The sequence below is a fragment of the Telopea speciosissima genome, chromosome 1, assembly GCF_018873765.1.
Source record: "Telopea speciosissima isolate NSW1024214 ecotype Mountain lineage chromosome 1, Tspe_v1, whole genome shotgun sequence".
NCBI lineage: Eukaryota > Viridiplantae > Streptophyta > Magnoliopsida > Proteales > Proteaceae > Telopea > Telopea speciosissima.
Window position 1 is genome coordinate 27,753,666 of NC_057916.1, and position 144,179 is coordinate 27,897,844.

The 144,179-nt window shown below is 38.1% G+C and overlaps 6 protein-coding genes and 3 long non-coding RNA genes across 10 annotated transcripts; 3 read left to right on the plus strand and 6 right to left on the minus strand.

Annotated features, from left to right (window-relative positions):
• Positions 1-2,468: 2,468 nt before the first annotated feature.
• Positions 2,469-18,119, minus strand: LOC122657156. The gene is made up of 5 exons (XM_043851928.1): positions 17,965-18,119; positions 17,658-17,758; positions 3,149-3,230; positions 2,964-3,043; positions 2,469-2,785 (listed from the first exon to the last, which is right to left on the minus strand). Exons 1-5 carry the CDS (start codon positions 18,004-18,006, stop codon positions 2,527-2,529), a joined length of 564 nt encoding a protein of 187 aa, XP_043707863.1. The 5' UTR covers positions 18,007-18,119; the 3' UTR covers positions 2,469-2,526.
• Positions 18,120-19,356: 1,237 nt separating this feature from the next.
• Positions 19,357-36,071, minus strand: LOC122667290 (uncharacterized protein At5g02240-like). The gene is made up of 7 exons (XM_043863545.1): positions 35,644-36,071; positions 34,655-34,926; positions 34,535-34,571; positions 33,998-34,095; positions 23,831-23,892; positions 19,648-19,771; positions 19,357-19,477 (listed from the first exon to the last, which is right to left on the minus strand). Exons 1-7 carry the CDS (start codon positions 35,918-35,920, stop codon positions 19,358-19,360), a joined length of 990 nt encoding a protein of 329 aa, XP_043719480.1. The 5' UTR covers positions 35,921-36,071; the 3' UTR covers position 19,357.
• LOC122667307 lies at positions 33,400-39,955 on the plus strand. Its single transcript, XR_006333784.1, has 3 exons — positions 33,400-33,410; positions 34,993-35,002; positions 39,852-39,955. It is a non-coding gene; the product is annotated as an uncharacterized LOC122667307 (long non-coding RNA).
• On the minus strand, positions 37,282-41,051 carry LOC122667298 (uncharacterized protein C24B11.05-like). The gene is made up of 9 exons (XM_043863555.1): positions 41,010-41,051; positions 39,256-39,330; positions 39,107-39,172; positions 38,924-39,021; positions 38,711-38,748; positions 38,534-38,621; positions 38,122-38,445; positions 37,742-37,807; positions 37,282-37,613 (listed from the first exon to the last, which is right to left on the minus strand). Exons 2-9 carry the CDS (start codon positions 39,314-39,316, stop codon positions 37,461-37,463), a joined length of 894 nt encoding a protein of 297 aa, XP_043719490.1. The 5' UTR covers positions 39,317-39,330; positions 41,010-41,051; the 3' UTR covers positions 37,282-37,460.
• A 14,347-nt stretch (positions 41,052-55,398) lies between these two features.
• Positions 55,399-70,840, plus strand: LOC122663420. The gene is made up of 3 exons (XR_006333110.1): positions 55,399-55,482; positions 63,665-63,669; positions 70,827-70,840. It is a non-coding gene; the product is annotated as an uncharacterized LOC122663420 (long non-coding RNA).
• LOC122663419 (ATP-dependent zinc metalloprotease FTSH 10, mitochondrial-like) lies at positions 55,431-76,420 on the minus strand. 2 transcript variants are annotated; one of them, XM_043859116.1, is made up of 8 exons: positions 76,274-76,420; positions 75,887-76,124; positions 75,704-75,775; positions 72,890-73,020; positions 59,995-60,480; positions 58,933-59,700; positions 56,197-56,424; positions 55,431-56,041 (listed from the first exon to the last, which is right to left on the minus strand). In XM_043859116.1, exons 1-8 carry the CDS (start codon positions 76,334-76,336, stop codon positions 55,562-55,564), a joined length of 2,466 nt encoding a protein of 821 aa, XP_043715051.1. In that variant the 5' UTR covers positions 76,337-76,420; the 3' UTR covers positions 55,431-55,561. The 2 variants fall into 2 exon arrangements, with proteins under 2 accessions (XP_043715051.1, XP_043715040.1); XM_043859105.1 differs by having other exon boundaries at positions 72,890-73,023.
• A 4,949-nt stretch (positions 76,421-81,369) lies between these two features.
• On the minus strand, positions 81,370-83,686 carry LOC122641502 (probable WRKY transcription factor 49). The gene is made up of 3 exons (XM_043834762.1): positions 83,172-83,686; positions 82,926-83,069; positions 81,370-82,006 (listed from the first exon to the last, which is right to left on the minus strand). Exons 1-3 carry the CDS (start codon positions 83,528-83,530, stop codon positions 81,508-81,510), a joined length of 1,002 nt encoding a protein of 333 aa, XP_043690697.1. The 5' UTR covers positions 83,531-83,686; the 3' UTR covers positions 81,370-81,507.
• Positions 83,687-88,983: 5,297 nt separating this feature from the next.
• Positions 88,984-90,816, plus strand: LOC122641436 (protein FAR-RED ELONGATED HYPOCOTYL 1-like). The gene is made up of 3 exons (XM_043834708.1): positions 88,984-89,084; positions 89,416-89,981; positions 90,611-90,816. Exons 1-3 carry the CDS (start codon positions 89,038-89,040, stop codon positions 90,682-90,684), a joined length of 687 nt encoding a protein of 228 aa, XP_043690643.1. The 5' UTR covers positions 88,984-89,037; the 3' UTR covers positions 90,685-90,816.
• Positions 90,817-94,520: 3,704 nt separating this feature from the next.
• On the minus strand, positions 94,521-109,429 carry LOC122657400. Its single transcript, XR_006332301.1, has 3 exons — positions 109,419-109,429; positions 100,573-100,578; positions 94,521-94,696 (listed from the first exon to the last, which is right to left on the minus strand). It is a non-coding gene; the product is annotated as an uncharacterized LOC122657400 (long non-coding RNA).
• Positions 109,430-144,179: the final 34,750 nt, after the last annotated feature.

A 144,179-nucleotide genomic window follows, 5' to 3' on the forward strand; every position in this document is an offset into this window, starting at 1 on the left:
CTAGGAAGGTGTTAGCACCCAAAAACCGCCTAGTCGATAGCCAATCCTTATTTTTATTTATTTAATATAGACCAACTACTAGGTTAAGTAGTCCTAGATACTAATTGCATGATAATAGTATTATTTAAATGTAAATAAAAGTTGTAAAGTGTGTGTATGCAGTGTATGCGATAGATGTATGCAAAGATATGTAGGGGGGAAATATGGGGGAGTGACCGAACCAAAACATAAGGTTGCCCGATTCCATACGTATCCCGAATGGAGTGAGAATCAGGTCAAACGTAGTTCCACCTGCATAGGGATGACATGTGGGGGATGGGGATCATGATATGAATGTATGAGTATGGTTATGGCCGAACCTGATTGAGTTAGTCTACCTACATACCCTGGACAGGGATCAGGTCAACTATAATTCCCAGTACTTGATTGGGAGAATTCTCAGGGAAAAAGATAGGCATCACAATGGCATGTCAGGGGGTTTTGGGGAGACATATGCGAGCATATAGTACTAATATAACATGGCATGTGTAGTAATTAAACATCATATTTCATTATGCTAGAAACAACCTGAGTTAGGGTTCAAAAACCCTAACGTGGGGAGACAATTATATAAAAGCAACTACATATTCACGATCTATGTAGAAAGTTGAGTAAATGTATGTAAAAAAGGAGAGAGAAAATACCTTTTTGGGGGCCAAAATCAGCTTGCCCATGATTTTTGGAGAATACTGGCACTTCAACAACAATTCGGGAGCAATTCGAAACTTCCTGATGAAATATATGAAGGGAGAGAAAATTGACATTTTGGGGCTAGAATAGTGAATTCTGGATATTTTCGAAACTTCTACGACAATCTCCGAGAGAAATTCTGCACTTCCGGAACACAAGAATTTCTGGGGATTTTCTACTCTCATTGGCTTTTTACAGGATTCCCTTCGGATTTCAAACCTTCTCCAGGGGGTCAGGGCACTGAGGTACTCGAGACCTTTGAGAAAGGAGAGAACGAAGCCTAAAAGTTTAAAGGCTCTCAACTTGAGGTGTGTTTTGAACCTAGGCCCTAAGGCCTATTTATAAGAAAATCTCGGAGGATCTAGCTTCTCCATTTAGCTTCTCAAGGTAGCCTCGTATGGGTTAAAAATTGACCCTTGTGCAGCTCGCTTCGATTGTCTTTCGAGACTGATTCTGGAAGATCCGACTGTCAAATTTTGATGATCCATATATCATTAGAAGGAATTTTAAATCTACTATCCCATGATCCAAAAATCAACCACAAATATGATCGGGAGTACAGTCAAATCTGTGTCTAAAACTGGCAAAGCCCTAGAATTCAAGATTGATAAAATGATGGGCAAACAGTGTTAGATTTGCATTAAAATTTGGAACATGCTTTAATATCAAGGAAACACAATATCCAGAAAGTTTTATAGCCCACTCTGACAATGTTTGAGCACTCAAATGGCTTCAAGCACAAAATGGACATTTTTTTGGTGATAAAAGCCAAAATTTGGTTTGGGCTCGGATCACTGAGAGCAAGTGAGGGTATATGGACTTGCATAATTCAATGTCTATAATATCCTGATTCCAGATTCTCATTGATTCCTATTTTAAAAAAATGGGCTTTTTTTAAAGTTCAAGTTGATTCATTTTGACGCACTGCCAACCTATTCCAATAGAACCGGAATCAAAATCAACAGACCAATTCGATTGGCGAATCCGCTTCCTCAACAATGATTGAGAGTCTGGAATCTGGACCGGCAGCCAACCAGTAGCAATGTGACCAAAAACTCTGGTTAGCTTGGTAAGATTTCCCAAAAGCCTGGGAGTTGGGGGCCTTATAACTCACCATGTATTCAATAATTCATTGCTCAGAGGATGAGGGTCCAGTTTGGGCAGGTTAGGTATGCTTATGTCTCATCTTAGAGACGGACGACCTATATATTTCTTGGGAGAAGGTGGTGGTGACAGGGGCAGAGATGGATAGGTCCGGAAATGAGGTGGCGGTAATAAGTGGTATGGTGATGGTGAGTCCATCAAGGGAAGAAGAGTGGTGTTTTATTTTTAACATAAAATTTCTGCCTTGCCCATCAAATTAATCATGTCCTCATTAAAGAGCAAGAATGAAATCAACTTCAATTTCTGAAACAGCTCCTCAGCTATTTTAGAATTTCTATTCCATTTGATTTCTATTTCACTAACATAAGGTGAAAAAATCAAACAAAACAATTTCCGAAATAGAAATCACCCCATGAAATTGAAATAGAAATCATACCAAATCAGGACTTGGACAACAATTTCTCTTAAGACTGCTACACCAACAACAAATTACAGATATAATCCAATGAAATAATTCAAACCCCCTCCCCTCCCCCCAAAGAGTAAGCAACAGAATCAAAAAGCTTGTTAAGCAAAAGAAATTTAGGCACTAAAGGTAGGATAAAACATCATATACTATGGATTTAAAGTTTTAAAAAACCTGGATGCAGGTGGAGCAAATCGCACATCTATTAAAATGATCACATAGTATGTTTAAACCCCTTTGCTCTGAGCCTTTGGTGGTCTTAGAACATTCCAGTCCAGCTTCTCACGCTTGTGTTGCTTGGAAGGGACTTTACTGCTACCTGGTGAACATCGATCACCTCCATCACTTACATTTCTCTGAGATTTATTTGGAGGATGTGTTCCATTGTCAACTTCTGGCTGTTTCCTTTTATGATCTACATCAGAATCACTATCGGGTCTACCTACATTTAAGCCTTCTGATCTGATATGCGAGGATTCATTCTCTCTGTAACAAGTGAAATTAGAGAATCAGAAGCTGTCTAGCCTCTTCCCAGAGAACTACTTCAGAAGGAAGACCCCTCATGCCAAGAATAAGATAAAAAAAAATCTCCATAAGAAAAGACAATCTAACAAGGAATTACTAAAAATAGTAACAGGTCCACTTTAAAGATCAAAACATATACCTATCAGAATTGATTTGATTGCCAGTACTTGTGGACGACGGTTGTGATTGACAAGGAGTTGCTACTTCTTCATTCTGTTTCTACCAAGACAACATTTTAATATGACTAAGAAAATTGCCCGAAGAGAAGCACAGGTAATGAAAAGTGTTTGAAATAGTTTCAAGTAACTTGACCTTGATACTCACATCGATAGAAGGATTAAAACTTTGAAATGACATCCGACCTTTTAATGCCCCTGGATGGGGACTCCCTTCCATTATGACTATGCTGCAGGCACAGATTAGGTAGACAAGTGAAACTTGCGTGTGCTTTTAACAATTTATGCACCACATAACAGCACAATGCATACAGCAGCAGTACTAAAAAAGTCAATTACTACACATACAGAACCCAGAACTTGAGGAATAGCTAGCATGTGGACCACATAACAGTGAGATACATAGAGCAGCAGTACTAAAAAGTCGATTTAAGCAGTCACAGAACCCAATTTAAGAATAGCTAGCATGTACTAACTTGACGGAACAAGAAAGCAGCTCAGCTAGCCAGGTGAAGTATCTGTTAAAAGTTGAGCCCACCACCATGTGTTCTATGCACAGAATTCAGATTTGAGATCTCCATAAGATGCCAATTTTGAGGCCTTGTATCCTGCACAACCCACATAGGAAGGCCTACCTAGGTGGCCCAAATATCTGCCACATGACAACTCAGTTGGGGCCAAATTTTGTGGACAGGTAGACCCCAAGATCCCCTGCTTGCATAGCAAATTTCAGCCCAAAAAGGGTTTGCCAAGTGGAAAAATAGAGCTTCAAAAAATAAGTACCATGGAAGAATGCACAACAGTGGTTGGTGTTCAGTAGACGTGCATGGACATACATGGAATGCATGCGAATACATGAGAGTATTTGATTGAAATATGCTCTGAAATTTGACACGTGGCTAATCAGACTATGTCCTCTCTAGTCAACGGTGGAATAGCCACATCTGTCCACATGGCACAATGAGGTTGGGCCATAAGGGAAGGCCTTCCAAGGTGGGCCGCTCAAAGGTCATTTTGCCCCAACTTTTGTAGCATAGTCAACAACTTTCAATCATCCATATATGATAGAATCATGATTTACAGAGTTCAATTCAGTTTAAGCAAACTAATTTCATTTACTTACTGGGTTGTGCCTCTTTCTTCTTACTTTCGTCTTTCATCTTATTTTTCCGTTTTTCAGTTCTCATCTCTTTCCCCATCCCTCTTATCCCATCTATTCATTCCCCTTTTTTGGTTAGATCTCAGTTTTCCCTACTTTGTTTTGTTTGGATCCATGTAGCCTACCCCATTAAGTTGGGATAAGGCTGAGTTTGATGTTGCTGTTACAGAAGTGGCAATGGGCAATAAAAACAGCACTGGACAATAGTTACAGTATGAAGCAAAATAATAACTCAATAGCTGAGGCAGCAGCTACCTCAGTAATGCGGTGGCAACCCACTACCAAGTACCAACAATGTTGAATTCGTACAATTCATGATAGCTGCTGGCTACAACTGGCTAATAGCAACAAGTCCAATGCTCTTAAAGATAAAGTGGAGGCCAGACCATTCTAGACCAACGATACTAGTCAGTAGCTGGGATGTCCAATGCAGCTATATGCCTATATATACTCATCATTGGATTCTTTCTGAAGTTCTAATGATATTCTGGAAATCTCTGCAGACATTTGTTGGCATCTCTGTCCTTTCCCTTTCCTCATTAATTTTCTGATATTTTTGCTGTTATTTCTTGATTTTTCGGCCAACCTCTACTTTTTCCTACCATTAATTTTATTTCATGCCACTACATATGTTATGTTTTCTTCCTGCAAGAAAGCTCCCTCCCATCTCCTCCCATTATTTTTTCCCTCCTTTTAAAGGAAAAAAGACAATAAAAGTGTCCAGAAGGGCACACATGGGTCAGTGTCAGACAGGTATAGGTATGGCAAGAAAATAAAAAATAGGCATGTTCTCACTGCATAGATTATAACATTAGTCCCCACAAGCCCTACCTTTGATCCTTGAACCAATTCCCTGGCATCCAACTCACAAAGTACCCTAGTTTTAGCTGAACAGCAAAACTGGCCCCCTTTAAAACTATTCAAAACTGTGGAGAAAATCAACATATCGTGACTCTTCCATTGAAACACCTCTAAATCTAGTCTTTAACAAATCAACTTCCTTAATTTTACAAGTTTAAGATTCTTTCATATACCACCATAGTTGTCAAGGCGTCATTGACACCTAGGCATCCAGGCGCCTTGGGTTATCTACATGCCATGACAACTATAGATACCACATTCTGAAACAAATTCTAACTGAAATGACCATCAGAGACCCTCATTCTTAGGTACCAATTGCGGCCTATTTCCTGACCAAATTGATCCCGTTTACTTAATCTTTAAACCAAACCCAGGTCCTAGGTTTTCTTTCTTTTTTTTTGCCCCCTTGGAAATGCCCGTTTGTCCAAATGCCCCCTTGAAACTTTTCTAATCCTAAACTCCCCCCTATTTTCAATAAATTGTAGCATTTTGGTCCTGTCCGTTAGACTAGAACGTTATGTGTAAACGGCTGGATTTTTTTGACCATTATGTCCTTGATATGATAGAATGACCAAATTACCCTCATTAACCCTCAACCCTGCAAAATCTTCCAAACCCAATCGATCTCTTCTGCAATATGAACTTCACCGATTCATCCCATGGAGGCTTGTTGAAATCAAATTCAGGCGAAGACCCTGCAGACCATCTCTTTCATCATCATCAACCTCAACTGAACCTCACAGAATCTGCAATTCCTCCCTCATCAATTTCTGCAACTTATCTATTCTCATACTTTCCCTTTCGATTTCCAAATATAAAGAACTGAAAGAGGAGATCGGATACCGTGAGGAGAAACAGAGCAAACCCATCTCTCCATTCTTCAAAAGTTCATCTGGATGTATCAATCCGTTTCCCAAGAAAGCACCCATCATGTCAATCATTGAAATGGCTTCAACCACCAAGCTTTCTTATATGAGGTTGAGAAACGAAGATGGGCCAGTTGATGATGAACATGAAAATCAAGAGGAAGAAAAAGTACAGGAGGAGAGATTGAATTGGAGGCTAAGGAGAAGGTCCAGGATTAGAAAGGTGAGTGGTAAGAAGAGGAGGAAGAGATAGCTAGGGTTTGGACGATGAGTTGCAGGAATTTAATGGAGAGATGGGTTCGGCTGGGTTGGGATTTTAGAAAACAAAAAAATAGAATGAATTTGTGCAATACCCGAATTAATTCGTTCCATTACCAAGATTTTCATAACAAAATTCACCCCATCCCAAAAATAAATTTGTAATGCTGATTGAATTACATCCATATTTCTTCATTTTCCTTCAAAATCATTCCCAAATTCGAATTTGCTAAATTATGGATGTGTGTTTCTGCCTAATCAGAAAATCTGGGAAAAACCTTCAGACCCAGTTTAGAAAGAATTCAATACAGAAAAATAATGGAAGGTGAAGAGTGGTAGAAGAAAGGAAAGAGCTATTGGGGTCGTATTCATGTTCTGAATCCCTTTTCAGTGGTTTGCAGTGGTAATTCGAATTTGAGATCTACAGGAGGAGATGATGAGCAGTATAGTTGCAGAACAATTGCTGAGCTTAGTAATGGAAGTTAACTTTAAGAACAATTGCTGAGTTAAAATTGATTAGTTGTGGAATCGTTTAGGTTTAGGGTTTCAGTTTGAAACCCTAAACCATTTGGGGAAGATGAGGGCAATTTGGTCACTTTACATTTTAATTTTTGTTGGTTTTTGTGACAAGGGCATTTTTGTCATTACATGACCTAAAAATAACGTTTAACGTCCCAAATTAATGGACAGGACCAAAATGCTACAATTTATTGAAAACAGGGGGGAGTTTAGGATTAGAAAAGTTTCAAGGGGGCATTTGGACAAACGGGCATTTCCAGGGGGGCATTTGACAAAAACCCTTTTTTTTTTAGTGATACCTTCTGGTGGAGCATTTGGGGCTTCCTTCAGGCATTTCCTCCAAGAAATATCAGTTTGAAAATCGTGGCGAGGATGGAAAAAAAACAAGAACTTTGGAGGGCAATAACCTTTATAAGCGAAAAAGCTCATCCAAACGAAAATGATATCTGCTAATAGTCTCACCTATTTTCCTTTTCCTATGACTTTTCTGATGTCTAGCACATTGGGTTGAGAAACTCCAACATAGTCTTATGGAGAGAGATGAAGGAGACCAAGACAGATTGGAAGTTCATGTATAAGTGTAAAATACCTGGAGGTTATTATATGAGGTAGATCCTCCTGTAGAAAAAACGAGAACCTAAAACGATGCAGAAAACAATGAAAATCGCAAAAAAAAATCACACAGTCGCACACAAAGATTTAGGTGGTTTGGTAAGATTTCCTACACCCACAGTGAGATGACACCTGTTTCACTAACAATGGAGAATAGGGTTACAGTCACTCGTCCTCACACCTCTCAAATTTTATACAGAGAAAGCACTCACTACAAATATATAGCGAAACCCTATACAGTAAATTTACCTAAATACCCATATAGCCCTAAAAAAAATTCCTTGAGGCCTCAGCCTTTTAACAGCCCTTTGGAATCAGCCCACTTATGCAAGCAACAGAATACAAAGACCATTGTATCCCCAACACCTCCGATGTAGAACCGAGATTCCAACAGCAGTACACTCGTAGGAAGAAGAAACAGCCAACCTTAGAGTCCCATTGAGCCCAGCAACTTAAAGCCACTTGCGGTTTATGTTTAGGCACAATTAATGGGCCAGGTCTGGACCCATTAAGGCCCCTTTATTATGCCTTGCGTAGAAAGTCTTGAGCAGATGCTATTAAATATTCGTTTCTACTTTTATTATTACTTGTTTGTTCCTACGATTACATTTAACCAATCGGAGGTAAGTTCTAGAATACTACTATTTCCGTAATAGAACTACATATTTAATAAGAAAAGAGGGCAGCAATAGAGCCAACGATTATGATAATTCTATTGTATTGCTATGGCTATATTCCCTGTGTGAAGTAGTGCCTTGAGAGGCAGTGAATAGGCTGACTAGAAGCTAGTTGGAGCTTGGGTGGGAAATCCAGGATGTATCCTTTTCTTCTTCTATCCTTTTATTCCATCTTGCCACAATATTCAGTAAGCCTTCCACGCTTTATTTCAATTTATTTTCTCCTGTTACCATGCTGCTCTGTTGGATTCCAAGAAGTAGTCCACGGATGATTATGAAATATAAGAGCAATTGAAGAATCTCAGATTTCCAGTGGTTAAACCAGACCTGCAGGACCTCAGTTTTTTAGTTTTTCCTGATCCTTTTGGGTTATTATTGTTGTGCCATCTGACCTTCACATCAGCTTAAGAAGTTTTTCCAAAAGCGTAGGATTAGATTAGCTTCTTGGAACATTGGTTCCTTAACGGGCAAGAGTCTAGAATTGATTGATGTGATGAGGAGAAGAAGGATTAATATTGCATGCATTCAAAAGACTAGATGGAAGGGTAAGAAGGAGTTAGATGACTTTAAACTATGGTATACGGGGTAGCAAAGTAATAGAAGTGGAGTGAGCATAGTAGTGCATAAAGCTCTAACGAATGATGTAGTAGATGTTAAAAGACTTGGAGACAGGATTATATCCATCAAACTTGTGTTGGAGAAAGAGAGAGTCAATATTATTAGTGCTTACACTCCCCAAGTAGGATTGAACGAAAGTTACAATTCTGGGAACACTTGGATGGATTAGTGCAAGATACTAGTTAAGGAGAAAGATTATTATAGGGGGTGATCTGAATGGACATGTAGGGAGAGATCATAATGGCTATGAAAGTGTGCATGGAGGTTATGGATTTGGTGAGAGGAATGAGGAGGGTATCTCAGTTTTGGAATTTGTGATTGCTTATGATCTTTCCATTGTAAACATCTACTTTGAAAAGAGAGGAGTCACCTAAAGAAGTGGACATCATAATAGCCAAATAGATTTCTTCCTAACTAGAAGGCCTAATAGACTACTTTGTAAGGACTGTGAAGTTATTTATTACAGGGGTGAGCTAAACCACTCAACATAGATTGGTGGTCATGGAGATGTGTCTCATCATGCAGGATCATAAGAGAGGGGAGCCTATCTGTCCTAAGGTAAGGTGGTGGAACTTGAACGGAGACTCCTTGAAGTCATTTACTGACAAAGTGGTCAAAAAAGGAAGGTGGGACTTGGAGGGAGACACTAAGGGTTGATGTGAAACAAGATGTATATGTGTATTAAGAAGGTGGCTAACGAGGTCCAGGGGAAATCAAAGGAAGACATCATTCTCCTAGGGAGACTTGGTGGTGAGATGATGAGGTCCAAGTAGCCATTAAAACTAAGAAAGCTAGTTTCAAGGCATGACAAAGGACTAAGGATGTAGAAGATCTAAAAAGGTAAAATTCTTCCAGATATGAAGTTAAGAAGATTGTGGGGAATGCAAGGGCAAAGAAATCTGAAGATCTCTATAACAATCTGAACACCAAGGAAGGGGAAAAACTATCTATAAGATAGCTAGATTTCGACCATGTTAGATGCATTAAAAATGATGATGGTAGAGTCTTAGTAAGGGACGAGGACATCGAAGAGAGATGGAATGGTTATTTCTACAACCTACTTAATGAAACCATTCGGAGTTATAGTGGACCGGAATAAGGCATTACTCATCAAGACCCTTGTCAGAGGTATATACGTAAAATAAAGATTTTGATGTAAAAGAAGCACTAAAAAATATGAAAATAGCCAAGGCTCCAGGCCCAGATGGGGTCCCAATGAAGTGTGGAAGAGCTTAGGAATTTGTGACTTATCTTGGCTAACCAAGTTGTTTAATAAGATTTTGTGTACTAGAAGAATGCCAGATGAATGGAGGAGAAACACTAGGGCTTACAAAAATAAAGGCGATGTCCAAAGTTGCAATAGTTATAGAGGCATAAAACTAATGGGTCATACTATGAAATTACGGGAGAGGGTTATTGAAGCACCTGAGAAAAGAGACCACTATTTCGAAGAACCAATTTGGTTTTCTGCTAGGAAGATCCACAACAAAAGCTATCTACTTACTTAGGAGACTCGTGGAAAGATTTAGAGAGCAAGAAGGATCTCCATATGATCTTTTTTAACCTAGAAAAAGCTAATGACAGAGTTCCTAGAGATTTAATTTGGCATGTGCTATGGAAGAGAAGTGTTTCAAGTAAATATGTAGACATAATTAAATATATGTATGATGGTGTAGTGACTGGTGTAAGAACTGGGGGGGGTCAAGGTAGTGAATTCCTAATTACAGTTGGGTTACATCAAGGATCAACTTCAAGCCCTTATTTGTTTGCGCTTATCATGGATGATTTAACCAGAGATATCCAAGATGAGGTTCCTCGGTGCAGGCTTTTTGCTGATGACATTGTTTGGTGGATGAGACAAGAGTTGGAATTAACGCCAAACTAGAGTTATGGAGATTAACCTTAGAATCAAAAGGTTTTAAGATAAGTAAAACAAAAACGGAGTATATGGTGTGTAACTTTAGTAACTCTGAGAAAGATAATGATGAGCTAGAGATTCCGCAAAGTGATCATTTTAGTATCAGTAAGAAAGGTGATATAAAAGATGGTCTCATAGAGAATTAAAGTACGATGGATTAAGTTGGAGAGATAGATCCGGAGTGTTATGTGATCCATGAATTCCTTTAAAGCTTAAAGGAAAATTTTACAGAATAGTCATAAGACTGGGTATAATATATGGCGCGGAGTGTTGGGCAGTTAAGAAGCGTCATGAAAATATGCTAAGTGTAGCGGAGATGATGATGTCGAGATGGATGAGTGGCAAAACCAGGAAGGATAAAATAAGATGATCATATTAGAGCTGATTTGGGAGTAGCACTGATTCAAGATACGCTATGAGAAAGTCGTATGAGGTGGTATGGCCATGTTCAACAGAAGCCTTCGAATGCTCTAGTTCGAAGGAGTGACTTGATTCAGATTGAAGGTACTAAAAGAGCTAGGGGGCAGGCCTAAAATGACCCTAGGAGAAGTGGAAAGACATGCATAGTATAGGTCTTGTTTCAAGTATGACATCGAATAGAGCTGATTGGAGGGCAAGGACCCATGTAGTTGACCCCAATTAGTTTGTATAAGATTGAGTTGTAGTTGTTATTGTTGTGTTCCTTTCCTTTAACTTATATTATTAATATTTCGTCTTTGCAAGGAACCATGTAGCCGACCCCATTTAGTTGGGATCATGGAACGAGGTCTCACTAAGATCTCGGAGATAACTTAGTTTTTTGAAGGTCCGAGATGAGACAGAGGACAAGTTAAGGAAACAACATCGACTCGAGATCTCGGTATTATCTCCGTATCTCGACGAGATTATGGTATTATCTCAGTATTTTACATTAATTGTATGCTTTCTACTACTAATTATGCGTAGAATAGGGCCTATTAGTACGACATAGCCTACCAACCTAGGGTCCGAAGTTAAACTCATATTTGGACTTTGATATTTCAAAATCTGATATCGTTATTGTGTTTAAAAGGCCCAAAATAGGCTGTATTCCAAGTTTCATGACCTAACTATGTCAAAAACCCACTGAAACCAGGCTTCGAGTTCAAAAATAATGCACCAACTTGCTGAAATCTCGATGCAACTCGGTTTTCTGCCTGGCCGAAACCAGGTCCGAAACCGAGATCTTGAACCATGGTTGGGATAAGGCTGAGTTGTTGTAGTTGTATCACTGCCTCAAAAGGTGAATTCGACTGGTTTATGGGAACATGTGTCCTGCGGATTGATGAGTGATGACTATTGGTACTTTCTAAATCTGACCTTCAGTTACTAATTTTGTGTGCTGCTAATCCGAGGTGTCTAGCCATTGGATTGTTTTGACTTTTACATTTGATGAACTAGTTATGGAGTGCTGGTTACATTCACGTTTTCATGTTATTCTGCCATATGGATGCTGAGATATATTATCATTTCTAAATCTGAAAGCTAGTTTCTATTTTGTTACTGTGCTAATAACTTGAGATCCGACCATTGGATCTTTTATCTTGTTTTGGGGGAATGGAAATTCTGCTGCTTCTCTTCAACTGGACTGAATTTGGGGTTATTCTAAACCCAATATCAGGGGGTTATATCTGGTGATAATTTGCTGGTCGTGAGTTACAAGTTCTTGTTGTGGGTGGGATAGTGATCCTAGTTGTTGTTGGGTAATTATCACCTTATTTTGGTACCGGCATCATCATGACACCCATTACTGAACACATAGGGGCAAAGAAAGAGAAGTTTGAATGGACTCCAGCTGCAACCAAAGCATTCAATCTTATTAAATGGCAGATGACTGAGGCTCCTATGCTCCGGTCACCAGATTTTGATTGTATGTTCAAGGTAGCCACAGATGCTTCTCACATCGGTATTGGAGGTGTACTTAGACAAGGAGGCCACCCTATAGCCTTCTACAATGAACAGATCGACAATGCCAAGAAGCGTTACTCCACTTATGATCTGGAATTATATGTTGCCATGCAAATATTGAAGCATTGGAGACACTACTTGGTGTTGGCGAACATGAAGAACAGATAATAGTGTCATGGAAGAAGTAGGAGAAATAGTACCATGATCTATCACCTGTGTAGAGGAGCCATCAACAAGAATAACAGGAGGAGATTGTTGAAGTTTAGTAATAGATGAGAACAAATTAGCCTTACCAGCCATGTGAGAGGAGGCTCCGGAATCAATGATCCCAGGGAGTAGTGGTAGTGAATAGAGGAGAGCCTGTATGAGCTAGTGTGGCTATGGTAGTAGTAGCTGCCTCAAGTTGTAGTAGACGTTTGAGGATTTGATTGTAATCATCTCGGGGAAACAAACACAGTGGAGGAAGCTCCAAATGCAAATAATGTGTCTATAGTAAGTGCTCACTCAGTTGAGTTATCAGTCATAGCAGTGTTGACCAATTCATTAGCACATTCAGGACGGCCATGTTTGGCCCAAGATGTATCAACAGTATGATTTTGCTTGCCACAACAAAAACATTGGCGAGAACCTTTATCAAAGGATTGTCCACCGGAACCACAACCACTAGTCCCACGGCCACGGCCCCTCCCTTGGCCATGACCTCGTCCTTTTTGGAGGGGCCATCCTCTACTAGTAGTAAAGGCTGAACCTACATTGAGAGATGGTGAAGGTTCAACTTTGGAAGCAGTAGATGTGCATAGAAGACGAGAGAATGTTTCATTCACAAAGCGTACTTTCTCATAGGCCAGAAGTTGACTTTTGACAAACTGATAATCAGGAAGAAGACCAGCAAGGAACTTGGCAACATAAAATTCAGCACGGTGCTACTTCAACTGCTCCAGATCAGTAGTAAGAGATTGGTGCACCTAGAGTTCTTCAATAAGGCCCTTGTAACTGTTGAAATATCCATTCAAGGATTTGCCACCCTGCTTACAATTGAATAATCCATACAACTCATAAGTGTGAGAAATGTTTTTCTCATGAGGGAAACTTTCCTTCAGATCATTCCAAACACCTTCTACAATGGTATGAAACAAAACATTGGCAGCGATATTAGGATCAATACTATTCCATAACCATATCTTAAGTATGGAATTCTCACGCATCCAGTCTTCATGTGTCGTGAGAGAAGCAGTATCTTTAGGATCAACAGAAGAGGGATCATCAGTAAGATATTTCATCTTCCCCTTAGAATGGATATAAACCAGGACTGCCTGAATGTGGACATTGTCTATAAACAGCAAGAGGAGACCACAAAATTGAGGCCAACAGTGAGGGAAAACCCAGAATTTTTAATTAAAATAATATCTTGCAATTAGTAGGTCAGAATGACCTAAAAATTTGATTGAAGCAGGTATTCAGATAGGGTAACAACTTCCCAAAATCTTAGTCTGATCAGTGGTGCAGATCAGAAGTAATTAGAGAATCAAAGGGTCTGATTTGTAACCATAAAACAGGGTACTGCCAGTCAGAAGAAGAAATCCAAGTGCAGAAGACCAGACCACAGGATGGCTCAGAAATTGGATTGAGTGTACCTCCTGATAGATGGAATCAGACCTCAAAAGATGGCTTCAATCAACTGGCTGAGGAAAAAGTAATTCCAGAAAGACAGAAAATGCAGAATAGCCATATCACAGGCTTCAAATTCTTCATAAACTTGAATTTTGATGTTTGAAAACCATAATCTTCAAATGCAGCAGTGTAGATATAAGAGAATAAAAAAGAGCGTACCCAGTGCATGAAGCGCCCGCCACTGCAGGGTCTGGGGAGGGTCATAATGTACGCAGCCTTACCCCTGTTTTCGCAAAGAAGCTGTTTCCAGACTCGAATCCGTGACCACTTGGTCACCATGGAGCAACCTTTACCGTTGCACCAAGGCCCACCCTCTGTAGATACAAGAGAATTCCCTAGTTTAATTCATATTCATCAATAACTATGGCAGCTTGAAGTAGATAGCAGCTTTATGGTAGCTGCAACCAAAATCTAGAAAAGCTTGAAAGAAAACTATCAACCAGGTTTTGAAAGCGAGAAGGTACTAGTTGTATTGCTCTGATACCATGTAACAAGACCAGAGACAAGAACCAGCAATGGAGAAATAGGAGAGAACCAAGTGGGGAGGCTACCAGAGAGACTAACAACCGATGGTAGTCTCCTCCCTTTCCAATCTTATTTATAGCCAGCAAACATATTACAAGAGGCTTTCCTATTCAGACTAGGAAAGAACAAAAGATAGAAAATAGAAATAAAACAAACTCCAAGTAAACTATCATAAGTCCTAGTACCAATAGGAAAACTAAACAAAGTAAGAAGAAAAGAAAGAGAGAGAGAAAGGAAGAGTCAGTCCCTCTATCGTGGTTACATATTATCCACGGACTAACAAACTGGTCAATCTCCTACTTTAATTCTAGAAGTAAATCCCCTTTTATGCTGCTGGACAATACCTCTCTTTGGGGGCAGAATCAATGGGTTTGAACATGCTGGTCGATCTGCATCAGCTCCCCCCCCCCCCATAACTTAAGAAAAACTCGCCCTCGAGTTTTGAACATTTGAACGACCACCTTGGTGTGATGAAGGTCAAGCTCAGGTTCATAGTAAAATTCTGGTACCTCGTGGCTGGCCATGGTAGGCTTTGATACCAAATAATGTAAGGCTGTATTTGACTAAGCAAAACAACCCCAAGACAGGATCTTACAGAGAATAATTTCTTCAGAATTCAAGATACACCTTCGAATGGTCTTTAACAGATCAGCAAATCTCGAAATCAACTTCACACACACTCAGAAGTTGACCAAAGAAACAGAAAAGAGAGAAAATGGAAGATAGGAATAGGAATATAATAAGACACCTGGATTGAGTCTCTCACTCTCTCCCGGGCTTCTCACCCATAGGTTTCTCACCCTGTCAAGGCATCTCAGCTCTCAACTGAATCGCATAGCTTCATGAAGTAAACTTCCAATTTTCATTATTTCAATCGCCCTTAGCTAAGGCAATAACAACTATATATAAAGAAAACCCAATAAAAGTCCTAATCTATCTAGGAAATTAAATCCTAACTAACCTTCTAATTTTAGATTACATATAAGTTTATTAGTAAAACAGAAACAAATCCCAATAGAAACCTATCTAATAAGCCCAATTATAACAGCTGTAGGAGTCCTCCATGTATTGGCAATTGAATCTCCAATTTGCATTCACTAGCTGGATGTGGGACCCACTTGATCATGAAATATCCTCCCAATAGAGTTGATCCCTCCATGACAGGCTGGCTAATGCTAATGGCAGTCTTCAAAGTAATCAATCGCCTCATAATGTGCTGGAAATAAACTGCTCGATATAATAGGAAACAGGACAGAAAATATCTCCTTAAATAATTGGTCGATCTCAGACTTCAATTCTGGAAGTAAATCCCCTTTTATGCTGCTGGAAGACACCTATCTTTGGGGCAGAAATCAATGGGTTTGAATAACCTAGAATTTGGACCAGGCACATGCTGATCGATCTGCATCAGACTCATTAGTTTTATGCCTCTATATTTATTGCAGCTCTAAAGATCACCTTTATTTTATAAATTGGAACCATAATACTTCTCAATTCATCTGGCATTTTCCTTGTGCACATAATCTTATTAAACAGCTTGGTTAGCCAAGATACATCACAGATTCAAAAACTCTTCCAAACTTCTATTGGGACCCCATATAGAACTGGTGCCTTGCTCGATCTGAATCAGTGCTCCACATTTTTGTAATAGTACTGACCTTGCCTTTCTGTAAGCCAACTACGCTGTTATATTGGATTATCTTGAACATGATTAGCCCCTGGGAATCAGAAGCAATCGATAACTTCCTCTTTGATGAGAAGGCACATGAATAGATTAGGGACATCTAGCTCTGAGCGCTTAGACGCTTGATCATCATTGATAGGCACTTGTTGCATGAAATAGCCCTCTTTGAAAGTTGTTCCCATAAAAACCTAAGAATAAGAATTTTATCTAAAATACTATAAAACCATTTTGTCCCCCTATCCCCATGTATAACAATGAATAAGCATATTGTGAAATCTAGAGTTTGACAAATAGTTTCAAAATGCTGCAAAATTATAATTTTCATATTCCTGTCAACCAATTGTTACTTGTAGACGCAGGCCAGATGAAATTTCCATTCTTCGATTGTTCTACCACAACTCTTCTCTGGTACTGACTTACTACTCTTCCTTTATGTTATTTCCCCTTCACATTTCCCCCCTCCCCTTTTTCTCCTTTCCTGATAAGCAAGAACTACAGAAATTTTACTAATGCAAATGCATCCAATACAAGGCCTCAACTAAGAGCACCTTACAACCCAAAAGAATTGAAAATTACATCAGAAACAACACTATACCCTCCCTAGACAAGCAACGGATTAGAATTATATTGTTTTTTTTTATGTTTGGAACTACAATTTTACTGCAATGAGAAAACCAATCCACCATAAATACCACTTCCTGAGACCTTCGTCAATCATCCTTAATCAACTCAATAACTCCTAGTTCAAACTCCATAAATAGCCCATCATTTTTTACCATGGCAATCCGTGTTCCCAAAACCAGAAAACAGCATCTGCAAAAAAAACAACCTGAACCCGCAGAGATATTGATACCCCATTAACCATATGCTTTGTTTTAAATACCGTAGACTCCTTAAGCTTTTGATCAGAATCAAATCCTACAGAAACTAGTAACCTTATAAAGCCACCCGTTCTTTCCAACTATCCAAATCTCTAGAAATTATCTCTTCTGAAAATAACCTTAACAAACCAGCAATCTCAATGTTCTTACTTATTCATACCAAATTTCCTTTTACTTGGTCCCTGAACATAACCTTTAATGGAAATTGGAAGACATAATTCCCCTATCCCAGTTTTAAATGCAATACATCAGAGAGAGTGTATAAACAAAATAAATCTTTCGGGCAACTTCAATTTTGCATTTTGGAATACCTAATTATCTCCCAGCTTGCATTTTCATACTGTGATATGCACAAAGAAGCAGTCAATCAAGATATAAGTGTATGCAACAAGTACTGAATGAAAGATTAGAAAAACAAAAATGCGAAAACGGAAACCACAGGAGGGGGGAAGTGAGGGGAGGAAAAAGTGAAGAGATGATACCATTTCTTGTGGGTGTTAGGCGAGACGAAATTGCCGTGGGGTTTGACCTCATCTTCTTCTTTCTTTTGTTTCTCCTCTTTCTGAGCTGCCCTTTGCATAAACTAGGGGAAGAAAATGAATTCAAAGTAAATATCACAACGGAGTACCATGACAGTTTAATGGGACAGTGGAAGAAAGAAGATATGACAGTCTAGGATCAAGCAAGTTTGAGATTAACTTTCGACTAAGTTCTCAGAGATAGGAATATCAAGGACAACGATGGTAAGTAAAAGGGGTTAAAAAATGACCTTTTCTTCAGCTGTCTTACCTTCAAATTTTTCAAGGTGCTGGAGAGCTCACGCTTCGCCATTCTTCTTTCTGGGTTTATTCTGAGAGAGAGAGAGAGAGACAGAACAAAGCGAGGAACCCTCCGGGAAGTCCGAGCGGTTCCTGTCCGGAGTCCGGAGTCAGTACTCCGGAGCTGTACCTGTTCTTCAAAAAGTGAACCAGAGGGTTCCAACAGTAATTGGAAACCACACTCCAATAGGTCGTGAACTCTTCTAATGACGTAACTGCCCTCTACGATTCTAAAAATTACATAATCATTAGCTACAGCCTACAACCTACAGAACAGGGTTTTGATAATCGGTATCGATATACCGATAGTGATACGATACCGATGCGGATTGATCCGTATCGATCTTAATTGGACAGTTTTACTCCCTAAATTTCAATAAAAACTGATTTTATATATATTTTTACCCTTGTCACTACCCCGGAAATTTTGGAAGTTAAATGATCCGATCTGGCTTGAAAACAACCAATCCATATCAGTATTTGTATCGGCCAAGACCGCTACAACCACTGATACCATATACTAAAACATCAAGTACACGGGATTAAAATATGTAATTATTCGATTATACTCTGTCAATGCCAACATCCCCATTGGAATTTCTTTCATCTCTTCATCCATTCCGGTTTTTTTTTTTGGTCAGACTAACCGATTTCTTTCATTCAGCTTAGGTATTGGTCTTGGATCAGTAAATTCATCCAGATCGGATTGGTATCGACCGAGAACGATCCATTGGTACAGCCTAAAGTAAAAAGATAATAAATATTGATTTTTTATTTAAAAACAAGGGCAAATGCAGACCAATTTGACCCGATTCTAGGCGATACCGTGACCAATCCCGAGATTACAAACCATGATGCGAGGTCTAGTGTATAGAAGGGGGGCTGTCTGGAGCAAGGGAGCATACATAACGGGCTGCCTCTGTAGCTTCTCTTTCCATCGGTGGAGAGCTGTGATATGGCCTATTTGCAACAAGCGAGGTCCAATTTATTTCTAGGTTTAGGATTCTTGCGGTAACCACTGCTGTGTCAGTTTCTCCACGAGAACAACTAAATATAGTTTGCAACTGTTTGTATCATCTGGACGATCAAAATCAGTCAAAAACTACATCATGCTCAGATTTGTTTAATCCTCAACTGCATTACTTCCCGATTTGTTTTTCTCGGCTGTCTTAGGGTGAAGAGAAGTAAATGAATAATACATACTCTCTCAACTTGATGATCAATAGTACCGGAATTGTTAGAAGGTGGGGGCGAACTTAACAAATGTATAAAAAAATCCTCTCTCAACTTGCTTGATCAATAGTAGCTGGTATAATTAGCAGGAGGTGGAGAACAAAGCTCAGGAATTGACGACAAGAACTACTTCAGAAAAGAGTAGAAATTTGAGAGAATAGAGCCTTGAAATCTTTTGTTGGTGTACCAGTCCCCTCTGGTTTTGAGGCCAAATCAAATGCCTTGAACTTGGCTTCCTCATACTTCAATGCCTGTCCAATTCAGCAAAATAAGCAAACATCCTCTTCAATTTTGGTGGACTGATTGTGTGGTACAGTAAACGGATCACCACATCAATTCAAACCTTTTTTTGTTTTATATGCTTTAAAAAAAAAAAGGATGACAGTATGATCCCTTGAGCTGCAAAATGTATAAGATATACCTGAGTGCAGACTTCTGCAACATCAGCCCTAGCAATGGTTCTTGTCTCAGTCTGCAGAAGCTCATCATCCTTCCCCACAAGTAACTCTCGGATGCCCCCTTCTTTATCCTGTAAGCCCCCAGCCCTGTTTGAGCCATGAAAATTGCACGTCAAGTGGCAATAAAATGCAAGTTTTATGCTATTACTCATAATGCTACATGATAGCTTTAATACACAAAGAATTCAACCATCACACACGATAAAGGTTGTGTGACGGATCAAACTGAGTTCTTGTTTTTGTTTACACTAATTTCTCACCAATTCCAGGACATGATTAAGCTCCATTTATTTAACGCAAAATCGACAAATATTTTTTCACAAGGATCAGTAAAATATTGCCATACATCAGAGTTTTATGGAGAAGATAAAAGTTATGGAAATGACGTGTTTCAAAATTGCATAGCCATCCCCCCCCCCCCCAAAACAAAAATAAACTTATGTACTAATATTAAATTAACCCAATAATGTTAGGTAAGTTATACCATGTGTCTGGTAGTCACTAATAATGTTCAGAAACATACTACCAATATTTCCCAATAAAACAAACAGAACCTTGATTTTCTAACCTTTTCCTAGGAAATTCAGTCTCCAGCTTACCATCTCAAAATAAGTGTTATAACTGAAAATAATGCAAATTGAAATTAACCAACCACATCTATCATGAATCCACTGATTCATCTGTTTCCACGTAAAATATTGAAAAGATATTTCTTAAAATCACCTCTAAATTAATCATATATAGAATCAATCAATTTTATGTATTAAGCTAAAAGAAACTAAGGCCCAGTTTGTTTAGAGGGTAAGGTGGGGTAGGATTGTTAGGAAGATAGGACCCACATGTTGGTGGGATTTTGTTGGGGTGGAAATGTTGAGGTAAAGTTATTTTTCCCATGAATAGTAATCAAAGTCCCACCCAATTGGTGGGACTTTGGATAAAGAGGGGTGGGATTTTGAAGTGCCACATCAGCAGACAAAACATTTAATGATGTTCCCTGAGCTTTTGTAAGTTCACCACCCCAAGATAACCAAACAAGGTTGGGGTGGGATTTTGAAGTGCCACGTCAGCATTTTCCCACCCCATCTAAGTCCCTTCTAAACAAACGGGGCCTAAAGGATTTGATTCTACCAATTCCATGGAAAACCACATACACATCATAGTTGTCTATGCCATTTTCCAATAAAGTATTCTTTAGTCCTAATCATCAAGTAGCTCTACAGTCCAGAATTTCAGATAAGATATAAAATCCTAATTGTCAACTAATTCTATAGTTTTAAGTAAGCTCACTAGCTGATTGAGCAACCCAGAGCACAACACTTCTGCTACTGCAGGGTCTGGGAGGGGCAAATGCACGCAGCCTTACCCACTGCTTCGCAGGAGAGGCTGTTTCCAAGTTTTAAGTAAGCTCACTAGCTGATTGATGTAGTTCAAAAGAACAAGAAGGTCAGCAGCAAACCAGGCCATCAAACTGGAACAAGAATGGATTAATATGTTTAATTTGAGTGCCCAATGGGTTGTATGGGCCATGAGCTTTATATTTTTGGGTTTACTGTTGAAATGGGCCAATTCTATTTTGTACTGTTCTAGAATAGCTTCTATCTTGAAGAAATACTAAGGTTGTAAGGGATTCCTCCTTCCATGCATGGGGGATTTCCTATATTGCTTATACCCATGAAGCTATAATTAAAGAGTAGTGGATTAATACCCAATATGAACAATTTTGACAAAACTATGGCTATTTGCAGTGATCTTTTGTGAGATGCAGTTTGCTCTTAACCTTGGTGGGATGCCAAGTTGGACTAGTGAGATGCTAGTCAAGTTCAAGGTGAGAGGCCTAGTGACGTAACCTCACCTAGGCTACTTTGAACCAACGGATCGGGAGAGAGATGGATGCCGCACTCAACTAGGTCAATGAACCCGAGTAGAAGACAGATTTGCGCACTCTCGGTAATATAGACTTAACTTTTAACACACAAATCGGTTTGGTGTGATTCAAGTTGGAGATTCAAGATAATAGAGAGATCTACAACTTTGGTTCTTTAAGATTTCATATACTCTGGACGGAAGAAGGTGATAATGGGCCGTCAAGGGACTGCTCCTGCACAGGTCCGAATTTGGGAAGGGTTTGAAATTGGCTTCAAGTTTCAACTCTGCAAGGTTTAATCTTTGAGGCGATGACTTCAACTCTTGGTTGAAAGTGCTAGCTCTTCTAGACTGCAAAAAAGGACAACCCTACTCTTCTAAGAAGGGGAAACTCTTCAAGGTTTCTTTAGAACACTTCAAGGTTCTCATAAGATGCTAAGAGGCAACTTGGAATTTCATTAACAATCAAAACTTCACTCTTACAAACAAGATAGATAGGCCTTTTATAGGCAAAACAAAGTTAAACCCTAAAAGCTCCTACGATATCTTGACCGTCCATTAACAATGTGATTCAAGGGTTAAGATTAAACCACTTCACAACTTGCTAAGAAAGAAAATGACTTTTAACCCCAAGGGGCAGTGCAGTTGGCAAGGGACGAGGCCTAAGGAAGTTGAAGGTCCTGAGTTCGACTCCACCTCCCCCCTTGGAGCAGTCCGCCTAAGATGAAACTCCCTGGTGAACATGGGGGCCCCAGTATCTCTCGGTTCGTATGTGTTGCGGGGTTGTGCACGAGCCCTGGGGGAATTAATCGGCCAAAGGCCGAACACCTTCAGTTCCAAAAAAAAAATGACTTCTCAAACAAGACAATCCACTATCTAGTGGGTTGAACCAACATTAATTTCCATAATATAGATTCTAGTCCCCGTGTCTTGGTGTAATCTTCCATATATTGAAGCAATTCTCTATGTTGAAGTTGAGATTTTCCGGACTTCCTTTGAGGAAACTCAAGATAGACTTTGTAGAAGACCAAGATAGTGCTTATAGGATGAAGTGTAGTATGGAAAAGACCAAAAGACTTTGACTAGGATCACAATACTAGTTTTAGGCCACTTTTGAGTGAGGCTAGGTTGTTGGAATGAAAAGTGGCCTAGCCACTTGGTGCTTGGTTCCCTATAGGCCTTGGTTCAAATGGATCAAATGGGCTTGGGTCCATACATGGGCTGACCTCCTTAAGGGTTGCACTTGTGTATGCACTTGGACTTGGGTTTCATTATTCTAGGCTGCATCACCTAGTCCATATCATTCTTCTTCCTCTTATAAGGTCAGTTTCTGATTTCTCCATCCTTGCGCATACAAGTTCAGATTCTGTTTTCTACATTCTTGCGCATATCAGTTTACCATTATGTTTTGATATTCTAAGTATTATTCTGTCCACAAAATATTGTTAGCTTCTTCTCAATTTCAGATCAGAATCTGATGCCATAATAGACACCACTTCCTTCCATTGATTCCACATTTTGTTGGCAGTACACTGCCTATTCATTAGTTCTGTTGCAGCACTACTACTTATTCTAAATTTATCTTCTGCTAGCTAGTTACTATTTTCCAGTCTCACTAACTAATTTGTCCTTCATTGTTACTAAAACTGTCCTATGTTCTAACATTGATCCTTACTTTCTATTTTCTACAAGGTTTCTAAATCTGTTTTTGAAAACTTTCTATTTTCTAGGCAGTGCTACAACTTGAGATCCAACCATTGGATTGGAACCATATTTTGACGGTTTATTCCCCTATTCCATATTGCCCTGCAACCTAGATTACAGCCCCATCAGATTCCTCAGTTTCAAGTTATTTCAGATCTCCCTATTCTGGTTCCTAAGGATGTGTCCTGCAATCTTTACTTGTGGTTTGCATCTAAACCTACTTTTAGGCTAACCAGAATGCATCACTGACTAATTTCATGAATATATTTTCAATATTTACATGAAAACAAATAGAGCCCTTGTATCTTCCAGACATCCTGAATCGAAAATGCATTTAAGGAAATTATATATTTGCACCAACAGAAGACCATTTCTAAGGTTGTATTGATCCATGTTCCCTCGTTCAAAGATGGTGGACCAATATATGTTCAAGTATTTCTCACACTTGAGGAGCTTATTCCCTGTGAGAAATCTCAAACCAGAGATAAAAGAACCATGGGCAAAGCTAATCAATTATGCAATGCTGAATCCAGTTAACCAACACTCTTGTAAATAGAAACAGATCAAGATGGAAAATACCTGATTATTGTGTAAGGTATGCCAGAGTCAGCCAAATATTGTTCAGCCTTTCTCTTCCAAACCTGTAATACAATTTAATGCAATGAAATATGATAGCATTAGCACTGTCATTTTTTTTTATAGTATCAAAATATAATAGCATTAAAACTGTCATTTTTTAAACATTGTCTAGAAGAAAATGAAATTTTGAGGGTCAGTGTCACAAGGAAGAGATAATAGATTTGGATAAGCCAGTAAATCATACCGTTAACCTACAGAGAAGAAGGGACAGGTGCCAGCAAAGTGGTGAAGCATTGGAGAACTATACCACTTGAAGACAGATAAATTAAACTCAAGGTTATGTGCCGCTATTTTTTCTCCAAACAAAATGTATCCTTGATGTAGTACGATGGAGGAAGAAACAGCTACACCAGTCAGGCCATCTCAAGCAGGCCAAGTTAAAGCCCTTTGTTGGGTTTGGTCCACTTAATGGGCCAGGCCTCAGCCCATTATTTGGTCTTTATGAGTAGTCCACGCATGAGGGACAACATTGCTTTCTATTTTGTCCGTTTCTAATTAGTTGTTTGCTAAGGTTTTATTTTGTATTTGGTTTCTATTTTGAGATGTAATCTTAGAATAGGATTATTGCTATTTTTGTAAAGAAATCTCCCTCTCCACGCGCGGGGGGGGGGTGTTGGAGTATTGTTTGATGTTAATAAAAGAGGGGCAGCCACAATAGGCACCCATGATTTGAGTTGAAGAAAGATTTGCTATGCTTGCTGTGAGAAGGTAGGCATAGGTGCATAGTTGTCACGGCGGTTAGGCGAACCAAGGCGGTGGAGAGAGTAAAAAATCAAGGCAACACCAAGTAGGCGACCAAGGCGTCCAAGTCGACCAAAGCGCCTGGACACCTAGGCGATGCCTTGACCCCTTGTGATGCAAATAAGACACCTAAAGGGCTTGTTTTATTGGAAATAAGCTTTGGGTTGGGTAATGTATGTGTTGGGCCTTTGATTCCATGTGTTTTCATTGTAATGGGCCTAAAATATGGGTAGGCATATAGGATTAGGCTTAGTTAGATGGTTCTTTTTAATTATAAGAAATCTAATAGGCTTTGAATGCCCTCACCTTGCGTTAGAAGGATTCCATTTATTAGTTTGCTTCTAATTTCTGTTACTTAGCAATAGGATTTCCTTTTCCTAGTTAGATTATTATTCTGGTTTAGTTTTCTATATAAAGCTTTTATGAACAGTTGCACACAAAATGAATAAAAGTTGAAGTTTTCTTCATGAGTGCTGTGCGATTCAGTCATGGTGAGAAGCCTTGGACAGTGAGATTCTGATCCTGCTGGTGAGAAGCCTTGGACAGTGGGATTCTGATCCAGTTGGTGAGAAGCCATTGTTCTCTTTCTTATACTCTGTTTTTACTTCAAGGAAGGTACTGATTTAATCTCCCTTCCATTGATCTTGCTGAGCTCTAATTTCCTCTCTTTTTGCACTAGAACATCAGCCTTCAACTCTATATTAATCTCCATAATCTGTTTGCTGTTTAACATCATTAGCCTGGTCTATACATCCAGCGGCACACCTGTTTTTGGGTCACTTTCAGTCAGGATTGTTTCTTCACCTGAAACAGAAATACTCATCCGATGCGGGTGACATTTGGGGGGGCATTCAAGGCCACCCTAGGATTGAATGACTGACCTTAGAGCAGGGTATCTCCCTGTTCTGAGTTTTATTTCTGGAGTTATTAAAAATCTCTTGTTTTCAGCCTGTGTTCTATTTCAGATCTAAAGAATTTTAAATTACTTTTAATCCAGCCTTTAGATTTGATCTATACTTTGGGGATTGATTAAACCTCCTAAGAGTGAAACTCGCTTGAATTTCACACTGATCTGAATTTCTGATTTCATTTAATTTTTAAATCTCCTACTTGCTGAATTTTACTTCAGATTTCATATTTCTTCAATTACTTTCAATCTGACCATTGGATCATTCTTATCTTTTGAAGGACATCTATAATAATTATTTTTGATTGATTGTTAGAGTTTAACCTTCATCTGATAAGGTTCACTTTGTTGACTTTTTGGGTCTGGGTTTTTTTGGGATCCTGTCCGAGGGATGTTTAGCCTGAACATCATCCTACTACCCTCATCACCTTGGTCGTACTCCCCCCCCCCCTCCTTTCTTCTCTATTTTTTTTATTCTCAGTTTCTACTTTCATACTTGAAAGTTGAAACTGTGTTCTATGGAAGACTGCCGAGATCAACCTTGAAGACCAACTGAAGTGCTATTGATGTTTCATAACCAGTCTATCAAGCTTCATCAACAGTCTAGATTGGAGTTCAAAACATACCCTGTGGCAACTTGAAGCCCATATTCTAGTATGTTGTTCACCCTATCCATGGCCATGGTTATAAACTTCTGTGCTCTTAAGTTACTAAATCTGAATCCTATGTTTATCTTGATTCACATTCTTGATCTAGCCATCAGATGGGTATGAGTTTTTGAAGAGCTGAAGGTCTCCCTGTACCCTACCTTCGACTGGGAGTAGAGCTGCATTAGAGGTGGCTTTAGGGCTATATATATCTCCTCAAGTTTCTATTTTGGGAATATTCTTTTATTTCAATTTCTGGCTTACTGTTGCAACTGAGGGTGTGAGAATGTCTTGCTGTGCTTTACATCATATTGACACTATTCTGACCTGTGGAACAAGGATTTCTTAAGTTACTAATTTGGACAGCAGGTGACCATTGCAGTGAATGTACTGTTATGGTGTGAGCAATCTCAGAACTGAAACTATTCTGGGGTTTAATTCTTGTGTCAGTTCCGTACACTGATGATCTTATTCTTAGGCTTAACAGTGCCCTATTACTGCTGTTGAAGAGGAATTTACTTGATGTGACCTGGTACATTCGATGCTATTGTTGGGTTGGAAGTCTGACTTCTTGATTAGTGGACTGAATCTCATTAAACTAGGATAGTCCAGCAACTAGAAAACTCAGAATTTGAAGATCAGACTAAAACTTTTGCAGTTAAATTTCAGAGAACAGCTAATGTCAGAATCAGATATTTAAATTTATGGTGAACAGACCAATAAAGAATCAGATATCTCAATCTAAGAACTAGCTGAAACAATGGTATAAACAGGGTGCCACAAGCTTAGAGAAAGTGACGAAACAAGCCTGAGATGGAAGAAATCAGGAAGAAATCGATGCAAGAATCATACCTTCTGCCAGCTATATATATTCTATTCCAACTATAACTCTGCAGAAAGAGTCATAGACTGAAACTGAAACAAAATCCAACTTGATATCCAACTCTGAGTCTCCATACTGTAATTCATTAATGCCTAGCTAATCAACCCACGACCAGAAAAACTCCTAATTGCGGAAGGAACATCACACACAAGCTTAGTTTCTCCTCCTTTTCTTCTTCAAAACTGCATCACCCCCACCTTGAATCATCCTTAAGGAAGTGATCACCAATTTGCTACTATATTTTTGGTCAGGTTTAAAATCGTAGATATGTAGAATATGTACTTCCCTTACTTGCATTGCACTTTTTCATTAGGGCTCCACAATATAGCCAGAGGATAAAAGAGGAGCTCAACTGAACAGCTATTGAGAAAGAGTACAAGTTTATTACTCATTTGACATAATCAAAGTTCCACAATCAAGGATCGAAAATTTCTTTAGGTCATTCAGGAATGGATAAATTGGTGAAATTCACACACAACATGGAACACTGTTTGGATTGTATCCATGTCAAATTTGTGCCCATCCCAATGTATGGCATACCATCTAGTAGATTTTTCTCTCCTTGTATTTTCAGCTTTCAAAATCAATGGAATGCTGATGTGGCAATTCTAACTATTAAATAGAAAGAGAGGACCATGTGAATTGCCCATCTTAAAAATTTTAAACAAAAACTCAACCATATGAACCACTTGTTAGATTTCATGGAGTAAGGGTATTATGGGTGCTTTGTTAAATAAGCTTGTATTTTTACCTTCCTATGTACTCTTATGTTACTGTGGGGGCCGGGGGGGTATTGATTTATTTTTACATGGCATTCACAAGTTAGTAAATATAGGGGAGAGAAATTGATTCTCTCCCCAAGCATTTCTATGCACTCTTCTTCCTGTCTTCTTCTTCTTCTTCTTATCCTTCTCCCTCTCCTCTTGTCTCATCTTAAATCCTTTTGTTACTTTGAACTTGGTATCAGAGCTGGTTTGAGAGTCGACCAACAACTTGTCTCTCCATTGTGCCTCTACTTTTTTGAACTCTAGAAGAGTAAAGGCCTCCAATAGAGGTTGCACCATGTAAGAATAGTTTTTAAGCTGTTTACCCATCAACCAGAAGACATATTAATGAAGATTTGAAGCTGTGAAGGCAGATTTATGAGCAAGAAAGAAAAAACAGGGGTACCGCCAGCCCCATAGTTTCTGCTCCCTTTCTCTCTCCTCAGGGATCAGTTGAAGTTGGGACCAGGTCCATTGGAGTCGCACAAGGGTCCTCTTTCAAGCCCCCATGACTTTGGTTGCAAAGGTTGTGAGTTATTTGTTTGCAACTTGATTCTCTACCATCCTACAGTACCGCCAGATTTTGGCTTACTTCTTGTTCTTTCACCTTGAAAGCTAAGCTTGAGGCAATCTAGTGTTATTTGTTGGTAAATTATACTATTTAGGGCTTGTAATTGTAATAGGATGAACCCACATCTTGAAATATGCATTTGAATAAATTTCTTCAAGTTTAGTGATCTATTTGCTAGCTGGAATTGTTGTGTGAATGTTGGAAGGAGTGTCTGAGTAAAGTGTGTACTCCCTATCTAGTTTGGGTATCCAACCAACTTCCTGATTGTGTTCATCAATGGACTTGCAGAAGCCCCAACTAGTGGTTCAAGTAGTGACAAACCCAATCTGATTGCCCTTGAAAATCCAAACACCCAGATATCCATTGTTAAGTTGGACTACACCAACTCTCTGGATTGGGCTCACTCCATGAAGCTATCCCTGTGACGTTGTGGGAAGTTAGGCTACATCACTGGTGACATCAAGGCCCCTCATTCAAGTGATCCAACATATTCAGAAATGGGAGACGGAGAACTCAACTGTTATGACCTAGTAGATTTTTCTATGAAACCTGAGATTGGTAGGAGATTTATGCGAAAAGAGATAGCCAAGGATAATTGAGACAGTGTTGCTAAGACTTTTGATGAGTGGGTAACTCGGGTAAGGTCTACCAACTCCTCCAAGAGATTATCACAATAAAACAAGGGTACAAGACTATCTTTGAGTACTAAAATACAGTTGTTGGTCTCTGGGAGGAGAATGACCACCATAGAAACCTCTACTTGTCCGATCCTAAGGGTGAGGCAAAGGTCTATAAAACATTTGAGAAGAAGCATGTCTTGATTCTCCTTGGCCGGTTGAATCCGGAATATGAACCAATCCGGGTGCAAATCTTAGGCACCCCTTCCATCTTTAAATGAAGTGCGTGGCTATTTGGAAAGTAAAGAAACCCGAAGAGTAGTCATGGAAACTGCACCATCCCTTGAGAGATCTGCTCTTGCCTCTAGTTCACAGAGAAGTTGGCATGGTGGAGGAAGAGGCCAAGATCCAAGCCGTAGGGATGATAGACTCTGATGTGACCATTGTGCCAAACCCGGGCACACTAGCCTACTGGGACCTTCATAGACGTCCACTTAGACCTGCACCTATCGGTATGTTTGGTGGCAGGAGAGCGGGAGCTAGAGAAAACGCTGTGATGGCTGAAACCGAACCCATGGAGCATCCCTCTGGACTACAGGCGAACAATTGTTCCCTCACAAGGGAAGATCTTGAAGATTTTAGACAAGTTATGTCATAATTGGGTAGTTCCTCTCCTACAACAACCATGTCAGATTCTTCAGCTTCAGCCTTGCAGGCGCGTGCCTTTGCCAGTTCCTCCTAGGGGTGCAACAGGGTAGGGTTGGGCCGGGCTTTATAAAACCCTAGCCCAACCCTGAGTCTCCTTATCTGGGCCCAGGCCCGACCCGACCCTAACTCAGGGCTTGAAAAATCCAACCCTGACCCGCCCTCAGGGTCGGGCTGGGCTAACCCTGATTGGCCCTGATCATGGGGAGGGGGAAGGGATGCATGGGCTGGACTGGGCCGGGGAGAAAATGATCAATTTTACTTAAAATAACACTATAATAAAATGTTTATAACACTTATTATCTTCATATATAATATATTATATAACAAAATGTGGGTGACATTTAAAGTTTATAATACATACCATATCAATATATATTTTATAGTATAACTTAAAACAGGGTCGGGCCAAGGTCGACCTGAGGCCTCAACCCTAACCCGACCTGACCCTGACTCAGGGTTAGAAATTTCCAGCCCTGACCCGCCCTCACGGCCAAGATATCTCAGCCCAAGCCCTGTTCGGGCTCAGGGCGGGCCAGGGTGGGTTCGGATTGATAGGGCCAAACTTCTTGTTGGAATATGTACTCCAGAATACCGTGGGGGTATTCTGGTCTTTTTTGGGGTAGTTTTATTCTTCTTACATTAATTAAGTTTATGTCGGCTATGTGAGTTTTAGTCCCACATCGCCTAGTTTAGTCTCTTTGTAATTTCCCCTCTATTTAAAATAGAGGGGCTTACCTATCAATGAAACAACATTCTAAGCTATTATTTTCTCTCCTTCTCTCTTTCTAACCTACGATTCTGCCAACATGGTATCAAAGCTAGTCTGATCTAGGTTAGAAAAAGAGAAAAAAACCCCTACTCCATCTCTTCAATCGACTTCTCCCTTCTTCTCCCTTTCTCGACTTCTCCTTCTTCTGTTTTTCTTCTTCTCAACCTTGTAAAGAAGCAGCACTAATGAGGTAAACACAACATATCAATGATTTAGTTGCTGCCCCCCTCCCTTTCTACCTTTTTTTATTAAAAAATTCTGTTCGAAATCTGCTAGAGCCATACCTGCTATATGGAGCTGTTTAGAATTTTTTGGAGATCTGATTTCTACCTAATGAAGATTGATCCTCCATTGTTGGAGCCTCCTGTGCACCCTTTTCCAGCACCCTTCTACCCTATTCCATTATCTTCCTTCCCTTTTTTCTTTCTCTCCATCTTTTATTAACTTTTCCAACCCCCATACCCAAATCGATCTCAACTTATCAGGGTTTTGACACATATCGATTTTAGGGTTTCCCTTTTCAAATGCAGCTGATTTTTTGGGGGTGATTCCTTACTACTACAAGCCCTACTCGACCTAAGTTTGGACCCTTTCTGATGGCTGGATTTGTTTCTACAGCAAAATTTCCTTAACCTGCTAATTTGGTTACCTACTAAAAACCCTGATTTTCAAGTTTCAGTTTTTGCTAATTTTTGGAGGGCTGATTACTTCAACTACAAGGACCACTCGACCTCAGTATTAGCCTCTTTCCAAGTGTTTGAAGACCCCTAACCCCAATCGATCCTCCTTTTCAGAGTTTTACAAAACCCTAACACATATCGATTTTAGGATTATAGTTGCTTGCTGCTACTGGAGTTTTTTGGAGGTGTTTCTACCATCAAGAGGGACATTCTACTTCAATTATTCATGGCTTGAAGAAGTTATTTTACACAAGATAGCTGCTGCCCTATTTTTTCTGCACTTTTTGGTGTTTCTCCCACTTGAAGATCAAGTCTCAATCACCAAGGAGATTGGTTATTCAAACTGGAGATCCATTCCCGCAGTTGAGGTCAGCATCTATTACCAGAAGACATCACCTTTGACAAGTCATCATCACTTTTGTTGAAGTCCCCTTCCCTACAATCGATCTTTACTTTCAGGGTTTTTAACAAAACCGTGCCTATAATCGATCTAAGGGTTAGGGCAGTCCTCTCTTGCTGATTTTTTTAGGAGAGTTTTATAACCATCAGAGGAGTATTCAACCCATATTTCAGCATCATTCATCAGTTACTTTTGGAAAAAATTCAGGTTCATTCTTATGGATCGGTTTCTCCAATTATCAACCTATTTTTTTTATTTGTTCCTATGTGACTGGCTGCTTCAACTACCTGTGGATCTGTTGGGTTATTTAATCTATACTTGCTGGTTCTATTGAGCTTTACTACACATATTGCTGGTTTTATTGATTAGATTTTATAAGCATGACTGGTTGACATGTTACTGCTACCTTTATGTGGACTACTGCTGCCCTATTATTGAGACTGAGTATCCTACTATTGGAGATCGAATTTCTTTCATTATTGAAGATTCGAATCTACTACCCTGGAGATCAGCTTATTTGGGATTACAACAGTGTGTTCCGAGGTTATTGGTTGCAAATACGAACCTATTCAGTTATGTGAAGCTTTTCTGGTTCATATCCGACTTACTTTGAGAGCTTGATCCTAGCATTGTTCACAAATTCAGATCTGATCCAAATTTTTTGTTGAAGCTTCTTACATCATTAATGTCCAAATATCTTCGTCAATTCTATTTAGCATGTGGGAGTTTATAATTTGGAGTTTTGCACACTTGTTCTTCCTTGTGTAAAGATCGATCAAGTTTTCGAGGAATGGAGCCTTCTCCTTCTAAAAAATCAGACCTGTTTTTTTTTATAATTCAGATCTGATCATTGGAGATTGGTGTTTTGGAATTTGTTTGATCGATTGAATAAGGCTGAAGATTACTTTGTTGCATTGTTTTTGTCCATGGTTCATTATCCCACTGCTCTTTTCACTTCACCACCTCCCAAAACATACCTTTGTCATATACCCATAACCACTTTAAACAATAATGGTATTCTCTAATTTGCCATTTCTTCCTTTTCCATTACCCTTAGCACCTCTTAGAAAATTCTGGAATATTATGTTTTTGCCCTATCTCTTACATCATCTCTGCTATGTCTATGTGTACTATACGTGAGGGAGAGATTATGTACAGTACACCTACAGACATTATAGAAGCAGAACTTGCAGGAACACTTGGTGCAAAACATAGAAGATCAGAGTTTCCACTATTGCCATTGGGAATCTCCTTTGTTGAGTTTGCTGTAAGGGGGATATTAAAGTATTAAAATATTGAAGATGTTTGGTTATTGCCTGCCTATGTGAGGTTCTACAGTTGGGTTGATCATTTATCATTTCCCCAGCCTAATTCATTTCTTTCCGCTGCTTGCTGCCCTTGTTACTTATCTTCAAGATTATCATTCAGAGATTCATCACTGGACAACTGTAGAAGATTGGTGAAAGGTGCCTTTATAGGAAGAAATTCCAGTCCCGGTTTGCTGATCAAGTCTACCCAAGTTTTGAAGTTCTATTTTTCAAGTTCTTGAAGGTTTATTTGGGAGTTACATTCGTCTTGAAGCTGGATTCTGCTACAACTTAGTTTTTTCCCATTTTGTTCAAGTTGGGCATTAGTACCTTGTATGCACCAACTTGAGGGGGAGTGTTAGCATTATTATGGAGTTCTTTTTTTTCTTTAGTTCAAGCTGGATCTTCTTTCTTTACTTATTTATATAATCCAGCTTGAGGGGGAGTGTTGGAATATATACTCCAGAATACCGTGAGGGTATTCTGGTCTTTTTTGGGGTAGTTTTATTCTTCTTATATTAATTAAGTTTATGTCGGCTGTGTGGGTTTTAGTCCCACGTCGCCTAGTTTAGTCTCTTTGTAATTTCCCCTCTATTATAAATAGAGGGGCTTACCTATCAATGAAACAACATTCTAAGCTATTATTTTCTCTCCTTCTCTCTTTCTAACCCACGATTTTGTCAACACTTGCACCCCTACTTCCTCCTCTTGGGTCATTGTTTTAAGAGCTGCTGATCACATGACTGGTATCTGTCTGGTCAGATAGGGAAAAGGTTAGAATTGTCAATGGTTCACTTTCCTCTATCTCGGGTAGGGATATTTACTCGAGGCTACCCTACACGTAGACAGGCCCAATTTCATTTTTTTTTTTTAATATATTTATTAAGGTATTCATTTACTTCAACAAGATAAACAAGAAATTAACGGCTCAGAGATCCTTCATGCTTTTCATACCAAATCCAAAATTACAAACAAGATTAGAAAGATAATCTGGCACAAGGAAAACTAATTTTAAAGAGCATTCCATTGAGTGATGCATCACAGCCATGGAGTAAGAAAGTAGTATCAAAGTAGAAGGAACTCTATTTCAGCACACAAACCAGATGAACTTACCAGTATATTCCCATTCCCCAAGTTATTTAACGGATTATTAAGATCAGTTCCACCCATAGACCCCACCAAAACAATCTGCTTCACTCCCACAGATTTAGCTGTACAAAGGCATTAGATGACGAAACAAGACATATCAGCAAATGGAAAGGTTCCAATTTTCAAAGTTAAACGAATATCTAAAAATTTCCAAATGTCCAGTTTGTAGCGATAGTAGTGATCCCAAGAACAGAAAGAATTTTGTAGTATATAGGTATCTAGACAAAGCTTCTTCCGAATCCTTCACATAAGATTCATGTTCCAACCTCATCCTAGGGCTTTCAAGAGAATGACGAATTCATGTATCCAGCACCAAATAATTAGGAAAGAGCTTGGGCAAACAGCAACATGATAGTGCATAATTCAACTCAACCAACCTTTATCTTGTCTACTTGGGTTTGGCTACATGAATGCTGTGTCCCACATTTTCACTATGCCTAATACAGGATGATGATGCATAAATAAACAAATACCCCAACAGAAGTAGAACAAAGGCCATACCTGCATCGATTTGATTCTTCTGCCCAATCCAGTCAACCTAGTGCACCAAAATATTGACCAATTGATACAAGAAAAACATAAATAGTGATAAGATCAATCAGGTATCATAGACCCAATTACCTGTTCAGGGTATGCTCCATCTTCAAAATAGAATTCGGGCCTCCCACCTTTGCTTGGATCAAATCCAGGTTTCATCTTTGGCACGGCACTTGTGAGAATGATGAGAGCATCAATTCCTTGAATTGCAGGAATGATACTCTCTGCATCCCGTATATCTCCTATGAAAACATCATCTGCTCCTCCAATTTTCTCCTTGCTCTCTTCTGTTCTAACAAGACCTTTTGCAACATATTGATCTGCTCGTTCCTTCAATTTCTTATAAACAATTTGACCTAAAAAGAGTCCATGGAATTGTTTTAGAGCGGAAAAGAAAATTGTTTACTGCCCATTTTTTTCAGAAATACAATGGTTTCCATTTGGCAATCTATCTATAAAATGTTAACAGTCTGTCGTCCAACACTATTACAAGGCCGCCTTTATACTGTCATTTCTACATAGATTTCAATGACAAGAAACAACCTCCATGGGGCAGAAATTGTTCTTGGTTTTTTTTTTTTTTTTTTTTTTTTTTTTATCAAATGCAGAAATAGTTCACCAATAACCAGAAATGCGAATTAATGCTCCATTTTATCGTCTGCAGAAATAGTTCACCAATTACCAGAAATGCAAATTAATGCTCTATTTATCGTCTCCAAACAAGTTAACCACCGGTGTTTAGGATACACCTTCTTTGGAACTTCAATATGTTCAGAAATAATTGAAGACATCTAGTCAATGGCTAACTCTTCCGAGAGAGGGAAGCTCAGTAACGACCACAGTAGCTGAAATTTACGGAAAATACGAACAACATATTTGATTGGTGTAAGCCATTCAAAATAATATTTTATTTCTAGGAACAAGAGCATAACTAATTTTGAAAGGGAAAGGGAAGTTTGCCTGTATCTTATCATTTTATTTGGGTCTTTTTCCTAAAAATAAAAGAAAATGTGCACTTAGTGGTGAGAGAGGTAGACATGGAATGATGGAACTAGTGTGGTAGGTAACCATACCAGTTCTACCGCCAGCTCCAGTAACAAGGACAGTGCTTCGAGGCAGCGAATCCGCCATGGCTGTAGCGACCACTGCGAGTCTTCTGAAACGTTTATTCCCCCTTTCTGGAATATAAAATGCCGATGAAGAAGAAGAAGAAGAAGGAATGCGAGTGGAACTACCTGGATTCCTTGGTATGGCTAGAAGGGAAGAAGGGACGACGGAACTGTATTTACAGCCATAACTAGGGAGGATTGATGGGAAAGGCAATAAGGGGACACGTGTCGCCATGGGCATTCAGGATAAGAGTAGAGAGTCTTGACTGACCAGTAAGTCTGCTATTTGCTCGAAAATTTTGGTAATGGCTGAATGGCTTCGGCGATTCGGCCTTCATCCATCACCAATTCGGCCGTCGCTCGTTGATTGTGTTGAGAATTGAGACCTTTCAAGATAAAAAGCCGATATTATACGGCGATCCGAACCTCCGAAGCAATGTCTCCGTCACTTGCGACTTACTGCCACGGCTTTCCCTTTCCAATTCCAATTTCCTGTGCAAGCTGTTTTATGGCTTTATCTGCGGTTGTTATGAGTTATGACCATATCTTATCCTGCTGGATTTCATTTCACACTCACTGAACTGACCCGACAATCCAAAGTCCGAAACCATCCATTACTTTTTTATTGGTGCGATTCTCTTGTTCGTGATATGCCTCATGTAGGGGTGTCAACCGGTCGGTTAGCTCTGGTTTTTTGGTCAGTCTGAATCGATTTCGTTTGTTATTGGATCAACCCAAAACAAAACCATATCAGTATTGGCAATTCCTGATCTTGATTCTTAGCCGATCTTGTATTACTGGTCGGATCATCGGAATGGATGAAATTAAAATAAATTAACAAAAAATTCTTTTTTTAGATTAAAAAATATGGATAAATCTTTCCGATCCAAACTTAGACAGGGCGATTTGAATCGATATTATATTCGTACCAGCTGAACCAATCCCATATCTGATACTAATTCCTAAAACTGATATGGATCTAAACCTTTAAACATTTTCAAGTAACAAGGGCAGATCGTATAAAATAAGCTAGAATGAGGGCAAGGATCTTACAGGCCCATTGAACCTTTACCAGGGTTTCAAAAATTGGGAATTGGCTGATTCGTAATGGGAATCACCTGACACCAATTCTGATTTTCACCGATCTTAAACGTTGCAATTTGAATTGGAATTAAATCCGCGATTCCTTTATCCGATTCTCAATTCTCTAATCGATTCCTTTGTATTTTCAATTGAGTCGGACTAATTCCTAAACTGATCACCAATTCTAGGGCCGATGCCAGTTTCAACCCTATACTGTTATTTGCAGGTTGGATCGAACCGATTCAAACCGAGTTGGATCAGAATGGGTTCTAAACGATTCATCACCGATTACCTTTTCAACCCCTGACCCTTACATTCCACATTTTTGACAAGATTCATTTTTTATATATCCAACGGTTGGCATTGCCCACAGCGACCCCCTCTTTATAGCCCAAATGAAACCTGATTCAAGGTGACTAAAGGTTGGATCTGGGCTCCGTAATCAGGGCTCATAAGGTCGTAATATCTAAATGCAACAAGGTATGCTAGTGCGGAGACATCAACATTATGGGAAACAAATCATTTTATTGACCAATATCACATGAAAAACATGGATATTTTTCACTACTTATTTACATCTACAAGACTACATAAGGAATGGTTACAGTTAATTCCTCTACAATACTAGTCTTCTCCTTCGATTCCCCCCTCCCGCCATAGATGAACGGATCCTGGAAGGCATCATAATAAAAAATACCCTAAGCTGTCACAGATGTCTCTATTGCAATCTTGCCGGAATACCTGACCTCCGACTTCTCTTCAACTTCCCAGAGCTCGGGCAATGCTTCACGGATGTTGTGGATGCTCTCTAATGCAAAATCCGCACCTTTGGGTCTCTGAGAAGTTCCCACCTGCGCAAACACAATTCACACGTCATAACGTTGTGAGTGATTGTTTGAAGTAAACAAGTATTCCTTCAATTCGATTCCATTAATGAGGTCTTAAAGCCCCGTGTCTATAAGATTCCCAATTGGCTTACCAGCACAGTGTGGAGACCAACACGTTTTCCAGACTGTATGTTACGGACACTGTCATCGAAGAAAATCTGGAAAAAAAAACAGCCCAAAGATACACATCAATTAGATCATGATTGATGGCATATCCTGAAAATAATTCAGAAGAGAACAAAGACTGCACTGCACAATCTCCATTTCCAAACCCACACCAGGCTTCCCAAAAGCATAATAACCATCAAAGAATTAGTTCCCCACACCATTGGAGTTACCCATTGAATGATGGGGCTTCTTATGGCTATCCTACTTTTGGAACACCAACTAGTCACCTGGTAGAAAATTATGATTTCCTTCTCTATTTCAAAATCATGAAATTTCTCTTTAAACATATAGTTAATCAACTTACTGTTCTCTGAGGATCGATATTGGCTATCCTAAGGGCTTGCTCAATGGCATCTTCAGACGGTTTGCAGAGAATTGGTGTCCTGGGCAATTGTTGTGATCCAGCATTAGGTTGAGCAAAATGCCCAACAATGTCGAAAGGCTCAGAGCCAGTAGTAGTAGTTTGCATCGAAGCATCAAACACAGAATCCACCTCATCATGAGAAGAAACATTGTTCTTGTCCGTTGGATTCAGAGTCTCAAAGCATATAATTCCTTCAAAACAATCCTCTAACCCAAGCTTGCTAAGAACTTTAGCTGCATGTACCTTATCTGCGTTCGTGAATATCTGTTTTATCAAAAGAAGGATGGGCATAAGTCGAACATTTTGCAGCTAAGCTATTTACCGAATCGTATTTAGTGGTAAGGCAACTTACAACTTTCCGGAGTGGCAAACTCAGTAAAAGGTTCCTTAAAACAGGGTCGGGTTTCAGCTTCTCATATGGCAATCGTCCATGAACAAAACTGCAGAACCAGAGGGAAAGATTATAACCCTTCCCAAACGAATATACACAGGTAGAAACTAGAGAAACAGATGGAGGTAAAATTAGTACCCGTGGTAGTCATCATAGTCAAAGTCATAACCGATTGCCTGTAATGTCAAGTTACACGAAAAAACTTAAATTAGACAAGATTTATTGATTCACTATCCTAACCTCCGTAGGATTTGAAGATACTGCAGACCATTCTCCCCTCCCCCACCCCACCCCCCCCCCCAAAAAAAAAAAATTGCAAATAAGCAAAGCAAAATAAGAATTGACACATACCCTCAAACCAGCCATTGTTGTCCCATAATTTTTGTAGAGTAGATTACCCAGCTCAGAGATTTTGCTCTTCTCTATGCCAAGCTTTAGAACCATATAATCTGGAAAAAGACACGGGAAATTTATTGACCTGAAACAGGTAGTAATTGGCGAAAAAATATTCTACAAACACAGATATGTCAATACCTTCAATATTATGGAGACATCCTATTGACAAACCAGAATTCAGGGGATAAAGGGTGTCATCTAAATCTGCAAATCAAGACAGAGTATGCATTAGAATCACTCTCTTGGGTAATCCAACTCGACACGAGATTCTGAATAGCAAAGCTCACCAAAAAGTAGGCAATCATATTTGGGTCTCTGGGCCTGTTGAAATCTATCGTCGAACTCCATTTGGTATATAAAAGCTTCAGAAGTCAAAAGGAAGAGGTCAACACAAAAGTATAAAATGGACATGAACCCTGAACCCTGAACCCTGAACCCAGAACCCAAACGAGCTATTTTAAACCCAATTTAGGTGTTTGGGGGGGGGGGGGGGTGAGAGGGATATGTAAAACCCAATTGTTCTTTCTTAATTAGCAGAATTTCTTTTCAGTGTGTGAAATTATTAATGGCTGATATCATGATAGCCTTGATTTAAATTCCAACCATATATTACATTTATTTTTCACTAAAATCAAAGAGATCGAGAGAACAAATTCGAAGGGGCCAATTTGTAACCACAAAATTAAAAATGAAGTTATAAATAGGGAAAAAGCTTTTCAAGTCCTCTGCACGTATTAATAGGGGAAAATCTTTTTTAATCCTATGTATTTATTAAAAGTAGAGTTGACCTACAGGTCCTATAAAGAAGGAAACAGTTGTGGGAGTACAAGCAATTTAGTTGCATCATAACCCCAACCCCACAACTCAAAACATCTTAATAAAGAATCTGCCGCCAAGGAAAGGAACACCACCAATCAAAAAGTAGTACAATAAGTGGCTTCATGTCAATGTAGATCTCATTCCACAAAAAAATATATTACAACTTTAAATACCTCACACTATAGCTACCCCTCAGGAATATAAATCACTTATTTTTATTTATTTGATGGACTAAAAGGAAAATAGAAAGCAAGAAGTTGCAGGGTTCACAAGGTTGAATTTCAGCGGGATGTAAAAACACAGAATTCAAAGAAAAATTTTCCCAATCATCGAAATTCGGAAGGCTTAATATAGGATAACCGTATGTAAATAACGAGTTTCAGATACTTCAAACTAGATAAACAAACCAGACATATCATATTAATGTAAATTCAACAAAAAAAACTGCATTGAAAGACTAATCTTTAAGACTATAAGTTAACAAACAAGACTGCAAAAGGCCAAATTTTAGATTTGAGAAATTAGAACTACAAATTTCCAAATTCAGAAAAGGGGGCCCAAAATGTCTTGAAGTCTTATCCAAGCACTAATAGGGAGCATTTGGCAACTGAAAAACTCTGAATCCACGAGCTTCAGACCAAAGATCGGAAGAATCCAAAGATAAGAAAGAAAGACAACCCGCCAAAACATGAAATGATTCAAGCATTAACTCCATAACATTGGATCATGCTTCCAGAACTGAAGCATCCAAGCCAATACAGGAAATGATTAAAGCATTCACTCCCAAACACTGGATCATGCTTCCGGAACCAGTGCCGGAAACAGTTTTTTTTTTTTTTTTTTTAATATAAGAAAATCAAGGGAGAAAATGAATAAAACATAGAAAGTAAACATGAACATCAATTCAAAGACTCAAAAGGCACAAAATTTGAACCAAAAAACCTGTAAGTCTGAAGTCTAAACCATGAAGAATTCAAGCACACTATGGTAAATTGGTAAGTTAACAAGCACTGAACCAGAAATCCGTAGGCAATCATACATCAAGGAATGAAAACAATGTCGTTGAAACCCCATCCTACATTCTCCCTTCAGAACAAGATCGCCATATAAATTAGGCTTCAAACAATTTAGATTTGCAAAATAGAAGCAAAAAACAACTACATAACTCGAAGCCGTTATTGTTAGTAAGACCTAATATTTGCGATTTAGGATGAGAACGTACCAGATAAGAATGGCAGAAATAGAAGAGAAAAAGGTGTGTGGAGAGAACGATAAGTAGAAGTTTCAGCAGAGAAAGAGAAAGAAAGCAAGCAGAGCGCTTCAGGTTTTATGAAGGAAGCAGCGAAGAGAAGGGGGGAGAAAAAATGAAGAAAAGTTGGGTTTAAATAGGCGAACCGTTGCGTCTTTCTACGTCGATACAGTTGTACACGCTCTAATTTCCATTATTTATATTAGTAAAGCTTTGGTTAGTATTTAATATTACAAATATCGTAAGATTAGTTACACCAAGTATTGCCTAAGGTTTGGTTAATGAAATAAAATAAAATAAAAATGATACGATTACCGATCGAAGAGGTAAAGAGGTAGGACCATTGGTGATGGGAGCCTTGGAGGGTCTGCCTTTGTAAAGACCTCAACAGTAAGACTCGGTAGCCAGTAATAGTGGGTATGGATTTTTGTCCTCACTCTCTCTCTCGACCGGATAAACCGCGCTTCGACTTTGCCAGTTTTCCAACGTTTTTGCCGTTTTACTTCTTTTTCCCCTTAAGCTGCCAAGCTACTTTAGCTTAGCTTTAATTTCGTACTTTCTCCATTTTTTTTGGTTTTTTTTAAAATGTCTGAACTCTGAAAGTCTCAACGCGTGTTTGAGCCCGGATCAGATCCCCTGGACGATGGGGATATATCTGAACCCTCCATGATGTGTGGGACCCACGTCCGATGACGATCTAAATTCCAAATGTCTGAACCCTAAACTCTGAACTCTCTACTCAACGCTTGGAACCATTCACCTCCGAACACGTGGCCAAAGTTTGTTCAAGATTTTTTATTTTTTAACATTTTGGGTAAGGGTCAAGCTTTGTGCAATAATTGTATGAGGAGTAGTGTTCTGTTTTTTTCTGGTAAGGAGTAGTGTTCTGTTAATGTAGAGATTATATGCCACGCAGAGAAGTGAGTTGTAAGATTTTTAATGATCTCTTATAAAAAACAAAATTTTAGTGATCAACATTTTTACCTATTTTTTTTCTTGATAAAATGCATTTTTAAGAAAATCTTATTTTATAAAAAAAGTAAGTTGTTTTCAATTATTCAGCCAAAAAAAAAAAACAGTTATTTTTTCAATTTTTTTATCTTGTATTTTTGGTAAAATTAATAATTTCAAGTTTTTTAGATTATATAATTTCCTTTTCTTTTAAGGTACATAATTGATGTAACATGTTTTTTTCATTGGGGGTGCTTTTTCGTTTGAGATTTCGGATCTCAGATTGTCATTCTAAAAGTGTGATTGCTTTTTCATGCTTTTGTTGAGCATATCACACCACATATTTTGCCAAGAGTTGGGACGGGATTTGGAAGCCATAGTAGCAATGACTCCTTTTCTTTGATCAGAAATGCGATTGCTAGATATAAGAGTGCTGCAACACTTGTCTAATTCTAGCGGGAGATGAGGTCTCAAAATTGGCTCATGGTATCTTTTGAGAGGGGTAATTCGATGCACTGGGAGAGCGAGTCTTATATAGAATAGTTTCCTGGCATGCTGGAATACCTCCGACCTTATCCTCAGGACTTGCTTTGCGATGTATGACGCGAACCCCTGGCAAACGAGGCCCTTGTTCTGAAAGGAACCTATCTAAAGACCCTGTAAGCACAGCGGAACAATTGGAGTGCTAAAAGGATGAATAAAATATTGAAAAGATGAAAATTATACGGTTGCATTTGATGCAACTTGAAAAAAATTAGTCCATCAATAATTTTCCACCTTGTGCATCCTATAAGTAAAATAATTACTTGTTATTGCTTCATAATGGGAATAAATATAATTTTTTAAAAATAAATTAAAAAATCAGTTAAAAATAGGAAAACTTTTTAATTTACTTTTTTTTTTTTAATTTATTTATTTATCTACATTTTAAATAACACAACTGCATGTGTTTTTTTTAAGCAATACATTAAATGAATAACATAATCCAATAAATTTGGAAATTAAACACTCAAAAAATATAGGATTGAGTTTTCCTCAACCTATGTTGAAGGATATATGAACATTCATTGGTGGCTATTACTATGCTAGAATGGGTGCCAAGGAATAGTAAAAAACAGTTCAGACATCCAACAAATAGGAGGGAGTAATAATGACAATAAATTTGTCAATTTTATTTATTTATTAACTATGGATGAAGAAAAACTTTGTCCTAAAAATATAATCCAGATTTTTTTTTTTTTTTCCCGAAAATTGTAGCGGTGTTTGAAGAAAGGACTAAGTTTGCCCATATCCTTCTCTACTCATATTGTGACCATATGGGAGATTTTATGAAACTAACCCTCATATTAGTAAAATGGTATCAATGGCCATGGTGAGAATAGTTTAAAAACAAAGGGTCTTGGATTGGGTATATCAATTGATCTGTATCAGTAGCAATCATTCCTGATCTTGTATTAATGAAACAGTTCTGATTAAAAGAGAATCGATTCAAAAATGGTTTTTTTTTAAAGAAAATTAAAATTAAAATAAAAAACGTTCATTTCAATGTGATACAATCAAACAATATTCATATATCTATATCAATATCGACGGAGACCAATACCAATACTAATACTATTACCTATTTCTTCATTTGAAAGTAAGTATAATGGCAAGGGATTCCTCCTGGAATGAAGAATTTGTAAGCAAGAACCAAATTAATTTGAAGAAAGAAGAGTCCAAGAGTTTACTTGTCTTCAAGTAAGAACAGAATAGAACGCAAGGTACGAGACAGCTAGCCTGAAATAATTAATAATGAATCCGAATTCCAAAGGAAGAGATGAAGAGAAGAAGGGTTATATATATAAATAACAAAAACAAATCTTGGTCATTGACGCTTCCTTCGTGATCATCACTAACTTCTCTTTCATGATCAACACATGTCCTTTTGAGAGTGTTATGTTAACAGCTTAAAAAATATCTCAAATCGTTGGTTCAAATGTTCAATAATAACAATAATAATGTTAGGCTACCTAAGCTATGATTCCATGAATAGAGAGAAAAAGAAGAGAAAGTTAAAAAAGGTGAGATCGAGCACCAACAAAACACTTCGGGACCTGAAAGTACGTGGGACTCTTATTCGGATTACAACTCACAACCTGCAACCAAATACATCTATTTCTTTTTCTTCGTTGTCTTGGGTCTTGAGCTCCACTATTAATCAATGGAACCCAGCTAAGAAAGATATCATCATCAACCCAACCCAAACCAAACCCAAAAAACAAAAAATTAGTTTAAATAAACCAAAACGTTTTTCCATTCAATTAATTGCTAATACTACTGTAATACTACTAGTCTCTACTCGATCCTATTTGTTAGATATCCGTAAGGTATTAAGGATCGGGTGGGGCAGTGGGCCGTGGGCCGTGGGCCGTGGGCTTCACAATTATTGCAACGGACAATCCGACACCTATCTTATTAAACCCGAACCGGCTCATTTGCATATATGGATTTGGGGAGAAACCTATCCAAATCTCTTTTTGATTTTTTTAGGAGAGGGGGTCCTATCGAAAGGAATCAATGTCACAGATTTTCTTTTTTTTTTTAAAAGAAAAAAAGTTTCTGTTTGGAAACGTAGTTACTGCATCTGCACTCTGTGTGTGTCTACCTCCTCTTTGTAAAATGATCTTTATGTCCCCTTAGATTAAACCAAAAAGGGAGTGTTGATTGGGTCTTGCGCAAGTGTAACAGCCACGTTCTAGGCAAAGAACACTTTCTCTTAAAAAAAAAAAACGAGTTTTCCTACACTTACGTTCAAGGATGTATCCCTTATCCATAGCTATCAATGCCATTAGATGATCGAAGGAAACAGTATCTTTGAATTCATCAATAGGGATGCGAGTTTGTTGTTAAGAAAAGAATCTCATCGTATGGTTACATTACCAATGGGTAAAGGATTCTTCCAACTTGACCGACTGACGAAGGAAAACTTTTACCAAAAAATTTCATTTTTGGTGATTTTCACATATAACTCGGAAATAAATATTTTGAAGGTAATTATCTATACAATAAGGACCGGATTTCCTTCCACCCACGATGAATGGGATCCTATTCACCATGGGGCAGGAGAGGGCGGAAAAGGGTATCCGGAGGGTATTTTGGAACATACCAAAACCGTAGGAGAGGTTTGTGAACCCTAAGATGGTAGGTGAACCATCCTCTATGGGTGGAGGGAAACTTAGTCCTAAATTGGAAAGTGATGTTTTGAAAAATCATAAGACAAATCCGAGCCAAGGCCGATCCTGGTTCTGACATAGCTGAATTGGTCAATCCATGTCCAAAAACTAAGGTTAGGGTAGATTATGCCAGATTCCTAACTAATCCAGCTCAATCCTAATTGAAACTGATCTGGTTCCTGATTATGAGTTTAATAACCTTGAAAAGGACCCGGCCAGTTTCTCTCCACCCATGGTGAAGAGCGATTCTCTTCTCCACCCCATCTGACCCTATGGTTGGACTGGAGAATACTATTTTAGATTTGAAATACCATGCCTCAACGAAAAAGAGTGAAACTTTCTATTATGAAAAACAATACAAACCAATCACTAGTAAATATAAGTTTTCTTTTTTATAGTATGAATGAATATGTATTGTGATATTCAACTCAACTCACTTTGGCATTAACCCAACTAATTGGGTTTGGTTACACGGCTCATCTTTCACTAATCACTTTTCTTTGAATCATTTATGATTTTGGTTCTTGCTGTTCCTCCAATCTGAATTTTCACTTCTTTTTACAGGTTTATTCAAATGTCTTTGTTGCATGTCCAGACTATTTCAAAGGACTTTTTCCCCCAACTTATCATGTGTTGGAACTACTTCTAAATTAATTCTGATTTATTTTTTTTTATTTTTTTTCGTAGTCTTATCAATCATCCATCTTTTAATATCTTCATATTAGTTATACTAAGCTTGTTGTGTCAAGATTTTATGGTCTACACATAATATCTATTTACCATGTGGAAAATTGGATGGGACTACAATTTTGTGAATAACTAGAGCAAAAGGTCTCTTGCGCACCCACATGTCAAATTTCACCTCAAGCAACGTTTTCCAAATGGCAAAACAAAACACTGAAAAATCCAAAACTACCAAAAGAATGCATGGACCACCTATAAAGTGCATGAACAAACACAAGTGGGTAAATGATTAAATTTTGATATTTAAAATTGATGCATAACCAATCTACATCATTTTTTAAATATTCATCAATCGAAATTATCATATCATCATTTTTTTTATTTTTCTTTTCTTACTACCTTCTTAGTTTTCTATCTAAAAAGTTTATATATATATATATTTTTTTTTATAGTAATTATTCAAATTAGATATATGATTAATCTAGACCATGTCTTCATTATCCAACAATCGGAATAAACACATCATATGTCCACAAGGCAAACTAGATGCCTTGTGACGTTTGAATAAATATCAAACCCTTGTAACAACAACAATTCAACTTATTATATTTAAGAATTTTTTTTTTTTTTTGGCTTTTGGCTTTTATCTTTGTAATAACAACAAATAATAAGAAAAAAGGTAAAATAAGTGGGCATGATAAAAGGTTATGCTACCACTAATAATGTGTAGGTGACCAGAGGTGATATGTCCACCAATTCACCCTAGCTTCTTTGATGATTAGATTAATAGGACAGGGCTATGGAAGGGGATGGGGGGGGGGGTGGAATATTAATAATTGGGATTTAGAAGTTGCTAGGGGGAATGTATATATAGTAAAATAAGATGTTAAAAGACAGGAGTAGCTGGAAAGCCCTCCAAAAGGGACATGAGAAGACTCTTGAAGGGTATTATCAAAAAAACAAAAAAAAAAAAGAAGACTCTTGATCACCCTTTCCAATTCTGAAACACAAGAGGCCAATGTTAAGGAGACTAAATAAGTAGAAAATGACCTGTGTTGATTAGAAATCTTTCTGTCATCAATTATTTTCAATTGTATATATTACTCTAACTTACTATTTGGGCTGTGACTAAGACCCCATGTTTAACACACTATTTGTTCCAAGAGGGTTTCTTTTCTAGCTTGTTTGTCTTTACCTGCCTTAGGTTTAGGGAGTAGTTGGGACTTGGGATACTAATTTTGGGTGAAACCATATTCTTAATTTCAACCTTTCTTTTTTGCTTTCCTCGGAAGATCCACTTCCCAACTTGAAGCTGTCATTGCCCTTTTAACCCACTCGGAAATTTTATAAAAAATGAAAAGAGAAAGTTTTCCTTCATTCACAGACGATTTATCCATCATCTTAAAGTTCATAAATCCTTATAGGGTTTTTTTTTTTTTTTTTTAAACAAATCCTTATAGGGTTTTAGTATCTTAATAAATTAAATACCCATTCAATGCTGTCTCTCGTCCTCTCCCACCCTGCGATGAATGAGATCCCATACAATATGGGGTGGAAGAAAAATTGGTCCAAATTAGAAGATTCTCATGAAACAAGAACTCTTGAATTCCCTGGAGACAACTTTCAACCCATAGGATGAATCATGGATACTTTCAACATAATATCCATGCCGCTTTGCAAGTTTGCAACACCATGACTCCCCTTCTCATGTACTGCAAGGTCTATGCCTCTTTCCCTACTACTTTGTCTTTGTGAGGTGCTTGTATTATTTACTAATTTAGTTCATTACAGTCTCGTTAGACTTAATGGGAAAAAATAGTTTTCTTCTCTTTTTCTTTATAATAATTATACATGGAAAAAATATCACTTCATCACGGCCTGTCAAGAATTCGAGATACGTTTTTTCTTTTTCTATTTTTTAATTGGTTCTTAAAATTTTATCTCATGGGAAAATGATGTGATAATTCAGAGCACCAGATAGAGAGTTGGCAGCTTGAAAGAGCCACTAGTCAAATTTTATATTCAAATTCAATCATATACCTACGTATAAAACTGAGCATGCATCAAATGTATGTCCATGCACACCTATGGTATTTCAACTACTGTGTCTATGAGTGAGTTGTAGTAACATTTGTGTTGCGAGGCTTAGCAGAATCACGCAACAACTCATCTAAAGTTCAAATTTGGTACAAAGAAGTCCTAGCATTTGTCAATAAAATTTAGTCCAATTTGAATTTTACATGTAGAAAAAATGTCTACAATTTAACTTTAAAAAAAATCAAAAAGTATAAATAAAATAAGGTTAACTGTTGAAAATACTCAAGGAACAATTCAATACAAAATAGAGCATATATACGATGAAATTAGACACCAAATTTGACACGCAACTAATATAAAGTGGACCCATCATATATCCCTTCTTTCATCTTCCTCCTCCCCCCTCCCCCCCTTTTGAAAATTAACCATTTCTTTCTTTAATCGTTCAAATAAAGTTATTTCAAACAATTTTCAAAGCATTACTTTTCACACATGATTAAATCATGTCTTGGTGAAAGATTTTCCAGCCATTTTAGTTGAATAGAGAGTCTCTTACTTAATCCACAATGATTTAACACTATGATTAGGCTCTAGAAACAACTCATTAGCTCTCCCTACTAATGAAGGTCAGAAATATTCTCTTGGGTTCAACCAAAGGGTCAAGATTTTTTGGCTGAAGAGATTCTCTTTTCACATTGTGTGAAGGAAGAGTTGACCCTTGTTTTTTTAAAATAAAGGTAAGGAAAAAGATTTCCACAAGGTTAGTGTACAGATTCCTGTGCGGCCCTCTCACATCCCAACATGGATCCTACACTCTATCTCCTCATTAAACCCTTTCTCCTATTGGATGATTTTTATGATTGGATGTAGTTTCCCTCATTGGTATGAAAATGCACTTTGACGACACAATGATCCTTCTACTATAAAATTATGACAATGACAACACGCCCACTTAATGTAGATGCTAACCTAACCTCTAACTACCAGATCGGAGTGATGAGTAAATTGGTTTAAAATCTTTAGGGCAAGTGATCGTCAAATGGTCGTGTAACCCCTACATCAGCGCGGGCCAATGAGAGCACGTGTGCAGGGGCATCTACTTGGATGAGATTTTTTATTTCACAAGGTCGGATAATAATTTCACGTGCTCCTATGTCTGGGAGTAGAACCCACATAACTAAACAACAAGATGAGATGTGATTGTTTGAGCCTGAGACAGTTTGACAACTTATGAGTGACCCCTAAAGACAAAATATCATGTGGGGGAATCGCCTCTTGGCATGGTGGTGGTTGTTAATGCAGTAGGGCTTTGGGATGTCGTTGGTTCAATTCTTTATGAGCAGAGAATAAGAACAGTTTTTCAAGATCGGAATCAAATCGGCTGTATCATTGATCCAGATCGGAATCGACTGAGGTGGATACCAATTCGGCCAATCCGTCTTGTCTGATCCTTGTATGGAAACTAGGGTTAGGGTATGTTATGATTGATACAGTCGATCTTGATCGAATTAAATCCGATCTGGGGACTTATCTGGATTTTGATTCTGAGTTTATAAACCCCAAATAAGATTGATCAGTAATGGATTGAAGGCACCTATAAGTATCTTATCAGTTCTTAAAATTTTAATCTTAAAAAAGGGGCTCAAAACAAATTATACGACCTCATGAATCACAACTTAAACGGGGGAACCTGCCACCTTCCCCATTTTACAATCTTGAACTTTGATTCTTCTCACATGGAGTGTGAATGACAAAACCATTTGATATGACACAGATTCCAAAATATTTGGGACGTAGAGTGCAAGATTATACAACATTTAAGTATGAATTAAAGCAGAGAATTGAGATACACACTTAAGAAAGAATCCCTCTCCTTAATGAGGGATAGAGAGGTTTGCGTTTCTTCAAATTTCAATTCATTAATGAAAAGTAACCTTCTTAAGTGCCTTATGTTAATGACTTAATGTAGTCAAATCACCTTTGTTTAATGAAGGATTAAAATATTATTAAATAAAACTGCATATTTAAGTCAATTTTTAACTTTTGGAACACAAACAATTAGTACAAGTTGATACAATGATGAAAAGATTAAGAATATAATTTTTTATCTAATGTGCAAAGAAGCAATAGTGTGAATCCTAAAAGATAACTTCAATTATTAGATAGAAGTATTAATTTAGATGTTTAATGAAAAAGAACTGAGAAATTTTAATGGATCTATCACTATTGTAGATCATAATTCATAGTTCTTTATAACATACTTTCTTTAGGTCTAATACTTTATTATGTTATTTAATTCTGGTGTGAAAAAGACTATTAGCAATAAAAAATTAATTAAACTTTCTTACTAAAATTATTGAAAGCAAGTTGTTTTGACAGTACATTACCATTTGTACTTGAATATTTTAATAGCCACCGACCTAAACACAAACTTGACCTTAAAAGGTTTGAAAAGATGTCACAGTTCACATGATATGATCGATCTGATTGAGGATTTTTCTTAATATTTAGGATTAGCAAAAGAGATTAAACAACACAAGTTGTATTAGGGGCACTCTCTAGCAAAAGCACTAGAAAAGACTGCATTGAGAAGGTGGGCTATTGGTTGGTTAAATGTCATTTGAGATTTTATATGTTATGCATAAGCAATTTCTTAATCCGGACACATTAGTAAATAGGTTACGATCTCTTGTACATTAGATGTGTCGCACTCCATCACTAGGGAATGATCGAGTCTAAAAACATCTATCACAATAATGGAAAAATGAAACGCAAAAGTTTTTCAAACTGACTTAACGTAGAATCAACTTCCCAAATAGAAAGACAAGTTTAAGATTAAAGTAGGGTGTTTCTTGTTGTAACCATAGTAGTGAAATGAGAAGTTGTAACCTGTCTTTTTTTTTTTTTTTTTCGGCCCCTTTATCTTATTCTTGAAATTCTCTTAAGTCAGAGGTAAAAAAGGGTTTCTAAGATATTTATCATTACTTTATCGTCTTGCAAGATTTTGGAGTATAAATGTGAAATTACAAATTTTATCCTCATTGAATGAAAAAGTGTGTTATACTAGAAGAGAAAAAAATGTAAGGTTAAAACTTCTTTCTTATCAGCTTTGGTTATAACAAAACTTATAAAATAAACATCAGAACTCTAAATATCCAATAATTAAAAAAAATACTCAATTGCATAATATTAATCAATTTTTAGAAAATTTTCTTCAAATATCATCCACCAATCAAAGCTTGCTTCAATGAACGGTTAAACGGAACTATTTTTTTGTTTGTTTGAAAATGAGAGAAGAATAAAAAAAACAAAAAAGGTAGCCCAACGGCTCATTTATATGATATAACAACTCAAAAAAACGAACAAGCAAACAAATTTAAAAGCAATCCAAAAACCTAGAAAAACATTGCAGATCGACTACCTTCTAACTAGATGTTACATCTTTTGTTTTGTTTTTTTTTTAAAAATCAATATGTCAGTCTACACTTTCTTTTTTAAGTATCCCAACCATATTTAATTCGTTAATAATAGGGCATAGTACTAGTGCAATTTATTTTAATAAAAAAATTTTAATGTCTTCATCTTGAATCCAATGATTGGAGTAAATATTAGTATTTTATACCTTATCATACAATTAATTTCTTTTAAATATACTAATTTTTTTAATTTTGTTTTTACCTACTAAAAGAGAAATATATTCAAGTATATCTTGTACAGTATTTTTTCTAGCTCCGATAAAATCAATTCAACTTATTTTCCACTCACACAATTCTTAAATATATAAACTAAAATATTTGAAATTTTTTATGTTGATTTGAAAAAGAGAATTTTTATTTAGTGAACAGGGCACGTCTGGGCACGTCTCTGGGATGCCCAACCATGTGTCTATCTCTCTCTCCACCCCTCATGAAATGACCACTATATCCAGTCCATCCACCCTCCCCATTGATGCATGCCACTAGCATTCAGAAATTAAGTGGCGGTGTGCCCAATGCTCTTCCTTTTATTTGTTTAGCCATGGAGTTGCAAGAAAGAGATTGACAATAGTTATGTTGTTTTTTTCTCTCCTTCCAAAAAAATTGATTAATCGAAATGTGTTTCATGTGAGGGCAAGAGATCGCTATCTGATCGTGTAACATCTGCATCAACATGGGGGCCAATGAAAGTGCACGCAAAGGCATCAATATAGATGCAATTTTTTTTATTTCATGAGAGGTAGGGCAATACTTATGCAAGTGACCATGTAGCATTCTTTTTCCTTTCATGTAAATAGTGGGTTATGGAATCATTACGGGCAAAGAATATTCCCAATATCAATCCAATGGATAGAAAATTGTTCTTTTTTGTAAATTTACCTAACTATCTTTGTTGTATTAAGTTTTTCTTCACCCACGGTGATGCAACAGTACGATTGGACGACTATGGGTTCATCATTTACTCTTATCCCCTATTTTATGAAAACAAGAATGCCCTTCCCTTGTCCAATCACAAAGTCAGATCCATGGTTGAAGAGATTCTTCTTTCACCATTGATGAAGAGAAATTGAATCCATCCATATTTAGGTGCTTAAATGGGTGGATTTGTTTTTTTAATCATACCATGTCCATGTCAATTTAGCTAAATGGAATGAAACTTCTCATTTGTACCCTCAATTTAGGTTAAATGGAGTAATACAGTTCTTAATTTACCCTCCAAATGAAGGTTACATAAACAGGTATACTTTGTCAGCCCTAGTTCCCACCATATATTTTCTTACTTCTTATTGATAAACACTGAGTTCCAACTATATTTGATTTTTATCTAAAAAAGAATCAAGAAAAAGGAAAGGAAAGGAAAGGAAAGGAAAGGAAAGAAAAAGTATTGATTTGTGACAAGGTTGGACACAGGTACCACCAGCTCACAATAGTACTGAGATGATCCAATCCACTAGTTTAAGATGGCGTGAATTGGCCACTGATTGGCTGGCTTATCTCCATACCAATCCAATTAATTTGTAACAACACAAATAGTTTTGGCGTTTTGCTAAGGGTCCACCGTCCATATAACATTTCATGTTAATGTTATGTGAGTGAGGATGATGGCCGGTTACATTTCCAATAGCAACACGTCAACCATACAAAATCCTTCAACATCAAAACCCATAAACCAAACCAGGGAGGTAATTAAGAAAAGGGAAAAAGTTCTCTGTCTGGGAGTATGGATTACGTCAATATTCTTATGAGTCTATCTCTTTCTTCTTTATGTGAAAAGACATCTCTACCCCTTTATTTTAAGAAGGAAAAAGATAGACACATGAGAATACTGGCATAGATCATACTCCCCGCATAAAAAACTGTTTCCCAAAAACCAAAAAACACAATTATTCCAACCTCGATCATATGTTACTCGACCAACCAGTGTCGTATTCTCTTCGTCATCTTCCATTGTGGTCACAATACAAAGCTTCAAACCTGGAAAAGTATAAGAAAAAGGGTCCTGAAGCCGACAATTTAATGGGGATCGATCGTCTCTCTCTACACCATGTTTGTGTGGATCGAGTTAAACTCCACATTCATTCTTATCCGTAGCCCACTGGATTCCATTAATTAGGGAGAGGTATTTTCAAATTTTGACTTTATTGATGTGAGGTGGAAGTGTAACGATGATCGACCAAAGAATTTTATCACGTAAGTTGCATCACTAAGTAGAGAAGCACAGGTGAAGGAAAACTTTTAGTCCATGAATGACTAGAACTTTGTTAAGTTTGAATGTACAATGGAAGGGTGGCTAGTACAGTCCGCAAGGTTCACAACAGATTGTAGCGAAGTCTGAAGATCAAATACCATATTCTTCACCCAGGAGAGAGGAGGAAGTTAAAATCAAGGGCAAGAAATCACTGTCTGATTGCGTGACCCCTGCAGACATGCATTAGTGTAGGAAGGGGGGGGGGGGAAAGACAATGAGAGCATATGCAAAAGCATCTGTGTTTTGTCCTTCTTCCTTTCTCTCACCCAGTTAAACATTTTCCTAATTTTTAATGTTCTGTTTTTTAAGATAAGATTAATTTTTAATGTTTATTTCTGTGATGTGAGGTTACAAAGATAGAAATAGATGCACCAGTCGGTGTTCCTAGCTTGTATCGTGGGTATGAGCCCACGATACAAGCTATTGATGAATTGCTGAAGGAACACTGACTACTCAATTCCGGAGAATTTCTATCCTTCACACCCTTGAGAGTGAAAGAAATTATGTGGTAGATATAGCTTTGCTTCTTTTGTTGTAAAATTCCAAGATATTTAGAATTTGATACATCTCCCCTCCCCTTTTTTTTTTATATAGTCATCTCAATCATGACTGTTCTAGAGCCATATATAATGGATGAACTAGTAAATAAACCGTGAGCTGACAACAAAAGGGGAAGGGGAAGGGGAAGGGGAAGGGGAAGGGGGGGGGGGAGGCCAAGCAACATCCCTACCATTGCCCCCAATCCAACACCCCCCACAACCTCTAAAAGAAAAATGACGATGATAGTATGTGGATGTTCCATCCATATTTTATTAGATGTGACACACGGATGTCACATGGGGTTTGAAATTTGATAAACGTGTAGAATTAAGTCTAGCCCAAACTGAGTTTTTGCTACAGGACAAAACAAAGCTTTGAAATATTTAGGAGATATTCAATAGTGGTTGGGGTGCCAAGATTCATTAGTGGTTGGAGCACCAGAAAGGATAAATGCCAATGCATAGAAAAGTATTTAGTTGAAGGACAAAAAATCACTATCTGGTCATGCAACCCCAATCCCAATGCAAGGGCCAATGAAAACACGTGTGGGAGCATTAATCTAGATGGATTTTTTTATTTCAAGGAGTGGGACAATAATTTTATGCGTTTCTATGTCTGATCCTAGGATCCACACAACCCGATAACAGTCTTTTTTCTTTTTAATTGAATTATATTCTGAAATTTGACACATAACTAATCTATACCATCCCTGATGATATATATCCACGGTCATAAATGCCACACTATGTTTCCATGTGACACAAATGTGGGTTACCTATAGGAACTAGTTCTTTCTACGTTAATGTTAAAGTAATTTGTTTCACCGAAACCTGCCACATGGAAGGTTGGATGGCACTAAAAATTTGTGAACAAATAAGCATCCTAGGTGGTCCCCGGCTTACACACCAATTCCAAACTAACCTGAGTTTGCCAAGGAACAAAAAATGGGTTTGAAAAAACCTAGACCTTACAAGAGGGTGCACAAACTATAGTGAAAGTGGATGGACATATATGGGAGGGTATGAGATTTGATGCAAAGGTAAATAGTTGAATTTGAGGTTGAAATTTAACACACAGCCTCATTGGACCACTCTACCAGATTTGCCACATCACTCTTCTATATGGCAAAACTGGGTGTGACCATCAAGAAGATTCCATCCTAAAAGGCCCATGTGGAAAACATTTTTCCTAATAATAATAATAATAATAACAATAGCAACTGAAGAAAGAAGCTACTCCAGGCATGCTATTACAAAATAATTTAACACTAGCAAATATGTTGATTTGTACAATTAGTTCATCCAAAGGGGCCTGGAAAAAAAGAAAGGAAATGTCCTTTTTTGTCATATACAACCACAAAATTTTCTCCAGTTATTACGCTGGGATAACCTGTGGTCCAATAGGAGATGACCCATCGTCCTCCACAGTCCCTGCCTCTGTGGTCTGTGTATTCTTCTCTTCTTCATCTAGGAATCCTTGCTTGAACCTATCATAATTTGAGGGCTCAGCTGACGTGAATGGACGCTCCCCTAATACTTTAACCAAGTCTTCTTGGTGCAAGACCTCTTTCTCAAGCAACAGCTCAGCAATCTGTGCAACATGTTCTTTGTGCTCCTCTATCAGCTGCACAGTGCGTTCATAGGCCTTGCCTACCCATTCCCTAACCTCATTGTCGATCATTGCCCCCATCTTGCTGCTATATGGCTTGATCATCTCATATGAATCCTCCCTAGGAGGAAAAGAGAGTAGACCTACCTTGTCACTAAAACCATAGACAGCCACCTGGGCATAAGTCATCTTGGTCACCTTCTCCAAATCATTCTGTGCTCCTGTTGAGATTTTTCCCAACAAAACCTGCAAAAGAGGAACAACAATCTGTCACAGTGAAATGGCTTAAGCAAGTCACAAGAAAGGATAAAATCTGTAGTTTGAGACACACTTCAAGTCTCTTTTCTTTGGTTCAAGATTTTTCAAGTTGTAAACATTTTGCCATGTAATGAGAGAAGTACCTGCTCTGATGCTCGGCCCCCAAGGGTCATGCATGTCATATCAAAGAGCTGCTCTTTGGTCATTAGAAGGTTTTCATTTGGAACATATTGAGCAAAACCAAGCGCTGCAGTACCACGTGGAACTATTGTCACTTTGAGCAAGGGCTCCGCATGTTCCAAGAACCACCCAGCAACAGCATGACCTGATTCATGGTATGCAACGGTCCGGCGTTCCAACTTGCTTATTACCTGCTTAGCCAAAAGAGGTTGGAATGATTAAAGGGAAGAGGAATAAAGTGACTTGTTTCAGGAGCAATAAAGGAGATTCATGTTTTCTGCAAGCTTTTCCAGTTATGGATAAAAAAAAGAGTTTTGATACTATAAGGAAAAGTCAACAGATTTATACAATTATCCTGATTACTTCGAAAAAAATCCTTTACTGGGGGCACTGTTAAATGAACAATTATTTACCTAGAACATCAATAGCAACCCATGGTGGAAGTTTCAGTAAGACTTTTCCCAATTTTTGGATGAGAAACGAAAATCCAAGGGAACACAAATATTTCCATAGATTTAGTTAAGAGGTCAGATGAGTTATTATCGTTAAAACAGTCTCGGTTTCAATAGATCATAACTTGACTAATCAAAAGATTATTAAAATTTAAGAGTGCCATATGCAATTAAAGAGATCCACAGCTGCAGGGAATTTAGCAGTCAAAAAAGAAAAAATCATAGCGTCTTTTCAAGAAGAAAGAACTAAAAGAATCCTAAAAAACACTCGCCCATATATCTAAGAATAAAGAACAGCAATAGGAAAGCAAATGAAAGCAGCAAAAAATATCCTAGAAAAGCAACACTCTATTTAATCTTTTGTTAATAGCATTCTGAAAAACTTGCCCTAAAAGATCTTCACCAACAAAACACCATGTGCAGAACTAACTGGAAATAAAGGAGAAAAGGAAGGGAAGTGTGCATAATCTATACTGTTGCATGCTCCTGTTTTGGATGGTAAACCTACACTCTGTTTAAACCTTGACCTCTTCTGCTGATTTTACTTCCAAGGAACCAAAGATCCTCTCAAGGTGAGGGACACTGATTTCTAAATTGATGATTCGCATCATATTCCTTCTTCAGTAGAGGAAGGAGCAACTAGTGCTCATAAGAAAGTGATTCACCAAGCAAACCTATGAAACAAGCAGGTAACTAGGACCTCCACTAGTCATCATATACAACCACAAGGTCTCCAACTACACATCAGCCACCAAAGCATTCCCAAGTCCTTTAAGGAGTATTGTTAGATGGAGAAATGGGCCTTTCCCTATGATGCAACATCTCGAACAATCAATATATTAGGTTTCATTTTAGTGGCATGTGGATCCAAGGAGTCTTTAAACATAACATATGTAGCTTAATTCTAGAACAAACAACTACTGTTCAAATAGCAATCTTCAAAAATCACACCCTTCCACCAACTAATCAAGGAAGACTGGCAAAGCCTTTATTTCTATCAAACAATGTTCAACCAACAGATCTTGACTGAGTAAAAACTTTGGTGTAGGCGATTCTCTCAAAAATAGTCAACAGCAGACAAGATTGGTCTACTGTCCATCAGCTCATCTCCACAACCTCCATGACAACCCCCCCCCAAAGCGCAGTAGAGAGAGAGTGGGAAGGAGACAAGGAGGAAAGGGAAAATCCAGGGCATTGTCCCCTCATTCAACTGTGTCAAAAGCTTTTTGAAAATCCATAGGCCCTGAGCGGGTTAGGATGCAGGGACCCATTCTTCGGGCCTTGTATTGGCAGTTCAGTCAGAGAATTGATCCTCCCACATTACATGTAGTAAGGAATACTGCTTGCCTTGTAGGCAAGGGATTACCAGCTAAAAAAAGATTTCCCATTGCAATTGGATCATTTGATTCTGAAAAGGAGGCCCTTGGAGATTTCATCACATAATCAAGGAGGTACTCCGTACTCCCATAGCAACATATACATTTTCTGCTTAGCCTACCTGGCCTTGTATGACTATACGTTTTCTCTCCTCTCCTGCAATAAGTTTTTTGCTATTGATAAAAAAATAATGTCATAGACATCATATTCTTGCATTTACTGATAATTCCCTTAATTCCAAAATTATATGCTGTCCAGAAATCCAGTAAAAAGGGCTTGGGATATCCTACCACCCGTCATATTAATTTCAAAAATCTGCAGTTCCATGAAAATCTTATGTATCCTACATATCCCATTAGTCACCTTCTAAGACACCATTAAGAATTTATTAAACTATGGTCCACAGATTCGGATAGCAATTCATCAAACCTGAGAAAACTAAGAATTTGGAAAACCGCCATGGAAATAAACTTCTAAGATACTAGAAAAATGTTCTGGATAACCCTGAGCTTCCTCTGATTAACACAGCAATAACAAACAGAATCCCAAGCATTTGTCATCACAGAATCAAGAATTTCATCAAAAGCTTTAACAACATGGAAGAAGGTACCAGCTAGGCAGCTAAACTAAGAAAATATGGCCCTGGGATATAAAATCTAATGCTCATCTTGGTGCCTTGGCCATTCCTAGGCACCATGATCACGGGTTATTCTCTTGCTCTCCTAGGCACCATGATAACTAAACTGTTATATATGCTCATTACGTCAAAAGCAGCATGAAATGAACTTCAGCCTAATGGAGAAACAACTAATGTATCATATAACGCAGCACAAAAATAGCCAAAAAGAAATACGCAGAAAGAAAACTCACCCTGTTTTTTTTCTCCAAACCACCTATTATCCTATCTATAGCTGCCTCAAAATGATCCAACGTGATCTGTGTTCCCTCACTTCTCGCAGCAATTAAAGCAGCTTCATTACAAACATTTGCGATGTCGGCTCCAGCAAATCCAGGAGTGAGGGCTGCAAGTCTCTGAGAGAAATATGATGGTTCATGATCAAGTTTGAGCTTTTTCAGATAAACCTGGAAAATCTGGTCACGGCCTTTGATATCAGGTTTATCGATGGCTATTTGGCGATCAAACCGACCAGGCCTTAAGAGTGCTTTGTCTAGAATGTCAGGTCTATTAGTTCCAGCAAGCACAACTACTCCAGCAGTGGTTCCAAATCCATCCATTTCAACAAGCAATTGATTAAGTGTACTTTCACGCTCATCATTGGCACCTGTCAAGCCTCCTCTGCCCCTTGCTCGACCAATTGCATCGATTTCATCAATAAAGATTATACTGGGAGCACATTGTCTGGCTTCTGTAAACAAGTTCCTAACCCTAGATGGCCCAACCCCAACAAACATCTCCATAAAATCTGAACCTGATATAGACAGGAATGGAACACCAGATTCACCTGCAGTTGCCTTTGCAAGAAGTGTCTTACCTGTGCCTGGAGGACCCACAAGAAGGGCACCTTTTGGGATTTTTGCTCCTAGATCTTCATATTTCTTAGGGTTTTTGAGAAAGTGCACAAACTCCATAATTTCTTGCTTTGCTTCATCACAACCAGCAACATCCTTGAAATATACCTAGAGAACCACAAAAAACTAATTAGTTATTAAGATAAAATAGAAAAGATACTCTTGAGTAATTTATGCTACATGGATGAAGGCTAAAGGAAATAACTTTTTTTAACTACTCCTTATTTCCAGCAGTACGGAGAACAGGAACTGGCTCAAGAAATAAAGACAAGACACTGGCTAATGGAAAACAGTACCAACTTCAAAATAGAAGAAAAAAACAGTAAACTATAGAATCCCTCTTGGCCAGATTATTCAGATAAAAACAATCCAAAATCAAAGAAACTGAAAAGCATAACTCACCTTGTTCTTGGAATTTTTATCCAGTTTAGTCACATGGGCTTTTCCAATATTAAATATTCCACGGCTACCTCTACCACCACTGCCACCAATGCCAAAACCACCCTGCATTCTTCGTCCCATGTACAATAGAGATCCTAAAATCAAAGCTGTTGGTGCAAATCTCATCAACTCTTGATACCAAACCATTTCAGAGACATAAGTTACAGGAACAAAATCATGAGAGTCTATCCCCAATGCTTCTTGGGCTTCCTCCAACTTCTCCTCAAAGGATTCAACACTCCCAATATTGAAAAAATATTTGTACTGACTCACATTTCCTCCACTGTGGGTACCATCCGTAGATCCTTGGATAACATCATCATTGGTTTGATTGGAAATGCGGGGGGAGCTCCTGACATACACTTTTGCAACTGATTTATTGGAAACAACAATTTGATCCACAAGACCAGGTTCTAGAAGCTTGTTCTTGAACTCTTGGTAACTGATCTGCAAAATGAAATTTCAAATTTTATTACATTAGAATCAGAATCAGAAGTTTACATTCCATTTATGAAACTGCAAATGATTGTAGTGAGAAACAAGAAAGAGTTCATAACCACAACAAACATGGTGGAGGGCCGGTGGGGGGAAAGGAATATCTTAGAAGAAATCAGATTTGCAGGGGAGAGAAGAACGCACAAGAAGAAGGGAAGGGGGGAAGAAGAAGATGGCACAAGCATTTTTGGCTACACAGGCACTCACAAACACTTCACTATTCCATTCTATTCAATCTGTTCTCACGTTGGTTAGAATGCAAGTATTTAAAGGAAAAAACAAAGACAAAAACCAAAGACAACTGAAATAACTTTCTATCGATCTCCAACATATCCTACCCAAATTAAAAGATTACATAATACTTTCCCAAATAAAATAAACTTCCTAAAAATCTTACTAGACCCAAGACTCAAACTGGACCCGGTTCATCTCCAACTGGATACCCAACTGGGTTTGGGTCGATCCAAGGTAGTGCACCTACATCAAAACACCTCTCCTTCACTCACAATTAAAACTCTCAATCAAAGTGTCTCCAAGCATATGCAGATAGCAGTACAGTCTACAATCTAAGGACTTATACTATTGGTAGATATGCCTTTTACATTTAAGAGGCTATCAATTTAAGAATAACACTAAAATTTTATATATTACTTAGGAGCTGCTAGTATATACTTAGCAGATAGTATCTTGTTTGGGATTTCCAGCAAAGATAAAAAAAAACTATTCTTTTCAAGCTTCAAAACCAAGTTTTGGATGAAGTTTTAATGATTCTCATGCATTCTGAAGAGCTTTACAATTATTGTTCTAGATAGAAATCAAAAGACAAATCTTGCCTTTCCCCATATTTTGCTTCTTATCTACCGAATAGATAATTATTTGTCAGTTTCTCATATAAATTTCTTTTCCACTTGCCACTCTTATAGCTATTGGATCGTGTATACTTTACGAAGAAAACGTAATTTTAAACTAAATAAAGAAAACTTCCAGACCATGTCAACAGTAAATAATCCTACCAAACTTCTAGTAGTCTTTATAATATATAAGAAACTGTAAGGATTTATGACCTTACAATTTTAACCAGAATCACATATATATTTCAATTCTGGCCCCTGTATGAATCAAAACATTTGGGTAATCTCAAGTGAGATCATTAGATTCTGCTATGATGGGTCAAACATGGTAACTACACTGAGGATATAATCAGATGGCCCACTATAATATCATAAGATCGAATTAGGAGGTGTCGTTGGTCTGTAGAAAATGAATTTGTTCAATTCAGTTGAGAATCACCAGGGGCTAAGCAGTACTGGTGGAATCAGGTAAAAGAGCTGCCAGGGTGGGTGGGAATTGCATTGAATGCAACAAGGTATCAAGAACGTATAGAGGCCAGCAAAACACAGGAGATAAAATACTTTGAAGTGCCACTTAATGATTTCCGAAATATGTAAAATCAACCCCACATCAAAGGAATAGTCTTATCCTTGGATAAGGCTACTCACCTTGTTCTGATATGAAAAATCCAACGGGTGGGAAGACTTCTGTATTATCGTTTTACTCACATTGATTTGCAATTTGGTCTCAGGCACATTGCCAATCTATTATAATTTTATTTTTTAAAGATACACCTACATGGGGGGGGGGGAATGTAAAAGCACACCCCCAGCCATATAAAAAGCCCTAGTAACGTTAACTATAAAGAGCCCTATATAATGAGAGATGTAATAGTAGTCCCGCACCAAGTAACAACCGCCAGGGATTTATTTAAGTATATGTTATAGTTTCTATTCAGAAGCTTCATACCCAGGCAGGTAGAACTTAAATCTTCCATTCATGATGGTCAATGCTACATTAAGAAAGAACAGCCAAAGAAGTTTATGCAATCAGGCCAACAGGTGAAAGCCCATAGATCCAAAAACCGATCTGCAGCACTGTCTTCTGCACAACCTAGATACACACAAGTGTTTGTTCTAGTTCCCACCTTAGGTCTCCTAGGGTCTTGTATCCTAACATAAGCTATACAACCCCAAACCTTAAGAGTGTCATATCTACAGGGATGGTTATGCTGTAGTTCATAAGGTGTAGAAGTCGATTTTGAATTTGGTAGTCTATTTAGAATGTGATTTGCAGTCAACACTGCTTCTCCCCAATAGCAAGAGGGCATGCCAGCTGTCAATAACATAGAGTTTAACATCTCTGTTAATGTCCTGTTCTTTCTTTCAGCTATGCCATTGAATTGAGGTGAGTAAGGAGCAATAGTTTCAAGGATTATGCCCGCAGAGGCACAGAATTCCTTGAACTCTGTCAATTTGTATTCTCCTCCCCTATCATTTCTAAATCTTTTAATTTTCAAGTTCAACTGATTTTCTACCCTATTCTTGAAAATTTTAAAATTTTAAAATGCTTCATCTTTAAATTTTAACAGATATAAATGACAATATTTAGAAAAATCGTCTATAAATGTTATCAAATACTTCCGACCTCCTCTAGTTGTGTAGCTTGTAAAGTCACAAATGTATAGGTTCAAGAAGTTGAGTGCTCCTAGAAACCGGTGTGAAAGGTTTTCTAGTTATTTTGGTTTGAGCACACACTTTACATCTGTTAAATCTAATAGAAGTGTCTAATGGTAAATTATGAGTTTTAGCTAGTTTGAGCATTTTCCTATAGTTCACATGTCCTAACCTACAGTGTAGTATTTTGGGATCAAGTGAAATATGATTAACCTGGTTTATTGTCTTATTAGCTAAACTCAACCTAAACATACCGTTCAAATTATAAACACATCCAAAATAAAAAGAGTTAACAGACAGTGTTACTCTCCCACTATTAAAAATAATAGACATGCCAGCATTAAGCACAATTCCAATTGAAATTAAATTCTTTTCAAAACCAGGATAGACTTTAACATTTTTCAAAGTAAGTATTTTACCTGATGATAGAACTAAGTTCGTTGTCCCTTGTTGAGTCACTTCCATGACGTCTCCATTTGCAACAGTGACAGTCTTTGCTACTTGAACAACATCAGTTAGAAGGTTCTTGATATTGCAAACATGTCAAGTCGCTCCAAAGTCTAACCACCAATCTGAAGATGTACTGGCCAACCCCTTACCTTTGCCAACCATGGCAACAAAATTGGTAGGCTCAGTCTTGTCCACCATCATGTGAACTTCCTTCTTTGGTGTGTCAGTGTTCCCTTTCTTAGGACCCCTGCACTCAGATGCATAGTGACCCCACTTTCCACAGTTGTTGCACTTGCCCTTCTTTTTAAAGCTAGTCTTTTTGGCTTTCAACTGTTGGGGTTCTTTCTTAGGTGGCTTGGACTTCCTAGGATTTTTCTTGGGTTGTGAAACTAAATTGGCAGATGCCTGTTGTTGTTTTACCATCTCCAAGTTTTTCCTGGTTCTGTTCTCATCTTCGATTTTAATGAACCGTTTGAGATTATCCAGCCCCACTTGGGTTTTCTTCCTATACATCTCAGTTTTAAAGGAATGTCAGGTAGAGGATAACTTGAAAATAATGGCACCCACTAAGAATGCATCAACCATATGGATATTCTCTTAGTTCAGTTTTGTTCTCAAGTTCTCAAAGTCTGTTACTTGAGGAGTGATTTCCTTGTCTTCTTGAAACTTGAAATCCATGAACTTATCAACCAAGTGGGTCTTTGATAGTTCCTCTTCCTTTTTGAATTGGGCATCTAAATTGTCCCAAATTTCCTTAGCAGTCTTGAACTTGCTATATGTTTTTGCAAGTCTATCTGACAAACAATTCAACAAATAGTCTTTGCAAAAATCCTCATCACTCGCCAATTGATGTTCCTCAATACCATCATAATCATTGAAAGTACCCTATACGGTGTAGAATACATTCAAGTATTTTAAACCAAACTGAGTCTTCCGTTTCCATGTATTGAATTCAGATCCACCAAAGTATTCTAGTTTGGTCATCTCAAACGGAATCGTGTGTTTCTCCATCTCAAATTATTTAGGTTTTCAAAAATTAATTTCGAAACCAAAATCAAAACGACCGCACCTGATAGGAACGGAGAACCTGAGAAAGTCAAAGACTGGAGAAGCTGGGCAAAGACAACAAATCCAAGAGAGCTGCACGGGCAGAGGCACTTCTTGTTCGCTGGTGCCGCGTGAGCTGCTGGTCACGATTGATGATCAAATCCAAAAATAAAATTTTTGCTCACCTTTTTTGAACCAGGGAAAAGCTTTCGAAAAGCTTCTAACAAGATTCGTTTGCTTCCTTCTTTTGTCTTCCGTTTTTTTTTTTTTTTTTTTTTTTTTTATAATCAATCAATCAAGACAAAACTTGATTAAAAGCTTTGACTAAGAAAAAAAAAACAAACTCTTTTGCCAAAAACAAAATCCTGGAAACTTCCCTTTCTCTTTTTTTTTTTTTTTTAATAAACCAAGTAATCAATGCTGTCTCTTTCACCTTTATGACAATCAATCAAATCAAATCAAACTTTTGGCTTTTGAATCGGCAGACTTTCTAACGCTCTCTTGATTCTGCTTTTGGTTTTCCTTTGATCAAAACAATAAAGAATTAAAGGGAAATCATATGAGGGAGGCCAGGACCGTGATTCCCGATCTACAAGCCAGAGTCGATCAACATTCACACGCCAGAACGTTGAAGGCAAAACCGTGAGGCACGACTGAAAAACCAAAGTCGATCAACAAACTATAGCCGTGAATGAGAAAGGTAGCACAATCGAGACGAACACCGAAGCCGATGGTTCTTCTTCAAAGCCGATTACAAAAATAAAAATTTTAATGCTTTAAGATTGTTAGGGTTTAGGGTTTAAGTGTTAAGGTTTAGGGTTTAAGCACTGGTTGCTTAAAGCTTTACACCCTGTGTATCAAGTTTGGAATACTCAGGTTGCTGCCTAGGGTTTAGGTCACATTGTTTTTTATGATTATATGTTGGTTTTCCCTATAAATACTAGCTGGAGGCAGCAGCCTGGGTATTCCAAACTTTATACATAGGGTGTAATGCTTTAAGCAACCAGTGCTTAAACCCTAAACCCTAACACTTAAACCCTAAACCCTAACAATCTTAAAGCATTAAAATTTTTATTTTTGTGTAATCGGCTTTGAAGAACCATCGGTTTCGGTGTTCGACTTGATCGTGCGCTACCTTTGTCATTCACGGCTACAGTTTGTTCATCGACTTTGGGTTTTCAGTCGTGCCTCACGGTTTTGCCTTCAACGTTCCCTCATGCGATTGTTGATCGACTCTGGTTTGTAGATCGGGAATCACGGTCCTGGCCTCCCTCGTGTGATCGGCTTTATAGTTTCCCTTCAATTCTTTATTGTTTTGATAAGGAAAACCAAAAGCAGAATCAAGAGAGCGTTAGAAAGTCTGCCGATTCAAAAGCCAAAAAGCCAAAAGTTTGATTTGATTTGATTGATTGACATAAAGGTGAAAGAGACAAAGCATTGATTACTTAGTTTATTTTTTTTTTTAAAAAGAGAAAGGGAAGTTTCTAGGATTTCGTTTTTTGAGAAAGCTTTTGTTTTTTTTTTTTCCTTAGTCAAAGCCTTTAATCAAGTTTTGACTTGATTGATTGATTTTAAACAAAAAAAAACCGGAAGACAAAAGAAGTAAACGAATCTTGTCAGAAGCTTTTCCCTGGTTCAAAAAAGGTGAGCAGAAATTTTATTTTTAGATTCGGTCATCAACCGTGACCAGCAATGCATGCGGCACCAGCGAACAAGAAGCGCCTCTGCCTGCGCACGCAGCACTCTTCGATCTGTCCTCTCCGCCCAGCTTCGCCAGTCTCTAAACTTTCTCAGGTGCGAACGTTTTGATTTTGGTTTCAAAATTAATTTTTGAAAACCTAAATAATTTGAGATGGAGAAACACACGGTTCCGTTTGAGATGACAAAACTAGAATCCTTTGGTGGATCTGAATTCAATACATGGAAACGGAAGACTCAGTTTGGTTTAAAATACTTGAATGTATTCTACACCGTAGGGTATTTTCAATGATTATGATGATATTGAGGAACACCAATGGGCGAGTGATGAGGATTTATGCAAGCACTATCTGTTGAATTATTTGTCAGATAGACTTGCAAAAACATATAGCAAGTTCAAGACTGCTAAGGAAATTTGGGACAATTTAGATGCCCAATTCAAAAAGGAGGAGGAACTATCAAAGATCCACTTGGTTGATAAATTCATGGATTTCAAGTTTCAAGAAGACAAGGAAATCACTCCTCAAGTAACAGACTTTGAGAACTTGAGAACAAAATTGAACCAAGAGAATATCCCTATGGTTGATGCATTCTTAGTGGGTGCCACTATTTTCAAGTTACCATCTACCTGGTTTTCCTTTAAAACTGAGATGTATAGGAAGAAAACACAGGTGGGGCTGGATGATCTCAAACGGTTCATTAGAATCAAAGATGAGAACAGAGCCAGGAACAACTTGGAGATGGTGAAACAACAACAGACATCTGCCAATTTAGTTTTAATAACCCAAGAAAAATCCTAGGAAGTCCAAACCACCTAAGAAAGAACCCCAACAGTTGAAAACCAAAAAGACTAACGTTAAAAAGAAGGGCAAGTGCAACAATTGTGGAAAGTGGGGTCACTATGCATTTGAGTGTAGGGGTCCTAAGAGAGGGAACACTGACCCACCAAAGAAGGAAGTTCACATGATGGTGGACAAGACTGAGCCTACTAACTTCGTTGCCATGGTTGGCAAGGGTAAGGGGTTGGCCAATACATCTTCAGATTGGTAGTTAGACTCTGGAACGACTTGTCATGTTTGCAATAGCAAGAACCTGCTAACTGATGTTCAAGTAGCAGAGACTGTCACTGTTGCAAATGGAGACGTCGTGGAAGTGGCTCAACAAGGGACAGCGAACTTGTTTCTATCATCAGGTAAACTACTTACTTTGAAAAATGTTAAAGTCTATCCTGGTTTTAAAAAGAATTTAATTTCAATTGGAATTTTGTTTGATGCTGGCATGTCTATTATTTTTAATAGTGGTAGAGTAACACTGTCTGTTAACTCTTTTTATTTTGGATGTGCTTATAATTTGAATGGTATGTTTAGGTTGAGTTTAGCTAATAAGACAATAAACCAGGTTAACCACATTTCACTAGATCCCAAAATACTACATTGTAGGTTAGGACATGTGAACTATAGGAAAATGCTCAAACTAGCTAAAACTCATAATTTACCATTAGACACTTCAATTAGATTTCATAGATGTTAAGTGTGTGCTCAAACCAAAATAACTAGAAAACCTTTCACATCGGTTTCTAAGAGCACTCAACTTCTTGAACTTATACATTCTGACATTTGTGACTTTAAAAGTCACGCAACTAGAGGAGGTCGGACGTATTTGATAACATTTATAAACGATTTTTCTAGATATTGTCATTTATACCTGTTAAAATCTAAAGATGAAGCATTTGAAAATTTTAAAAATTTCAAGAAAAGGAAAGAAAATCGGTTGAACTTGAAAATTGAAAGATTTAGGAGTGATAGGGAAGGAGAATACAAATTGATAGAGTTCAAGGAATTCTGTGCCTCTGCGGGCATTATCCTTGAAACTACTGCTCCTTACTCATCTCAATCAAATGGCATAGCTGAAAGAAAAAACAGGAAGTTAACAGAGATGTTAAACTCCATGTTATTGACAACTGGCATACCCTCTTGCTATTGGGGAGAAGCAGTGTTGACTGCAAATCACATTCTAAATAGACTACCACATTCAAAACTAACTTCTACACCTTATGAACTATGGCATAACCATCGTTGTAGATAGGACGACCATCCCTGTAGATAGGACACTCTTAAGGTTTGGGATTGTATAGCTTATGTTAGGATACAAGACCCTAGGAGACCTAAGGTGGGAACTGAAACAAACACTTGTGTGTATCTAAGTTGTGCACAAGACAGTGTTGCAGACCGATTTTTGGATCTATCAACCATTGTGATGATAGAATCTAGGGATGCTATATTCTTTGAGGATAAATTCCTCAAAGATAAATGTCTGACCTTGCCTGGTCTGACTGAAATGGTTACAGAATCACCTTTGAAATCTGAACTAATTGTTTCTGACACTACTTCCACAATGCTCCCTGAATCAGAGCCTAAAAGAGTATCTACTAGAGATCGAGTACCCAAGAATTTTGGTGAGGATTTTGTGACCTACCATTTAGAGGTTGATCCATCCACCTATAAGGAAGCGATGAGATCTAGGGACTCACTGCTATGGAAAGAAGCCATTGATGAGGAAATGAGCTCTTTAATGCAGAATGAGACCTGGCACCTTGTTGATCTGCCTAGAGGGCCTAAGGCAATAGGATGTAAGTGGGTACTGAAGAAGAAACTTAATCCGGATGGGTCTATAGCCTAGTATAAAGCACAATTAGTAGCTAAGGGCTATACCCAGGTACGTGGGAAAGATTATTTTGACATCTACTCCCCGGTCTGCCATTTGGCAACGATAAAGATTCTTCTTGCCATAGCATCTATTGAGCACTATGTTGTGCATCAAATGGATGTAAAAACGGCTTTCCTAAATGGAGACCTAACAGAAGAAATCTACATGAACCAACTTGAAGGGTTTGTCATGGAAGGTTCTGAAAAGAGAGTTTGTAAATTAAACAAATCTCTCTATAGTCTTAAACAAATACCTAAATTATGGCATGAGAAATTTGACAAGACAGTAAAAAGCCTTGGTTTTCAGACCAGCAACTCAGATAAATGCCTTTTATTTTTTGTCTAAGTCAAACAAGGTCGCAATTATTTATTTGTATGTAGACGACATGTTGATTCTAAGTTCTGATCTCTCTGTAGTGAGTAACAATAAAGAAACCTTGTCCAAAGAATTCGACTTGAAAGATCTTGGTGTGGTAGACACCATTCTTAGGATGAGAGTAAGCTTCCGTGAGCAAAGGATCACCCTTAGTCAGTCTCATTATATTGAGAAGCTACTAGCTAGTTGGGGATACAGTGATTGTAAACCGATTGAGACGCCCTATGACTATAACAAACGGTTGAAACCTAACACAGGTGACACCGTGAATCAGTTAGAATATTCTAAACTAATTGATAGTCTCATGTATGCAATGAGTTGCACTAGGCCAGACATAGCCTTTACAGTAGGCATGCTAAGTCGTTTCACTAGTAATCCTGGAAAAGAGCATTGGGATGCCCTGACGAGGCTGATGAGATACCTTAAGGGTACTCTAAGTTCTGCTCTATGTTATACTGGACATCCTCCAACTTTGGAAGGATATTCTAATGCATCTTAGTGCTCAGATTTAGGAGACAGCAAATCCACCAGTGGTTATGTATCTACACTAGGAGGAGCAGCTGTAGCATGGAAGTCCAAGAGACAGACTGGTATTGCTCTGTCATATCTATGGAATCGGAACTTTATGCTCTAGCTTCTGCGGGGGATGAAGCAAAGTGGATAAAGGATCTGATCATGGATATTCCATTGAGGAATTTAAAGTTAAACTCTATATCTATATTCTGTGCTAATCAAGCAACAAAGACGATAGTGAATAATTCACTCTTTAATGGTAAGAGGAGACATATTAGGCTGAAACAGACCATGCTGAATTATCGAACAGAACAAAGGATTATCACTTTGATTGATGTGAGATCAAAGGATAATACAGCAGATGCCCTTACAAAGGGATTGACCAAAGATCGAACATTCAAAACTACGGGGGAGATGGGGTTAAAGACCATTTAGTCAGGTCTTAACCTAACCCAGTATTATTTTGAATTATTCGAATCTCATCTAGCCTTAGAAAGCATTCGAGACAGTTTATATGTTTCAGATAACTTAATTAGGTTACTAAGTATGGGGGTTTGTGAAACCATTCCAAATTTGATGGTGTAGAAAATTTTTCATGTGAAGTTTCCTTACTTCGTTATTCCACAAAGGATTATGAAAAATGTCTGATATGTTTCAATGATATTGTGCTAGTCTTTATGTCATTCCAAATTTGATGATATGTCTTTCATAGTATGGTGTACCATTCCAGATTTGATGATACAACATAAATCTATGACTGATATGACGAACACAGTATTCCAAATGAAAACATGGTATGGTCCTTGTAATAGAGACTATATAGGATCGAGTTCTTGTAAAGAAACTTGATGATGATGCTTATTGTTTTTTATTTACCTTCAGCCATATATGGAATGTACTAAGTTCTTATTGTTGAACTAGATACTATTGCACAAATGATTGAATTCATGTTATCTTATGAAATTCATATTTGACAAATTACAGAGAATGGAGAAGATGGAGGAGAACGGGAGATCTCGATGAGGATGACTTACTTGATGAGTAAAGTCACATGGATTGCAAGGACTTTTCCTTTTGTCTATTTCTTTTGGTTTAGCCACTTGCATGTGGAACTTTGGATTTATTGTTGAGTTTAGTTTTGATCTAAAATCCTAGATTTATTTTTTGAAGTTTACTTATTTGATTCATTGGATTGTTACTATTCAACTTATTCAATTTATTTTGATTCAATTACTGATTGAACAATGATTTCTATACATGTGTGGTGGTTATATGTAGAACATAGGAAGAGAATGTAAGGGTATTATGGTAATATCCCTTCATATGTTCTAATATAATCCTACTTGTATTATGGCTCAAGCTGTGAGGGGCAACCTAGTAATTAGCCCATCTGACCTAAACCCTAGTTTTCCTATAAATACTAGCTGTAGGCAGCAGCCTGGGTATTCCAAACTTGATACACAACAACCCAAATAATTAAGCACATAGGAACCTCCACTCGGGGGGCACTTTTAAGAGAATGCATAACAGCAGCAGCTAGCATAAATAGTTCATTTTTTTCATTTGCTCTAAATTTCTATTCAGAACTCTTCAAGAAAATTGTTGTTTCTTGCCCTAAAAGGAACCTAACAAAAACCATTGAAGGTGACACTCTCCCTCATTTCATTTTGGATGAAAACTCTGTTTCTTCAACCATATGAATACTTTCAAGATCGTAACTTCTTTTTTGCATTGTGAACTCCAACAATTTCCTGCATCAGATTGATGAGACACTAATCCACAAGCAAGGATCAAGAAGTGAGACTCTATACCCAACACATTCTGTGCTATTTCCTCTACCATTCATGTCTGGACATCTACCATCAAAGCCTGACATGCATTTGCCCAACCCATCTTACTGTTGTCAGTGCACCAGATGTTATCACAAAGACTTCTACTACTAAGGGAAAAACACCACACATTTAAGAACATTGAACCGCGATTCATTCAGAGCAACATCTCCAAGATTTTAGTCTATATTCTCTCAAACTTCTGCCTCAACTGATCCATAGTGAAATAAACCAAGTCATAGTTTTCAAGGCATTGCCTAGGCACCGGGTAGGTGTCCAAGCTCTTTCTTGGATCCAAGGTGATAACACGCCTTGTTGACACTTCACGAGTTTACGTTAATTTATATTTATTGTTTTGTTTTTTTGATGAATATGCTTATATTATATCCTATGCTTTGTTTTTTATGATTATATGTTGGTTTTTTCATATTAGACCAATACCAGTATAATTATATCATATTGCAACGATAAGGCTCCTCTGTTGCATATAAGCATATAATTATATAAAATTATCATTGTTCTATTACATATAGTATACTGTAAGCCTAGGCCTAGGCACCCCTCCGACGACTTGGGTTGCCTAGCCGTTGTGACAACTATGAACCAAGCCTCCATAAGGTATTGCAACATATACACGCTTGAGGAAAGGAATTTAAACCATGATTCCCCATTGGTTGAAAGGAATTATCAACCAGAAGCTCAAGTCAACTATTTAACAATAAAGTTGAATAAAAGTTGAAACTAGCTGCAAAGATGCCCCCAATAACCACTAATTATGCTCTAAACACTTTATATGAAGGCAAAGGGACAACCGACAATGCTGATCACCAAGGTTTAACTGTAGCAGAATACTTGCGATAAAAAAAGGTTTAGTTATATCCAAACTCAAGCCCACATAAGATTTGTAAGGACCACATTGATAATTGCTCCATCATTTCACCCTTGATGTGCAATGATCAGGTCTTGTCCTCCCCCCCCCCTAAAAAAAATAAAAATAAAACTAAAATAAAACCAATGAATCACTGCCACTTGTCTGTGCAGAAGAAAGTTGTAGCTTGAATGTGTCCAAGAGTTTTGTGTTCACAAACTATAAAAGTATAGGTACTGTCATCCTAATAAACCTAACATCATGCAAAAACTGAATTCCAATTATCTTTTTCAGAGAAATGAAACAGTGGAGATACATATATACTAAAAAAAGGACGAAATATTTCACGAGTAAAAAAAAGAACTGACCTGCTTCTGGTCACGAGGACCAAATGAGAACGATGAAAGCACTAAACCGATAAACATTAAAGGAGTCAAATAGTTTTGCAACTGCTTCATGAAATTCTCCTGAAAACTCCCATGACCATCTGTGCTTGAATCCTCTGGAAAAGGGAGGTATAAACAATAACTAAATGCAGAGCGTTACAAAGTCCATTTATCATGGAGGAACAAACTAAGCATATAGACTGAATAGAAACTGATAAAAATCAGATAAGAAGCTAAAATTAATCTGTCAAAGGAAATTTAAAGCAACTTCTGGGTAGCACCACTTTTGTAGTGTTTTTGTTTACAAGTTCACAGCCAATAGCCTGCTATATCAACAAGCAAACTTTGATCAACCCGAACCATCATTCACGGAGTTTTGCATCCATCATTCAGTTTTATCACTACCAGGCTCAATGTGGTTGAAACATGCTTGCCTAATCAGATAATCCCCAACTTAATGAAATGTAACACAATAAATGCAGAGGATTTACAGTGTTTGTCTCCCCAAAAAATGGCTTTTCCCAGCAATAAGCTCATGTACCACAATAGTTGGCTCAGACCATACTAAGCAGCAGTAGTCTTTATACAAATGGCTTGGTTTTGCTAATAAATGCCTTCCCATCACAAGAATGTCCATGTGTTTCAATAATTGACTTACATCACACTGGGCAGTAATAGCCTTTTATATGCATAACCAAAGCAATGGAACATAAAATCTATAATATAGCATATCTCTTCCAAGTGCACTGCTTTCTATGTTTTTTTCCTTATTCTTCATATGAGTTTTCACCATCATCAGAGAGAGACAGAGAGAATATGTAAAATTAATTAAGTTCGCTCCAACGGATACACCATCTAATTTCACATGGATGACAGAAATATGCACTAGTTCTAAATACAATGATTTTGTGGCTTTTCTCCTATCCGTATAAGTGATTCTGGAAGATGTTTTCATATCCGTGGTAACTACTAATGCTATATCCAAAGTCAATGAGAAATTCATTTCTGTTCAGATGTTCAGATCAAAATCAATACACTGTAATCAAATTGTAAAGCCTGTTTATATGTTTAACTTATTTTAAAGAGACGTATAATCATAGTTATTAAGGCGTCGCCCGCGGTTTTCAAGGGTCAAGGTGTTTAGGCGCCTTAGTGGAAAGGCATTACTTTATTATTCTTTTTGCATTTTATCTATTTCCTTTTTTTTTTTTTTGTTTTGTGTATATGATTTTCATATACTGCGATACACCGAATCATTTAAAAACAAAGCAAAATTAAAATATGTAGAATTTTATTCTATTTCTTATATTTTCATCGGCTTGTATACATTATTTCTGTACATTGCGTTACATGGAATCACCTAAGCCAAACAAAAACGGAAAAAAAAAAACGAAAGACCTCACTCCTCACCGTCTCACCCATAACCAAAAGAGAAGAAAGAGAACCTGCGAAAGAGAAAAGGAGAAAAAGAAGCAGCGGCGAGGGTGACTGTCGCGACTCCCTCAGACCTCACTCCTCAGTCCCTCTCAGTCTCCATCCTCGACCGGCGTCCGGCGAGGGGGCGACATCTCCAGCCTAGTAAGTATTGTGGTTTTTTTTTCTTTTTTCCTTCAAAAATCTGAACCCCTTCTAACCTCTCCACTCTCCACCAACATCTCCATCTCCAGCCTCAACCTCCACCGGCGTCCGGCGACATCTCCAGCCTTGAAGGTAAGTATTGTGCTTTATTTTTTTCTTTTTCCTTCTAAACCTCTATCTTCTAAAGTCTAAACCCTTTCTCTAACCATCTCCAGCCTCCACCCCCACCGGCGACATCTCCAGCTTCCACGGGAAGTGTTATGCCTTTTTTTATTTTTTCTTCTTCTAAAGTCTAAACCCTTTTCTTCTAACCTTCTCTGTGTTTCTTCCCTTTGCAACGGTGACCTCTTACATCTTCCAGCACCGCTGTCTTCCTTTACTCTGGCATTCCAGCAGCATCTTCCGGCCAGCAGTAAGTGTCCTTGTTTTCGGTTTCAGTTCTTCTCTTCTTCCGGCCAGCAGCACTTCTTCAGGCCACTGGCCGGTGGCTTTGGCAGCTGCATTTTTTCCTTTTATTCTTCTAGCTTCTTCCTCTTCTTTGTTCCGTGTCTGACCGTCTTCTATTTTTTTTTATTGTTCTTATTCTCCTATACCTTATTCTTCTATGGCTGGCTTCTACTAGTGGTGGCCAGTGGCTTTGGCTGTTGCTGTAATTTCGTGATTCAATGTAAATTGTGCATTTCTTAGTATAATTTATGAAATGCATCTGTTATTGTAAGTTATGCCATCTGTGATCATGTGAGTAAGTAATTATGTGATTCATTGATTTTGTAATTATGTGATTCACTGATTTTGTAATTCTATGATTATGCTATTTTGCAATTCCTTGATCATGTACTTCAATTCTTTCATATTAGTATATAAGTAGAATTATATAAAAATTAATATGCTATTTGTACCTAATAAAATGGTTATATAAAAAGGAACACTAGAACTCCTTGCTCGCCAAGGCAACACCTTGTAGCCGCCCTATCGCCAAGGTGCTTAGGAAGGCCCTCAAACGCCATGGTCGCTTTGCCGCCTTGATAACTATGCGTATAATGGATCTTCCATCTGTGAAATTTTCCAAGAATTTCCTCTAGACTCGTATCTTATCCTTTTCAACACTCTCTTGCGAACAGAAAAATCAATTGCATTTTTTCCATTTGGTATTTTACCAATTAAAAAAAGAAAGGAGCAATGTAGTTGATTTTGCGATAACAAAATCAGGTCACATACCTTTTGACTCGGTTTTTTGATTGTTCCCTTTGGGAATTTCCTTGTTACCCTTTGGAGAGAAATTTTCGTAGTCTGTAAATCACAAGAGAGAAACCAAAAAGGAGGGGAATAGAAGTCAAAACAAAGCTATGAATGAAGTCAAATTAAAAGCCACGTAAACTATACGGTTGATTTAATCCTTACTTCTCTTTTTGCCGGCATTATCAGAAAAAAATCGTCGAAGTCTAGGGTTTGCTATAATGGAATTCAAATCCGACAAGTGCGTCCTCAGCTCCTTCTTCGCTCCTAAGAAAGTCAGATATCCTCTATGAAATCCTAACCTAACATCCTCAGCCCCAAGGGAAGCAGGCCCATGTAGAGGTTGCAGAAGCGCTTCATCCAGAATGGCAGTCCTTCCGGCAGAACCACCCAAAAATCCGCTCTGCAAAACGGAAATTACCGGCTCACGACAAGGGATGAGAAGAAGTCCAAATTAATCAAATTGATAAAATCAATTGGAATAACAGAAGAGAAAAATAATTGGAATAAACTAAAAATAACGAATAATGAAAAATTAGGAAAGAATCTTACCTGCTGGAAGCTCGATCGTGCCGATCGTGAAAGGGAACGACCAATTCTAGAAAGCATCATCATTCGTTCAATCTGAGCATGAAGCAGTAAATGATTTAACGGAGAAAATTCCCTGAAGAAGCAGATCCAGGAATCGAAGAAGCCAAAAAGGAAAAAAATTGAATAATTCGTGGGAAAGCAGTGACTAGGTAGATGTCAAGGAATGCTGGTTGTTCGTCCCAAGCTCGGATTTTTTAGCAGAGATATCAAATCGCATGGCTCCGTGCAAAGACGCTTCCCCAACACACTGTAAGGAATAGCAAGAAAAATCAAATCAGGGGGTTATATGGCCTTTGGGATTTTTTTTCGTTTTCGTGGGGGCGGAGAGCAAAGGCTATATGCTGGTGAATTGGTGATTGGTGCTGCCGTGACCCTGCCCTCTCGTGTATAGTCTACAGTCCGCTCTTGCTTCCCACGCCTTTTCTCTCTCTAATAATATGATAAAATTTCTTCAATAACCAGATATGTACTTTGTTTTCCTCGATATCGCAAGAAAACCCTTAACCTAACCTTATCTTTGTTTTTTTATTCATTGATAGAGGCAATGGTAGCGGACGCGCGAATACTTGCTCCAACCCTTAACGGTGAATGAAGAGCCTTTGATTACCTGGACTCACCACACAGTTGGCATTTCAGCGGTACGTTTCTCCACGCGCGCGTGTTTTATCTCTTAGAAGAGGAATACGATACCTACAAGTCGGTGGGGATCAGGGGCTGGCAAACGACCACAAGGTCTCTTATGGTTACGCGGCTCAAGCCCATGGTTTTAGAATGGATTTGACTGGCCATGCGGACCAGGTTCAATTGGAATTGGACTAGGCTCCTACTTCCAAGCCAAAAGAATTTTATTTTTTTTTGTTAAAATCTGTAATTTTATTACGAATCACTATCGCGAGATAAATCACGAACTAAAAAGGGAGGGGGGTCGAAAACCAAACCAAGTCGGGACAGAAAAAAATGAGAGGCGCCTTTAATTAAAAATTAGGTTGCATGTATAATAGGACGAGAAACTAAAGCAAAGGAAATATATATAAAATAATAAGATAAAATTAAAACATCATCCACAATGGCCATGGTGGCCCAATCTAAAGATGACGAAAATCACTTAAGGCCCAGTACCATAGGATGACAGTTAGAGAGAACCATCAAGTGGGTAATTTACAAGCTACATCTGAGAAGTAAGACGTCACGGATGGCCTCAGTTTCAAACAAAGAAATCGACAAACCCAAACTAGTCTTACACCTAGCGCCAAGGAGGTGACCATCAGTCATGAATCAAAGAACCATGACTACCTCTCTGCAGAGAGGGAAGCCAAGAACCATCAGTAAAAGGATGAATCACGAATCAAAGAGTCACGACCATCCCTCTGTAGAGAGGGAAGCCAAGAACCATCAATAAACTATAGAAGTAAAGTAACAGGATGGGGGAGGGTGATCGGATGGAATGATTAAAAGACTATGAGAAATGCTATTAGAGATGATTATAGTCCCAAAAAACAAAAACAACTAAAGAGCCAAATACTATTTAGAGAATTATCATTCATGAAGCTGACAAGCTCCTATGAGGAAGGATCATTAAAAACACACTGCCTTATCCATATGTAATAAAGATGAATTATTTTTTCCATTTTTTTGTAATGAATAATGGATTAATCGTGATACTGAAAAAATGAGTTACACCGTGGTTGACCATAAAGATTGGCCCTTGAAGCTTTTATGGAGACGAATAAAATTGACTTTACATGACAATTTTTTTTTACACTAATATTTGATGAATAATGCATTTTTTTGTTTTATATTAAAATAAACAGTAAAAATTCATAGGAAAATTTTACTTTTATGCTCAATTTTACATGGAAACAAACATAGCCAGGAATAAGCAACTATTCATGATATTGAAAAAAAAGTGAGTTTCAACGTAGTTCTACAAAACTTGGATCTTGAAGAGACAAAGAAAACTGACTTTACATGGACAATCTTACTTTTACAAGGAAATTTGGAATATGATCCATTCACACTTAAACCAAACAAACGGGTGGTCAAGAACCGGTCCTGTTTGGGTTTAAACAATATATGCCATGGAAAAGGAAGCCAATCAAACTGAAGAATTAAAACAATACAAATTTGGTAGAGATTTCACAGGTCCTTTTCTCATTACTTGTGCACCAAGGCCCCCAATTACCAAGTCAATTAAGGCAACTAATCTCTAAACCTACTTATTTAATGAAGAAGTCGCTAATCTCCCTTAGGACCCCGGCACTTGGGTAAACCCGCCCAAGCCCTCAGTGGGAAAATAAATAAAAAAACGTAAAGTTGGGCTGCAGTTTTTGGGCTTTGGGTTACGTTTTTTAAAATGAATCCTACGTCAGGATGGCTTGGGCTTGGGCTTGGGTCAATGCCTTTGCTAACTGAAACCTGCTAAAGCCCAAGCTCAAGATTGGGTCCGCCTAAAGAAAACCCGAGACCCTTATATACGTATATCACGTGTATATCACATATTCACATTTATACATGTACATCATATGGTCATAGTGAATTACCATGACACTTCCTACTCTTGACAATGTTGATTAATCGTATTTGCTTTCTATTTCAGGAGGTCTAATATTTAGTTTATAATTGTCAAAAACTATTTGGAATCAGAAACTTTCTTTTCTCACATTGTTTGAGTAAGAGGTGTCTCAATTCCAAAACTCAAAGATATAGCTTTTATCACACTTTGATTTGTTAATTCAGTCGATTTCAAATATTTAGATGATAAAAAACTACTTTTTATCATCTCAAAGTGCAAAATTGACCTAGAATGCATACCAAACGCTGCCTAAATATAAGAGGAAATTTTGAAGTTGGTTGTTTTTATAGAAAAACAATTTGATTGTTATTGTGCTAGGCATTGTGATTATATCTCCAAGGTTCAAAAGTAATACAATTTTAGAATGGTGTACGTAGTGCACGAGGTTCCTGCCAATGCGGGATTTGGGGGAATGGTAGATACATACATAGTCTTACGTACCCCGTTTTATGGAGAGACTGTTTCCTGATTCGAACCCCACAACCATCAGGTTGCAATGGAGCAACCTTACCATTCCGCTAAAGCCTGCCTAACACTAATACAATTTTATTCAGATTGAAAGAGCTAAAAGAGCCAACGGTAGGCCTAAAATGATGCTAAGAGAACTAACGAGGAAAGACATGCATAGCTTAAGATTAGTGACAAGTATAACTCTGAATAGAGAAAATTGATCCATGAAGCTAATTCCATTTAGTTGGGATAAGGCTGAGTTGAGTTGATTTTTCTACATTTTTGTATGCCATAGAAATAATAAAAGCTATTGACCTATTTACATGTAACGCATGTTCAAGATATGATATTCCATAACTTTAATTGAAGGACAAAGTTTTCCCACACCCACCGTAAGGGAGAGTCCCTTGACCAAGAGGTTTAGATGGGGTTGAGAGAGTATTGCGCATCAATGGGGGTACTGTCGATCATTCATAAATAGGGGGCAGTCATTAATGACCCTTGATTGGTGTACATTCCTTCACTGCAAGAAAATTTCCCCCTTAATTGAATTCGAATTTGTGTAACCAATTCCAAATAGTTCAAAAAGCTTGTTAAAATTATCTAGCCAATAAATCCAATATTTTCATGAAAGCAACCAAAAACCTAATAGTAGGACAAGTCTACCTATGAAGATAATTGTACCACAATTAAAAAAGTAAAAAAAAAAAAAAGTCCTTCTAGGCATTATTATTCCTAGTGAAGCATAATGCCTCACTATTTGCCACTTGGCAATACATGGGCTAATCCATGTGATAAGGGACCCAATATCAATCTCAATTACTGAATTGTAATAGTCCAAAGTAAGAAAAGAAAGTTGCTCAAACTTTGATTCAAAATTTTAGTAAAATTATCAAATTGCCATCAAATGGAGATGAATATGATTTAGAGAGAGGGTTCTTGGACCAAGTAGGGTACACTAGACCCTCTCACATTCTTTTTTTTTAAAACCATTATTTCTTTGTCCATAACATAATTGATATAATAATGATTGTGAGGAAGTACGGTGTACGCCTTGGGATCAAAGAGCCTTTTTCCAAAATACAAAATGACATCTTTCGTTTTAACTACAATTTCAACTCATTTTAAGCTGGAATTGTACCAATGGGATTTTTGCCTAATCTTTTATCTTATGGACTAAACTCATGTACTGTCATGTAGTAAATAGTAAAGCGTTATACTTTACAAGGCATAGTGACGAGGAAGAAAACCCAATAAAAAGGGGTATTAGCATACATAGAAGGGGAGTATTATAATCTTCATGACTTTATGAAACATCTCTAATTTAATCATCTCTACCAACATCCCTACTCCAATAGAACCCTAAGTAATTTCTTAAGGCTGTGTTTCCTTTTACCAACGGTGAAGAGAGAACATTTTAAGTCATGACATATGTGCATTTTGTTGTAGATCAACCCGTACGTTCAGTTGGGGTAGATGATGTGCATTATATTTTTGCCTACGTTAACATTTTGAACTCAAAAAAATTAGCAGCCCTACCTTGAATCATCACTCAAATTTGATGTAGCTTATAGGAAATTTTTATTAAACTAGATTGCATGCGGTAATTTTAAGATGGGAGATGGTTCCCCACGTCGCTGGTGTGGGAAGGAAGCTGCTCCACACCAATGGTGGTCCTAAAAAAGGTATCATCCACATAGGGCCACATGTTCAGAGTAAGAGAGAGAAATTAATAAAAAAAAATCCATCTGGTATTGAAATTGCAGTCTAATAACGCGGGAAAGTTTTTCCACTTCAAGATTTTCATTCTTTTGGAGACTCAAAACCTAAAAAGGAACAAGAGTGTCCCAATGCACGAGACTCCCTCTGGTGCAGGATCTGGGAGGGGCAAATTTACACAGCCTTATCCCTTGCTTCATAGGAGAAACTGTTTCAAAGTTTTGAACACGCAACCAATAGGTTGCAATAGCTAGTACTAACTTAACCATTGTGCCAAGACTCGTCCACTAAAGGGGGAAATTTTTACACAAAATCAAAACTAGAATTAACATATTTATTTACTCTCAATTTACAGGATACATTGCAATATTTATCATTGCTTCATATTAAGTCACCTAGACACCACCATTTGGACTTATTCAGTGGCGGCCAAAACTTGAAGTCCTATAATATATCACCTCATACCGACATCAATAAAAGAAGAATAAGTAGGGGACCACGAAAAGGAAGAAGAAGAAGTGGATGAAGACGAAAGAGGGGACGATGGATATGAAGATGAAGAAGAGGAAGTTGAAGAAGGGAGATTATTTGGTGGCCTTCGAATCAGAAACGGCACAATATCCTCTAGCAATCCTTGTGGGCTCACTTCTGCACCAACAAACATGTGCTCAGTTCCACTCGTGAGAGGGCTTGATGGAATGGGCCCTTCTTCCTGGGCTTGTGTTTCTTGGACTACTTGGGTAAAAGGATGTTGGGCTTCTAGAATGGGCCTTTTGGGCTTCTTGACAGGTGGGTAAGAAGCATTGTTAGGTTGTTGAGATGGGAATATGTGTGAGAAGGCAAAGTGGAGGTGGAGGCCTTCGTAGGTGACAAGGAACGTGTCGGGTTCATCACTTGACTTCTCCACATGCTTCTTTGCGCTGCACCTTGGGTTCGTGCACCTGTAATAACTCCTGCTTCCCCCATTCATTCATTCATTCATTAAAACCAAACATGAAAACCACATTATTACACGGTGAATGCATTAACTATTGTATTAGAAATCTGTTTTTAAGAAACCAGGAAATTGTAACGATCCTCTCCAGTAATGATTGGGGAGTTCTCTCCATCAAGCCCAAGCTTCCTCTCTATTTTCTCTCACAGGAATTCTCCAGTGACTGGAGAGAAGCCGAAGCCCCATGTATGTTCTTCTGCTATATGCAATTGTAAGGACATATTCCCACAGCCTTGTTGCGACTTACACGGTTGCAACTAAATGGTGGATGTGCTTTGGTTGGGGCCAATCATGTTGCTTTAAAGATAACATATGGGAGGATGCAATTTTCATCCTCCCATACAGTTAAGGTAATACATGGCAAACAAGGAGCAGAGTTTTCTCAAAATTTTTGGTCAAACTCAAAGGATTAGTCATATTTCCAGATCAACTTTTGATCATTTCTCTCATCAAAAAAACAAAAAAAAAAAAAAATTTCATCATTTCATAGTGAGAGGACAGATATCTCATCCTCCCTACGGTCCTATATACTCCTGTTAATGTTCCCAGAAACTTAATGCTCTTGGAATTTGTAGACATATGACCATGGCCATTCTTAAGTCCAGAAATTAGAACTTCAATGCCAGCAGCTACTCACTGCAAGAACTTATGGGTATGGAGGAAAAATAATCCAATTTGTCAATATGCAATAAATACTTCCCTTTTTCCTGGGATGGGTGCGTTGGATTTCTCTAATTTATGACAACTATTTTTTTTTTTTTAAAATAATAAAGGAAATTGTAGAACAAATCAAAAGTTTTTTGGGGGAATTTCAGAGATTTCAGTAATCACTTGGGAATTGCCAAGGAAGCTAATACAGATAACAGAGGAAATTTTACCTGGGAAACGGGTTGTTCTTGATGGATTTCTGCCCGTATTTCCTCCATTTATAACCATCGTCTGTCATTCCATTCCCACTTCCCTTAATTTTCAGAGTATACTTATTATCAATCTTATTCAACTCCTTATCTAACATCGAACTTCTGCAACAGGGTATAAGAATTTCAAATTTCTTAGAGAAAACGATTGGAAAAGAAAGAACAATAGACAGTAAAATCTGGTTGAAAGCCCATCTCATTCCATACCTGGCTTGTGAGATGGAATGGTTGTTGCTGCTGTTGGATTCATGAACTGCGTTTGTGAAAGATAATGCATCCACAGTAGCTTCAATGGTTGTGGGTCTGTCTCTGGAATAGATTGTTGAGACCAGGTTGTTGATCATTGGCTCTGGTGAGGAAGCAGGTTCTGGTTCAATGACTTGGGGCAATACAAAGAAAGGGAATTCATCATCAAGAAGCGATCTTAAGAGCTCATCACCAAACCCAGATGATCCATTACCACTTAATTCCTCCATTTCTGCTGTCATCGGATCACAATTTAATAGTGCATTAGAAGAAACAGAGAATGAAAAAGGGGAAGAAGCAGGAGAAGAATTGATGACCATACTGTGTATGAGAGATATGCTTATGAAAGAGCAGAGGAGGGGAGAGTGGAGCAGATAAAGAGGAGCTAGTACTAAATAGGGATGTTTACGGGTTCACTCTAAACTAAAAAGAAAGAAAGAGTTGGAAAGTTATGACATTGGAAGAGGGAGAGATGAGGCATCTTTTCTCTAAACTTTTTTTCTGCAATTTCCACTTAAAGATTGTTGTAACTTATAAGAGTTCCACACCTTACAAAAATTACTTTCTTACTGAAACTACCTGCAGTGAATCATCTTATTATCTTCTTCTGCAATTTCATTTATTAATTGAACAAAAGATTTATTAAATCTCCTCCTCTTTTTTGATCTTCTAGCTAGTGGGGAGAGATAGTTAAGGTAGACCAAAACCACAGAACCCGTGACCCCATTCAACTAGAGTTAACAAATATTAGTTTTCTTTGAAATTGACTTTTCGTTTAATATTTGTTCTTTGGCTCTATCTGAATATCACTATTAGAAGAAGTAGAACATTGGAGAAGGCCATAAGAGGATAAATTAGTGATGGGCACATGAGTAAATATTTGTTTCTTAGCAGATTAGAAGGAAGTAACAACAAACCAAACAGGGATCAATGGACCCTTATGTCAACTCTTAAAATTACCATCTATTTCACAGTCACTTTCTTAATTTGCCAATGGTAGAAGAGGAATCAATTGAATGATAACTACACACATTACATTACCATTGCAAACACTTAGCATTTTCATGACTTCCACCCATACCTTTTTATATGCTTTCTTTCTCTTTCAAAAGCATTCAATCAGGAAAGGAGGTTACTCCAATCCTAGAATGGCCAAAATCTGAACTTGTGGACTTCCCCAACCATTCATTCTTTTTCCAGAATCTGTTTGATACCCTAATTATAGATTTGTATTAATTATCTCAATATTCATTCATGAATCATATTTTCATTTTCTTCTCCAAATTTAGAACCACAAAGAAAATAGCTTCATTCTCTTGTACTTTCTCTTTTGGGGAGAATTACTATACATATTTTCAAGGCTTATATGAATTTTTTGTTTTTTGGGTTCCCATTTAGAAATATTATCCATTATTTACACCTTAAGAGCCTGCTCTAAAGCCCCTAAGCATGATTTAGGGTGGGCAAGAATTCTAGTAATACCCATGATGACATCAACAGTAGAAGATTGAGATTGACTTGAAAAGAGTCAATAAAAAAACCAACTAAGACATTGACAATTGCTGGGTTGCAGTTGGTGGAGCTACTCTACTCCATTAGCATTACGTGTCTCTCTGTCTCTCTCTTTCTCACTCTCAACTACTGTAAAGTGTAAAGATACGATCTTCCTTGTTGGGAGATTTTAAGTCATAAGAAAGCTTAAATTCTTTAGAAAAGTTTCTGTAAATTCATACTCTGTACTCTGTAGTTACAAGTTATAACGTCAGCTTCTGTTCTAAATGATTTGAATGGCTATAATAGTGAAGCCTCGAAGTGAGGGAAGGTATGGTTTTAAGTGGTTTGACTTGCGAGTCCAAACAAAGTTTAGGGCTTCCTACCCTTGCAAAGGGACAAGGGGTTGACTGCCAGAGCGGTTGAGTTTAGCAGTTAGCGAACAAAAGAGACGGAGAGAGAAAGTGGGCACAGGTGGAGGCACCGAAGCCTCGTCCTACGTTTGGTTATGTTATCAAAAGTCAAAGCTAGAGTGGGGTCCAATTCTTTAATTAAGGGAGGAAATGGACAAGTGCCACGTGTTTGTCTCGTGTTGGTGTTTCACGTGCAGTGCATGGGGGTTGGTCCGAGCTGTCTGTGTTAGCCCAATAGACCAAAAGGGAAGTGACGGACTAACTAACCCACGGTCTTGGTGAAAGGGTCGGCAAGACAAAATAGCAGCTTAGGCCCATGGGCCCATTGGGCCCATGGTATGCAATTTCGAAAGGGAAGTAACTAATAAGGAACTGTCATCATCACCCAGTCTATGACATCTAAAGATTTTCTCCTTCACAGTAAGGCCTAATCCTAATCTGGCCTATCGCTCGTCACATCAAAATGCTTAGCTTTATCTTCTTGAGAAAATGTTTTCTCTGATGCTAAGGTCATAGGTATCGGTATCAGTATCAGTATCGGTATTGGTTTCGGTATCAATATTTATATTGGTCAACATTTATGTCGATATCAAGACTGATACGATATGGATGGACCCGTATCAGCCTATATCAGACATAAATTTAAAAACAAATCAACTTTTTGGTCGATACTCTCGATCCACATTGATATCGTATTAGTATTAGGTGTTGGTGATGCCAATAAGATACTGATACCTTGATCTATGCTCTGATAGTTTTTTTTTTTTTTTTTTGTCCCTCCTGAATTGTGTAAACAAGAGTGCTCTAACATCTTGAAATGGACCAAGTTTTCCTTTCTATCCCAAGATGAAGAGAGAATCTATTAATCCACATGTGCTATGGTTGGATGTGACTCAAAAGGGATATTTTGGACCTTCGACAAGAGGGGAGATAATGATAAGATCACATGATGGGTCATTATTCCACGATTTGATACTAGAGTCACAGAAATCATGGATGAAGAGCTTCTCTCTTCACCAAAACTGAAGGAAATCTTTCACGCCTTGAGATCATAGTTGAAAATCTAGGTTTTTCGATTTGACTTGCTCTTTTGAAAACCTGGTGATTCTAACAACTCAAACTGGTCAGGTCGAGTCATTTTTTTCCTTATATTTTTTTAATATATTCCTTCTCCTTCTCCGAGGGAGGAATGAATGAGGATATGATTTATTCACAGGTGAGAAGAAAAAGAGGGGCTAATATTGAAGATAATGAACAAAAATTCTAAGATTTTTTTAGTTGTAGACCTAACTTATGTTCTATAAATAGTATATGACCCAATAAAAAGAAGAAAAAAACCTATACTTAGGTGATTTTCATATGATTCAGGCAAAAATACCGAATAAATGAAAACTCAAACTAACTCAAGACTTGATCTAGTCATTTCTTAAACCTGGATGAGTTTTCATGATTCTTGATCATGTTTCATGTTTTGTTTACTGACCTCGTGTAACACATCCGAATCAAAACCTGATTTCCCAACTATGCTTGAGATACTCAACTTATTTTGCTTCCTTACCAAAAAAACAAAAAACAAAGAACCTTATTTTGTTTAAAAGAGATAAAGATCTTTGAGAAAACAAGCTCTGACAGGAGAGAACCATTAAGCAATAAATTGAAATGTGACTTTCTAAGAAAACCCTGTCTCTCCAATGGCGAGAATGATTTTTTCCGTGATACAGGGCAAAATGTTAGGTGAAAAAAATATGTTTTTTAAGGTAAAAAAGCCATTTACCAATCTTTATCTCCTTCTATTCCACAAGTGCAGAAATTTGATTTCCAACTGCTCTACAATTCGTCTCTCCATCTCATGGTTTGTGCCTTTGAGGTATTGGTATTGGACCCGTCGTATCTTTCAATTTGATATTGATTTTTATATATTTTTTTTTATTTTTTAATCTTAATACCACATGTCACTATCCTATTGGCCGTACCATTGATCCTTGATCGATACTGTTCTGATACTGATCACTAAATCCGTGCTAATCTTCTTCAATTAATTTTTTTTAATACTTATATTGTGCTGCTAGTGTTGGTAATGGGATTATACCATTCACAAAATTAAACACTAAATTTACCTGCATAAGCTGGAATTTTTCGTTTTAACTACCTTGTTGATGAATACTCTCTGTTAACCCATTACCCTAGTTTTGGATAAATCAACCATAGAGGAGTCTATAGGGATAAAAGCAAAACTATGATGTTGTTGTAAATGTAAAGATTAATATTTTTTTTTTTCATTGGTGGTGAATAAAGAATTCCTTCTCCATTGGTGATGTGACCCCATGATTGAAATCTTGCATCATCATTACACCCCCTAACCCTTTAGTTTGAAGTCGAAATTAGCTCCCCACTGTCATATTACTTGTAACTTTGATGATGATGTTGTTGTAAAAATAAGGATCAAATTTTTTCCTTCACTGGTCGTGAACGAAGAATTCCTTGTCCACTGGTGATGTGACCCATGATTAGAGACTTGCATCATTATTACACCCCTACCCTTTTGTACAAAGTCAAAATTATCTCTCTAATGCAATCCAACGGTACCCTTGGCCATGGTGAAGAAATTCACTGTGGGTGAAATGAAACTTGGTCCTAAAAGCAACGAAGAGTTTTTCTTTTTGTGAGGATAACTAAGAGTGACGCATGGGTTGATGCATGCACGTTTACTCTGGGATTAGTTTTTTGTCTGTAAGAATTAGGATCCCTCAACATAAATGATTCCCGCTCCCCCACCAGTTCAGTTATTTGGATGGATTTCTTGATTTGTCTAGAGATATAAAAAATTGAATTTGAATCGAATATAACATTACTTATACTTGGATTAGTATTCACATCCGATTTAATTTTCGAATGGATTCATATACTTTTTAGAAATCAATTTTTCGAATATGGATACTCCTAAATGACTATCAATACGAATTAAATATAGATTTTTGACCATCCATTTACACCCTAGACTTGTTGGTTCAACCAAGTAGATTGAAAAAGCATCAAGTCTACTCAGTAGATAGCCTAAGCCAACTTTAGTATGAGGAGTTTTAAGGACCTAAAATGCAATTTCTATTTATGGGAGGTGGGGGGGGGAGTAAGGAGGGGTCATTTTATAAGGGAGAGGAGAGAGAGACAGCAACAGACACAGGACCGTAGGCGTGGGAGCTACGCTCCCGGATAGGAAACGATTACTTTGGAATTAGTGTTTTAAGGGGAAAAAAATCGTTTTGTTGGACCAACAACCGAGCACCACCATTAAGTTGTAGGGTATCAATTGGACTGGAGCAGGACTAAATACATATAGAATTAAAGGTTAAACGGATTCCATGGGGAGTTTTCAAAACCATGTCGTTCACAGAGTCTAGGTGGAGCAAAAGAGGCACATTACTAGTTCATCGACTGGTGATCCCACGTTAGTGCCCTCGAATTGGTGCAGTTGTGCAGCCGCCCATGTTGAAATTCATGTTTTTGAGTTAAAAAATTGGAGCTAAAGACTAAAGTTCAGATGAGCCAGGCGAGTAGGAGATGACCATGGTTGCGGTGATGAGGCTCACACACAAGGCAGCACAGCACGCATTCTAATTTTATAATCCCTTTTTTTTTTCAATTGCATGAAACCCCAATTCCTAACTGAGACTGTGAAGACTGCTCTGAGTCTCAGAGGCAAAGACTCTCTTCATCAGAACCCATCCATGAGACATAACTCCTCCCATCCATGACACATAACTCTTCCCATCCATGTGTCTTTTCCTCCTGCATCATATAGTCTCTATTTTGCATCCTTCACTTGCACAGCAGCTGCTACTTATTTTCATTTATAGCTTTTAACAGTTTAGAGGACGAAGAAGATCGCTGATTAAAGCAGTGGGCAGCTTTGTTTATTGTTGCAGATGGATGAAGATATTATCGGGACCTCAAATTCGACTATTGTTAACAGGTTTGATTTATAAAACACTGGCTTTCTTTCCATTCCCTTTTTTTGTCTCAAAATTTTGTTTTACAAGTCTATGATTAGTCCTTTCGTTTTGGTTTCTTTCACCTACCAAATAATACTTGATATCATTGAAACTGAAACTGTTTTTCGTTTCAGACATCTTTTACCCCATAAGCTCGATTAGGGGTTAACTGAGCAGTGATCTACCTGATTTCTTGCTGTGTTCTTCGGAGACAGATTAACCAGAAAGTCTTTACCTGTTTGTTTATTTATTTAGTCACACTTGCTGTAATTTGCTATCTTACGGTTGATAATTCACCGACATTATTTCTAGCTTCCATGACTACAAGGTAACCCAAGCCACAGTTTTTAATTTGAACAAGAAAAGGAAGTTGGAAAATGATCAGTTATGCGTTCCCCAATCAAAGTATAAGTTTGGGTGCAAAAGGTCTGGTTGTGAAAATGAACAACCAATAGAAGAAGAATCAGATGGAAACGAGATGAGGAAGGGAAAAAGAGTAGCAGAGCTTGATGAGAATGAGAACACGCTTGAACCCGAATATCCCTCACCGACGTTCACCTATATGCAATCCTGCACATCGTCAGGTAGCTGTAGCAGCAACAGTATGAAGGAAACACTCCATTACAGCAGAATCATTAATAAGGAACCTAATAATGTCTATAGAGAGGACCAAGAGATTGTCACTGGAGTTGCAGAATTCAATCGTTCTAACGTTATGGGTCGATTGCAGTTCGGCAAAAAAGCTCAACTCTTAGAAGACCAGCTCGAACAATTTGAAGAATATGCCAAGGAACTTGATGACATGATAATCTGCTCCAAAGGACCATCGGAAACAGATCATTTCATGCTATCTTCTGGAAAATGGTGCATCAACCAAGGTTAGATATCCTTCATGAAAAAGAAAAATTAAAGAATTTTCAGATAGAAGAGAACCTTATTATCCGGACAAATCAAAGAATTGCTGCTGCATTTCATCATGATCCGGTAATTTTCATGGGGTTGCCATCTTATTACCACGACCCATGTTGAGATGTTGGGAGTTGTAGAGTTATAGGCCCACATCAATTTGTTCAAGTCTTCAATGCGTTCACATAGTTGAGGACCAAGCTGCACCTAATGCGTTCAGGTTTTGGTTTAGATCCTCCAACATGGTTTCGAAGCTCAACTGCCTTTGTTATCCTCCTTAAGTTGTCTAACTAAGTATAGAGTTAGTTAGGTATGCTGATGGAGTGTTCAGATGTCGGGAGTTATAGAGTTATAATATCTTTTGGTGAAAATAGAGTTATAGTTTTTATATACATAATGGAGAGTGTTGAGATGTTAGATTATAGGGTTATAATCCCAAATTGATTTGTTTGAGTCCTTGGTGCTTTCGTATACTTGAAGAGCTATCTCCACTTAATGCCTTAAGGTATACAATTTACTGTCCATCCTTATTTTCTTTCTTTCTTTTTTTTGGTTCCAAGTACTTGAAAATTTCACTTGTCTTTCACCTATTTGGATGCAGAGGAACAAGAAGAGCCTAGGGGACCAACCATTGATCAAGAATTTGAGCAGTATTTTTCAACATTACTGCTTTAAAAGGAATAAAATGTGTTCGAACCATTTGTGTAAGATGTACATATTGCTAAACAACAACTATTTTGATCATGTATTTTCAATTTAAACCAGGTAAACGACATGATTCAATATAAAAATTTGGTGTCAATAGCCTTATTTGACTTGCCTTTTCCCTACCCTGACCATCCTTGGCATCCAGCTTGGCCTGAATACGACAAGTAGCAACAGCAGCCTTGGCCTCTTCTTCTCTTCCTCCTTGATCGCTGCAGCCACCTACCTCTGCTTCTTCAGTGCCCTGAATTGAAGTCAAATAGGTGTCGATGAAAGATCCAGTAGGTCTGGGTAACTGAAATTTGAAATTAGTGGAACATTGGGAAAACTCACGCCTCCCCCTTCTCATCTGAAAACCCTTTCGTAGCCTGCAGGCCACTAGCTCAACTTCGAAAACAAGTGGCTGTATTCCATAGATATAACACGCTCCTCAGTATTAGAAATGGGGGAGGGGAATAGGAGGGTTGGGGGATGAGAACAACAGAACGTTTCCTATCATGGAAGGTAACTACCCACTAAAGCCGCTTGGAAATGGGAACTGAATCACACACCCTACTTGATCAGGTTGAAGCAGAAACTATAAACCAGTCCCCAAACAAATTATGTGCCTGGCAAGTCAAGCGCATGCACATGGGGAGAGCCAAACACAGTGTCCTAGACAGCTAGACATCTCATATTTAGGCTATGTTATGTTGTGCGAGAATGCACATTCCCACTCTGAGCAGGCAAAACGCATTTTAACTGAGAATGAGAATATTGTTTGGACTTTGGATACATATTTGGTTAAAATGCATTATTGATTTTAGAATATGTATCTCTTATAAGGATTCAAAAACCTATAGATGAAATCCATTTTGGCCATTTCATCATCCGGGAATTCTGAAGCTTTTACTGAAAAGAGAAACATGTCTGGTCCGGAGACATGATTCTTTTTTTTCCGGAACTTGTCTGGGACCCGGGACAGTCCCTAAGATTTATTAGAATGATCAAAAAAGAACAAATACAAGAGGGGGGGACATGCCCGCCTTACCCCTAGCCCGAAAGAACTAAGAACTTCTAAATTGGCTCTCGAATGCTCAAGCAAGAGCTAAAACCCTCCCCTACAAAACATTATTCTGCTGACAAAAAAAAACAGCAAAGTTAATGGGTGTTTGCTACCGTTAAACCTAAAAGCTCGAAATATTAGGGAAGGGCAACGGCAATGTCAATACACCCCCACACGTGCCGACAAAAATCCCATGGTCTTTGCACATGGAGCTCATGCGGCATTTCCCAGGAGTAGAACTCTCAACCTCCCTGCTCTGATACCATGTTCACTACCATTTCACCTAAAAGCTCAAACTATTAGGGAAGGGCAACGTCTTCTCTTCTCTCCTTTGTTGCTATCAAAGCTACAAGAGTCCAAACACCTGCTTACTTGTTTTCTCTCTATCTACTTCCTCCTCCATTGTTTCAAGGCCTCTTCATGCTCATTTTTATAGTTATTCCATTGTGAAAGGTAAGCCCTGTAAAATACCCCATCTCCTATGTTTTGGATTTGCTGCAACGGTCATTTTTCTCCACGAATTGTAGAATTTGCAGTAATGGTTCTGCCTCTTGTATGGTTGGTTCTTCTCTGCTACTCCTCTGTGTTTGTGGTCTCTTTGAGTGATGAAGGTTTTGCTCTTTTGTCACTCAAAAGGTCGGTTAGTGCTGACCTTGAAAGGTCCTTGAATAACTGAAACTCCTCTTATGATAATCCATGTTAATGGAACGAGATTACATGTAGAGAAGGTAAGGTTGTTTCTATTAGAATACCCAAGAAGAAGCTTGTCAGGTTTCTTCCTTCTGCTCTTGAATCTATCATTGTGCTTCGAAAGTTGTAATTGAGCTTTGATTTCTTGGCAGAGATATAGACAGAAGAGGCCAGACGAGGAGAAGCAGGTTTTGGAGCCATTCAGACAGAGAAAATTGATGAAGAGAGAAGAAGCGAGAGAAAAAGGAGATGCAGATCTCTGAGGTACTCAGACAAAGAAAAGAGGGTCAAAGAGGTTCATGAGAGGGAAAAGGGAGACGAAGGAGAGGCAAGAGGTCATCTCCACAAGAATGAAGGTCTGAAAAGAGTTGAAACGATGGTACATTGACTTAAAAAGGGCAACAGACATGCAGGGTGAGCAAGAAAGAGAACGCAGAATGGACTAGAGACTGCGTTCTAGAATGGACTGCATTTTAGGATCCAAAAATGAAAATGCATACCAAAAGACATTTTTTATGTCTCAAAACATGTTCCCAACCTAGAATGCATACCAAACAGAGCTTTAGGAATGTAGGACTGCAATAGTATAGTCAAAGTAATGCCAAACAGAATCGCAATACAGAGAATAGATAACCACATTTAGAAGAAATCAAATACAACAAAATCAGATGGGTAGATGGGGCTAATAGTCAAATCGAGTTAAGTAAACATAGGACAGAATAGTTGCTGAAAATCTCAGATCAGTCTAATGGGCAGATCTGAAACTATGGACCAATCCTAGTTAAACTAGGAGAAGAGTAAAACTGTAACTTCACATTCCAGATTAGGGTTTAGAAGAGAAGAAAGTAATGATCAATCGATTATCAACAAATAACATAAGAATCCGCAATAACAATGTGCCTGAAATAATCAATCGATTCAATACTTTCAGATCAGGAACAAAGTACAGAATTTGAAAAACTGAAATAAGTCCTGATCAGCAGGTCTGATCTGTGCCAAACCTTAATCGAGTTCTTCTTTTAGGGTGAAGAACAATTGATCAAAATTAAGGCAAAATCTAATGGTTGAATTCTCCTAATTGACATTCATGCAAAAAAAAGTGTAGCGTATGATTCTCAACTAGAACATGAGTTGCAGAAAATTCAGAACTTGAACTTATTTGCTAATGGAAGGAAGAAGATGATAGAATAAGAATAAGTAAAGATTAACACCCGAGCTTCACACTGCAAGTTGGTTGGATGGATCAAACACCAACCAGTCTTGATCAAACACAATGTTTCTTCACCAATAGAGAAGAGGAGCAACAATAGCAGCAAACTTTGTTAATAAAATTTGTGTGCAATGCTAGCCTCCCTTACAAACTTATATAGAAAAACTGATTCCTATACTAAAAAAGAAATGCCTCACCTAATCCTTAATTAATAATGTAACCTAAACTGACTAGGAAACTGAAATAACAAAGAAATAAAGATAGTAACTGAACTAATCCCATGCCTCGCATAGGGGATCAAAGTAGCCCATTACAATGAAAACCCATGGGGTCAAAGGCCCAACATGTATAGAACCCAACTCAAGGCTTATTCCACTAAAATAAGCCCACTTTTGCAGATTTATCTGCATCACTTAGAATTCTGGCGGTGGAGGGCCAGTTAGGAGAGAAGGGGAAATCTAAGAGGGGTGGCTGGGGAAAGAGGAAACACTTGCACAAACATACTACACAGGCAGCAACCAAACTTCAATCCGTTCGCTTGTTTTGGTTAAAATTTGTATTTAAAAGGAAAAATAACAGACTCCTATTCTAACTCTAAAACTGAAACTGATATCGATCTCCTATGTTGCAAATAAAAGACATAAAAATAACTAAACTACTTCAAACCCTTAGCGAACCAAAAACCCAGGTTGGACCAGTTCTGTCTGGCTTTGGGTTTCCAAACTCGGTCATACTGATCCAACCAATCAAGTGCTACTGCATCATCTGGAGGTTTGACAATCAGAGAAAGCTAAAGATTTTGATGATCAGGACCATATAAATGGACTTTTTAGGTGAAACACATCAAGTCAGCATGCAGCCATTCAACACTCAATGGTATGCCAGGTTGTCCTGAAGTTGTTTTCCTGTATACAACTGCTAAACATGGAACCTAATCTGCAAAGCAGAAAAACATTACTTTGGAGGGATATCTGGTGGAGAACCTGCAGTTCCATAGGCATACTCAGGCTTGCAAGTGATTTTTGCAACCTCCCAACCTAAATAACAAACAAAGAGTAGTAAAAAATTTCTGCTTTAATTGTTTAATCAAAACATGTGGAGAGACTATCTTTTACCTTTGCAATTTATTACCATTTATTTTTTAGTTTTCTATTGGTTCTCAAGGCAATGTCCCAGGCCATAATTACAGTGCCCTCCCAGAGCTCAGAAGAGAACACAGTTTATCCTCATTGAGTGGTGTCAAAAACTTAGCAGTTTCAGCTAGGACACCTTGGTAATGAACTGTGAACGCAGCCAGATCATGATCACAATCAGGTGTCCACAACTGCCAACAAAATTCTAAATCACAAGACAACAATCACAAGCAATTCATAACTCGTGTGGTGGGAAACAATGATAAAGTAACGACTTCTAAATATACACAGTTTAAAAGAACGTTATTTTGGTGAATTGTCAAACAAACTAAAATAATTGTAACGATACATATGAGGGTTGCTAGTCCCCTCAGAATACAAACCAGCACATTGTAGAAAGCACAAAGTCCAGGAAAAAAAAAAAAAAAATTCAATCTGACAAGATTTAAATGTTAAATAAAAGGACAATTTTGTGGGCTATTCTCCATGAGTTTATCCATGCAGGCAAAACCATTTTTTAGCCGGAGCATGCAGAGATTGAAAGCTTATAAGACACTGCTTACTGCATTGTGTTGGGAGCTTGGCAATTTTCAAACAAAAGAATATATTTTTTTAATAAGTAACAAAGTGATTTATTGCTAAAAGAATGATACAAGCAGTGCATTATGTCACCACCAACAACAATGGAGGTCAAAGTCAAGAGGACCTACAGGGACTAATCAAGCAGAAACAAACTCAAGTGTAAAGAATCTGTACTAGCAATCCCCCCCCCCCCCCAACCCAAAGCAGTTCACCAGCAAGTGAATTGGAAGAATGCATTCTTCAACAAAGAGAAAAGTTCCCCTCACCCTGAAGGGATCTAGCTTTGTTGATCAAGTGCATACATCTCCAAAATCAGCCATAAGGAGCTTGCAACCATCTAAACACTGTGATTGAATACCCCTCAATAATGGTGTTGGACCAAACGTTGGAAATGACAATCTCAATACCCATAACAAGCAAAGGATAAGCCAGATATGTCCTTTAACTCGTCAAAATATAGGTTTGGGTCCCAAAGGAAGGGCATCTTAGAGGTAATAAGAAGTTTAAATTTCCCTATACTAGATGAAAAGAACCAAATAACAAAAACTAAGGCCATTGCAACCAGAGTTTGGAGCATCAAACCTGATATTTGGAGATATTATTGAGATTATGCCATCCAATAGGTCTTGAGAATCCAGATAAAGTGTACATTCCTTCAAATCCCACTTCGCAGAAAAGGATGAGGTAAAAGCAGCTACTCGAACATGATCTCAGTTGTGTAAACAGGCCACCTCCGTCCATCAGAGATACTTTCATAGGAATACTTAAAATATGCATGAGGATCTGGCCAAAAATTGTTATACAAAACTGAGACTCAAGCGGTGGCTCAATAGACGTTTTGATCTTTTCATTCTTTTCCCCCTGTTTGCACTCAATTTTAATGGTGCATACTATCGACAACGGTTCGAAACTCTATTGTTTTGCATTTCTAAACTTTCCATTAAAAACAGCATTAGATTCCCATCTCTCCCACAACTCATTGTGTCTTAGTCATTCACATGAACTCTTAAGTAAATACCCTGTTGCACATCTCAGAGGGAGTTTCTAGTGTTGCACTGAAAAATTATATGCCTAAATATGCTTTGTGAAAATTTTTGAGTCAAAGGGAAAAGGAAAATTAAAAGAATATATGAAGTGATAATCACTTACTCAGAGTCGAGGTAATGACACCACTTCATGCTCCATTGCCTGGCAGAGAAATTGGCTCCTTCAAACAAATAGTAATCGACCCACTTGCGATTGAGGACCACACAATGCAGAAACTATCGGAAATAAATAAAGTCTGTAAATACAACTTTCTTTTTAATTTTTTAAAGACGAATTCATTTACAGTGCGCTAAGCCAAGTGAAATTGAGTACAACACAGATGATGAAACTAAAATAAACTGATTTGAATAAAAAAGGTTGACCTTCACCCGAGCTTTAATTAAACAAAAGAGGGGGGAGTGGGTGATAATCAAATTAAAAAATGGGAAAAAGTAGCTAGGGTTTCAGTTTTACTTACTAGTGTGTCCCAACCTTAAAATTCAATAATAAGGTGGAGAAGCTTCGAATGGATGAAGTAAACTGGGGGAAAGCGAAGAACACTATCGGAACCCAAAATGAGGGTTCGCTTCGCCGTATAGTATCGGGAGGAATTGCGGCAGATGATGGCGGCCATGACCCGTCAACTGAGTTCTGGCGCGTCATTGGTGAGGCCTTATCTTATAAAACGCACCTTGTAATAAAGAGTGTGAATCCTCTGGCAACGCATATCATGTAGGGATAAATGCTGCGAACCCAACTGCTGTAACATCATAATTATCTTAAACGCTTAACACATAACAGTTGCACATACTATGGTTCAACAGAATCTCTGATTCCGATTCAAATTATTCAGATCATGCTTGATTCAAATTATTCGTTCATTCCCAAAAATCATACAACTGTGGAAAATCTCAAATCTAAGAATAAATTACATGCATCCCCCAGATATTTATAACAATATCAAACCACCCTCTCTAGTTTTATTATTTCAAAAAACCCCCTAATGGCTCACGGTGTTAGTAAACTGTTTGTTTTGTAAGTAAAAAGACCATTTTACCCTTTTTCCATCAATGACTTAATTCAATTACCATTTTACCCTTTTTACATCTTCTCCTCCAAACCAAAAATCCCTAAATCGATTTAGGGTTTTGCTACACACCACCTCCAGCGAAGGTTGCAAAAGACCAAACCATCGCCAGCGGACATCCCCTAGCCCAACCACCCTCCGAGGAAGGTTAGTCTCTCCACCGTTGGGTACTCCCCCTTTGCACAGTCATGGCCGATGTCACCAATGTCCGCCCATTTTCTCCATCTAATCCCAAAAGCAAATACATCTTCCATTTCCGAAACCCCATCACCGACCCTCTCTCAAAACTCATCTCTGCTAAAACCGCCATCATCTCCACTAACCCCTATTTCTCCTTTCATCTCTATTCTTTTTTATTTATTTTTTATCATTTTCATTCTAAAAACCCTCATCCCACCATAACCGATTCTCCTCTTCATTTCTTTTCACTTCTAATCTAACCCACATCCTTGTCTAAAACAAACCCCAATCTGAATTCTAGCCATGACCACACCCATCCTCAACTAATTGATCATTTCTGATCCCATCATGTCTTTGATTTTCTTTTCCATTTTCCCTCCCAATAACCATCGGATCCCTATTTCTTTTCTCTTATGCCCATTTTTCCAAACCCAACACAGAATTAAAATCCATTGGCTGCCATCATTTTTTTTCAAGCTCTATCAAATCCATTGTCGGCTGTGGTGCAAAGAAAAGTGGAGCAGAAAAAATATAAGTAGATTAGGAAGATCGAAGAAGAGGAAACCCGGGTGGAGAAGAAGGAGATGGGGAAGAGATTGTGTGGACATTGGTGACATCGGCCATGACTGTGCTCAACTTTTTTATTCTTCAAAACCCACATAAACGAAATGATAATAGAAAAACATGAGTTGCAGTGGTGACTATGCTCAGATCGCCGGAGAAGAAAGAAATAGGTGGAGGAAGTCAGGAAGATGACAATGGAAATTTGGTTTTGGGAGAGATGGGTTTGGGCTATGGTTATCTCTCATAAGGGTAAAAGAATCAATGTCAATTACTGAAGGGTAAAATAGGGTTTTAGAAAAGTTTAACTACAATTAACGTTTTACACGTGACGGTAGAGACTTATTTGTAAGTCATCCAAATTCCAGGTGGGTGCACGTTAAAAGTGAAACTATTTCGGGTGGTTTGATATTGTTTCAAACTCCTGGGGGGTGCATGTAATTTACTCTAAATCTAATTCCAGCTAAATGTGAGTGAGAAACATGGGTATTGTAGTATTATGTCCTATGAGTATGTGTTATGGTTTGGGATATTCTATGCATAGATTATCTATAAATGTGTTGCTCCAAATTTCAATTGAAAGATGCCATTTTGAATTTTATATTTATCTCCATTAGATAGCATTTTTGTAATTTTATTGAAATTTGAATATGGGTTTAAGCAACTTTATTTGTTTACCTTGCACTAAAATTTGGGTTTTTATAGTTTCAAGTGCTTAGTGCACCTCAATTGTGCATTCAACAGTGCACTAGGTTCGTAGTGCACCTTTAAAGTTCATCATCTCAATCTTCTTCGTCAAATGTTTAAGTGTGATGCCCTGGACAGTACACCGCACTTGAGGAATTTGACTATTGAGATATATGTGGGATCCTCTATCACTCACACTAACCCATGTACTATGTACTAGGCATGGTAACACCTAGAAAACCACAAATGATTTACCCTTTACAAAATTAAGTGGTCATATAAATTGAGCTTTCCTTGCGGTCTACCTACCTATCAAAAATAATAAAAAACAACATTGCAGCACAAACCTTAGTGTATAGCGGTATAGCCCACCAGAGGAGAAACTTGGACGGCGGGCGCGGGCCTGTCATGTGTGGGCTGTGGGCCATCATCTGCAGTATAAAACCGTAGTGTATAGCCCACCAAAGGAGAAACTTGGACGGTGGTTGCGGGCCTGTCACGTGTGGGCTGTGGGTGGTCAAAAGATCCATCATCCCTCATATAATAATAGATTATAGATTCTTGGCAAGCCCCACTATCGATCGTTGGTCCATACGGCCGTGCTGCCGTTGTATGGGGGCTTTGCCTGGGGGCTATGATCACTACAAGGAGCACCCTTATTTTTTGGTTACCAAAAAAAAAAAAAGTAATGCCAAACCTCAATCATCCAATTGGGCCCCCAGTGCAAAAAAATGAAACTAAAAATGCAATTGGGTACCCTACCCTACCCTAACTTTGTCCATTCCACGCCGGGGTAAGCAACCTCGTCCGTCCAATTGGTTACCCTACCCTACTTGCCATTCTCCCTCTAATAATCTAATAAGGCCCAACCACCCAAACCCTACTCACTTTGGCTTCCCCCTCCCGTGATCCCCTCTAATTACTTTCTATTGTAATTTTTTAATGGTTTAATTTCTGCAAATTGCACAAGTATCCATAATATATATATTAACAAAAGGACAATATGATATTATAATTAATGTGAAAACATTTCCCCACCACCATCACTAACACTATTGGTAGAGTAATAGGTAATAAACATAGATCTAATAATCGGTATTGGATCGGATGTACCGGGCAATTCGATAGAGAATATTATGAGCACCGATAGCTATAACTTTAGAATGGTAAAAGTGAGGTAATAATGTAATCGGCAAGAGTTCTCTGTGGGGGACTGTGGCCCTTGCATGGGAGTACACACAATCATCAACAGAGCAGTCAATACTTGGACCTTTATTTGCTCTGTTTTCTGGGTAGGTTCATTTGTGGGGGGGAGTGTATGCAGGGGCCATGGGAGTGCACAGACTCATCAATAGGGTGGGCGGTCATTACTTGGACATTTATTTGTTCCATTTCCTGGACAGGTCCATTTCTCCAAGTTCCTCTAATAGAGGGGATGAAAATGACCACTGCACCCTTGCCTGAACACACTGTTAGGGTGGGGTCCACCCCTCTTTATTAGAGGAACTTAGAGAAATAGAATGCACGGAAAATGGAGCCGATAAAAATTGAATATTACCACCTTTTATACGGGTGGAGGAGTCATTTCATACCAAATCGTAGTAGTAAGTGGGACCCAAAAAGGCCAACCCACGAAAGGCTTGAAATCAATAATGACGCTTCACTGTCTCACTCCCTCATGAAACAACAAGCCCCTTATCCCAATCAAATCAATTCTAGGCTCTTGATGACCAATTTCGTAATTCCAACTTGGAGCAGATAAAAATTCCACTTACGTGTTTCATCTATGGTTTTATCTGCTCCACATTTCCTTGGTAGGTCCATTTCTTCAAGTTCCTCTAATAGAGTGGGGGGGGGGTCAGAAATGATCACCTTACCCTGTCTGAACACACTGTCCGGATGGGATCCATCCCCCTCTATTAGAGGAACTTGGAAAAATAAAACGGCCAAGAAATGGAGCATATAAAAATACTAATTTCATCACTATACATGTCTTTTTGTTAGTTCTTTATCATCTCCATTTATCTGTCCTTCCATTTCTTCCATTACATCTAATAGATGGGAAGTGGATTCCACCCGAATAGTGTGTTCAGGTAAGGGGTAGGATAGTCATTTCCACCCTCCTATGAGATGTAATGAAGGAAAATGAGGGTTAGATAAATGGAGACGATAATTTTCCTTTTTTGTTATCATAAATACCTTTGTAAACAATGTTAATGACATAAAAAATAATAAAAAAAAAGAGAATTTCCAAAAATAAGAAACACTATGTCGTCACGGAACCATAGGTGATGCGATCACTTCCTAATCCACTTTCATTTATCTAACAAAACAAAAGGACAAAGAACCATAGCTAATGCTCATTCTCTCTTTCGTCATTTTCAACTTTCCCATCTTGTAAGTTGTACTTACCTGACTACGTCTCCAAAAATCCAAAACTTTGGCTCGAATTCTCTCTAAAATCCAAATAAATGGACATTAAGCAACTCCCTAGCCCCTAATTAACAAAAGCTAACAGAAGTAACAGTGGAGGATTAGGGGTTCCACCCCCCACCCTTAAATTAGGAATTAGGTTGGAAGAAAAGAGAGCTAGGCGTTTTTTGGCTTCCCACGTGGTCTCCTCTATGAAAAAGTAAAATCTTGAAATTACTATTAGATAAATTTTTTTTTCTAATCTAATAAAAATAAAGCTAGGTAAATCTAGAGAATATCCTTTTAACTATTTATAAACTGATATTATATTTTTTCCATCATAAAAGAGTGACAAGGCAATCTTGTTTTTTGACCATGGAGATATCTTGAAAATGACAATTTGATCAGAAAGATATCTAAAAAAATGATTTAGATTGATTGCATGTCATGTTTCACACTTAACTTAGCTTTAACAATTTGCAAAATCATCTTTTTAAACTTTATTTTAGATAAAACCTTTTTTTTTCTTTTATAGTTGGGGCCCAAGGAGAATTTTAACTAAAACTTGATATGTAATAGGAGACCTTTTCGTCTATCTAGCACTCAAAATTTCAACCATGTCCAAGCTCAATGATTATTTGTGAAGTAATTATGGTTGATTTAAAGAGGACCAACACAAAGCCCATAGAAGATAAGTTTTGGATTTTCATATTTTCTATTTATAAATAGAATAGACAATGCCCTTCCCACCCTATTACAAAATGGGTGGTGGGTTACCTTTTTCACGGATTGGATTTTCGGAGACCCCATTTCTTGAGGATCTTCTTAAAATTGTACATTGTTTTTTCTACCATTAGAACCTCAATCGATCTCCACCCCATCCCTTCTCTCTCTCCCACCATGGCTTTGCAACAAAAAAATAAATTAAAAAAACAAAAAAGATTTGTATTGATATAAATAAACTCTCTTAACTTGTTGAACTAGAAAAACTTCCCAAGAAATTACAATTGAATTTGAAAAATTATAAAACCAATGTTCTACTGTCATAAAAGGTCTGGTAGTCTCTTTAAAAATGTCACAAGACATATATTATGGCACATAGACAGATGATATGTCTATTTTTTTTACCATTAGATAGAGAGAATATGGTCTAGATTTGCTAATGTGTCAAAGTTAAGAATCTAATCCAATCAAATACCTCTTTTTATATTCGCACACATGACACATCAAATTTATGTTCATGCAAATGGATCAACACTTTAGACTAATCTTTACGCTCTCCTAACTTTGAACGGGAATAAATGACTTAGATTAAAAAGATATAAAAATAAACGATTCAGATTTATCTTGTAATTTTCAAAAAAATCATCTTTTCCATTGTTACATGAATTAATATCCTAATGAGTTAAATTAATTAATTATGATAATGTAAACCACCCAAACACTAAAAGGCTAAAACTCTAAAACAGAGCAGTCAATTGAAAGTATTTTTTTTAGGGTTTTAAGGGTAATTCCTTAAAAGTGAATTCAGACACTTTAAAGAGACTAGCGTATCCCACACCCTCCCCTCTCCTTTGTTTCACCAGTACTTCCAAGTGATTGAGAGGACCTTGGCTTGAGCGTGACTAGAGAGGACTAATGGCCTGACCTGAGAGGACTAATGAGTTAAAAGATGAGTGATGAGGAGGGGTGTTGTACGGGAGAACCATTGGTTTGAGGAATCGTTATGATATCGAATCCCTGGTATCAGGTGAAGGGAAACGTATCGGTTTTGTTAGTCATCGACCCCGATGCCGTGTCGATACCATATCAGTGAAACGTACTAACAAAGGGTCAAACAGTTAAAAAGCTATTTTTTAAAGAAAAAATAGGGGCAATTTTTATCCAATATGGCTGATATTCCCAATCCGTTTTTATCTCATATCACTAATCCCCAATCCAGTCAGTGCCCTCCAGTGACTTGAGAGGAACCGCACTCTCTACCCAAATTCCAATACTGAGCCCAGCTTTCATCAGCCACGTTGATTCCAGCCGGAGCCCATATGCCACCATTTTTCTAATCTAAATCTATGATTCAGATTTACAGATTTTCCCGAGAAAAGAAACAGAAATTCATAATAAAAAAATAATTACTGTAACTACACATCGTGGTCATCCGAGCCGAGCACAACGGACTCCAACTAGCAACGGCAGTCGGAGGTCACCTGCAGCAGCGTTCCAAATTTGGGAATTTTGGAATGGAATCCCTTTTGCAGTTCTTCTTCGAATTGGACACATCCATGCCTCGATTGTTAGAAACCAAAACCAGAAGAAGAGAAGCGAATCCCAGGAATCCCACTCTTGCGAAAGGGGAAATGATACAGACAAGATTGTGAGGAGAGAAAGGGGGAAAAAAAATTGCAATCCATGGGAATGATTTAGATATTCTCTCAGATTTCATGTATTTCTTCTCAGTTGAGTAACAATAACAATTACAGTAACAGTGGCATCATCATGACCAATTCGTCTCCTCCGTCGGAGTCGAAAGAAAAAGAGTTCGACAATTTAAAAAACAGAGAAGAAAAACAGGAAAAAAAAAAAAGAAAAAAAGAAATGTAAATCTGTACAAGGATCGATCATCGATCTCCATTTTTTCAAACTCTTGTCTTTTCCTCTCTTTATAATTTCGATTACTTCATCCATCCGGGCTGATCAGCCTTGTGCCGGTACAATTACACCGTCTTCCTCCTCGGACGGCAAAAAAACTTGAGTGGGTTTCCGCAGAACCCGGCGCTCATCTCGCATGAAGGAAGAGTTGAGAGGAGGAGAGAGGGAGTGAGAAAAAACTCTTCTTCTGTCTCATTCCTTCCTTCGTTTGCAAAGATTAAGAATCGGCGTATTCCCTCCAGCAAATAAGCATGGTGACACAACGACGCATGATATAGAACCTGGCCCTCTGCTCCTTGACCAAACTCGCACACTTCTTGGTGAAGGAACACCTCCTCTGAGACGAATTCCTCATCAGAGAAGATGTCGACGATGTAGAACACCGGCTCCTCGATCCTTCTTTCTTTGACAACTTCCATTTCTCGTCCAAATAGAACTCTGGAGCAGAAGCAGCAGCTGTAGTCATGGTGATGTTTTTCACTTCTACTGAAGCCGGAGAATCAGAATCACACAAGACTGAATCTGCGCCTTTGCGGCGGCGAATTGGAGGTAATGAGCGAGAAGAGAGAGAAAGAGTTGAGGAAACTAATAGGAGTGGAAGGAGGTGAAGTGGGGTTTGGGGAATTTATAAAGATAGGGAAAGATGGGGGCATCAGCTGGGCCTTCTTTTGCCTCGAGAGGCCCACTTTCTTATTTTAAAATGAATTTCTCTCTCTACCCATATTCTTTTGGAAAATAATTTGGAGGGGAGGAGGGGGGGGGGGGGGGTTGTGGTTTGACGTAAAAACATGGTTCAATTATATATACAAAATCAGTCCGACTTGGTTCGGAATTAGTTTGAACCCTAAAAATTGAATTGGTCCCAAATTTGTGATATTTGAGTTTTTTATTCAATAAAATTGAAAATCTTGTTATAATGGATAAGTTTCATTAATTTGTATCATATCAATAATTAAGAAACTGAAAAAATAGATTTAAAAAAATGGCATCACAAAATCAACCGAAATCAAGATCGGATGCTACAGATTTCAATTCAAATCAAACCTTTTTTTTTTTCCGAAACAAATTCAAATCAAACAATTCATCTGATCCTAGTTCAATTATATTAAAAGAAGAAAATAAAAATAAAAAATCAGTTTCAAAATAGGTTTTGTTGCCATTGAAATCGCCTGAGATGAACCAGCCCACAGATAACCAAGAAACAAGAGAGCATTAAGCTTAAGATTGTATAATTCCCCCCCCCCGGGTGTACTTTGAGTACACTGTTGATCTATTTATAGGTCATGTAAACCTAAGGTTCACGTACGTAATCCTAAGTTCATGCATATCATGTACACTTGAGTTTGGACAAGAGATCAAAGCGGAAATTGCTGAGTAGAATTTGTCTTTTCTTGTAGCTGACATCGTAGAGAGTCCTAGATTGATTTATCAAGTGGAAAGTCTATATCATGAGTTTGGCATGAGAAATCTACTCTCAATTGTTTCTTTATGGCCTTGGATCAATGAAGTGATGGGCTTACTCACGTGGCTTTAAGCTTGAATCCCTATCGAGTGGCGCCTGTTCATTGGTGAGCCAAACCTACATATGCTATGTTGTAAACCCATAATCTAGTCATCGAATGCATGCCAAACAGAAACTATTGGTGAGCCAAACCTACATATGTTATGTTGTAAACCCATAATCTAGTCATCGAATGCATGCCAAACAGAAACTATGGCTACAATTTAGAAGAGTGCATTAATTAATGTTGTGCCCCAAACAGAAACTATGGCTACAATTCAGAAGAGTGCATTAATTAATGTTGTGCCCAAAGTATAAATTAGTATAGATGTGTAGTTTTCCCGATACATGCAAACGTGAACAGCGTGAGAGTGACAGAGACCCGAGAGAGTAGTGGGGGTGTGGGACGATGAGAGAGGAAAGAGGGTCAGGGAGGGACTCTTTTAATTTAGTATTAGTGGAGTTTTATAGAAATCTCTGAGCTAGCTGTCAATTTTACTAACGATTTTTTTTTTTTTTTTTTTTTTTTTGTAAATTTTTTCACTAACCATTAATAAAGAAAAACTGGAATCTGGAAACAGAAAGAGAGGTTTACTTCTTAAAAGTTAAGGACCACTCTTATGAACTCTCACTTCTCTCTTAAAAATATTAGCATAAGACACGTATCATGCTAGGTTCCACGGAATCGGGCCTAATCCTTGTCAGGATCTTTCCCCAGTTTTGGGTCTTTTGGCTTCAGCCTTGATTGGATGTATTTGGATCATATGATAATTTTTTTGGTAGGAGGATCATATGATATTGAAACACACAGAAAGAGGAAAGATGGGTCTGAATAATGAGTAGACAATCTGTTGCCCTCCCCCCTTCAGATCTTTATTCCCTCCAGGTCCCTGCTCTGCTCAATCTCCCCTGTGCCTCTAATAGGGGGCAATGACTACTCTATTGCTGCCCTGATGAGGTCCATCCCTCTTATTAGAGGCACTGGGGAACTAGGTCGGACGGGGACTGGAGGTGATGAATTTATGTGCCCCCTTCCTCTCTCTTTCTCTGTAGGCTTCATTTGATTGCAAGGTGTTGTGGGAAAAAGCTATGTCTGTCACATGATGAGGTCACCCGCAAACAAGAAGATAATGAGAGAGCAATTGGAGAGAACCGAAGTTGGGCCTAGTGAGGGACTCTCCGATTTTTAAGTCAGTATTCCACACAACAATAGTAAATTATGTCAGTAACTGAAAGAGTTTAGAAGTAGGAGAATGTAATAAAAGTATTTAGAATGTTTACTTTGTGTTCCCTCCTTAATATTTATAGCATGAAGAATGATGTAACCCTAATTTCAAAGAGTGATGAAAGATCGTCTTTGTCCTAGTCAGTGAAATACTTGTCCAAAAAATCCCAAATGTGTTACTCATGAATTTTGAGGTTTCAATCTCGAGAGAACATGATTGTTATAACTAAATTTTGTTGCTGGCAGATTCTAGTTAGGTCCACCACCACGTGTCAGTTCCACTACCATGTGTCAATCATCTGTCGTTGTCACATGGTCATCATCCAACGGTGTTTACTTTTAGGTGTATCACCAGGGAAATTAAGAGAAGAATTTTTTAAATTTTACAATGAAACTTTAGTAACCATTATCTAATGTGATTGCCCGCTCCCCCTTTTCTTTGGATGTGTTTGCATACGTTTATAGTGAGATGGAAACTGTTTCAATAACAATGGAGAATAGACTTGTAGCCACTTATTCTCACAACTCTCTTATTCAGCAAATACCCTTATTACAAATTCATAGCGAAACATATATTAATTTACTGAAATACCCTTGTTACAAATTCACGCCTCTTGTTCAAAAAATATCCTTGTCACATAATAGAACAATATTATTCTTACCCTAAAAAAATTTCTTAGACGGAAATACAAGACATTCTACCGCAACAAAAAGTATATGTTTCCTTCAGGAAAAACCTTTACTAAATTTAAAATATAATTGTAAAATTCTTCAAAATTTGTGGACCTTACTTCTTCTCGCGTGGCAAAACTATAATCATCCCTCTCAATGGAATACAAAGTTAGCGGAGAACAGATGAGCTGAAGACAGAGGAGGAGTGATAGATAATGATGGATCACTACCCTCTTGCCCCTTTTGTCATTCTAAAAATGAGAAATCCCACGGAATGTGACTAAAGATATAAATATCATGATTCATATGATACGAGGCCTCTCCGTTACTTATGGTTTTGGCTTGCTTAGATTTGTAATAGAATCTAGAACGAATATAATGCCGGTTTGGGCCTTTTGGGGTTACCCTTTATGTGGATCGGTGGGTCAAAATGGTATGCCCTACTCACCTCCTCCATAGGCTTTGGAATATTAAGAATTAAGAGTTGCTAGGGTGTCAAACGGTCAGTTTAGTTTGGTTTTGGTTGGGTTGAATCGGGTTCGATGTTGGAATGATGAGATCAAAATCAAACAGTTAAGAAATTTTGGTTTTCGGTCGTTTCAGTCCAGTGTGATTTCGGTTTGTTTTCGGATTTGAGCCACAATGAAATCTTACATTCATAATTTATAGTGAGGAAAGATTCGATAAAAACACTTTAATTAACCTTCCCTATGTCAAAACAAGTATACAACCAAAAAAATTGAAAAATTGATTTGATATGTTCATGTTATAATCCGAATAAAGAATAATAAATTGTAAGGAAAAGAATGGAAGATAACTAATATTTAAATCAATGGATAAATAGAGTTTATAACGAAATCATTGTTACAAATCATATAATTATTTATCATTAATTGTGAAGAGAAGATAATTAAAATTAAAATCAATAAATAGTCACTAAGAAGATAACTAATATTAAAATTACAAAATGAACCTTACTATCAAATCATTTATTTGACCATCCAACTACTTTTGTCTAGTGAACAAGGAGATCAATGGAAAAAACATTCTTACAAATCAATTTCTCTATTCATAATCTCATATTCATTGATTTGTAACAATTCCCCTTATAACCAGAAATTTGCTCACTAATATTGAAATCAATGGATAATCCATTCACCTATTCAGAACCTTATACTCAATAATTTTTTAGCGGTTTCATTCTGTTACAGTTTGACTCAAATTCCAACTCGAATCCAATTATAGGTATGGAACCCGAGGTCATGACGCCCAGTGCCTTGTGGAATATTAACTGGGTGTTTGAGCGAGAAGAAGGGACCCCAGCAGTGAGACTCTAGTTGTCGGCAATCAGGCAGATACCTCCCCCGCACAATTGTAGGATCCATCATTAGATGTATGGATCATGCTAATAACCCCTGACTGATGAACCCTAGTCGCCGATTTAATATTGTAAGCTTGAGAATTATGATGGGGGGTGTTAGTACGCAAAGGCACCGACACTCGGGGTGTTTTGACACATTGATAGCAAGGAAATCACACTCTGGCCGATCTCTCTGGTCGATGTAGGATCGACCACTCCCATCGGCCGGAGCTGTTGTACTGACAGATCTCTGTCCTGGGAGTACGGGACCCGGTGTCACGAGTTGGGGGCTTTGTCACCATGTCCCAATTACCTAATAGGAATGTTCCCTGACAACTATTGGTATGTGGGAGCCGCATATTGACCCGTAGTTGCGAATTCGGACATCTAATGCAATTTTGGTCAAATGAACCCAAACCAAACGGACCCCAAGTCATTTTCTATAAAACCCATCTAATTTTCTAAAACCTATTCCACTATTCAAAACGTTAGAAAGAAGAACGACAGGAAGAAGAAGGAGAAGAAGACGAAGAATTCACGAACTCTTACCTGGTTCTGGAATTTGGTAAGAGATTACTCTCTCTCATCTAACTGATTAGGTCTTCATCTACAAATTCTTGCTAAAGCCATGGTTGTTCCTCTATGTTTCAATTGTGAGGTATAACCCAAGTTGTGAAATCCAGATACTTGTTCTCAATTTCAAGGTACAGACCCTAACTTGATCAAATTCCTTTCTTCTAAAGTATTTCCTAAGCCTAGAATCAAGAATACTTTGAACTTGAGCCTTGATCTGAACATCTATCATGTGTACCCATTTAATTTATAAGGATTTGAATAATTAGAAAACCCAATTCTTCATGCATGTTTGATCCAAACCATTAATCCAAACCCAAAGACCTAAACCTAATTCCTTTTACCAAATTAATAAACATTCCCCATTTATATATGTTCAATTGGGACCTTAAAACTCCAATTCCAGCCATGCATGGCTATTTTGCCAAATTTGAACCCAAAACCCCCATGCATGGATGAACCCATCATGAATTCACCAAAACCCTATCATTCCATACCAAATTGGATAGCAAACATCAAAATTTAGTTAATAAACATCAATCCCTGACCACCCCCCCAAAAAAAAAAATTTGTTTTCCCTTTGGTTTCGTTGCTGTGAAATCTTGGGTCGATGTCTCTGGTCGACCACTCCTATCGACCAGAGAATTACTTTCTCAAGAAAATTATAAGCTTAAGTACTACCAGTCTCTGATCAATGTAGGACCGATCACTCCCATCGACCTGAGTTGTTGTCAGTCCATTTCTAGTTTTAAAACCTAACCTAATCCAACCCTAAGGCTATCCTAAGGCCCAATCTACACTCAAACACATTCTAACACATGTGTATGGCTTAATAGTCATAGGATAGAACCAATCGGTCATCGAGACCTATCAACAACCATCCCGAGGATTAATTCAACTTCTTGATCACACACATAACAAGGTGAGTGGGGATAGACATTGACTCGTTTGGAAATTTTTATTTATTTAATTTTTGTGTTGAGTGTCATGCATGCATATGCAACTCATCTTATTATATTGTTAGAAATTGATCTATTAAATTCATTTTGATTTATTGCATATGGACTGTGGAACTATGGATGGTTATTGATGAGATGATGTGAGTGTTGGAATGTAAGTCATTGTCATGCTAGTATAGATGTCATAATCGGCTTGGAACGAGGGGCATGGTGTGTCGTAGTATGGGATGTGAGAGCATCTGTATACCTCGTACTATGTCATTTAGTATGCTTAAGGCTATGAATGTCACACCCTGTTGTTACAATCCTTACCAACAAGGGTACAGGTGTTGAGTGATCATAGCTTCCTAATCTCTGAGGAGTTGTCTTCTACCCATGTTAGAGTAGGCTATGATTATCAGGGTCTGCCAATGGGTGGTATGCAATGCCATGACCTGAGCGGGCTCCCAGGATAATGGCTGAGGACTCGGTGCGGTGAGGTGCAAAAGAAGCCATGAATGTTTCCCCAGTTGCTGCCGTAGCATAAGTTTAGGGACTAACGCATTATTGCTAGGTGGAAACTAAAAGTTAAAATGGAATCTCATGCATTTAGGATCATTTGTTTGTGACTGTTTATATAGTTTATCTTCATTCAATTGGCTCAGTGGAGCTAATCTCCGTGGAATTCCTTCTTTTAGATGATTTCGCAAGTGGATATCATGGTGACGGGGAGGATTACTTCTAGACGGAGGCTGATAGTGATTGTGAGCATTCTGGTTTAGACCCTGAGGGGGGTGACCCCTCTTACGTGAGAAATTAGGATATTCCTGGGTGACGGGGCTTGATGATGATGAACTTCTTTTTTTTTTTTTAATGTTTATATTATTCTTTTGGTGGATGTGATCCACTGTAAATATTTCTGGATAGTTAGTTTCTGGCCTGATGGGATTGAATATAGTAAACTCAGGCTGTTGGGAGATCATCAATGTAAATAATGTGAATATAACTTTGTAAATCTTAACCTTTTGTGCACTCTTATCAATGAATCACTTTTATTTTTGATATTGTGTTATGCTTGTGACGTGTAAATATTGCATCTAGATAATGGAGGTATTTGAATACATCGGGTATTCGGGTCAACCATCGGAGTCTCCCAAGGGGTGGTTTCAAGGTGTGACACATTCAGTTTGGTTTTCGAATTGGATATCGGTCGGTTCGGTGCGGTCCGATTTTCAACCGGTCCCGACATACTCCAATCCAAAACCAATTCGATAAGGATCGGTTCGGTTCGGTCCGGGTTTTTTCAATCGGTTTTAATCGATCTTAATGATTTGGGTTAGGTTTTGACATCCTTAAGTGGCCACCCAAGACCAGTCTTCATTTCTTAGCAAATCCATTACTTATAATCTCATTAAAAAAATCCAATAGTTTTATTTTTTTCTTAAAAAAAATCCATTAGTTATAGGACTACTCATCTATCGTTATCAACATAATCCAATGGAAATTTTTTGAAGAAGTTAATTATTTTAAAGGAAGAAAAAAAAACATTGGTTGGTTGTGTGACTCCTGTACCAAAATACAAGAGCTCATGAAATTACAGCCTGGCTCCTACAATCAATAATTTCATTCTACACCCATGTGTGCGCTCTCATTGGCCTCATGTTGGTGCAAAGGCTACACAATTAAGCAATGAGTTCTTGCCTTAATTTTCAATAGGGAAAATGTTCTCTGCACTCGGGGCACAGGATGCACCCATACACATGGGGGTGGGTGAAATGATTGACCCGCCTTCCTGAATGACCGAAATGATATGCCCATTTTGCCCCATATGTCAAGGCACAGTCTGCACCCCGTACGCTTCCAGGTAGGGAACATCGCCCCTTTTAAAAAATAAGACAGTGCATGACTATTTAAAAAAGAATAGAAGTTTTCTAGTTAGTTCGACCAGGAAATAATCTCTTATTGATAAATTTTGAAATTTGATGTACATGTAGATTCCACATTCATGTCTTTTTTTTTAATTAAATTGAAATTTTATTCATGACAAGAGGGAACCAAGGCTTTATTTACAGAGTATGAGGCCAAAGAGTGGGAAAAATGGCCTAACAATTACTTGTCAAAGACAGAGCATCCTAAGCTAGGGAGTGAGCTACAGTTTTAACTTCCCTAGGAATATGAAAGAATTCACAAGTAGAATAACGAGAGGCAATGTTGTTGGAAAAGTTCATTCAAAGTTTATATATATAAACATATATAAAAGGGGGATAAAATACTTATCTTAATTGTCGAGACAAACCGAAGTTGATAATGGCAATCTCAAACCTCATATCAATTGTCACGAATCTGAAATAACCATGATGAAACTTGAGAATGGTGGGCTGAGTCGTGCCAAAAGTTATTCTCCTTAAAACTGTAGATGCCCCCCATGGTGTAAACATGTTTTTTGCGAATAAAACTCTAAAATAAAACAACACCCAAACATGAGGCTATTTAGTAGGTATGCACTTCAATTACATGACCACTAAGGGCACACAGAGTTGTATTCTATTAGATATAAACAATGGAGATAGAAAAAAACTGAAATAAAGAGATTGTGGTTAACTTCAATAACATCAGTATCATTGGCTAAAACATCCTCTCTATATATAGGAGAGGAAGAGACAACACCAATGGCTGTCTCCAAGAGACATGCCTACATATCAAGTCTTTGCCCACAAGACATATTTGTTCACCGTTCGAACATGTCTTCCAATAGTCACATCCATTGTTCATTTCGGTGTCTATTAAGAACAGACTTAACCCTCTAATATTTGGAATCATATATTTTAATCATATCAAATTCCTACAAATGCGCACAATGTCTAATATGTTTGGTTCGACCTTAAATGGGGGAACCAATGTCATGTTTTCAGCAACTGAATCACTTTTATGCAATCAAACTATAGCTGAATATGGGAAAAACCACTTTCCAATGCTTGCACCAAACCCAGTCCGATGGCAAGGGCTTCCCCAATGGTCCCTTCGTCGAAGATCACTGAGTCAAGTTTTAGATTAAATGGAATTTACCATATGACAAAATAAAGTATTGGAATCAATGGACTATCTAAAGAGTGAACAAATTAATGAAGGGATGCAAAGGAATACATGGGAAGTTTTCTTAGTATAAGGTAGGGGAAATGATTGAATTCGGGTTAAAATTTAACACATAGTCAATCAATGTTTATACTTACTATATCATCCTTCATTGTTGTACAGGTAGGTGTACCAACTAGCAAGGAATCATGGTTGGCCCAATCAACAAATAATAAGGACGATGTTGATCTCACCCACCCAAAATAGTTTTCATAAGAAATAGGGAAAAGTTTTCATATACGATCGTGTAAATCGTGTATGTGAAAGGGTCTCTCATAAAAAGTTGGAAAAGTCATACATCTCCACCCATTAATTAATGTCTTGAAACTCCCACCCTCTCACATACACAATTTACATGACCGTGTATGAAAACTTTCCCCTAAGAAATAATAAGGATGGTGTTTATTTACTTAAACCTTGCTTATATATTATATGAAAAAGTCTCTTTTAGCAAGTGGTATAGGCCACACCAACATTCTCCATCTCTTTCTTTTTCTTTCTGACAATCTCTTTCTTCTCTCCCCCCCCCCCCCTCGCCCATTGATGAATTGTATTCTATGTTCCCTGTTGGTTGGCGTCCCCTACCTTGTTGGCTCAAAAGAACCTTTTGCCATATTATATTTAGGAACCAGTTTTATACATGACCTTGTATGAAATTCTATCAATTATTTAGCCATCAATAGGGGCACAAGAATTGAATATTCCTTATTATTCACAAAAAAAAAAAAAAAAAATCGTTATCCAACAACTGAAACGTTAAGTATGCTCATAAACTAATGTGTTGTACCTTATATTTATCTGGTAAAATATTTATAGTCAATTTGATTAGATAAACTTATTCAGCACATAAATCTATCATGGGGTTCAATTTTTGTGTACAAATAGATGGATAAGTTCCCTATCTTACAAGTCAATTTTCAGCTCAAATAGAGTTTGGATAGTGACAAATAAAGCATTGAAAATATAGCATTAGGAGACACAAAAAGCAGTCTACATCGTAGTATGCATGCCCATACACAAAATAGTGTATGATTGAATTTGAATCTGAAACTTGACAAGTGGCCAATACATATTATCCAACAGTTGGAATTAACACATCACTTTGCCACATGTCAAATTTTGATTGATATTTAAGGGAAGCGTATCTTTGGCGGAATTGTGAAGTGGCAGTTTTCTTGACATAAATATCTATATGGACATAAAAATTTACATTTGTAATTTATATTTTTAATAGAATTATCTAAAAGAAGTGTGTTATATTAAGGCTGCGTTTGGATGCCAAGAAAAGAAAAAAAATAAAAAATAATGAAATGAAAATCATGATTATACAATGATTGATTTATGTGTCTACATCTCTCATCAAATTCTATCTTCCTTAACATCGAAACATAGGATAAGAGGGTAAAAGAATTGAGAAATTATTTACCACTATAAGGGATACCAATAAAAAAAAAAACCATTTCTTAAACCCTCTCCATTTTCTTTTTGGTAAGATTAAACCCTCTCGATATGGTTCTTTAAGAGGTTATGCTTTTCAGAATTTTAATTTAACGAAGTACAAAAACAAAAGAAAATTGATGGGTAAGTATCGGAGTACCCACGTGGCGGTCGGCAAAACATCAGGGTCGTGTCTCCAGTCACAGGGACCAGAAGTCTTCCCTGATCGCCCCCTTCTAGTTTTCCTACATATCCTACCCTACTATTGGTCAAACATAGTACACCCCGAGATTCCGATTGAGATGGACAGATTAGTAGGTCGTCCAGAGAAGAGAATGTGAGAAACGGTACTCGCTTTGCTAATTTGCCCTTTTGCCCTTTTGCCTCGCTAGGAATCTCCAACCACACTACCACGTTTACACTCTGCACACTTTGACGCATTGGAAGATAGGCCAAGCAACGAATGAAGAAGGACCACACCACAAGTTCATAACAACTAAAAATGCATTTTTCACCCAACAACAAAAGCAAAAGTTTTGTCTTTCGGTGGGCATGTTAGGATTTAAAAGGTCAGGTGTGTTACTAATCTTATTGTTTTTGGTATGGTGATGTAAAATAGTTACTTGATCACTCATTGTAAAAGAGTGAATTATTATTAATAATTAATAACAAAATGAAAGTTTGAGAGTAAACTCCAAACATCAAGCATAAGAGATAAAATTTCTCATGGTGGAGTTAAAAAATGTTTAGCATATTTAATTAAATCTACACAATCTGATTCCATCACCAAGTCATGAATTTTCAATTCTAAAACAAGCAACAAGTCTAGTCTCATGACTGCACATTCAGAATAAAAGACACATGATTGCATATAAAGGACTCATATGTCAAGAAGAGCATATATATAAGAGAATAGACAGTGTGTGTAGTCTCTCTCTCTCTTGGAGGAAAATGGGATGAGGGATTAACCATAAAGGGAATTACTATTACATGAGTTGTTTTGCTTGGAAAGGCCCTAGATTCGCTTGCACATGCACCATGAATGTGGACAAAAAGTTGAGCTTTGGATGCTTGGATTCCATGCTATTTCTCCAAATGTAGTAGTACTAAGTAGTAGTCATCAGTTAGTCTCTTAAATTTGCGAATGGGTTCCCCACAATACCAGTGTAGGGAATCTTTACGTCACACCATTAACTATATGGATACCGGAATCATCCACATCCACATAGTCAAAATAAGAAAGAAAATATAATAAAGAATCTCATGTGAGAGGAAAATAGTACTTTGATATCGTGGATAGTTTTTTCCCCTTATACCTGATTAAAAAATTAATTTCAAAAGCCAATGAAAAACTCATGGATTTGGCCTCCAACTTTGTATCTATCTATTTATTCGTCTCCTATTGAAACATAAAAGTATAGTTAATCACATTTCTTGATTTACAATCTTTCAATCTCTTTTCTTTTCTCTTTAAAATTGTTTGTAAAACCAAATGGCTGTTTGGTTCACTCATCCACCATGAATGGAATTGAAGAGAACAAATGATCAACTCTTTTCTCTATTAGTGTAATAGGAAAATGAGTTTGACCATGTCTCCTTCCATTGATGCAACCAAGCAGCTTTGCAGCATAATGTGTGGTGATATCTTAACAAATTAAAACAGAAGATAATTAGCTAACTACTACAACTACCCTAATCTCACTGAAACCTATACATATGGAGAATAAAGCGCCCCCATGTTTCATGGAAGGGGTGCCCTTTTGGCTTTCATCTTACTCTATTCTTCTCCATCACATGTACTCTATATATTAAGAAGCTGCTAACCCATTATCTAATTGAGACTTTAGATGTTATTAACAAAAACATATAGTGGAGCGGCCGGGTTAGAGATATATAACACTACTTAACCTACACTAAAAACCAAGAGGATTAACTAATTAAGATAATGTCTTAAACATATAAGCTATACCTAGCTATATTTCTTACACGGTTCGTGCCATCTCTATTAACAATTAATAATTCTGTTTTTAGATTCCTTGATAATAATAATTAATGTTTGACCACATATTCTTTCAACAATTAACAGGACTTTCGAAGGAGGCATGCATGAAGCATTCTTTTTTTGTTCACAGGTTTTGATTCCTTTTTTATGGAAATTAACTGTTTATTGCTTTAACTCCATCCATTAATCCACACCTACCTTTGTTTGTTTCTCAAAAGACAATGATTAGAGAAGTGCTTAATGACTGTTAATGGATAATTAGTTCAAGTCATGTGGAGGTTGTTCTAGTCAAACCGACCGACCATTGTACGTGTAGATGCCCTTGGAATGGAATCACTTCGTAAATGCCAACTTTTTGGTCCCCATCTCAACCAAATGGTTCCCAAATCATTGAATCTTTTCTACCCTTATATATCCGTGGCCAATTAATTGATATTATCATTTAAATTTACTTCTTAATCATTTTTTCGGAACTTTATATTGTCAAATGGAAAAATGTATTTAGATAGAGAATCAATCAATTGAATGGCTGGTAATATCGATAACATGTTCGCTGAATTTGAGCACTAACCAAATATAAAATAACATAAATATTTTTTTATTTTTATTTGGTAAACAAATCTTTATTTAGGATAAGACATTCAAAAACTCATGGAGGCATTGAAAAACACAACTCACGCAACCATGGAGTGGAAAGAGGCCAATCAGTCGTGTATGTTAACGATAAAGCCCTCCTAACCAAGGAGTCAGCAATGTTTTTAATATCCCGTGGAATAAAAAAGAAACAACAAGATATAAAAGAAGTAGAAAGGTTAATGATGTCGTCCACTAGAGCCCAAATATACAAAGGAGAAGTGCAACCACCATTCTTAATATAGGTAATCAGATTCATATTATCCGACTCAATCACAACCTGCTCAAATCTGTTTGTTATCATCTCTAGCATCGCCAGCTGAACAGAAATAGCTTCACCAACTAAAATATCGGAAAAAGAAGATGGGCTCGGGATAGCTTTCAGAGGCAAACCGCTGTGGTCTCTACAAACAAAATAAGCACCTGACTTGTTCAAATATGCTAAATAACTAGCATCTCAGTTGCACTTCACAGAACCTGGTACAGGCGCTATCCATAGTTGAGATGATGCAACAGGCATTGGAGGAGAAGAATGAACATCTACAGAAACGTCACAAAACCCTTGGCCACAAATACTTATGATGATAAAAGCACCATTTCTTCAACATGTTCTGGGGAGGATCATAATATACGTAGCCTTAACCCTGCTTTCGCAAGGAGGCTGTTTCCAAACTTGAACCCATAATCACTAGATCATAATGGAGCAACCTTACCGTTGCACAAGAGCCCGCCCTCCAGTACCCAAATTACGATATTCCGAGAAAAGAATTAGTAAGACAGAAAATCCTTGTTCCTTTTGAATAAGGTGAGAAATTCTTGTTTCAGTTTTTCCTAACCAACTAGAAGAAAGCTTGCCCTTAAGTCCTCCTTGGGATGGACAAATATCCAAAATTAAGAAAAAATTTCTATGTGGGGGAGTGTACTGTTGGAATAAATCGATCCGAATAGGGACAAAATCCCAAAAGCCAGGATCTCTATAGGGCGTTCAAGAACACAATCAAATAAATAATAGAAAATAGGGATAGAACCACTGACCTTGTTTCGCATCCATAATGATGATGATTGCAGCGGAAAATAAAGAACAAAGATCTAGGCGCTTCCCCTCTATTCCCAAAGTAACTGGCCTGATGAGAATACCGAATGCGCAGGGACGACGAACACTGAATATCTCCCTCTCTTTCTAGAATGCACTCCTCAATAGCAATTGAGAATAATAAGTTGTGTTGGGTAGAGGGGGGACCTAGCTCTCCTTATATAGTAATCCCTATAGGGTCTGACTCATCACAGTCCCAATAGGAATCTATCTGGCCCACACTAAGCCAGTCCACATTAGACTTCTAATATAACTTAATGACCCCACTTTATTAGACCAAAACCCTAATTAGCCTGGTTTAGGGATTTAATTATGTCCATATAGAATTTTATTAGAACTAAAATTCTAACATTCTCCCACTTGGACTTACATTAAATTCCTTATTTTTAAAAGGATTTAAAAACAGTTTTGACCAAAACAAATCACAGGCTAACAACTCTTTAAGAAAACTTTATGTGCACAATTTTTAAAATAAATTGGTCTAGAGGTCATATTAGAAAGTCAATCCTATCCCATAGAGTTTTAGACACCGAATCATGGCGGTAACTGCATCTATGATCAAGCGACACAGAGCCTTCCATGGTCACGAGAGCCCTCAACTCTACTAACATGGATACAATGTGGTAGTGTGGCAACGAGATAATAGTCATGCAATGATTCCTTATGTATTATCCGTTTATCACCCAAAATTTCTCTTCTTTAAGTGGCACAGCTCACTAGAGAAATAAACTTCGTGATTCTAACGAATCGTATGTCTCATCGAAATAACTCGAGTTATACTTTATGTGTTACAAGACATACCTTTAGGCTAACAACTTAATGCCTGACCTTGCTTAAGGTTAACACATTCCTTAAGACTTTAAAATCAGAAATATATACATCATGTCAATAAATAAAACACTCATGTGTTTAAAAGAAACTGCATGCAATGACACCTGATATGTATATAAATCAAAGTTTACCATAAGGTAAAAATACAGATGAAAAGAAACTTTAAATTGAAATGAAGCAAAATAAAACAAACTCCCACTAACTAACCACATCCCATGATGCAACTAAGCCCATGCCCATGACATGTCTCTCAAAAACACAAGGGCGAAGACCTTTGGTTAGGGGATCTGCAACCATATCATCTGTACTAATATGCTTCACTGTAATGTCACCTTCCTTTACTCTCTCCTTTATGGTCAAATACTTGACCTCCATGTGTTTAGACCCTCTAAGTCCTTTATTGTTGTTTATAACCAATACAGCAGAGCTGTTATCATAGTATATCTGGATGGGTCTATCCACAAAATCTACAATAGTCAACTCCTTTATGAGATTTCTGAGCCAAATAGCCTGAGTAGCAGCCCCATAGCATGCCACAAACTCTGCCTGCATAGTCGAAGTGGTCACCAAATGTCGCTTTTACTCTTCCATGATCTGCCCCTCCCGCCATCAAGAAAACATAACCTGATGTGGATTTCCTATCATCCTCACACACAAAGTCGAGTTCAGTATACCCCACTAGCTTGAGTTCGAGAACGTGTTCGTAAGTCAGCATATAATCTCTTGTCCCCTTCAAGTACCTCAATACTTTCTTAGCAAGAACCAGTGACTAAGACCAGGATCCGACCGATACCGCCAAGAAGTCCCGTCACAAAGCAATATCCGTTCGTATGCACTGAGCATACATGATACTACCAAGTGCGCTAGCATAAGGCACCTTCTTCATTTCATCCCTCTCGCTTTATTTTTCAGGCATTGTGTCGAACTCATTTTGTCACCCTTGAGAATAGGAACATTCCCAGGTTTGCAATCCAGCATACTGAACCTCTCCAGAACACGATCAACATAAGCCCTCTGAGAAAGACTTAATAAACGGCGAGAACGATCCCTATGGATCTCAATCCCAAGAACAAAAGAGGCCTCACCAAGGTCCTTCATGTCAAATTCCCTAGATAAAAGTTGCTTTGTATTATGCAACATCCCTAGGTCACTGCTTGCAAGCAGGATGTCATCCACATACAGAATGAGAAAACAGAATTTGCTCCCACTGACCTTGTGATATATACACTGATCCACTTTGTTTTCCATAAAACCAAACGAAGTCACAACACTGTCAAATTTCAGATACCACTGCCTAGAAGCTTGTTTGAGACCGTAGATAGACTTCTTGAGTCTACACACAAGATGATCTGAATCATCCACTGCAAAACCCTCAGGCTGAACCATATATACTTCCTCATCAAGATTGCCATTGAGAAAGGCGGTTTTAACATCCATCTGATGCAGCTCCATATCAAAATGAGCTACCAATGCCATGATCACCCTGAAGGAATCCTTCGAGGAGACTGGAGAAAAGGTCCCATTTTAGTATACTCCCTCTCTCTGAGTGAATCCCTTGGCTACCAACCTGGCTTTAAACCTCTCAACTTTTCCTTTGGAATCTCTTTTGGTTTTATACACCCATTTGCAACCAATGGGCTTACAACCTTTAGGTAAATCAACAAGCTCCCAAACATCATTATGTTTCATTGATTGCATTTCATCTCTCATCGCATCTATCCACAAATGACCGAGGACTAGAAACAACGCCTGAATAAGTAACTGGATCGACCACACAACCAATATCATAGTCATGTTCTCCCAGATAGACCTCATAGATAGGTGATATAGTGACCTTCTCTCCGTGGTGGATCTCCGTAATGGTGCCACTCGCCTCAACTGAACCGAGGAATCTCACTGGACGCATCAATGATAGGATCCTCAACCGCATCCCGAATAAGAGGAATCTCATCAGTGCTACATGAATGTCGGGGACGGTATCAATATCAGGCTCCTAAACTCCAAGAGTGTAACCAATGGCACAAGATGCCCCACATCGTCCGAATAGGTAGAAGAATGGGTACCGATGTACCAACCATGTGACTATCTTGAACATCGAGAACAGTCATTCTTTTCGCCACATCAAATTCCGTAAACTTCATTGTCTGTGACTCCACAATCCTAGTGCCTCCGCAGGATTATAAAATTTATATCCCTTCGAATGATCCGGTAGCGACAAAGTAGCAACGAGTAGTCTTGGGATCCAACTTGTTTAAAGTTGGATTATACAACTTCACTTCTGCAGGGCACCCCCAAACTCTAAGATGGTTTAAACTGGGTTTACGGCCGGTCCATAACTCAAAAGGTGTAAGAGGAGCGGCTTTAGTAGGTACACGATTAAGGATATAAAGAGCAGTTTTCAAGGCTTCACCCCATAAGAACTTAGGTAAATTTGTCCTACTAACCATACTCCTCACCATGTCCATAAAGTGCAGTTCGCCTTTCGGCGACCCCATTTTGTTCAGGACTTCCTGGCATAGTAAACTGACTAACTATTCCAGAGTCCTCAAGGTATTTGGCAAACGAGCCCTTAAGCTGTCCAGCATCGCCATGTCTGCCATAATACTCACCCCCACGATCAGATCTAACAATTTTAATAACTTTCCCTAACTGTTTCTCAACTTCAGTCCTAAAAATCTTGAACTTGTCAAGAGATTCAGACTTTTCTTTAATTAAGTACAGGTATCCATATCGGGAATAGTCGTCTGTAAAAGTGATGAAATAAAAATTTTTACACAATGTGACTGAATAGGGACCACTGATGTCAGTGTGAATGACCTCTAACAGGTCAGAACTACGGACTGCAGTTTTCTTCTTTATTTTGGTCATCTTTCCCTTACAACAGTCTACACAAGTTTCTAGATCACTTTCGAGAGTAGGCAGGATGTCAGACTTTATCAGCCTTTCCACTCTTGCCTTAGAAATATGACCTAGCCGCTTATGCCACAATGTGAAAGACCGTTCTTTAGGTAAGGGTCTTTTAGAAACAACACTTTCAACATTACAGGAGACGTAGATATCAGTGGGAGACAAACACAATCTGTACAATCCGTTGGACATAAAGCAGGAACCAACTTTAGTTGAATTAAAAAATAAATTAACCATAGTATTCTTTATTTCAAAATAGAAACCACTAATGTCCAAAACTGAAACCGAAATCAAATTCCGCCTAAAGGACGGTACATAAAAAGTGTTCTTTAAAGTCAATTTAAAACCAGAATCTAATAATAAAATGACATCTCCCACGAACTCTACGTCAGAATGTCCATCATTTCCTACGACCAGCCTTGATTCATCCTTGTTTGGCCTCCTCCGGTTTATGAACCCCTGTATGGTAAAAGCAACATGGTTAGTTGCACCGCTATCTAGCCACCAAGAACTGGATGGGGCTTCTGATAGATTGGATTCACAAACAAAAGCCAAAGAATTATTACCTGATGGCTGCTTGGGCTTGAGTAACCAAGCCTTGTATTTGTCGTAGTCCTTCTTCATGTGACCCTTCTTCTTGCAAAAGAAGCAGCGATCACTCTCTTTCTTCAAAGAGTCTTTCTTGGGTCCCAAATTGTTAGTCGATCGGACTGTTTATTGAGACTTATGAGTATGGTTTTTAGACTTTTTACTCTTACGGGCTTTGGAAGTAAACAGGCAGAGGCTTTTTCTCTTTCTTCGATTTCTCTTCCTCGGACACAACCCTAGAAATTAGGTCATTAATGCTCCAGACTCCATCTTGGGAAATGTAGTTGGTTTTTATGATGCCAAATTAGAAGGTAGGGTATTTAAGGCTTGATGGACAATTAGGGCATCTGGAAGAGGAATGTCTAAGGCCTTGAGTTTAGTTTGGTAATCAACCATCCTAATAATGTAATCCCTAACACCCCCAGAACCATCATACTCCATATTAAATAACCCTTGCAGAAGTGTCCCAATCTCAGCATTCGATGAAACTTTGTATCTCTTGAAAATTGCATCTAGCAATTCCCTGGCAGTACATTTCTCAGGCAGACCACTTTTTAGGTGTTCCGGTATTGACCTCTTTATGGACAAGATATCGAGTCGATTATTCTTTTGCCATGCAAAGATGCAGACTTTTCATCCTCGAGTACTATCGTGATTAGTTCCATTGGTGTGTCCATAACAAGGGACGTGTGCACATCGCCATTTCCATAGCAAACATAATGTCCTCTTTCCACTTCTTAAAGTTTGACCCAGTGAGGAGCTCAATAGTAACCATGTTATTATTGACAGAGAAGGTGACTGAAAATTTAAACAATGAACAGTATAATAATTAAAATGATGCAAGTACAACTTGAAAACTTTATAAGCTAATGAGAATTTTACACACATCATTGTGAAATCACCTTTGGGCTGAATTCTCAATATGCAATTGTAAAAATCCCTACATACCAAGTGGCCATGGGAATACAACTCAACTTTCAAAATCCACCACCTTTGGGTGTGCAGAATTCTAGGGTCAACCTATTCACAAGCATACTGTATATGTACCCCTTCAAGTACCAATACATGACCACCACCTTTGGGTGTATGACCACACATTAGAGTTGAAGGACACCCCACAACTGTATGAGACCGGTGTTTCACAAATCCAACAAGGAAGGTCGCTTTGGCGGCTGCATCCTGTCGAACCCATGGAACCCTCTCTTGGGATATTCCAAAATTACTTACATCCTTAAACAAATTGTGTTATTTTATACTTTATGACAAGGGGCTTTAAATGTCTTAAAATTAACACAAAAATAATAATAATATCTTGTTCATCAAGGTAGGTATTCCAAGAATTAGAAATTGGTTCGGTTCCCAATAGAACGAACCGATAAATTATATAAAGGGCATGCATCAAAAGAATACCAAAAATATTTAAAATATTCATATCTGATCAAAACAGATGGCACCACTGTGTAGAGCACAGAAAAATAGAGCCAAAGCAAAAAACGGGACCCCAAACGGAGTCTCGTAGCCCCCAGAAAGGCCGGTCAAAGTTCAAGTCAAAATTTGGTTGACTGTACTGGTCAAACCGGTCCGAAAGTCAAACCAAATCAATTTGGTTCAACCCCCAGTCCGATCGAACCGGTCCAGACCCGGTCCAACCGGGTTCGAGTCAGACCAAGCCGGGTCAGTAGGCGGGTCAACGGGTCGGGTTTTTGGGCCAGAAAGCGGGTTGACCCGACCCGAGTGGCGCACGTTAGCATCGCCTGTACATAGAATCAGGCGCACAATAGCAAAACCCAGATTCTCTCTCTCTCTTTTTTTTTTTTTAACATCTGCCGGCGAGTGAAGATCACCCGCGGCTGCCGCCGGCGGTGATCCACCCACCGAAAACTCTGATTTTGCGAGCTCTACGCCCCCATGTGATCAGATTCTGTTTTCGCCGGCTAAAAAAATCGGCAGAATGCCAGTGTCCGTACGGGTTTTTGGAAAACTGAAAAAAAACCCTAAAAACCTTGATTCGAATCGAAAAATTTTCGATTCCCTTATTATGTTCTATTATTTTGAATCCATATAGGTTCAAGAACGGATCTATGGAGGCTCTGATACCACATGTTGGAATAAATCGATCCGAATAGGGACAAAATCCCAAAAGCCAGGATCTCCATAGGGCGTTCAAGAACACAATCAAATAAATAATAGAAAATAGGGATAGAACCACTGACCTTATTTCGCATCCATAATGATGATGATTGCAGCGAAAAATAAAGAACAAAGATCTAGGCGCTTCCCCTCTATTCCCAAAGTAACTGGCCTGATGAGAATACCGAATGCGCAGGGACGACGAACACTGAATATCTCCCTCTCTTTTTAGAATGCACTCCTCAATAGCAATTGAGAATAATAAGTTGTGTTGGGTAGAGGGGGGACCTAGCTCTCCTTATATAGTAATCCCTATAGGGTCTGACTCATCACAGTCCCAATAGGAATCTATCTGGCCCACACTAAGCCAGTCCACATTAGACTTCTAATATAACTTAATGACCCCACTTTATTAGATCAAAACCCTAATTAGCCTGGTTTAGGGATTTAATTATGTCCATATAGAATTTTATTAGAACTAAAATTCTAACATGTACCACCACACCCAGACACAATAGGGGGCGAAATGACCACCCCACCTCCTATGAAAAGCAGAAATCCTGCTCCCCTCCCATGATGCTTCCATGCATGCTCCCCACACACGCACATATTCTTTGTTGGATAAAATCGATTTTTTTTCTATCTAAAGTGGATATTTAGAAAAAGTTCCTACCATTGTATGATTTTAAAACAAGGTAATAAAACAATGGAAGAGGTTCTGTTAGCAATGAGCATAGGAGAGGACACCAATGAGATGCAATAAAAAGGTATAGTACACAAGAGGACAACGAAAACATTTCATGTGAGAAGAAAAAGATAGATGCAGAAGTAATAGCCGACCCTACTCTGGCGGTGAAGAGAACCTTTTCCAAAAAGCAATTTTCACCTCTGTGCCACATGGTATATGCATATTCTTCATGTTTTTCTCCAGTAATTTTAAACATTCTATATGATTACGAAATGTGTTGGGCAAATCAGGCTTTTAGGTCCCACATGACACCATGTGAACAATATCACCTAGAGTATCCTAATTCTGATATACCATAATAAATCTGGACTCGTTTGGGTTCCACTGTTCATTGTTCACAGAACAACAATGATAATATTGAAAAACCTATGTCAAAGTCAAATCTTCTAGATTTTCTCTGATACTAGAGAGAGAGAGAGAGAGAGAGAGAGATTCATGAACCTTTGGGGATCTCTCATTATCATGAATACCAAGTGAGTGAGAAAATCTTGTTTACGTTTACATTATCTAATTCTAATGCTCTAATGAGTAGAGGGGAAGATAACCAAATCAGCAAATGTGATTGTATTTTTTTTTTTTTTATCTATTTTATTTATTGTTCAGCTTCCTCATGAATCAATCCTGATTTTTAATTTATATTTTTTAGTTAACGTTTTACTGAATCCGAATGAGGGACGACACTTGGTTCCTTTGTTTCAATACAAAGTAAGATATTTTAAGCATTGTATATATCCAAGTCCCAAGAGATTTATGAGGATCTCTCATTATCATGAATGAGATTTTGCTTCTTAATTTCGCTCCCTTTTATTTGGGATTTTCTTGTTCTTTACTTTCCCAATGTGCTAAGTTAACATGTTTGTCACTGCCATGAATTTAAGGCACAGTATCACTTTCTTCGCTCTGATAGCCACCATCATTCCCAACAAACAAATCCCCATGTAGTCACTGTATCTTTTTTATCCAAAAACAATCTAAATGACACCTTTAAGGTGTATTTATAACTCATACACCTTATTTTGAGTGCTTCTTGTTTTAATCCTAAAATTCTTTACCAACAACAAGAAGTCAGTCAGAAGTTCGAATCCTCTATTTCCACCTGCCCTTACTTCCATGTGCGCCTTACCCCTGTCCAAGCGCCTTGCCCGAGCGAGGGTAAGGTGGTCTTTGCGCACCCCGTTGTGTGTAGGGTGCACATGAAAGTAGGGGCAGGCGGAAGTAGAGGATGTGGATTTGTTAGAGGCTTATCTCAATTAAATGTGATCAATTGGTGCAACGGTAAGGTTGTCCCATTGTGATCAAGTGATCATGGGTTCAAGTCTAGAAACAGCCTCTTTGTTAAAGCAGGGGTAAGGTTGCATACATTATGATCCTCCCTAGACCCTGCAATGGGAGGAGCCTCGTACAATGGGTACTTGATATAAGACCTTAAGCTATGCATGTCTTGCCACACTACTTCACCCGAAGTCCTTTTCCTTAAGTTCTTTAAGGGAAAAACAGTGGCACTGATTTCATCTTGTTTGTTTCGTTGCCAAAATTCAATCTGGTTGGTTTAAAAACTGCAATGGAGGTAAACATCTACTTTAATCATTAAGCTTTTAGTTTTGGGCTAGAGATTGCTATTTGGTCGTGTAGCACCTGCACCAGCACGGGGTCAATAAAAGTGCATACAGGAGCATTTGACTGAATGGGATTTTTTAGTTTACTGGGGGCTGCGTGATAATTGTACGCGATCCTGTGTCTAGGCATAGGAACCACACAACTGATTAGCATTCTTTTTCCCTTTACTTTTTTTTTTAATTTCTTTCCTGCTGGTAGAACAATTATTGAGGGAGGTCTTAATTAGTGCAACGGTAAGGTTGCTCCATTGCGACCTATTGGTTGCGGTTCGAGTTTGAAACAGCTTCCCTGCAAAATGGGGGTAAGGCTGCGTACATTATGACCCTCCCGAGACCCTGCAATGGTGGGTACGCCCTTTGGTAGAACAATTATCATGCAGTCGCTGGTGTCATTCCACATAATCCATGACTGTATGAAAGCTCTAACTAAAAACTCGAGGCTTTTGCTACTTCGGAGTTGTGATGTACATAGATTGGGCCTAAGCGTCTCCTCAGTTATATATTCAGACCCAAACCAGGCCCATGATCATTGAGGAATTGCCCACCACGGTCTGGCTTTAACTCAATCTTAATCATACTTCAAAGTTGAAGCTCATAAGTCCCAGCCCAGCCCATATTTTATGCTGGTTCTCAATCTTTGATTAACCAGTGTAGCAGTGGGTTCCAGCCACAGCCAACCTGTGTAAATAGTTCGAATGGTTAAGGCAAATGGGGTGAGATAAAAGTAAAGGCAACGGCCAAAATATTTTGGTAGATCTGGTAGTACATATGATTGGGTCCACAACGTGTAATTGCTTGGCCCATTAACGAGTACAATCATAATACCACTCCACATAGTCCACAGAGGAATCGTTTTATGTTTCATTTTCTTAATAAAATGGATTGGCCCAGATTGTCCTTTTAAACTTTTCATGAGGCGACGTATTTACACATTAGTGTTTCTTGTCATCGTTGAATCAGAGCCACCCATGTGGCATCTATAACCGCGTGGCATTTGTTACATACTTGGGATCAAGGCTGGCCATTGGGATAAGCTTTCTGTGGTTGTCTTTCTCGTTACCCAATTACAACTCGTTCCGTGTAGAATGGGTATTGGGCTTTGAGTTGAGCCCAAACATTTTATTGAGGGTTTCGATCCAGAATCAGGATTGCATGACAGTTGCACAAACTTGAGGTCCGAGTAAATTCCCAATTGGGAAAAGCTCTCTATGAGGCGGGGGTAAAGACTGAGCCGCGCGCGTAAAGATCGTCTTATTCCTGCCCAAATGTCTTGCCCGAGTAGGGGTAAGGCGGTCATTGTGCGCGTGGCCCAGTCTATGCCGCACAGGTCACTACGGGCAGCTGCACCGTAGACGATCTGAATTGGTGAGGTGGTGAGCAGCCTATGCCCAGACACAAGATCATACAAATTGACCACCATGCCCCCCTGAAATTAAAAAACCCCACTTCCATTGATGCCATCATTGGCCCTGTGCTTGTGTAGGGGCCACACAGCCTGGTGGTGATCTTTTGCCCTAAAAGGGAGAAGATTCTCTGAGCAAGAGGCATAAGGACCGCAACAAACCTGTTTCATACATAGGGTTAAAGAAGTCATTTCCGAGAGAGAGAGGGGGTGCTAGTGTACCCTTTGTGATCGCTTCAAAAACCTTTTTACCATAATAAGACAAAGGAAGAGGATTTCTGACAATGCCGGTGTGGGAAGGAATCTTCACAACACCAATGGAAGTCTTGAACAATGTATCATGCACATAATAAGAGTAGGAAATAAAAAATAGGGAAAAAGTTCTCTGTCCGGGAGTGTGGCCTATGCCAGCACTCCTATGAGTCTATCTCTCTCCTCCCCATGTGAAAAGACACCTCTAATCCCATGTTTTAAGGAAGAGAGAGATAGACACATGGGAGTGCTGGCGCGCATAGACCACACTCCCGTCCATAAAATTGCTTCCCTAAAAAATAATATAAAAACCAAGTGAAAGTGAATTTGTAATATGGTGTCATGGGGAAGTTTTCCCCTAACACATAAGGAAAAGTATCCTCCAATTAACTACAACAGCTCCTCTCTCGATCTCTCTATCTCTATCTCTATCTCTATCTCGTACCTGTCCCTATTGACCCATAACGCTAGCTCAAAACCCACTCACTCCCTAAAATAAATATGGGTTAAGGGTTTCCCAACCCGCTCGAGTAGGGGAAATCGCCTACACCATCACTACATAGGAAATGGTTTCATCAATAGGTAGTCCACGCGGTACAGAGACGAAAGAGTCATTGTAAAGGGCAATATGGTTATAATGTGAGAGGGTGTGGTAAAAGCATCCCATGCTACTCTGTCCTGGGGGATGTACCTTTATCCCAATATTATGAGAAGAGGGCTTTTTTTTTTTTTGTTCAAAAAAAAAAAGAAGTGAAATGACCACCCCGCCCCTCCTACCCTTTGGTTTTTTTAAAATTTTTGGCAAGACAACTTATTGGGTGAGTCACGGACGGGCTTCTTTCTTCTCCATACAGATCGATCATTGTACGAGGAGGATTGTACACTGAGTTGGAATCTTACAATCTCTCATTCATACTCAAATCAAGACTGAACTGAGGATCTGATTGCTTGCTTGCTCTATATAATAAAACTCTATATTTTTGGAAGCCCAATCGGCCCCCAGAATCCCCTACTGCTGCGGCGTTGGTTAATTTGGCTCCATAATCAAAGTCTGCTGCTGCTGCTGCAATTTTGCTTCTCCCATTAGACAGGAGAACGCCAACCTTATATCTCGATCACCACTGAAAATATAGCTATATATAAAACTAAGTTTAGAAGCAAATATTTGATTGAAGCAGCAAACACATAATGTAGGAAATATGAGATGATATCATTAATAAGGAGTTATAAGTAGTACTCTTAAACAAAAACTTCACCACTGATCTAGAATAGAATGTTTTCTAAAATTAAACGAGAAATTAACTGGACAGAATCCATCCATCCATCTAAGATCTCAAACTCATGCAATTCCGTTTAATTATTCATTGGTTTTTGAGGATTTCTAGAGATAGCAGTTGCAGACCTATAATGAGTTTATTAAGCCTACCTTAATCAAGAGTATGTGAATACTGATGATCATCACAACTAGCTAGGAGCTTAATTTCACATTAATGAGGCAATCCGGCCATCCATATGAACCACCATGGACGAGGAAATACGGCCGGCACACCTAGAGATCAGAAATCTGCAGGTTTTTAAGATACATCAACATATCATGGATTTGTTTTCATATTTATGTATTACTTGCTAGGTCTCTTGAAACAAGCAAAAATGCCTGAACCAATTATAAACTGAGATGTATGACTTGAGAGACATAGGTAGGTAGGTAGGTAGTAAACTTAATATTCTCAAACACTTGGTTTGTTGATTGGGTTAAAACTAAGTAAACCCTTCCAACATATAATCTCCTCAAAAGACATTTAATGTTGTTTCACTACAGCAACCTTCTTCTACCAACCATTTTGACACACTGCAAAACTACATCTGTGAGAGCAAAGCTTAGTAATAGAAGCCGAGAGAATAAGGTTACCAGATCGAAGTAACACTCAATCATATTATACTCCAGTGATTAAACAGATAATTATGTCATATGAATCCTCAGGTTCTACCAAAGATAATTATCTTTTTGTTCATGCATCTATGGCACTTTTTGGAACAGGTACAAAAAGCATAGGAATAAAAGCCCATAATAAGGTTAGCAGAGAAGAAGAACACAAAAAAAAATCAAATAATTTCAGAAATTAAACTTAAGAAATTACCAGAAAGGATTGTATGATATATAATCCCTCAGACAAGAGAAAGGAATATGATGATAATTAGGAGGGCTCACATGTAGATAGAACGGAGAGAGAGAGTACTAATTACTGTCCACCAAATTAATGAAAGCTTGTCCGTAAATTAAATTAATTCTTGTTGGCATGGACACAAATTCCACAAAGTACAGGCATGTAAGTGAGTCTCAACTCAACTGCGTAGTTCAGAGAAAGGTCAGAAAAAAACCAGTAAGGAGGATCCTCGAGACATCACAAATGACACAAAGATTACTACACACATACTATGGATCGGATGATCTCCTCCTCCTCCTCCTCCTCAGCTCCTCCTCCAAAAAGAAGCCCTTTTTTCTTACACTTAAACGTACGGTACCAACAAACATCTTTAACCCCCCACTCATGACTCATGACTCACCAGCAAAAGCCATCATCATCATTCCTCAACTCAACCAGGGACCAACCAACACCTTCGGTCTAACGGACCGATGCCCTAAGCATCACCAGCGTTGCATTCACTCAAGTGAGTTAGAACCCATAAACCACTATGAACAAATGCAATAATATTAATTTCAAGAACAGAAAGCTATTGTTATAGAGTTTCACTTAAAATTGAAGATATATATATAAGTAATACTCACCTTAATTCAAGGTTTTCCTTTCCTTTCCTTTCCTTTCTCGTCCTTTAAAAAAATAGTCATTTATTGCCGATGCAGCATCATCAAGATTCCAACGACGAGAGCCCATGGAGAAGAAGCCAGTTAATAAGTACCGGCCCTAATCCACAGAGCTCTTCAAGTTTTTTGAATCTCAATGCTGCTGCACCGGCAAACACTGACTGGGGGTGTCTGGATCTTTATTCATAATCATCCTCCTCTCCCATGCAAAACAAAGAAGAAATACGAAAGTGGAAAACCCTAACCCTAACCCTAACCAAAGGAATAAAGAATACACAATAGATACACAGAGGGGGGTTGCGAAGGAAAGGAACTAGAAATTAAACAACAAACCCCACATCCCAATAAAAAAATGACCCACTTGGAAGAAAAAGCCCTTAGACCAACAAACACAATATCAGAACATGATAAAGAAGATCCAGGAGAGAGAGAGAGAAAGCTGGAGACTGTAGTAGTATTTGTTTTGTTGTGGATGAACTGATCAGCTAACAAAAACCTTAGACCCACAATATCAGAACTTGATAAAGAAGATCCAGTAGGGAAAGTTGGAGACTAAGAATATTTGTTTTGTTGTGGATGAACTGAGCCAAAACTTAAAAGGGACAAATCAATCTATCATCTCTGTGAGAAAGAGACAGAGGGGGGGAAGAAGAAGAAGAAAAAGAAGAGAGTGAAGAAGTAGTAGAAACAATTAAAAAAAAACAGGAGAAAGAAGGTGTAAATATAGAGGAAGGTAGTAGTAGAAGAGAAGAGAAGAGGGAGGTGATCGGTAATGAATACGATGATGAGAAGAGGATTGGTTGGTGATGAGATCAGATCTGTCAGGAGATGGGGGAAGAAAGAAAGTGCCTGTACCCAGTACCCACAACGGTTATCCATCGCATTCCTCGATCGAGTCCCAAAATTACCTATGAACCTTAAAATCCCTTCTGCACTAGACTACTAGCTACAGATGTCAAACAATATAATAACATCTTAGAAAGGAAATAGGAACTTACCCTCTAATGGCGACGTTTAGGTTTTGAGGATTTCTTGCTTTCTCTGCAAATATCTGTTTTCTAAGTACTGGACGGAATTGACACTGCCCTCACCGCCAATTTCTAAGGATACCTCACCCAGGACTTTTATCTTTTTTTAATGCTTCATTATTTCTTTCATTCTCTCTCTCTCTCACACAGGGGGTACTTGTGGATTTTTATTTTTTATTTTGGTAAATTTGTGGATTTCTTTTCATCCTTCATTCTTAGGTAAGTCTTTTTTTTTTCTTTTTTTCTTTTAATAGGTGAGCAGATTTGGAGGATTTCTAGCCTTCCTTCCCAACTCGTATTCCTTTCTTGTACATTGTAACCAATTTGTTTGCCCAAAATTTGATTTTTGAGAGAGGATTTTCTAGCAAGCAGTATGGAGGAGGGCACCAATGAGGTGTGGTAGAATGGTTTGATACATAAGAAGACAATAAGATCATTTTAAGAGAGAGAATGTGTGTGTGTGTTAGCGTACCCTACCTTGGTGTCAGAGATTCTTTTGCTTTTCGATGTTCTTATTTATTTAATTTTCGATGAAAATTTTCTTTTCTCTATAAAGAGGAAGAATCCCCTAACCATTGGTTATTAGACCTTGTAATTAGAATCCGTGTGTTATTATGAACTTCCACCCTCTATTGTACAAGGATCTCCCTAATACCAATTAGAATTAGATGGGAGTACTGATGGCATTGGTGAGAGGATTCCTCCTTCACCTACTTTTTCTGTGTTCATTTATTTTCAGTGTAACCAAAACTGGTTATAACCCCTCATGACCAAATAAGACAAGAGAAATATTATGTAATGAAATAACCAGCTCCTCATGATCCAACATGGACCAAATAAGACAAAAGAACTATTATGTAATATAATAAAGGGAAAAAGAAAATTGTCAAGCTGTGTAGTGTATGCTAGTGTTTCCTTGTGTCTAGTTCTCTCCTCCCTCCTATGAAATAACATATCTACTCCTATTGTGAGAGGAGAGAGATACACACAATAAGGACGCACTAGAAGACACTACAAAGCCAAACAACGAACTCAATCCCATAATCAACAAAAAAAAAAAAAAAATCAATTATGATTTTTAATACCATTATCCCTTTCTTAAACATGTGAATGCAAAGGGAGAAATGACTGTCCCACCCCCCCATGAAATGAAATATCCCAATCTTGTTGGATGCCCTGTGCGTACTCTCATTGGACCCTGCATTGCTGCAAGACCACGCAACCTAGCAATGATCCCTCTCCCAAAAAAAAGAGTGGCATTCTTTGTTGGGGAGTATGGCCCTTGTGTGCGCACGGGGCCAATAAGAACATGCGTGTTGGCATCATGGGTCTAGATTTCCAGCTTTCATAGAAGGTGGGGCGATATGATCGCCCTACGTATCTAGTGGATGATACACTCTCTCAACAGGGAACTTTATCTCCAAAAAAAAGAAAATAACCCCCTCTTTTCTAGGGTAACTGCATTCCCACTTAACAATGGGAGTGGGGAGGGCATCAAGAGGTACACGTGTGATTGAAATTCAACATCCATGATTGGACTTCTATAGAGGTTAAGTTCCTGATTGGAGCCCATCCGATTTTAATTGAGTAATTTCTCATATTTAATGTTGTTGAATGAAGATTCTTATTTAATTTCTCTGTTGTCACCCACTCACTGCTTGTGACTGTCCTGTACTTGTCTACTGCTTCTTATCTACAGTTTTACTATGTGGCACATAATAAGCTTTCTTTTCGCTTTCTTTAACGTTTATAAACCCATCTTCTCGTGCTTCTTCCGTGCACAAGGTTACTTACAGTAATCCTCTTCTGTTCAACAGAACAGAATGGCTTAAGATACACACCTTTCTTCTTATTGGGGGGACAAATTAGATTATATTTTTTGTTTAACTACGGATACTATAGAGTTAATATAATCTTTATTGTTGATAAATGTATGATATCTTTATTTTTTTAAGGACTATATGGATATTTCAATAATTTTTCTGAATAGGATTTCACTATGACTATATAACGATGGTTCTTTATTTGTAATGCAATTTGAGAGAAATGTGAGGACAATTAACTATAAACCTACATGAATTCTTGTATTCATTGTGTGATTGTTGATTACGATTTTCAATCTTTTATGCATCGTGTTAGATTTAGGTTTTTCAACAGAATGAATGTCTACTATTTTCACAGCCCTCAACACAAAAGGTTAAATGTTGCAGGTAGTCGTCGGTCGTAGATTTGTCTGTAGAGAGTTCTGTCGTGTCTGTGTGAAGTGAAGAAGATGAGCGAGGAAGAGACAGGCATCCATCAATCCAACTTTTAGGAAGGGAAAATAAATAATTAAAAAGGATAGGTATTCCCATTTCAGACGCACACTCATTAGTGGTAGTGGGATTAAGATAGAATGATAGATACTAATTGCGGATCAAAGCCGTAACTTGCTACTAATTGTGATTTGCGAATGCAACGTGAGCACTACGTGTAAAGAGGCCAAGATCACAGAAAGTGACCCTAGCTTCTCTTTTCTTAACCATATATTATCTTTGAACGGATTTAACTGTTGGAAGGAATAAGATAATATAATTAGACTTGGTTGGCTTGGCGGAATTGATTTGTGAGCCTCTGAGAGAGAGAGAGAGAGATGTTTAAGGTACAGATAACATAACGAGGCAAACTAACCCAACTGGCCACTCCCATTGGTTGTAAACTTCATACTTTATAGAGTAATTAATTAAGAATCAAAATTATATAGTTCCTTCGTTGAATGTTGTCTGGTTGAAGCACCATATCCCAAGAGATAGCTTCATACTTTATAGACTAAGAATCAAGATTATATTATAATGCTAATGAGGATATTGACCACTTATTTTTCAAATATCTTTTCTCGATGCATATCTGGAAGTATTCAGCTCTCCTCCAGTTATGGCGGGAGTTGGAGGATCTAGCCCAGCAAAAATAGGGGTGTTTGGATTATTTCATAGGTGGGGGCCCCCTATAAAATGACCAAAACCCCCTGGTTTTTCTTAGGTTGAATCTTTCAACTCTCGCTACGACTGAAGGAGAGTCAGGTCCTATCTGAAAAGGGGTTCTTCAAAATGCTGGCATTATCACAGCCCTTATCTTTGATAGAAAATGGAGGTGGATTAATAATGAGGAGTTCAAAAGAAAGTCAACTTGTAATCTTGTAGCCAAATGGCTTTTGTGCCTCTATACATTACATATGGTGAGAAAGGAATATGCACAAATGGATTTCTTCATCTCGGGCCTACAACCAGATTTTGAGATTAAGCCTAAGATCAATCATCTCAATGTCTCTGATTCAATTTCTACTAAGAACAAACACATTGTTTCCTTTGGGGGCCTTCAGATCCAATTGTGCTAAATAACCTTTGTTTTTCTTTATTGCATCATTGTTCCTTTCGGGTGAACTTATGTAGTGTTGTTATTTAATAATTTTCATTCACCCAAAAAAAATTTATATTGTAAGTTGTGATGGTTTCTTTGAGACCCTATTTGATTAAGAATGCTTACCAAAAAAATTTTTTGATTAAGAAAGAAAGTTGGAATTCTGTGTTGGGATATCCACACATAAGACAAACAGAGTAATCCCACACCGGATATGAAAGGGGGATGTGGGTGGGTTAACAAATACTTGGGCACCTTCTCCTTAACAACTAACTTTTGAGGATGAGATCGAAGTCCCTAACAAGTGGTATCAAAGCCGGGGCGTGAAAAATTCTCATTTGGCCGAAGGTTCTCAGGGTTTGATTTTAGGCTACACGTCAGCTCTCGTGTGGAGGGGGAGCTCGGGATCTCAGGCTCTACGTGTTTGCCATCCGCATGGAGGGGGAGATTGTTGGGATATCTACGCATAAGGCAAAAAGAATAGTCTCACATCGGATATGAAAGGGGATGTGAGTGGGTTAATAGGTACTTGAGCACCCTCTCCTTAACAGCTAGCTTTTGAGGATGAGACTCAAGTCCCTAGCATCCTGACCCTTCTTATCTCCCCAAGTTAATTGTAAAGTATCCCCAGAAGACTCAGAGGTAATGGAGATTTTGTCTAATGGATTGCATGCCCCTCAAATAGATTCTCTTCTCTATCAGCTTCGAATCTGATGAGGTCTCAATTGCTATTAGTTCCTTAGGCTAATGTGGTTTGGTTTAAGGGGAATATTTTTTTTACTTATTTTCATCACCTAGAGATCCCTTACTCACACTCTCCCTACCCAAGTTTTTCTTCAGCATAGATCTCTTTCAATTCCTAATTGTTGTCTATGTTAGAATGCTCATGAAAATGTAAACCATCTCTTCTTTTCTTGTTAATTCTTCAAGGTGATTTGAGAATCTATTCTAGCCAAGCTGGCATTCCCCTAAACAAATTTGGTCCTTTGATAGAGAATGGGTGTGGGTTATCTTGGTTCCAAGGGAAATCATTGTGTAATACTATTTGGCATTTAGCATTTTATTTTGTGATGTACCATATTTGGTAAGAACGAAATAAGAGACGATGGAGCTCTAACTACTCTCTCATGCTCTATCAAATTCGAATTTCCATCTCCTTTGATGTTTGGCCGAAGGCTCTCTCTCCCTCTTCTCCCCTTATTTTGATACCCCAAGTCCCCAAGGAACTGACTTATCGCTTCATCTTAGGATACCCCGATGCAGTTTTCCTCTCCAAAATCCCTAATCTTTTCCGTGTGAAAAGATTAGAGGAAGAAAAAAACAAATGAACTTTTCAATTAGGTCTTTGGATGAAAACACAAATGTTTTTTGAGGAAAAAAAACAAAAGAACAGAAAAAGAAAAAGAATTTTTTCAATTAGGTCTTTGGATGAGTGAATTTGTCACATAATTATCACTTTGAGATGACAAATGTTTTTGGTTTCACAATGGGTGAATGAGAAAATGGATCATCAAAACAAATGGACATATATCTTAATGCTTAAGGGAAAAGACTGGTACACCGTTGGTTGGTGTAACACAAATTTGTGTCCGATGTATTATGTATCTAATATTTTTATCTGTTCCATTTACCTAAGTTCTTCTAATAGAGGGTGGTGAACTCCATCCGGGCAATGTGCTCAGAAAAGGGTTAGGTGGTCATTTTCTCCCATGTATCTATCTCTATCTCTTCTCTCTTTTAAAACGACCCCGCCCCTCTTGAATGATGCTACGTCATGTACCCCCATTGGTATCGTCCGAAGTTTCTATCCTCTTCTGCTCCCATATCTTAATTCTTAATGCATGGAAATTTTAATTAATTTGTTTACCCAAAAAAAAATCTAATTAATTTCTAATGTAAGATTTAAAATATATTTTTTTGATAAGATGATGTAAAATTTAAATGATATTACTGTTTACTGCACCATTTAACTGTCCTTACTCACTGCATGTCTAACCAAAGGAATTCTTAGCTGTACTCCCCCCTGGCCCCTGCTTTGGAGTTCACAAAACTAGAAACAGTAGCGATCGAATTCCATAGAGAAGTGACATTGGACATAGGAGAGAACAAGGTACCCTACCCTCCTCATCAGGGAGAATTATCTTTCCACCTCATCAGTCCATAATGCGCTTGCAACATTTACCTTAACGCCAACTAGTTAATTACAGTACTGATCAGTAGTACTATTTCAGAGAGAGAGAGAGAGAGAGAGAGGCAGCGAGTGGGGAAGAGAACATGACGTTGATGGGGTCTAGAGGTACGGTAGGGACACCTCCCCAAAAAGAAGAGAGATTGGTCGGTGAGTCAGCCAGGGGAAAGGAAGACAGGTGGAAGTGAATGTGTAAAAGTGGAATCCTCCCCCCGTGCCCCCCGGGCCCGAGGGCTCAAGGGTCGAAGGCCGAGAGAGAGAGAGAGAGAAGTGGAGCCAACCAAACACACACAAGTCATTGAATTGAGGAGAGAATCTGAGGGGTCCCACACAGAGAGAACGAGAGACCACGTACACGTCGTCCAGTAAAATGGAACCAATCAACTGGGTTCACTCTACCTGAGAGGCTGAGTGAGTGAGTGAGACTTCAGTAACAAGACACAACTAGAAGGGACGGAAGAAGATTTCAGTTTCAGGCAACGTTCAGATTTCAGAAGTGGACTCCCTTGTTCACATTCCATAACTTTCCCCCTCAACAACAACTGCAGTACTCTTCTACTCACTCGGATTTTCAAGGGACCCAAAAACAAACCTCACTGCACCGGACCTGGCTCCTGTGCAGCACTCTGCCCGGGCTGCATGTGCAGCATTAGATCAGAATGAGGCGTGAAAAGATCGTCTCACCCTTGTCCGAGTGTCTTGCCCGAATAGGGATGAGCCAGTCTTTTCACGTTCACTGTCTAGTGCTGCACATGCAGCCCGGGCAGAGTGAATGCTGGACAGGATCTTTTACCCGCTTCACCTCGGTTTTTACCCATTCACCCCTCTATTCACTGAGTTTAACGCAGACAGGATCTTTTACCCGCTTCACCTCGGTTGATATTTACCCATTCACCCCTCTATTCACTGAGTTTAACGCTGCGTTCTCTCTCTCTCTCTCTCTCTCCTATGGATTGCCGTTCGTATTTATATAAAATATATTGTTAAGAGGAACTAGTTTTCCTCTTCGATTATTCATCATTACTGTTAATTTTTTGGTTTTCTTTTCTGTTCCTTTCCTTCCTTTTCGCATGAAGCATCACCTCATTAACTTCTTTACTTTCTCAGTTTTTAGAATAGTAGAAGAACAATTGAAAAGGGACTGACTAAAGTCCCTTGTGGACTTGATTGACAAATACTCCACTAGATTATCTGTTCTCCAAGTAAATCCAGCTCAGACTCTCTCTCTCTCTCTCTCTCTCTCTCTGCTGTTCACTTCATTGCTCCTCCTAAGTTTGTAAACGTACATCCTCGATCACAAGTTTTTGATTTCTTTTCTTTCAGCCGCGGGGGAGGTGGGAGGCTAGCTAGCTAGATTCTAGAAACAAGGAGAGACAGCAAGAGACGTAGACGATCAATGGAAACAAAACAAAAGCAATTATGCTTATTCTGTTTATGGTTAGTACTGAGCAAGAAACCCTACGAAAAGACAAGGAGGAGGTAAACCCATACATATTGTAGGTTTTTGCTTCCCAGGGATTTGCATCATTGCTAAGCTCTTATCTGTTTTTCTGCGTTTTCTTTTATAGGAATTACTTGAGGGGCCTCACCTGAACGATCACTATTCACTACCCACCATAAAACAAGGACCCCTATTATATTATATTATATTTTATTATTCTCACTCATGGTTAATGGACTATTTCTTCCTAATTTACTTTCTTTTCAGGGTGGGGGGAGGGGGTGGGGGGAGGGGAAACGGGAATGCTCTCTCTCTCTCTCAAAGCAAAAAATGGCAATTGGTTTGTCAAATCACACTTTTGGATTGGAATCGTCCTCTTTGCCATCATCACCCTCTCCTACTCAGGTGTAACCCAATTTGGGGTGGAAACAGAACGGATGGTGAGGTGATGTGGTCACTGCTGGATCGTCTCATTTCAGCTCATCTTTCATTTCAATCTCAATCTCAATCTCAATCTCAGCTAGGCGCCTAGACGTCACATGAACAGTCACAGACAACTGCTCTGTCTTTGCAGTGATTTGCTGGGATCTCCTTTTAAGTCTTTCTTTACACTAGTGGTGAAGTACTTGTGCCTTCCTCGTGTCCAGCAAGTCTCATCCACCTTGGATACGAAAGCAAAACTACCACTATTTTGTGTCCTTACTACTTACTACTAGTCTCCTATGTATTATAATACTACTCTTGTCTAGTAACAATATTTAGACAATCATAACTTAAAAGATTGCAGAAAATGAATGGAAATTATAAATTATATCCACGATGAGATGAGATCTGTTTCACTGACAATGAAGAATACGATTACATTCATTCATCCTCTCAATTCTCTTTGGATTGATTAAAAAAAAAAAACCATTGCTACAAATATATAATGAAATCATATAAAAGAAATTTACCCAAATACCTATATAGTTCTAAAAAAAATTCTCAAGGCCACCGTCCCCAAACCACTTCCCTCCAAATGGGCTTGCTAGCTCGATAAAGCCCTAGGATCAACCCACTTATGCAAGCGATGCAATACAAGACATATCGTACCCCCACACAATACTACCCTCCAATTCACCTATATTACGCATCTTCTCTCCTTCACTCTTAATTATATGCTTGCAGCCTTTCGTATGATTTTATTCGAAAACCCTTTTCTTCTTTCCATAAAGGGCTCTTTTATATATTTGGGTTTTCAAAAAACCCTAGTCTGATTCTGGTTCACCTTTTTCTTTTCACGACCTACCCCATATATGGACCCTAATCTGATTCTGGTCCTTATATATAATTGGGTTTTCAAAACCCTAGTCTGATTCTGGTTCACCCTTTTCTTTTCACGTTCTACCCCATATATATAGATGGACCCTGGAGGGCCTCTTTTTCTACCTCTGTAAAACTTAAAAATAAAGAGGAAAATTGTCTAAACCCTTTTTTTCTTGGGGTGTACTGGCTTTTGTAGCTAAAGCAGAGCATTGAATGATTTGTGGGGGTAAAAAAAAAAAAGCATCCAACAAAGGATTAAAAAAAAAAAAAAAAAAAAAAAAAAAAGGTGGGGATCGAAAGGGGGGGAGATGAATGACGATAGATTCCACCCCTCCCCCTATAGCGCTTTGAATTTAAAAGGTTGTACGTGAGACATGAGTAGAGGGGCAACCCAGATTCTTAACTCGATCACTACACAAACTTCGAAATGGTTAGCATAATCTTTTAGAGGAAACCTATGTTCAGAAAAATGAATATCTCAGGCAACAAAACTGTTTGTGATATCAGAGTTCCCAAGCCATGGAATATATCTTAAAAGTTTCAATGTCTCGATCTGCAATTATATTCTCCATCAGAAAAAGGAGAGAGAAGTTCATTGCTTTAAGCCTTTAACGTTTGAATCCAACATGGATATTATTAATAGAGAGGACTTTATTATATCATCGTAACGTACGATACAATAATAATAGCAATAATAATGTCGATCCCTGGCCCTGGGGAGAATCTGACTGACGTTACACTTCCCAGTGTGGGCCTTGGCCTGTACTCTGTAGCCTGTGGGGTTCAACTCCCATTAGAGAGAGAGAGAGAGAGAGAGATGATGCATGGATGGATGGATGGATGGATTTTGCTGTTTTCGTAGCCTCTTTGACGCATTTCAACGAGTAGTTGAAGACAAATGATGCCCATACCCTTTCTCCTTTCTCCTTTCTACTTTCTAACAGTAATAATATTACTTACTGTACCATTATTTCTTCCTCTTTGGGGTTGCACGTACGGATGACTGATGATGACATCGTCTTCCCAACTCATCCATTTATTGCCGAGCGCGACCCCCTCGATCTGAAATCTCGATGCGTAGCATCCTCTCCTGTGTGCTTTGCCTCTGTAATATCATCTCATCTTTATGTTTTGGTTGTACTGTTGTCGTTCTTCTGTAAATTGTAATGTAATAGTGTGCCGCACCTGCTCCATTCTCCCTCCCACACTCCTCGGATTGGAAGAACAATAATCTCCCCCCAATTAACCAAACTATCAATGAACTTATGACAACACGGATGGGGGGACCCCACTATTACCAGCTCCTTTAGGCTTAGCTGGCGCTTATGGGAGATATTCGTGATCCACTCCCAAGTCAAAATCGATATCATATCATATCATATCATATCATATCATGGGTTAGAATTTTTTATAGGGTTTTGCTAAGTAGGGACAAGTCTGTCTCTCCCTTATGATATGACTCTGTTGCCCTCTTACGTACGAAACCTTTCCATCACACCTCGTGAGTACGCTCATCTATGAAAAAATTATCTCTTCCATTTATCTGCCCGGCTCATTTTCCAGTTCCTCTAATAAAGGATGGTGGACCCCACCAAAGCAAAGTGTTTGGATAGAGGTAGGGTGATCATTCCTATATCCCTTGTTAGAGTAACTGGGAAACTAGGCCGGACAGAGAATTGGAGGTGATAAAGATCCTTGCCGCTTCCTCAAGAACCCTCTCCTATTTTTCATATAGGATAATTATTGGTGTCACAAGTGTTGTGACGTTTTTAGAAGTCACAATACATATCTAAGCCATCTATTCTCATGGGTTTTTCTATCAAAATTGTTTGTTCTTACTCAAATTGGAAGAATGCATAGTAATGGCTAGAGTATTAGTACATGTGCATGGACATACACTGATAGATACCAATGCATGGGAGGATATTTGCTTGAATTAGATTATGAAATTTGACATATGACTAATCTTTACTTTGTCCTCTATCCAATGGTCAGAATGGAGATATTATCTGTCCACATGGAACAATATATCTTTTGTAATGTTTGGAAAAATAACATATCCCTATAATAATATTTTGCACGTTTTGATATTTAATAAAAAAAAAATGTATTTCATACACTAATGAACTCAAAAAAAAAAAAACTATTTGAGTTCAAATATGTTTGGAAGATTCAGAAAAAAAAAAAAAAAAACATGTTTATTAGATCTTAGCCAAATAATTTGCAAAGCATTTGTAAAACCAAATAAATCAAAACCATAATACAGCTCTTAACAAAGGAGAAACTTTTCTTGACCATATGATGAAAGTTCACACCATCCTAAGTTTTTTTGGGCAAATTTCACAGACACCCCCTGTATGTATTCAATATGTCACGGACTTACCAAACTCCTATAACGTGTCTTGAATCCCACTTCTTTTGACCAAAAATAAAAAATAAAAATCCCACTTCTCTTCCTTTACTGATCTTGAAATATCTGTATACTATGAAATCTCCAAATATAATTTCTGTTGAATTTGCTCCGACCTCCGTCTAATGTAGAATTTTGGTATTTCGTTCTAACACATGAATTTGAAACTGAAACAGTATTTAAACAAGATTAATATTGTACATTAATCTAGTAACTGATAAAATACTCTATTAGTATGCCCCAATTTTATTAATACCTTCTAGGGAAATAGATTTCTACACTATCCTTGTATAGATTCCTTTATACCCTCCTCACATAATAAATATAGGACCCACATTGACATTTCTCTCTCCTATTTTGACCTTGTGGTCCTATATGGATGATACCATATTTCAACCCCTCATTGGTTGTAGTGTGAAGATTCCTTCTTACAACATAGGAAACCCTCTCCCGTTAAGGTAGTGGGTTTTATAGTCGGTCTATCCCATTGAGTAACTATTGATGGCCAACTTAGTTGCACCATGTGGTTAAAATTTAAATTGGATTGGTTTGAAAATATGTGGACAAGTAGACT

What these genes read in the sequence shown, in the direction of transcription:
- LOC122667290 (XM_043863545.1), bottom strand. Translation starts at nt 35,920, where the DNA reads ATGCCCATGGCGACACGTGTCCCCTTATTGCCTTTCCCATCAATCCTC. An exon ending in ATGGAGCATACCCTGAACAG is followed by an intron (nt 34,572 to 34,654) that starts GTAATTGGGTCT and finishes TTGGTGCACTAG; the next exon opens with GTTGACTGGATTGGGCAGAA. An exon ending in TTGCAGAAGTCTGCACTCAG is followed by an intron (nt 19,478 to 19,647) that starts GTATATCTTATA and finishes TGAATTGGACAG; the next exon opens with GCATTGAAGTATGAGGAAGC.
- LOC122657156 (XM_043851928.1), bottom strand. Translation starts at nt 18,006, where the DNA reads ATGGCGAAGCGTGAGCTCTCCAGCACCTTGAAAAATTTGAAG. An exon ending in GTTTTAATCCTTCTATCGAT is followed by an intron (nt 3,044 to 3,148) that starts GTGAGTATCAAG and finishes TTGTCTTGGTAG; the next exon opens with AAACAGAATGAAGAAGTAGC. An exon ending in AATCAAATCAATTCTGATAG is followed by an intron (nt 2,786 to 2,963) that starts GTATATGTTTTG and finishes CACTTGTTACAG; the next exon opens with AGAGAATGAATCCTCGCATA.
- LOC122663419 (XM_043859105.1), bottom strand. Translation starts at nt 76,336, where the DNA reads ATGATGATGCTTTCTAGAATTGGTCGTTCCCTTTCACGATCGGCACGA. An exon ending in TCAAAAAACCGAGTCAAAAG is followed by an intron (nt 73,024 to 75,703) that starts GTATGTGACCTG and finishes TCCCTTTTCCAG; the next exon opens with AGGATTCAAGCACAGATGGT. An exon ending in GTTTGGAGAAAAAAAACAGG is followed by an intron (nt 56,425 to 58,932) that starts GTGAGTTTTCTT and finishes TTGGCTAAGCAG; the next exon opens with GTAATAAGCAAGTTGGAACG.
- LOC122641502 (XM_043834762.1), bottom strand. Translation starts at nt 83,530, where the DNA reads ATGGTCATCAATTCTTCTCCTGCTTCTTCCCCTTTTTCATTCTCTGTT. An exon ending in CATTCCATCTCACAAGCCAG is followed by an intron (nt 83,070 to 83,171) that starts GTATGGAATGAG and finishes ACCCTGTTGCAG; the next exon opens with AAGTTCGATGTTAGATAAGG. An exon ending in AAGAACAACCCGTTTCCCAG is followed by an intron (nt 82,007 to 82,925) that starts GTAAAATTTCCT and finishes TGGGGGAAGCAG; the next exon opens with GAGTTATTACAGGTGCACGA.
- LOC122667298 (XM_043863555.1), bottom strand. Translation starts at nt 39,316, where the DNA reads ATGGAGTTCGACGATAGATTTCAACAGGCCCAGAGACCCAAATATGAT. An exon ending in ATGTCTCCATAATATTGAAG is followed by an intron (nt 39,022 to 39,106) that starts GTATTGACATAT and finishes GTCTTTTTCCAG; the next exon opens with ATTATATGGTTCTAAAGCTT. An exon ending in GTTTGCCACTCCGGAAAGTT is followed by an intron (nt 38,446 to 38,533) that starts GTAAGTTGCCTT and finishes TTGATAAAACAG; the next exon opens with ATATTCACGAACGCAGATAA.
- LOC122641436 (XM_043834708.1), top strand. Translation starts at nt 89,038, where the DNA reads ATGGATGAAGATATTATCGGGACCTCAAATTCGACTATTGTTAACAG. An exon ending in AATTCGACTATTGTTAACAG is followed by an intron (nt 89,085 to 89,415) that starts GTTTGATTTATA and finishes CATTATTTCTAG; the next exon opens with CTTCCATGACTACAAGGTAA. An exon ending in AAAATGGTGCATCAACCAAG is followed by an intron (nt 89,982 to 90,610) that starts GTTAGATATCCT and finishes ATTTGGATGCAG; the next exon opens with AGGAACAAGAAGAGCCTAGG.